At 41.5% G+C, this 144,179-nt stretch overlaps 1 protein-coding gene across 1 annotated transcript; it reads left to right on the top strand.

Moving 5' to 3' along the window:
* Positions 1-15,525: 15,525 nt before the first annotated feature.
* Positions 15,526-99,198, top strand: KCNJ14 (potassium inwardly rectifying channel subfamily J member 14). The gene is made up of 3 exons (XM_082273195.1): positions 15,526-15,932; positions 77,418-78,283; positions 97,807-99,198. The coding sequence occupies exons 2-3, from the start codon at positions 77,513-77,515 to the stop codon at positions 98,374-98,376; spliced, it is 1,341 nt and encodes a 446-aa protein (XP_082129321.1). The 5' UTR covers positions 15,526-15,932; positions 77,418-77,512; the 3' UTR covers positions 98,377-99,198.
* The last annotated feature ends 44,981 nt before the right edge of the window (positions 99,199-144,179 follow it).

The raw sequence follows: 144,179 nt of genomic DNA on the forward strand, positions 1-144,179 counted from the left end.
GTTACTGGCATTGATTTCTGATATGCACAGTTTAGCAATGTTCCTATATGACTAATTTTGGTGGTTGGATCAATCTAATAAACATTAATGCAATAATGCACTTCCCAAACCCTTTTAACACTACTCAAGCATTACCTATTCTACTAAGACACTTGGATCATAAAAACTCTACAAGCCATTCTGGGAATTAAAATGGACTTTCAACACACATTACAGTATGACTATACCATCTTCTTTAGATCTACCAATAACTATGTAGTGCAAGCAGGGCCAGGCTGCGCATGGGGCAAATTGAGGTGGAAGTCATGGAGGCATGGTGGGGGGCGGCACTAAGGACGGTGTTTCCTTATCAGACACTTTATCCATGGCAGTGGTGTTTAATTCTTTATTGCCATTGCAATGTGATGGAGTCATTTGCCATCAATGGTACTGATACCCTCCATTGCATGCCAATGGGCACAACAGACAGATCCTTCTGTCAATATGAGAATGGTAGTGTTAGTGTAACAGATCATGTCCTTTCCCATGGCACTAGTAGTTTACCCTCTGTCACTCAAGCTACGGTGGTGGCGGGACAGACCCCTTTGTCAAATCTGTATAATTCAGTTGTCAGGTAACCACCAACAGTTTGGCTAATTGGCGCGAATACGCATGCGCGGCCAACTCCGGGCAAACTCAATCAAGAATGTGCGTGCACCAATGCGCACGCGTGCACGCAGGACATAACAGCGCTTGGCGCCAAACGGCTTATTTAAGCTCAGCAATTAAAGTCACTAGCTGCTGGATGATCTTCAGCTCCCCATGTTTCCTTGTGTCTTGTTTTGCCTGCTAATCTTGGATTTCCTGTTGCCGACCCGGACTTCTTGACCTCGACTCCTCTTGAAACCTCTGGCTCTTGACCTTTTGGCTTGTCCTTGGACTCTCCTCTGCCTTCTCCAGTGTCTAACCCGGCTTGGCTCCTGACTCCGCATTATCAGTATCCTGTGGGCTACCCAGCTTACCTCTGTTCCTGCAGCACACCTGCCTGGCTTGCCAAGTGTTCCAGATCCGCCTAGGACTTTACCACTCATTGGCTCCAACCTCTATCTGGCTGTCCCAGCCGGCAACCCGTGCTACTTCGGGCACAGCACTCCCTGTCTCACCTCCAGTGGTGCTCTGCACCTAGCCGCAAGGGGAGCCCTCTCTACACTCCGGCTTCGGATCAGGTATGTGACATCAGTCTTATCATGTCCATATTTGTTCCCGGCACTCTGTACCACATATTCTCTTCACAATACTATTTGCTGGATTCTGAACAGCACAACCTCCAATCCTGTTTTGAAATGCACCCTACCTTGATGCCCACTGGCTGCTGTTTTGTCACCACTTTAGTGCATTCTGTTTTCCCTGTTCTCCACAATGCTGTCATTTCTCAGAATGTTTTCTCCAAACACTGTCTAGTGGCTGTTATAGTCAAGACAGAGCTTCAAGCACATATGAAATGTAATTTGACATTTCATAAATATGCATCAGTTTCTACATCGTTGAGTTTTACCCTTAAGCTGGCCATAGACAGTAGCCATGTATGGGCAGGCTGATTGTACACAAGTTGGTTGATCGATCAGCGTGGGTACAACCAGCATGTTATTTTTCATGCAATTATTGCCAGCAGCTATATCCGCTAGCAATAATCACTACATGTTCTCCCGGCAGGGATGGTTCTCCCCGCCCCCACCTGGGAGAACACAATAGCTCCGCGGCAAGGATTTCCCCATCAACATTAACTGTGTTGATAGGGGAATCGAGCAATCTTCTTTCCTGCAACCAGTGGTTGCAGGAAAGAAAATTGCACCATCTTTGGCTGACTTTAGCTCTACCTCTTAAAGCCATGATCAGTTACTACTCTGCCTCTTCTATTTTTTGTCTACAGTCAACTGCAAAACTGCCTCCTCCCACCCTGTTTCAGTGCTCTCTGCTCCCTCTTTCTTCATTCCCAAATGGATGACCTCCCACTCTGCCTTCCCCAACTATCTTCTCCTCAGCCACGTCCACCATGTTCAGCTCCCACTCCAACTTTTCTCTAAATGGTCCTCAATCACTCAATGCTGAGCATCCTATTTCACTTGTCAACAATTAGATCCTACTCTTCCACATATCTCCCCTAGTCCTTCATCAGCTCATGCTAAGCCTATGCTCTGCCTACCCTCCAAATATTCTCAGCTGTCACTCCTTTCTCGCTCCCACCCTCAGTAATTAGCAGCCTTAAATCTGCCCCTCTATGCCCCCTTTTATCCAACCCCTTTCCCCTTTCATGATCAGCTGCCACTCTTTCTTGTCTTTTTTTCCCACAATTTTCCACTCTGCCTCACCTCCCGATGGTCCATGATCAGTTCTTCATTTACCTCCTCGACCACTTCCCACCATCAGCTTTCACATTGTCTCCTGCCATAGTTAGTTCTATAGCGATGGCCCACCTGACCAGATTTTAAAAAATCATTGTCTGAAAAAATTCACACCAATCACTCATATGACTAGAGCCATTACACTGAAATTCATGAATGGTTACACATTTGTTTCTATATAGGAGAGGCATGTCTGGATAAGTTTAGCCTATTTTGTGTCTTGTGGGAGACATCGTCGTGAAATCAAGGTTAACTTCCCAAAAAAATATTTGTACTAAATTAGTATAGCTTTGTGAAAAACCTCCTAGTGCTGATAATTTAAGTACGTCTGACAAAGTCCATTGCAATTGAAGTCAATCTGATTGTATAATCTACTTTAGGTCTACCATCAACTATGTGGTGTAAGGGCCTGATTTGCCATATATTGAATGCATTTGGGCAAACTGATTTGCCATATATTGAATGCATTGTTTTGGTTTTCATACATATTACATAGTTTTGATAAATCTAAAGGAGATTGTATAGAAAGTATACAATCAGATTGTATAGTTTAGCCAGCTTTAGAGTCTCCACACTCACAGGAGAAATCCCCGATATCTCAATACATTCTCTTAAAACATATTAGGAACATTCCATGTACAGTATATCCTTTTGCATGTTAGCCAGAATACATCTGAATCCAAGCTGAAGTAATCCCTACTATTTCTGGTCTCTCCCTTTTTATCCTCTTACACTTCTTCCCTTATACTTTTCTTTCTCCCTTTTTGCCTGTTCACTTCCCTTTTTATTTGACCTGACCCTGTTTTTACTATTTTTTCCCTTTCCTTCCTTCTTTTTTAACATGTTTTTAAATCATTTATCTATACTTGATTTGATAATTTGCGTTTGGTTCATATATTACATTTGCACTGTAATTGCTCCCTGCTTTGCTTTATGTGTACAGTATTGTAAATGGGTAGATGTCAAGTTGAATTAAATGTTACATTTTGAGGCAGTTATACAGCTGGAGACGTAAATGTTTATTGACGTGACTTGAAAATTGTTTTTCTTTGAAATAGACAGTTGATGATGGAGTGTACCCACTGTACTTTATAGAGGATAAAAACTAAAAGTTTTTATTTCTCAGAAAAATTAGGACTAAAATCAGGAGATTTTGTTGAAGTGCATTGGAGTTATTTGGGAAGGAGTAATAAATTGTTTTGGGTGCAATGTGCTCTGAATGGCTCCTGTGGGATATGAAAGTTCTTTTAAACCAGTCTAGACATGTTCATATATAACATCAATGTCCCTCATTAGCCTTATTGTTTTAACTAAAACTAAACTACTCTAGGTACAACCTAAACACAAAGACACCCTCTAAATAATGAGCAGGGGAATATTTTAAAAGCACTAATTGTGAAATTTACCAAGTATTCACTGAAAATTATTCATTTTTTTGCTTTTTATGGCAAACAAAATAAGCCTATTCCTTTTGGAACTCTTGTGAATACAACATTTTCACTCTCTCTCAGGCTCTGTTCACATCTTGGCCTCCTGGATCGCGGGCGGAATCGCTGTGATTCTGCCCGCGATCCCAAGATATGGCAAATCACGGGACGCCTGTGTGATTCCTGTTACTTCCAATGGCACCCCAAATGCAGAGTGATTTTGCCGCCCGACAAATCGCGGTAAAATTGCTCAAATAGAATTCGAAGGACGCCTGTTGACCAAAAGAAGTACAAGAACAGCGAATGTGGGACACTAAGATGTAAACAGAGCCTCAATGTCATCATGGTCAATACACTACTTCTGGTTCTGGCCAGCTCAGTAGATTGCTTTTAAAAAAATTTCACCTGCTGGATCAAATTAGATCATGCTTTTCTGGGGTTTTTTGCCTTCCTCTGGATCAACTGTGGGTATAGAATTGGGTATATAGGATTCACAATACAGACTGAGAAATACCGAAGTTAGCAGACAATTCTCAATCACCCAGCGCTTCCAAACCTTAGATGAATAAATTACCTTAAATATATATATATAGGGGGTACGGAAAGTATTCAGACCCCCTTAAATTTTTCACTCTTTGTTATATTGCAGCCATTTGCTAAAATCATTTAAGTTCATTCTTCTTCCTCATGAATGTACACATAGCACCCCATACTGACAGAAAAACACAGAATTGTTGACATTGTTGCAGATTTATTAAAAAAGAAAAACTGAAATATCACATGGTCCTAAGTATTCAGACCCTTTGCTGTGACACTCATATATTTAACTCAGGTGCTTTCCATTTCTTCTGATCATCCTTGAGATGGTTCTACACCTTCATTTGAGTCCAGCTGTGTTTGATTATACTGATTGGACTTGATTAGGAAAGCCACACACCTGTCTATATAAGACCTTCCAGATCACAATGCATGTCAGAGCAAATGAGAATCATGAGGTCAAAGGAACTGCCTGAAGAGCTCAGAGACAGAATTGTGGCAAGGCACAGATCTGGCCAAGGTTACAAAAAGATTTCTGCTGCACTTAAGGTTCCTAAGAGCACAGTGGCCTCCATAATCCTCAAATGGAAGAAATGTATATATAAAAAAACTGCTGCCTAAAACATAAAAACCAAGATGCATATCACCCTTCAACGTATAGAGGGCCAATATCCACAAGCAGCGCTAATATGGCTCCTACATAGGGAACTCTAAGAAAAATGCATAGCACACAGTCCGCAGAGTGTCCGTAGAAAGTCCAATAGGACCATAAACAAGAATCCAAGGAAGGGATGATCACCCCTGCTGGAGCAGGTATTTTTCAAAGCCCCTTCACCTCACCAAGTGCACCTCACCCTAAGGAAACTCACTCACCAAATAATGGCAAAAAATAGGCCCAATTGTTAACCTCTACGGCTCATCTGGACTGGAACCATCCACAGCTTCGCTTGAGATATGAAGTAATAACCTGTTCCTGGCGTAGCTCATGTACAAGAACAGTGCATATGGGAGTAAAACAAAGAGGGCACATAAAGCAATATTGCCGGAACAAATATACTTTATTGATCCTCCGCTCCCCATTCTCACATATGCACTTACAACATAAAAAGCATTAAAAGCGTGGAAAACGTATATACTGGAGGCTAAACGAAGACGATATAACAGCCTACCGGGCATCCATCCCGCTCGTCAGCGTCCGGAAGTCCACGAGTATTTCCGAGGCTGCCACTTAGCGTCCCGTTGCCTTGGTGACCGCGTTGCTCAGGCACTTACACGTTTCGTCATACACAGACTTCTACGGAAGGCCCTTCACTTCTACATTCACTGCTTTTAAATATGGCCTTGGCCTTTTTTTGTATGGGGTGTTACATATTGCATGTGGTTGTTCCTTTTATAAATATTGTATTTTTTTAGGTACGTATGTAGGGGTTGATTTACTAAAGGAAAAAAAAAATTGTGCACTAAGGCTTCAAGCAACTGCTCTTGCAGAGTGCAACTGCCCTTTGCAAAGTGCGCAGTCTATTTGCCTTTAGAAAATAAACCCCATAGTCTTAACTATTTACGCAGGGCATTACAGTACAGTGCAGTACTTTCCCACCAGTACCTGCCTGCAAGAAGCTTACAATCCATATCTCCCAACTTTTTGAGATGGGAATGAAGGACACCTATTAGCAAAAGTATGTAGGCATAGGACACACACCCCTGCCACACCCCTTAACCACTGCCCACCGCATATATACTACGGTAGGGTGGCCCAGCTGCGCAAAATCACGTACATGTACGTGATTTTCTGAATGCGATCTGGGGCGTGTGTGCGCGCCACGGGAGCGCTGCTCACGCTGTGATTGGACACAGCAGAAGCAAATGAGCGGGTCTGGTGGCCCCGATGGCCACCGGGACCCCCTGATCATTCAGAGTAAAGGCAGAACAGCGGTCTGCCTATGTAAACAAGCTAAGCTGTAACAAATATCTCTCTTTTCATCCAGTGCATCCACTCCCCCCACAGTTAGAAAGCACTTCCTGGGAAGGTGATTTAAACAAAAAAAAATATTAGTTAAACCCACACGTGTTTTTACCACTTATATACCTTTATACTGGCTTTCGAAATTTACAATTGGGCAGTTAATAAATTTGATGAAAGGTTTAGCACTGTAAAACACTTTTTGAAATATAAATAGTGCATTTTATATACAACTATATAGATCAGACCAAAATGAGGGACAATTGTGGTGTTCTCATTGGGATTTGAACCAAGGACCCCAGTCCTGCAAACCAGAAGCACCAACCACTGAGCCACTGTGATTTACTACACTGGTGGTTTATATTAATCTATACTATCTTATAGTGGTGCAGATATTTGCACCGGTAATTGCTTTTAAAGCAGTTTTAAACCCCAAAACAAACATTGATTAGATTGCAGCTTACTAACTCTTACATGTGGTGGCTTCATTCCTTTTCTTTCTTTTAGGCTTTTTTCCTTTATTGTTACCTGGTGATTTGGCAATTAAGTCTATTGTTTTTCACTTTTCTTTATCAGGCCAAGCTGTTCAGCAGACGTGTCAGTTAGAGGAATGCGGGGGGAGTAGAACTTTTAAAACCAGTCCCCCCCACACTGGTTCCTTAACCTGCCCACTGATCCTCTCATTGGTGCTGGTTGCTGTGGTTTGGAAATACAAGTTCTTCAATTATACAAGTGCCTAAATTATACAGTTTAAAGTGTTTGTTCCCCCCAACATTTCATATTTGTGATATGTGCCTGCTGTACCATGTACTTGTATGAAAAAGTATCCTGTTCTCTTTGTATTGCTTCCTTTATGTGAAATCCCTGTTGTTCCTGCCAGTCCCTCTGTTTTCTCATTAAAAAATGACCACACTATGCACGACAACACACCATGGTCAGTTCTTTAGGTGTGCTGGGAACTCTGGGAAGCCTGCTCTCCTCAAATGACCCCCCCCCCCTGCACAGTCATTCACAGGGAAGATCAGTGTGCTCAGCTCTTATCCAGCTGAGAACAGAGGGAATGGGATCAGGAGAAAAAAGGTATTTATAATGTTTTTTTATATCCAAACACAGATGTTTGCCTTTCATTTATATTTTAAGCTAAATGGATTGTTTTACAAGGTGATCGTTTACAATCACTTTGAGTGCTCTCTTCCATATTCTTGGTGAGATCTCACATTACAAGTCTTCAGGCAATAAGCCAGTGGGTAACTGAGTGGTCACACGTTTTATAGTGTATAATAGACTGTGTAGGGACATCTGGCCGATGTTCAACCCAACAGAAAATGCATCTTTCCAGAGCAAATTGTCCCTCATCTGCCATTCAATAAGAAAGGTAGTTGATTACATGATACTAATGTATGTAAATGGAAAGTGTGGCTATTTTGATGCCTAATGCGTAATAGGTCAGTATACTGTACAAAGGATTATGATCGGAAAGCTCTAAATTGCAAACATAGATTTCAATCATCCGGTTTAGTCCTAATAGAGTGCTTCACTATTTCAGAATCCATTTGTGTGAGACAGATTAGAAATTGATGCCTAAAATACAAACAGGCTGACACGACACGGAATATGACACACAATATGCGAGCTAAACTTTCCCCCTATTACATTGACATTTTTCTATTGGTGCAAACTACCAGCCTAGGAGGATAGAACAGCTTTGGTAATATTAACAATACCCAAGCGTAAAATCTTGGTTTGGGTAAAGCCGGCGGGTATCGTTCTTACAGTATGTTTACTTCTCCTAAATAAGTGTGTTTTACATTGCGTCTGCTCATTCATTTCCAGGTTTCAAGGACATATTTCTAGTCAATGTAGTGTACCACAACTCTGTGCGTTGTAATATATTTAAAGAGTTACTAAACCCAGAACCCTGCATTCACTATATCTGGTCTCCCACAGTACACAGAACATGGAAAAGCAATCGTTTTTGTAGGAGTTTTCATTCTCCCCTGATTGCCCTATGAAGCTGCAGGACCCCTGACCCTCTTTCTGGACAGTGCTGATTGGCCCTGTGCTGATCACATGTACTCTCCCATGAAAAGAAAAAACCTTTCTAGCAATACACACCAAACTTAGCATGTGCAGCTTACCCCCAAATCTCGGTTCTATCAGGAGATGGTTTAGGGACTGTGGAAGAAGGGGAAGATCAGAGAAGACAGGATCAAGCAGCCTTTTTTACACACTGAAGTGGATTAACCCCTTAGGTTCCACAGTGAATATAACAAGCATGCTTAACTGCATATACACACTGATTTTTTAAGTAACACTTTAAGGGTAAGCTGTGTTAATGTGTGTTGGTGGCTCATAAAAAATTAATATGATGCCTCTCAAAATGCATGTAAAACACATGTTGCCAGGGGAGGACTTAGCCAGGGGCCAGGGGGGCAAATGCCCCTGCCCCCCCCCCCCCCCCCCGGGCCACTCTGATGCCCCAAAAACGGCTGCACCGCTTCTGCCACAGATATGCCTAAAGGATTCCTGGTAAAGAGAAGTAAAAAGTCCCCACTGCTGACCTACTGAGTGCAGGATAAAGACATGGACAGAGCACAGGCCTCCCCCCCAGCATGGATGGTGTAAACTATGTCTAAAAATGGGCCAGTTCCATGCACCACTGGAGACTCTCCTCCCCCGGCCAGCCCCAGTCGAGCTGTCCCAGCTCCCCCTAACCACCCCCTGTTGGCCAGGTCAGGAACCCAGATTCGGCCAATGAGTAGAGAGTACCTGGAGCAGGGCCTGGAATGGGGATCAAGAGGAGGCCTGGGAAGAGGGATAGTGGGAGCGGGGCCGATTCGCTTCACCATGGGCTTCTGGTTTGTACTTGCCCCCTGGGCCGAAGGTTGCCAGTCAGCCCCTGCGTGTTGCCACGCATTATTTAAAACTATATAATTATAATAATATACTGTAATGCATCATTCATTTATAATGTATATATTAATGATATATATACTGTATTTATGTCATTTATGTATACAGTATATTACACATGCACAGGTGTCAATCAAACCTAAAGGTAGCGATCAATGTTCCCAGGTCTTTAGAAGTCCATATTTGTTAACATAATTAAAGCCCTACTCTGGGCTGCTTTTAAATTTACCCATGCTTTGGGGTCCCTCCTGCACTGCTTGGGTTCGATTAGGGGTTTCCAAACTTTCTAAACAGATGGCCAGTTTATTGTCCTTCAGGCCTTAGGGGGTCCAGAATTTGGCCAGTGGGAGTAGAAAATGCTCCAACGTCTGTGGCAGTAAACTATGTCTCATTTTTGGTATCGGTAGGAGGAATAGCACACCATCACTGGTGTCAGTGGGAGGAATGGCACGCCATCATTGGTGTCAGAGGGAGGAATGGCACCCCATCATTGGTGTCAGTGGTACAAATAATGCCCCACTGATGGTGTCAGTGGGAGGAATAGTGCCCCATCATTGATGTCAGTAGGAAGAATTGTGCCCCTGAGGGCAATATAAAGACAAACAAATGGACACATCTGGCCCCTGGGCCACAGTTTAGATGATAATTTGGCTAGGGGGAAAGAAAGAAGTCCAAATGTGTACATTAGTCTTCACTTGCAGGCTTCCTCTTCTCCATTCAACTGGTTCCCTGAAGCTGCTTCACTTCGCTGCCTCACCAGTTGCAGCTCTCTGATGTTATCATGTACAATGCAAGAGCGGCAGTCCTGCATTCTACGCACGGACAGCATGAACTTGCCCAAATCCCGGGATGCATTAGAAGAGGAGCAATCCAGCTGCTGGGGGAGAGAGAGAGATTAGGTAAGTACTGATTTGTACTTATTCCTTCTCCCCCTAGCCAAACAAGCATTTCACTTATGCAGTGCAAGGGGACCCCAATATATGGGTAAATTTAATAGCAGCCTGGAGTGGAGCTTTAAATCGTTTCTCGATACACATTTATGTCACACAAAGGTACTTAAATAGGGCTTTCAGGCTCCTGCAGAAAAAAATTAATTACTGTAGCTGCCGACTTTTAATATTAGGACTCTTACCTGTCCTAGAATCCGGCAGTGTCTTCACCAGTGCCGGGTAAATCGTCTATCGAGTGCTGCTGCCACCATGTCCACTAAGGGAAACTGGCAGTGAAGCCCTGTGGCTTCACAGCTGGCTCCCTACTGCGGATGCTCAAAGCGTGCTGCACGCTCTGATTGGGCAGGCTGCGGAGGAAGGAAGAGGGGGGCCGAATTTCCAGCTGAGTTCACTATGGCTGGACAAAACCATGGAACCTGCTCCCCCCTTCCCCCCAAAAGGTGCGAAATGTGGCAGCGGAGGGGGAGCAGGAGGCAGGCAAGCGGAGCTTTCTCTTTTGGGTGGGGCTCCGCTTTAGTCCAGCCTAAAACTAAAATCTCTAAATCTTTTTGTAGGCGCAATCTAGGACTAACCTACCTAACCCTGTAAAGCAAAACTCTCTAAACATACCATTTAAGCAGATCCAGTCCGGTCTGAAGCTCTGTGCAGGACACAGTCGAAAATGGCTGTGAAATGCCTGGGAAGTGATGTCACCCATAGGGTTACTATGGGGCTTCCGTTGTCGGCTGCCTTCTCTGCACCCGCCTACACAAAGCAGCCCCAGACAGCTTAGCGTGGGACCGGACTGTCTTCAGAAAAGGTATTTATAGCGTGTTTTGCTTTACAGGGTTAGATAGGTTAGTCTTAGATTGTGCCTGCAAGTAGATCTAGAGATTTTAGTTTTAGGCTGGACTTCCCCTTTAAGATATTATTTCAGAGGACAGGTGCAATTCAGTGCAGTCATTGTACATCTTTTAAAACAAAGTGCAATTGTGTTATATTATCTCCTTAAATAAACCACTGGATTAATTAAATAAATGACTAAATAAAATCACAATAGGGGACCCCTGTGTTCTCAACAAAGAGCAGGATGAAACTTCATTCTCTATTCAGACAGCTATTCTCCATTCAGAAGATTCTATTTGTACGGTTTGCATTAAGTTAATTCAGAGCCTTTCAACCCAAAGAGACCCAAAAGATAATTAGAATCATTATGTAATGTGTCCATATAAGAAGGGATCTCATTGTCTATGAATGATCCTCTTCACTTGATACACACTTCCACTGTTCAGTGTACTGTTGAGTCATCTGGCCTTGCTGACTTTATATTCTGCTTATAATTTTGCCTTCCCCAGTTCCTCATTTCCTAGATCTTTAACATGCTAATGAATTTATTAAATAAAACATTTCTGTTTTTATTACATAACTTTTGTAAGTTTAGTGATGTAATCACTGGGTCTCTGTGCTTTTTAATGTAATACAGGCACATCATGGCTGACCTCAGTACTACTCTTTAGAACGCTCAGCCTTGATGCAGGCCCTTGGTAATAGTTATGCAAATATCAAAATGCCTTCATGAGCCAATGTCAGTCTGGAGGAGTGGGCATTCCTAGAAAGGATCCATTCATAGGCCCCTTTCACACAAGCGGACCGAAGGCGGATCTGAACGGATGCCCCATGCATCTCTATGGGGCATCGGATGTCAGCGCAGACATGTCCCCTGACATCCGATTAGTTAAAACCGGACGGATGGAAATCCTATTTTCCATCCGTCTGGCGGATCAGATCGGATGAGAACGGACAGACGGTGCATTCTCATTCGATTCTCCCATAGAGAACAGAGGGGACCTGACAGCTATGTCTCCGCACACAGCGTGGAGACAGAGCTGCCATCCGCCTGCTCAGCAGGGGATCAGCGGATTGATCCCCCGCTGAGAAAAACTGAGTCTGCCGACAGATTACCGTGTGTGAAAGGGGCCATAGGTAGTCTGTCCTACCCAATGCTCACATGTGATGCCGAGTCTCTATGATTAAAAGGACTGAAATTCAATGAATAAATGGATGGGCCAGGGTTAGTCAGGCTGGGGAGGACTGAAGTGGGATCTGTCTGACATGCTGCACATTCTGATGCACATTGTGAGAAGATAACAGTGTGCAATCAAATCAGAGTAAGAAATTTTCAGGAGAGGAGGCTGCACAACTTTTTAAGTCTGAAAGCAAGGACGGAGAACAGTTTTAAAGCTGGATTCACACCTTGGGAGTGCAAAACTGCATGCATGTTATTGTGCTTTGTAATAAGATTCCTTATTCCTCTGAGGAAGGGAGCATGTCTCCCGAAACGCGTCAGTGGCCAAAGTACTAGGACGTTTTTTTCTCCACACAAGGGGTTGACATGTGATATGCGATTTTACTCTTCATGTTTGTGAGTATGTTTTTGGCTTTTTAATAAACTTTCCAAAGGTGTCGAGGTAATGCACTAGGCATTTTCGCCTCTTTTTTTTCTGTTTTCAGTATTTTGGAGTTTCCCCACCTAAGAAAAGCAGCACCCCTACAATTCCTAACAGACTGAGCGCTTGGGTTATATAGTCGTTAACAAGAAACATGTTGATAGAAGAAGGAGCAGAGTGACAGAGATATGAGCTCATCTGTCTGCTGCTTCTCCTTCACTGTCCAATCACAGGGTGTGGGTTGAGAGGAAACCTGTAAGGGTTCTTTCACATGCTTACGACTAGTGGTGGACTGTAGCAGGAGGCAGGGAGGCAATTATTGCCCCATACAAAGGGTGCACTGCTTCTGGTGCCTTACCGAGTGCGGTATGAGGACAAGGACAGAACGCAGTTCGCCCCCCCCCAGGCATGGAAGGTATACTTGGTGTCCAAGCAGAGGCAGGCTCTGTGCCCCACCAGAGGCTCTCCTCCTTTGGCCTGCCCCGACCAAGCTGCCCAGCTACCTAGAGCCGCCCCCTGCTGGCCAGTCTGGGAACCCAGAGTCAGTGCAGCAGGCGATGTCCAGCCCACCTGCCCAGTGAACAGAGAGTACACAGAGCGGAGCTTCAGCCTTGGATTGGGTTCATGAGGAGGGAGGGAAGAGGGAGAGTGGGAGGGGAGCCCACCATTGGCTTTTGGGTGGTTCTTGCCCCTGGGCCAAAAGTTGCCAGTCAGCCCTCCGCTTACCTCCCGCTGAAAAGCGATACAGTGGATTGCTTTCAAGAGGGAGGTATAACCGCGGCTGACAGGTGTTCAGGAGGTGCTTGCCACCCACTAAAAAGAAATCTGCAGTGGATTGCTTTTAAGAGGGAGGTAGCAGCTGGAAGGTGTTTAGGAGGTGATCCTGCCACCTTCTGAATGTCTGTTTTTTTTTCTTTTTTTATTCCAATGGGGTTTCGTATTAAAATACCACACTGCAACCGCACGCCAATGGATGACTTTAACAAGCGGTGCTCCTTGTCAAACTCTTTAAGCCAAGCTAAAATTGCCACGGCATGTGTACAGTACAGCCCCATCCAGCTGTAATGTTAGCATTTAGTTGGGGGGCAACTCAGACACTTTCTACACCATTCAGCCGCCTGTGCGAAAGAGCCCTAGAAAAAAAAAAGCAGGTCCTCTCCCCTGCCAGACAAGACTGTACTGTATGTAGCACCCTCCTAGATAGGAGGAGGTGCTAGGCAAAAATAATAGTTTGCTCTACTGCTTAACAGGGGAGTAGCAGGTAAATCATAGCCTGCTCCCATCTGCTTATCAGGGGAGCCTGATCAATTGCTAGGCATGTTACATGTGCTCAGGGTGTAATTCATCTGGGCTGAGGGAGTGTCCCCACTGTATGCAATAGGGGAGCCTGTTGGACAGTGGAGGAAACCCAGCCAGTGACACACAGGCTTTTATGACTATCCCAGTGGGTTGGCACAAACAGTGGTGCATCCTGGGACATGTTATAAAAGCAGAGAGCACATGTGACAGGGTGTCTTTGGGCGGGAAGCCAGGTCCCAGGAGTAGGGTGACGGCTGTCTCTGTTCCTGTCTGTTGTGGAAGGTGGTCACAGGCGTTTGGCCTGGTGAGCCAAGAGTGTGGTGCTGAGCCAGGAGGTCCAGGAAGCTGACGAGTGGAGTTGGAGACAGAGCAACCTTGGGAAAAACAGTGCCCATGAGTACAGGGAAGCTTGTCAGGGGTCTGCCCAGGAAAGGGGACCACTCCAGTGGAGAGTCAGTAAACAGGTGTCAGTGCACACAGCAAGTGAGAAAGGGGGTACCAAGTTAGAACCCTGAAGAGTAACTCAAAAAGGATCACATTGTCTATCTTCACTATTGTGACAAGGTAAAGCAGCGGCCTTGCCGCACACTACAGCTAGTTGTCCTCAAGATTGTGCATAGTTCATAGTTGGAGTATCCCACTCATCCCTTCTCCCATCCCAGTTCTAAATAAAATACATAAAAACCAACATCCCCTGGATTGATTATTGACTGAGCCAAGGACTTAGTTACATAGTTACATAGTAGTTGAGGTTGAATAAAGACTATAGTCCATCCAGTTCAACCTGTGTAGGTGTGTGTGGACGCAATCATCTCACATACCCCTGAATGTTATGATCCTTGAGATGTACATCCAAGAGTGTTTTAAAAATAGCCATATTCTCTGCAGTTACCACCACTTGTGGTAAATAATTCCACAATCTTGTAGCCCTTACTGTAAAAAAAAAAAAAACCTGCGCAGCCTAAGGTTAAATCTCTTCTCCTCTAATCGCATTGTATGGCCACGTGTTCTCATGCATGACTTTCAATGCTATCCGTTGCTAAGGGTAACCCAGGGGAATCCAGAAAGTGCAATTCTCAGCAGTCCTCTAGGGGGCAGTGCTACATGTATAAATTTCAGAATTGGATGGACAAAATACAAATTCCCTGGCGGGTAAAGTGACGGGCATATATGTATTTTGATTCAAAATGTAGCTGTTTTCCTAAAGTTAAGAATATGTACCAGAGCCTTTCTTTTGCTGAAAATATACATTACACACAGAAATTGTTTTAAATCTGCAAATTTTAGATGGAAAACATAAACTGAAGTGGATTTCCATTTTTGATGAGACTATGCATTTTTTATACGCATAAAAACTGTTTAATCTGTGTCTCAATACATTTGAATGTCTGGTCTGAACGGGAAACTAAATACACAGCAGTTTGCAAGCTTTATCTATTGAGATCAATATACCTATTGACTGGTCTCTTCAATGAAGCAGGCTTCAGTCCATGCCCTGACAAGTTCATTAATGAATCATCAGTAAGCAAACGCCTTTCTCTCCTGCTCTGGCTGTGTCCCCTCCAATGTGTTTGCTAACTTGCAGCAAGTGGATGAGCACTGCAGCCCTGCACTTCCAGTTAGCATTACAAGTGGAGTGTGGGGAGGACTTCGCTGCAGTCATTTCCAAGCCTGCTTAAGAAAGGCTCATCCTCATAGGGGACTGAGGTTTAAAGGTGATTGGCTAAAGGCCTAGGGCAAATGCACTGATTGGATCAAAGGATTGAGTCACCTCGGTGGTGATTTAATTTTATTCTCTGAAATTCCCACATGTGAGCCTGGAGAAGTGAAGCAGACAGACTGACAGACAGAAGGGGCTTGCTATCAGGACCAGATTTTTTTGATTTTTTTTATAAAATAAGGGTGCTTCCCAAGCTGTCGGAACAAATGAGGAGGCTTTACAAAAGAAAAGTGCTTAATTAAATTAGGGGATCGGAAACTTTCAACGCAAGAACAGAATATCAACAAGCCAAGTATGTCAAAACAGGCAGTATTCAAAGGTAAGGACCACTTTCATTTAATATTCTATATATAAAAAAAAATGCATTAGAATTTAAGTGTACAGAATAATATGTGGTGCTTTGAGAGTCATACAAAGGTAAGGTGATGAGAGGCCAGGACACAAGGATTAGAGGAAAGAGAGACAGGCTTAAGGGAAACAGACAAAATCACTTGATCCTTATTGAAGAGGTGAAAAGAAAAACACCACAGAGAAACAGGATGTAAACTGGCACGCAAAGGTGAAAAACACTTCTGAGCCATTAATAAAATAGGGGAAAAGTAGGACACATACTTAAAAAAAAAAAAAAAAACAGGGACAGTTAAAAAAGCAGGGGGCACGAAAATACTGAACTCTGTGTATATTTTCAAAATGCGTATACTTTTTTCTAAAGTTTGTATTGTTGTGTAATTACATATTTTATAATATTGTGTGACGTAAATTGCATGGCTGTGGGAAACTTAAGATTATTATTTTTCCTTATTGGAAATTATACTATTGTTCCCTTTGTTGCTACACCGCAGACCATGTTTGTCCGCTTTTATTTACGTCTATTGATGTGAGATACCGTTGTTATTGTGTTCTTGATGTTCATGTAACTAATTTTTTTTATTTGTTTGTACACCCATTAGTACTTGTAAATTTGTACTTGTCTGTACTCCTTGCATAATACAATAAAAAGTTTTACTGTTAAAAAAAAAAAAAAGATTACTATTATTATATTAATAAAATATCATCATCATTAGCATATTATTATTATTATTACTAGTAGTAGTAGTGGTATAATATTATTATTATAGTTGTGTAATAAACTTTGATACTTTTTATATTTATATTTGTGTACAGTCCTCCATTTTTGGTACCAGTAAAGTCCGACATTTTGCCCTCACATTTTTTCTTTTATTCTTTTTTCTCCCCTTTCCTTTCTTTTTTTGTAATTGCAATAAGGGTGAGGTACTCAATATGCCCTTCCCCCTGTTTTGACTAAATTATTACTATAGTATATTTATTTTCATATTGATATTATTATTATCATATTGATATCTTTATTATCATCAGCATAATAGTATTATTATTATTATTGTTAATATTATTATTATTATTTTAGCTGTGAACTAACATTTTCTAAATTAAGCAGTGCAGTGACCAAGGGCAAAATGCGGTAACCATTTTCAATTTTTTTGTGGTAAATTCAGAGATTATTCTTGGATTAGGTGCTCTTGATTACTGCACTTTTTACCTGGTCACTGTATGTTGCATTCGGTACCCTACTAAATAGTCCAGTAAGTTTAAGAATAGATAGATTCTTTCCAACAATTGTAGAACTTAATAAAAACATAAAAAAGTGATGGCAAAAAAAGACTGAGCAGTCCATCAAGTTTGCCCATTTTTTTAAAATTTCTTTTGTTTTTTGTTTTTTTTGTTTCCTTTTTTTGAGTATAGATCTATGTTCGTCCCATGCATGTTTAAAGCCGTTTACTGTTGACTGTCTCACTACCTTTGTTGGTAATTTATTTCAAGCATCAACTACCCTTTCAGTAAAATAATACTTTCTAAAATTAGTTTTGAACTTTCCTCCAGTAAGTCATGTCCCTGTGTTCTTGATTTTGGTTTCACATTGAAAAAACTGCCCTTCTGAACCTTATTCAACACCTTGATGTTTTTAGAATTTTCAATCATTTCTCCCCTTTCCCTTCTTACCTCCAGACTGTACACATTAAGTTCCAGAAGTCGCTCTTGATATGTTTTATCCCCCAAACCTTTCACCATTTTTGTTACCTGTCTCTGGACTCGTCCTATTTTATTAATATATTTTTGTAAGTGAGGTCTCCAGAACTGGACACAGTATTCTGAATGAGGTCTCACTATATAGGAGAATTGGGACCTCCTTCCTCTTGCTGGTGATCCCTCTAGTGATGCATCCTAGAATTGCATTTACTTGTGTGCCTTTTTTAAAGTGTTTGATTAGTGTGATTTTTTTAAAGTTTTTGAGCAGATCATATCCAAGCTTCTACCTAGTAGTCTAAAAAAACACGTACTGTTATGTTAGCCACATCCATTGCAATCCATTGCTTAAAATCCAGTTTACTTTTGTTTTGGTCTTCTGGTGCTTCATTCATGGTTCCCACACATGGCATTAACAACTGTTGAATGCGTGTTTAAAATATTTCTATTTAAGGTCCCACACAATAATAAAGGGCCACCCTTGCATTTTGCTGTAAGAAAAATCTATACTACATCATAGTCAAATGCTCAAGTGGAATAGGCCCTAAAATATTGAGAAATTTCTCTATGCACCTAAATGTTCTGATTGCACAGGCATGCTAACTGCCACAGATGACATCCAAATGGTATAGTTAAACATACAGTATATACCTACTGTAAAACATTTTCAAGTCCATCATTCTTTCATACACTTCCATCCTGTATTTTCATGTACTAGATCCAGGCTGTTGAGGTTTTAGTTCATAATGTTCTGTTAGTTATGTTATTTACTAATTCCTAAACTTATTGGATATTGAATATAATAGCAGGCAGAGTTACCTTTTGAGAATGAAACTATGGTTAAAGTCTATTAGTAAAAGCCAAAAAAATCACAAATTGGAACTACCGTTTTATGCATTAGGGAATCATAGCAAAATTATATTATTAAGTTATTATTATTTAATTCTTAAATAATTCCTGTTTCCTCTACATCACGTCTTGCCTTGCTGTATCTATCAGAGTTTATCTGTTTTTTTTTTAGAGACAAAATATAAGGTGATTTGTCTCTAACACAATACACAATATAAAATAACCAACCAGCTTTCTTTTATCTTCATAGAGAGTTTCTAAGCAAAATACGACATGCCACCTGTAAAAACCCACAGCAGCATATCATTTGTGGAACAGTTGTAAAAAGATGTAGGGTGAAATGTAATCATTATAGGGTACAATATTCTTGTAGTACTTCTAGTTTTTTGACTGCCTTACTCAAGGGTTAGCGTACCATAAGGTGACATTTAAGATATAGGTGGAGTCTGATTGTCTGAGTCAGCTCCTGGCTTCTTATGTCTGATACTCCAGTGGTGAGACCTCCCAACTCTACTCTACCTGGAGGATATATGCCCAACTCGGTGCATTCCAGCTCCTCCCAATCTCTTCTCCATAATATGAAAAATAAAAAATTCAGAGTGGAACCCCTCCTAATGGGCAGAGTAGATGTGCAGATCTGAGAACTTCTTATCTCTAAGAATTTTTATGAAACTGACATACGGTTTTCCTTTTCAGCATATACCAAACACTGAGGGCCTGTTAGGATCTATGTACTACTGTAATGCACAGTGCAATTTGTAGAAAGTACATAACTAATATTGATCTCACAAATGTTACAAACGTATGCAATAAAATTGGATCCAGCTAGAAATCAATCTTTAAATGAATATAATTTCAAAAGTAAGTATACCAAATATGCAATCATTTTATTTGTGAAATCACATTGTTCATTATGTACTCTATGTCTTATGTATGTTCTATTATTTTCTGAGGTGTAATATCATCTCATTACACACAAAAACTTTGATTCTCTCAATTTAGATGTACCAGAAGTTCCTATTTCTCTTTATTAGGACCTGTTCAGGTAGTAGTTATTTTCCCATTGCCTACAATTTACATCTTCCTATAAATTACATTAAAATGATAAAAAAAGATTTTATATAAGTAATGTATAAAATGTATAATAGTAAAATCAGATGTGCTGGCTCTGGCACTAATTCAAGGTGTAGAATATATTACTGAAGAAGATGTTCATAAAATGGGTGATACTTGGATCAGGGAAAGTTTAAATAAATAAAATACTTTTTAGTACTGTTGTACCTTTCTAACAACTAGCTCTAAATCCACCCCAGCAAGCTAAACATCACGAACCTCCCCCTTGCTAGTTGCTTACTTTAATTCCAGAGCTGCGGCCTCCTCCGGATCTGAAGACTCAAAAAATGGCTCCATTCATGTCGATAGAGGAGCCAATATGCAAATGTAACCAGCATGGAAAAGGTTTTTGTTGGAAAGGCTGGAAAACTTGAAAAGGCAGCAGCTCTGTAATTAGGGTAAAAGGGCAACTAGGGAGGGAAGGCGGGGGAGGAGGGTGTGGATTAGAACAATTCAGGGCGGCCATAGACGGTTCAAATCTCGCTGGTTCCTGCTGAACCATGAGTGGGCAGGCTGAAGGTAGTAGGTACCAAGTTGTTTAATCGATTGACTTAGGTACACCCAGCCTGTGAGATTTGCTTGGGTTTATCGCTAGCGGCTGCTATAGCTGCTAGCAATAATCACTGTCTTCCCCTTTGACGGGACGGCTTCCCCCACCAGGAGCAGACAATTGCTTGGCAGGAGGGATTCTCCTGTCAGGACTGTCTGTGTTGATGGGGGAATCATGTGAATTAGTGCAAATTCATGCAAATTCACAACGTCTATGTCCTACCTTAGCTTAGGGGTAGGAGTGGGTGGATTTAGCAATAGTTGTTTAAAGTCCTCTAAAAGTGAATATGTAAATTTTTGGGTTTCAAGGTAGGGGAAGCAATGTGTAGACACCATTTTTCAAATCTTGTTGTTCTTATATAGTAAACAACCAAAAAAAATAAAAAAAATGCGACTCCATTGTTTGCTCTCAATAGCAGAAAGTTGTATGGAGTCAGGAGCATTTGAGCTATTTCTACACACTGGAACATATACATAAGAGCCTAAGCCATTATAAATTTAACAGGATAGTTAGTGAACTGCTGGATGGAAAAGCACTCTTATCTTTGGAATAAATTATACAGGAGAGGTAGATTAGACAGTTAATTTTATTTGTGCATTTGTGTGGATATTCATGGGTAATCCTGTGCACCTTCTAAATCAAGCTGAACCAAGCTAGATGCACTATAAACCTGCATTCAGGCACCCTGAATCTTGTTTTAGTGTCTTGTATTATGCCTCTCTGCAAACAGTTTCCTGCAATGTTTCATAGCTGGAGATTCTGCCAGTAACAGCACTTCCTGTTACAGGCTGACAGCGCTAAGCCACCACATCAGTTAGCTTCAGTGTTGTCAGCCTGCTGTGTGTGCTCCTTAGTTGACTATTGGGCTACCTATTTTATAGAACTGATAAGCAGCACAATTTCCACTGACCATTTGCCAGGTAAAAATGGAAATAATTGGTAAGTTGATGGAAATGACCCAGCAATATTAGGCTCAGAACGTCTGTAAACATGCTCTAGAAACTGCATTGAGTCAAATAGCTGTGGTCTCACAGCTCAGAGAATCTATTCATTCATTATAATGTGTAATCAGAAATCTTGATACTGCAGTCAACTCGAAAGTTCTGAAACTGTCATTTCACAGTGTCAGATCTTCCCTGAATGGCTGCAGTTCCAGAATGTCTTATTGGTTAGACATTGCAATTAGTGAGTTTATGTCTCCTCGATGTGGATTGCTCACATGCCATTTTGGGAGCTGGAACTGGGAACCCCCCTGTGGAAGATTGGGATTAAGCTTTTTTATTTACTGACAAATGGACAATAGACCCCTGGCACAAGAGATGAACTATACTATAAAATATTGACTGGGTTGTACAGGGGCACAGCATTCCTCCATAAAATAAATCCTTCCATTCTGGACCGGTGCTAGAGATGCAGAGAGCCAGCCAGCACTTATCTCTATTTATGTTGGTCCTGTCCTCAGATCAGATTGTTTAGGAAGTCCATTTTTAAGTTAATCCACCTAATCATGGGTAAACAACAGCCGGAGATAGCTCTTTTATCTATGATTCCTGGTTCCATCAAAAGAATCAAAGGAGGCCAATTTCGATTTCTCATCTTAGCTAGTCGAGCTCTGATTCCTAGGCACTGGAAAACTTCCACTGTCCCTACAATTAGGGAATGGGTAACTGAATTAAATCATGTAATGAGAATGGAAGAGCTACTTGCTGAAGCCACTGAATCTTATGAAATGTAAAGACTTTTGGTTTGTGTGGATGGAGTTCTCTACATCACCCAAACTATTAACTTTCCTTGGATAACTGTTGACTGTTTTCTGCCTACTAGAATAGGGCACCCCTTCCCGTTGGACACCTCACCTCTTTCTCTCCTCTCCCCCCTTCCATCTTTTCTTTGCTTGCTCTTTTCCTTTTTTCTCTCATATCTTCTTTTTTTCCATAATCTCCTAAATAAAAGTGGCCTCTCGACATAATTGTTTCAGGCTCCTGTAGAAACTATCCCTTAGGTAATTGTACATCTATCAGTGCAATACTGGAGTCCAACCTGAATCAAAACCTGGCCTTTCCCGGCCTGGTAGACCACATCCCCACTTTTGCTGCCGTTCAAGTGGTAACTTGGGCCTGTTACCTACTAGATGTTGGATTCCAGTCTATATACTACGTTTTCTTTGTATATAGTCAATATCGCATTTTTGTATTAATGGGTGTATGGTAATCGCTTTTATTCTGACACAGACATGTGGGGAAAGTGTGTACCAGATTTCTTGTGCAACAAATTCAATAAAAGAGATGTATTCATTAAAAAAAAAAATAATAAATACTTTCTCTGAACTGTGGGGCCACAACTATTTCCCTCACTGGACTCCACAGTCTCCACCTATGAGACTGAGCTGCTTTGGATTTGGTTGGCTTATTTCCTGGATCTACAAGAGATGCAGATTGAGCAGATCCTGCAGGATGAGCTGCTCAGATATCCACAGTGCTCCCAGCTGATTCTAGCCTGGAACCTTCTAAGGATCTTTACTCAATACCTGTGCCCAGAGAATAAAGAAGAGGAGTGACCCACAACACCTATGCTGCCACTAGCTGAGGTGGCTTCCCTTGCACCTCCTGCCCAACACTACTGAAGTTGGTGACAGAGAGTGTAAGGGCACAGAGTGGCATGAGTACTGGAGTAGAGTTTGCAGGCTGGACCTGATCTGTGCCATAGGCAGATGAGTAGAGCTGGAAGCTGCAGATCAACGAACAGTAACCAAAACAGGAACAACTTGGTACAGGAACAGGAGGTGGGAGTGGAGTACAAAAAATGAGCCATGGTCGGCAACAGCAGGGCAGCATGGTACCAGAATCAGGAAGCAAGATAGAGTCCAGGAAACAAGCCAAGGTCAGTAACAGCCAGGCACCATGGTAAAAAAAATCAGGAGGCAAATACAGGGTCCAGGAAGCAAACCAAGGTCAGTAACAGCTGAGACGATGATAAGTAAGGCAGAAGGTAGTAGCGAAGTCCAGATAGTAAGCTGTGTCGTATACGAATCAGCAGGTCAGGTCTCAGCTAAGCAAGGACAAGCTGAAAACTATGCAGCAACTTCTCTCTGCAGTGCATCAGTTTATTTAGGCCACTGGGCACCAAACCCAGTACACGCTAACTCCTGCATGCATATGCACGTGCAACTTCCCACTACTGCACGTCCAATATTTCCCCTATGCATAGAAGCATGGGCAGTGTAATGTGCACATGCTTATGCCTGCACTGGTTTCTTCTTGCTGCTGAGAATTTGGCCTTCCTTACAGAGCCAGTGTCCCTCAGTCAGAATTAGTTACACAGGCAACAGGAGGGTCACTGGGGATTTCGGGGGGAAAAAGAGGCTGATGCTGGGGTAATAGTTTAAAGTAGTCTGGCAGGTGATGAAGGACTGGAAGAAGAATATGTGGCAATTTAGGCAAGAATAGAGTAAATCTTGGTGTTATTGGGGTAAAAGGGGATGGGCCTATAGCCTATAAACTGTATATATAGCACTGTGTTTTTTTTTTATATTGATGTGTATTTCGCTGTAGTTTCCAGACCTAGCATTCAAGCCCCTTAATTGATCCACTCATCACCCCACCCCCTGCTCTTTCCCATTATCAGGAATCATGCTTTCACAGGTTCTCAAGCATGGAGAATACACATAGACATTGGTGTCACCTGCCAGGCTGTGCTTTGTGGCAGGGTTGTTTAAAGCTCAGAACTAGGCAGAAATACAAATACTTTGGCAAGTAAAACATCTCCCTCACATGTTTTTTTATCTGTGTCCGTAATAGTAGTATAGTAGTAGTATATTTTACCTTGTTAGCCTTTGATTCATGCAGAAAGTGTGGAGTTCAAGTGATAAACTTATTTGGGTAACTTAAAATAATAAAGAAGATGCAGACTTTTGCCTAAGTCCCTTTATCAGGCTTTATACATTTATATAAGACATTTTTAAAACCTGGCTAAGGGGTCCAAGGCAATCTGAAAGCCTGGATCTTTAATAAATTAAAGAATTAAACTAGAAAAACTTTTTTTTTTTAGTTTTGGACAGAGTAGCGAGGGGTTCCAGCACCTGTCAGTTTTCTTGCTGTCTGTGCCCCTGGTAAGCAGATTCACCCTCTCAATTTTCTTTACCATTGTCACTGAAAGTGAAAATAAAAGAAAATGACAAATTTTAGGTTGTCCCCATTAAAGTAATAGAGGGAAAATCTCCCAATGGGGACGCTAGTTCTTGTGACCTGGGGGTCCCCAAGGAATTACTTCAATTTGCAGGGATTTCCTCTCACTTCCTGTTTGGCTATAGGACAGGAAGTTAAGGGAAATCTCCCCAATAGGACACAGATGGGGAAAAAATCTGACAGTGGTTATAACCATCCCTTACTCTATCCCAAAAGGAAAAAAAAGTTTTGCTTATGGTTCTACTTTAAAGGCTAAGTTCATCATTTACTTAAATGTGTCCATGCAGACCAGGGGCCACAACAGTTTAAAATGGAACTTTAACAATTCCTCAATTATCATTGACTCTTTTTAATCCATATGCTGCTAGCATTGGTAAATAGATAAGAAAATATATCATATTTAGTTATTTTTAAAGTTTATTTATTTTTTTAAATTTCTGACATTATTTCCTGGTTTCCAGGCCTAGGCAATTTATGTCATAGATCTCAGGAGTTTTCAAGAGGGGAGGAGGGGTTTTCACAGCTCAGCACAATCTCCTGCTTGCATGCCTGTGTTAAGGGCAGATGGACCCCAAGAGGTAAATGCTACAAGAATAATCTGCCCTTACTCAAGATGGCTACAGCCAGAAATGCTAGGGGGGTGTTTTTATTACCCAGCAAAATAAAGCATAAAGACATGGATGAGTAAGGGAGTTTGCATTTAATTATAAAAATTAATTAAATAGTCTTTTTGGTTTGTGTTGCTCAGATACAGTGTAGTTCCACTTAAAAGTGCACTGTACTGTTTTTCAAAAAGATTGTTTAATGAAATTGCCATGCCTGTAGGCCTTTTCTTTCACCATGAAGCCTGACCGGTTTTTGAATCAGGAAGCATCCTCCACCCCTGTAATGCTGGGGGCAGCGTCCAACGTCTGTCGTATCCTGAAAATAAGCTAGGATGTAGGAATGTAAACATTGGAATATTTTGGCCAGGCTTCATTCATGACAGAAAAGGCCTACAGGTTTTGAATTTGCATTGAACAATATTTTTTAAAAAAATGACAATTTTAAACTACTGGGGCTTTAGGGCCATGTCTGCAGGTCAACTTATTCTTTATGTTAGTCAATAAAGGGTATCACTAATAAATAATTAAAACTAATATATTTTAAAAATATAGTTGCAACTTTTAAAAAAAAAATGGATCAGGCTTGCAAAAATGTGGAAGTCATAGTAAAATTACTTTAGGGTGAATGCTGAAATAATATCGCAAACCACTGAATAATAGTGCACTATACTATGTGTAGTGAAAGGATTAGCCTGCGTAAACCAGTTAGATGTCCCCACTCGCCACCTGTAACTTCACTCTAAGCATTATAATATGTCAGACAAGGTCTACAAACTGTGTCCCACACCCTAAGTTTACTCCTTCAGATCCTCAGTTTTGAAAATAACACAAGGAGTTGATACAATATGGCCTTCACTTGAACCCCCCTAAAATTTTAATCACCTTTTTTCCAGACTTCACACTTTTTTTTAAAGTAGCCTCTGCTTTTTCTAGTTTGGCCCTTTTACAGAGGTGGGGAATCCACTCACAGATCCCCTGCTGATGGGGGGGCAGATGACAGTCTGCTCTATGGGCGGCTGGGAGTAAACAGACTCTGCTGCTCATTTACACCCAGCTGTCTCCGATCTGGTCCACCCAAATGAGAGAGGATGCAATCTTCCTCCATTTTTTTTTTTTTTGCAGGTCTGATCGGACCCAGAGGTAGGCAGGAGTAAACGGGCACAAGGCCATTTAAATCTGCCGTTCCATAGGAATGCATGGACCATCCGATCAGGTCTGCCTTAAAGACTCACAGACAGACCTGATCAGATTACCCGTGAGAAAGGGCGCTTAGGTCCCTTTTACATGGAGTTGCCCATTCAGTCAAGTTTTTTTACAGAAAAAAATAGATTCAGTTAGTTTGCATATCCATCTTCAGTTCAATTTACATCAGTTTATATCAATTCAGGTACATCATCCTGCATCCATTTTTGCATCAGTTTTTTTCTTAAAAGCCCCTTTTTTCTTAAGCCCCTTTCTTATGTCCCTTTTACATGTTTTTCTCAGCAGGAGAACTGTCTACTGATCCCCTGCTGAGCAGAGTGGATGACAGGTCTGTGTCTGCTTCGCTTATGTATAGTGGACACAGACAGAGCCCTCATCCAGCCATACGGAGGGGAACAGATCCCCTTCCGTTTGTTTTTGCCAGATCGAATTGGAGGTAGGCAGGTATAAACGGACACAAGTCCGTTTACATCCGCCGCTCCATAGAGGAGAATGGAGGGTCTGATCGGGTCTGCCTGAAAAACGGACAGGTGGACCTGAACGGACCGCTTATGTGAAAGGGGCCTAATTTGTTGCAGAGACAAAATCAGAGGTGACAAAAGTATAAACAAAAATGTTTTTTGCCTACAAATGAACATAAACGTAACAAATGTAAACAAATGGCATCCGTTTACATCAACTCTACTCCGTTTCAATGGATCTGGATAGAGCCTTGTACATTTAAAAAAATGTGGACGTGGATGTAAACTGATGGTGAATGATCATCTATTCACATCCGTTGGTCTATAGAAATACATTGTTGTTCGCTATTTATCTGTCAACGGATGGGTGAAAAATAGACAGACAGTCCGACAGTGTGAAAGGGCCTTAGAATAGGGTTACCAGACATCCCCGGGGACAGTGCCCGGACTGAAGACACTGTCCTCGGACCAAATCTGTCCCCATTTTTGTCCCCAGATTTAATGCCGAATTAACAAAGACAGGGCATCCCATGCTGGCTGAAAAACAGCCGGGTGGCTCTGATGCCAACGCCCCCTGCTGGATGATCTCACTACTGGCGCTCCTGCTGCTGTTCAGTGGAGGGAGACAGAGCCACAAATTGACTGTGTGGAGGTCTGAGACCGGGAGGTGAGCAGAAGGAGGGGTGGGGGGGGGTCTGTTTGTACACAGGTATGGGCAGTGGGAGAGCAGGAGTTGGAGCTGATGCAGCTGCATGAAGAGATGGAAAGTTTAGCTCTTGTGGGGGAAGGGCTAAAAGGTGGCTGCAGACATAATCTGTGAGAGAAGGGTGCAGAGGAGAGCTATGGAACCTCTGAACCCTGAACTCTAGGCTTAACACCCTCCTGTATATTATGCAGTCCTGTGCCCTGTGCTCTGTGTTTTTATGCAGTCCTGTGCCCAGTGGACTATATATTATACAGTCCTGTGCCCAGAGTTCTGTGTATTACGTAGTCCTGTGCCCAGCGCTCTGTGTATTATGTAGTCCTGTACCCAGCGCTCTGTGTATTATGTAGTCCTGTGCCCAGCGTTCTGTGTATTATTTAGTCCTGTACTAAGCGCTGTGTATTATGTAGTCCTGTACCCAGCGCTCTGTGTGTTATGCAGTCCTGTGCCCAGCGCGCTGTGTATAATGCAGTCTTGTGCCCAGAGTTCTGTGTATTATGTAGTCCTGTACCCAGCACTCTGTATATTATGCAGTCCTGTACCCAGCGTTCTGGATATTATGTAGTCCTGTACCCAGTGATCTGTGTATTATGTAGTTCTGTACCGAGCACTATGTATATTATGCAGTCCTGTACCCAGCGCTCTGTGTATTACGTAGTCCTGTGCCCAGCACTCTGTGTATTATGTAGTCCTGTACCCAGCGCTCTGTGTATTATGTAGTCCTGTGCCCAGCGCTCTGTGTATTATGTAGTCCTGTACCCAGCGCTCTGTGTATTATGTAGTCCTGTGCCCAGCGCTCTGTGTATTATGTAGTCCTGTACCCAGCGCTCTGTGTATTATGTAGTCCTGTACCCAGCGCTCTGTGTATTATGTAGTCCTGTGCCCAGCGCTCTGTGTATTATGTAGTCCTGTGCCCAGCGCTCTGTGTATTATGTATTCCTGTGCCCAGCGCTCTGGATATTATGTAGTCCTGTACCCAGTGATCTGTGTATTATGTAGCCCTGTACCGAGCACTATGTATATTATGCAGTCCTGTACCCAGCGCTCTGTGTATTATGTAGTCCTGTACCCAGCGCTCTGTGTATTATGTAGTCCTGTACCCAGCGCTCTGTGTATTATGTAGTCCTGTGCAAATTGCCAATAAAAAAAAATATGTCCCTGGATTTCATTTTAAAAATCTGGTCACCTTACCTGGTAAATAGTGGTAAATAACTGAGATTTGATTATAATCAGATGACCACATAATTAGGTGTTCAGACGTCAGGCCCTCTAGTAATCACATCCCAGTTTGAAAGAAAGACTGCCTGAGAAAAATAGCAGTCGGGTACTCATCTTTTTGTTTTGTTTACTAATTTTTTGTATTGCCATTAAAACATCCTACATATGAAAATTAGTAAAAATGGCATAAAAAATAGGCTAAATTCTCGTAACAAATTCATGAAAGACCTCAATTAATGTTGGATTTTACACTTCTCATTATTTCTCTGAAATAACCATGATCTGAAACTCCCAGGATTTGGGAACAAATTAGCAAATTAATCTACAAAGGTTAAAACATGTTCACAGCGGAACAGAATTACTATAGCACAATTAAAATGTTTAGTGTAAAGAAGGGTGGTAAATGTGTTTGACTTAATATTCTTCTTGTTCTGGCGTGCACAGGAGTGCTTGGTTCCCAGTCATGCCTTTTTTGTACAGTTTTCCCCGAGGGCCTTCACAAATGCACTGTCCATTGCTAGGATAATTAAAACTGTATTATGTAACATTGTACTCATGTAAACAGGCTTACCATTGCTAACTTGTGGGTGAAGAGTTAACAATAGATAGATGAGCTAAAGGACAGTGCATATTTCTGTCTTTTTAATTTAATCATATAGTACAAGTTCAAAAAGCACAATAAAAAGCAACAATAATATACGTAGTTCAGCAGCTTTTAATTAGCAGATAGAAGAGATTTAATCCCCTGTCATACCTTAGTTTTGTACTACTGCACAGGCTTTAACATGTTCTGTTTCTTGCATTGACATGCATTGCAATAAAGTATATAATATGACAGCTTAAATGCCCAACGAAAACCAAATAAAGGTATAAGCTATCCCAAGCGCTTCAAATGAGGACCACTCACCAATAAATAAATTGGCTATGCAGCTACTTAACTAAAACATATGGAGAAAGATATATAATAGATAGATACTCAGCAATATCCCTATATATATATAGTAGCGCAAACTTGTCAAGAAGCAAGTGCCAAAAAAATACTGTGCCCACTGCACAAAAGTCCGAAATGCAATAGATGTCACATAGGCAGCAGGAAAAAGTTCAGAAATGACTCAAACAGTCCATAATCCTTCACTCTATCTCCTGGGATGATAATGTACGAAGACGTGTTTCTCAAAAGGATCACCACCACCACCGTGCTCCAAGGGGGGGAGGAGAATTGCCCACTCACCAGATGCTGTGGCCCAACCCACTTTCGTGTTTGAGCATTCAGGCTTATAATGATGGTCACTGGTCCAGAGTATCCACAACAGGAATCGCACCAGCGCAGTCAAAAAAAGCTCAGCAGCATATGGGGAGGAGAGAACATAATCCCAATAGCGTGATACCGTTTGAAAGGGTTTTATTAAATAAAATAAAACATAAGGTAACACACTCACATGTCTTGTATGTCATCCAACGCAAAAAAACAGTCACAAATAGGGGAGGGATGCCCTTCGGGAGATGATGTCCAGGCTCCACGCCGTGGACGCCGCGCCTTCTGGGTAATCCGAACTCCTCTTACACAGCCTGGTTACATCGCCTGGTCACGCCCCGACGCGTTTCGTGATTTCCACTTCCCCGGGGAATTTCAGCACTAAGAAGCCCAGGGCAGTATGTTCTCAAAATACAACCCTAAATAAGTGATTTTTAACAGTAACTCCATTTTTGTAGGGAAAGTTAATGCTGAACACTGCTGGACAGTTCCAAAATTATTCAAATTATCTCTCGTCCCCAGCTGATAAAGAAATGTTTGCTCCTTTCGTGTAGAACAGTGGTCTCCAAACCTTCTAAACAAAGGGCCAGTTTATTGTCCTTCAGATTTCAAGAGGCAAAACTGTGACCAGCTGGAGTGGAAATTTCTGTGGCATCAGTGGGAGTAAACATCCCCACATTTGGTGTTAGGGGGAGGAATAGTGTCCCATCGTTGGTAACATTGTGAGAAATAGTGCCCCATTTTTGGCATTAGTGTGAGAAATGATGCCCCAGTATGTGATTTCAGTTGGCAAAATAACGTTTTCTACCTTTGGGAGGAATAGTGCTCCAAGGGACGGATAAATTCAACCCCGGGCCACAATTTGGAGACCACTGGTTTAGGAGATGAGATATCCTTTTCTTTCTACTAGTGGAATGTGACACCTTCATACAATGCAAAACCAGCAATGGAAGTTGGTTCTGCATTGTATGTGATAATGTTGGCAAGAGGGGCAGTTACAAGACCAGTTGGAGACCTGTATGAAAAGTTACTTTTGGGAACTTGTTGTCATAACTGCAGTTGGTGGGACAGAATACTGCGGTAGCCTGAATTAAAGTAAGTAATATTATACATTATCTCATCCCCTTAAAAAAACAGAAGAATTTGATCTTTTAGTCTACAAGGTGTATGAGGTTTGAGGCAATGTTATTGATTCGGTGACTGCTCAGAGTTAGGCTTTAAAATGACTCTACTCTAATATTTTGATTCACATATGGAATACTTTCCATGCATCTACCTGTAAGAATTGATTAGTATAAGGGCCTAAATTCCACTTTGCCAACATTCCTAACCACTATAACTCATTTAACCAAATATATGGCTTTCCCTTTTACCTCCATCTTGCAAAGCTCATATACTTATATCCCCTGCACCTCTCTCCCCTAACTCCTATAATCACCTCCACTTTTCACAGTTAGTCCTCTCCCTTCCATGGAACTATCTGCTCCTCCAGGGCTCCAACGCTCAGTCATAGTAAGTTTACTATCTGCACCTGCCCTCCGATTGGGAGCTGTGTTAGCCATTTAGGGGGTAGCTTGTACGTTGTACTCTTTGTCACCACCTGTGAACTGTTTATAGACCTTTCCTTGGATTACACATTAGGTCAAACATTTGGTCAAGGTGATGGTGATAGCAAGAATGTTTGAGTATGACTAGTTATGGCTAGCCAGAAAAATGGATCCAATTTTAAACACACCTACAGTATGTTACCTTGGTTCCTATGATACTGCCTCCAAGACTAAACTTCAAAGCACTTTTATGTCATATTTTTATTGCTACATAAGGCAAATGACATATGAGAACACCTGCTCTCCAGTCACAGTTATATAAAAATTAGGTGAGTTTGCAGTCCATTTGGTTGTAGAAATGGTTGGAAAACAAGATTTAAGTGCTCAGTGTGAATTCCTCTTAGAATTTTCTAGGCTGCAGATGCTGGAGCAGAAACAGACAGAAAGAAAATTACACGCTATTAGAAAACTTTTAGCACCCTAAATAACAATCCCTCCGATATGTTTTTCTGATCCAAACCAAGCTTAGAACTTTGCAATAAATGATGTATAAATAAGCTTATAGGCCAGGAGGTCAGAACCCGAAACCACCCACCTAAAGCTACAAAAACATTTGCATGAAGGTCTGCTTTTATTTTGCGTATTTACTGATGTGTATTGTGTGTTCGCTGGTATCAAAGTGCAGTTTTCTCCTGTTAGAAAATCCAATTGCTAAAACTCAGCATCAATGTCTAGCAGACTGTTAATGTACTGTGTAACCTCAAATGTCATCTCTTAGATGTCAAGTTTATATAAGTAGGTGATGTCGATGGACAGGATCCTCTTAATAAAGCTGATGTTGTCAGAATCCAGACATAAAAAACAACTCAGCAAAGAATTCTCCAATTTTTCATTAACACCATACAGAGGACAAACTGTACCTTGGTAAAACACTAAAGAACGATCTATCGACTTTTCTTTTATAGCCAATACCTTTTTTTGATTTTTTTTTACAAAGTGGGGAAGGCTTAGAACATCAGTTGTTTTTTTGTTTTGTTTTTTTGTCTGTGGCCCCACTGTGGAGAGTCCCCCTTGCTCGCTATCCCAGTGTCAAAAAGACATATAGGGTTATAAGGACATATAAGGTTTTTGCTGGAGTTGGGCCTTCTGTAATATTCTACAAAAATTAATATGCAGCCAACAATATGTATAGGGCCATTATAAAACTCCCTAATCAATTCTTTTATTTCTCTTAGGTGGCTAGAGGTGAACCAGGAAACCAGCCTGGTCACGCCTTCTACCTGATTTTTTCATAACAGTTACATAATTAAATGGCCACTATAATGTGAATAGTTATGAATGTTCAGTATAATTTCTATGGGCATGAATGTTCACCCTAATTTGTATGGTCAAAAAATATCACCATAATGTGTAAGGCTGCAATAGGCCACTAAAATGTGTATGGCCACAAATAACCACCATAATGTATATGGTCATGAATGATCACTATAATGTGTATGGCCATGAATGACCGCAGCAATGTAAATTTCCAGCACATTGTCACTCCCATGTATCTTTTTTCTTGCAATCCTACTTAACTGGTGTCTTATTTGCACGATGCAAACACACCAAATAACACATACAGTATCTCACAATAGTGAGTACACCCTCCACATTTTTGTAAATATTTTATTATATCTTTTCATGTGACAACACTGAAGAAATGATACTTTGCTACAATGTAAAGTAGTGAGTGTACAGCTTGTATAACAGTGTAAATTTGCTATCACCTCAAAATAACTCAACACACAGCCATTAATGTCTAAACCAATGGCAACAAAAGTGACTACACCCCCAAGGGACAATGTCTAAATTGGGCCCACTTAGCCATTTTCCCTCCCCGGTGTCATGTGACTTGTTAGTGTTACAAGGTCTCAGCTGTGAATGGGGAGCAGGTGTGTTAAATTTGGTGTTATTGCTCTCACTCTCTCATACTGGTCACTAGAAGTTCAACATGGCACCTTATGGCAAAGAACTTTCTTAGGATCTGAAAAAAAGAATTGTTGCTCTACATAAAGATGGCCTAGGCTATAAGAAGATTGCCAAGACCCTGCAACTGAGCTGCAGCACGGTGGCCAAGACGTTACAGCGGTTTAACAGGACAGGTTCCACTCAGAATAGGCCTCACCATGGTCGACCAAAGAAGTTGAGTGCACGTGCTCAGCATCATATCCAGGGGTGTCTTTGGGAAATAGACATATGTGTGCTGCCAGAATTGCTGCAGAGGTTGATGGGGTGAGGGGTCAGCCTGTCAGTGCTCAGACCATACGCCACACACTGCATCAAATTGGTCTGCATGGCTGTCGTCCCAGAAGGAAGCCTCTTCTAAAGATGATGCACAAGAAAGCCTGCAAACAGTTTGCTGAAGACAAGCAGACTAAGGACATGGATTACTGGATCCATGTATGGTGGTCTGATTAGACCAAGATAAACTTTTTTGGTTCAGATGGTGTCAAGCGTGTGTGGCGGCAACCAGGTAATGAGTACAAAGACAAGTGTGTCTTGCCTACAGTCAAGCATGGTGGTGGGAGTGTCATGGTCATGGGCTGCATTAGTGCTGACGGCACTGGGGAGCTACAGTTCATTGAGGGAACCACGGATGCACACATGTACTGTGACATACTGAAGCAGAGCGTGATCCCCTCCCTTCAGGAACTGCCAAAGGGCAGTATTTCAACATGATAACAACCCCAAACACCCCCAAGACAACCACTGCCTTGCTAAAGAAGTTGAGGGTAAAGGTGATGGACTGGCCAAGCATGTCTCCAGACCTAAACCCTATTGAGCATCTGTGGGACATCCTCAAATGGAAGGTGGAGGAGTGCAAGGTCTCTAATCTCCACCATCTCCGTGATGTCGTTATGGAGGAGTGGAAGAGGACTCCAGTGGCAACCTGTGAAGCTCTGGTGAACTCCATGCCCAAGAGGTTTAAAGCAGTGCTGGAAAATAATGGCGGCCACACAAAATATTGACACTTTGGGCCCAATTTGGACATTGTTACATAAGGGTGTACTCAATTTTGTTGCCAGCGGTTTAGACATTAATGGCTGTGTGTTGAGTTATTTAAGGGGACAGCAAATGTACACTGTTATACAAGCTGTACACTCACTACTTTACATTGTAGCAAAGTGTCATTTCTTCAGTGTTGTCACATCACATGAAAAGATATAATAAAATATTTACAAAAATGTAAGGGGTGTACTCACTTTTGTGAGATACTGTAGGTGTAAACGTAGGGTTACCATGGGTTATATGCACCTTAACATTTTCGGCCAATTTGTTTTATGCTACATATGTTTGGTAAAAAAAATCGCAAAAAGCGTATTTTGATTGGTTTGCGCAAAAGTTATCGCGTTTACTAACAAAGGGAAAGATTTTTGTAATTTTTGGTGTTTTTTTTTTTAACGAGTAATGGCTGCGATCTGTGATTTTTTTTTGCGGTACTGCGACATTGCGGCGGACAAATCGGACCCTTGACTGACATTTTTGACACTTTTGGGGGTACCAGTGACATTACTGCAGTAATCAATGCTATACATATGCACTGTTTCTGTAAAAATGAAACTGGCAGGGAAGGGGTTAACTGTATTTGACAGGGAGGGGTTAAGTGTGTCCTAGGGGCGTGATTCTAACTGTAGTGGGACATGGCTACTAGTGTAAAAACAGAGATCAACGGTTCTACATAGTAGAACCGTCTGATCTCCATTTTTACACAGGGGAGAATGACAGGTGGCTTGTTTACATAAGCCGCTCCGCCTTTTTCCCGCTCTACCGATGATCGTAGCGTGACCGGCGGACATCGGGTCCGCCGGTCACACACCCGCACTCCTCCGTGAACGAGCCGAGGCGGGCGCTCGCCCGCTATTGGCTCAAAACCCGGTGACAGGCGAGCGACGTAGACCTACGTCACTCTGCCTGGCCGGGGCTGACTGCCGCAGTAAATATACTGTGCGCAGTCGGCAACCGGTTAAAAGAGAGCAACCCTCGGTTTTTTGCTAGTGTTCTTAAGTGAAGGATGTTCTCTTTTTACTTTCAACTGGGAGAAATTTTCCTACTTCATGTTGAGTTTTTTTTTTTAAGATCAAGCTGCAGGATAGCCACTGTGGCTCGCCTTTAGAAAATGTCTGGCTCAGTTGACTCCTCTGAGAGTCTTAGGTGACTGTACCCTGACCCAACTGTTGAGTTAGCTGCAGGGTACTATACAGGTCCAAGGCCATGGTGTGCCTGTGGTGGAGCCCTGTACCTAAAGACCCCTTCAGGTGTATGCCCATTGTGGCAGACAAAGCCAGGATGAGGTAGATCCTTATTATCCTGCCCAGAGTGGAAGGCATCTATCATAGTATATTGCTCTGGGCTTGTGTGTACCAGGTGCTCCTTTAAGAGTTGCTATAGCAGAGCAAGGGGTGGGCCACCTTAAGGTAGAACTAAAGACAATACTTTTTTTTTTCATTTTGGAGGGATGCCTCTGTCAATTTTTGCCATCATTTTTCCCCTTCCCCTGTCAGTTTCCTGTCAGTTTCCTCCAAGGTTTGTAAAATCCAGTTGGGAACCTGGAGCTTTGGGATTTCGCAGGGATCTGGGTGGAAAGAAATCTCCAATCCTAGGACTGGGATTTGGGTGCTCAACATTATCAATCTGACCAGTCCATGGTACCAGTGCTAATTTTGATGTCAATAATACCATTTTAATTTTTGTTGTCTTTTAGTCATCTAAATTGTTTTAGTCATATGTTAGTCTACTAAAATCTTCAGTTCATTTTAGTCGACTAAAATCTTCTACATTTTAGCCAACTAAAATCTTCTGTACATTTTAGTCAACTAAACTCTAATGGGTTCAGGTAAATTGTAATGTATTATTTAAAAAGCATTTCTCTATAATTTCCAAACTCATTATGTACTCCTGGAGTAAAAATCTAATAACATGTAGTGGGGATGGGGAAGTAAATAGGAGTGCACAGGACAGAGAACTAGTCTGGGGAGGCTGTTATTTTTCACAGAGCTAAGCACTGCCACCTTGCTAAGAGGGGAAACACTCGCCACGTGGTTTGCAGGACATTGTTCCAGAACTCCCAGGCAGCAGGCAGACAGAGGGAGCCTGCCTCTTTCAGCCAATACAGCTTGTCAGGGGGCTGGGGCTCCAAAGAAAGTGGAAGTTCAAGTGGGTAAATATCTCGCCCTCACGTTTTTGTTCTGTTTTCATTCGTTGGCTAAAATTTGAATTCATTTTAATTTTGTTTCGGCACCGAAAACATGCCACTGACGAAAACAATATTTTCGTCAACGAAATGAACACTGTATGGTACCCTGGGTCTTCACCATGGTGAATGCCCTGGTTCTAGCTCTGCTCCATTTTCACAAAATACATGTTGAGGGATGGCTGAATGGTCTCCTATTAAGGGCTAGTCCTCCCTAACCCTGTCAGCCAATGTCTATCAGATAGATACAGTATATCTGCAAACCTGAACCTTTGAAACTCATTGCTGGAACTCACTCATTGGTATCTCGGCCTGATATTGGATACACACTTGTCCAGGACCATTATTTTTATGTAACAGGTATTTATATAGCGTTGGCAGCTTGTGCAGCACTTCATATGTATTTTACGTTGTACGTTTACATCTTCCTGCCCCAAAACAAGCTTCTGTTCCTTTGCTGTTATGTCTTGGCCCTCTGATTTGTGCTTGCATGAGGGTCCTGGGTCTGATAGTAGCCTCATTCAAGGCAGTGCTGTACACTCAGTTTCACCCCAGACCATTACAAAATGTTGGCAGTGTGAGACAAACAGACATGATCTTTAGGCTGTCCCATGTGTCTGACCTGCAAGACCAAAGTCTTCTTTATATGGTGGATTTCTAAATCAGTGCTATAGTCAGGGAACCCTTCCCCCAGTGAAAGTTTTTGGAATGAATGTCACCCTATCTGTCTGGGAAGGAGAAGCTGCTCCTCTCAAAGAGAAGTGGACTTGATTCTTATTTGGGAGAATCCACAAGTTCTGGCCCCCCTCCTACTATACACATGCCAGGTGTGGAAAATTGGCAGGCGTTTTTTCTCAGTTGTCAGCTACTGGATGTGGGGAAATAGGCTCTCTATACAGAGGTGTCCCAAGCCCTTTGCCATGGACCCTCTTGTCTTCACACTGGACACTCTGGTGACTCAATCCTTCTCTACGGTTCCTCCCTCATCTGCTCTGCAGGATTGAAATTCTCATTGCATCAAACTGCCCCAGGAGGATGTGGTAGTCAGGAACACTTAGGGTTTTTTCACACCTGTTCATTCCGCCGACGGACCCCGTTCTGCTCAGCGGGGGGTCAATCCACTGATCCCCGCTGAGCAGGCGGAGCTGTCAGATCCCTGCTGTTCTCTATGGGGGAATCGGATAAGAACGGACTACCTGTCCGTTCTCATCTGATCCCATCCGATCCGCCAGACGGATGGAAAATAATGTTTCCATCTGTCCGGATTTGACGGACAGGATTTGAACGGGTGTCAGCGGAGATGTCTCCGCTGACACCTGCTGCCCCATAGGGATGCATGGGGCATCAGATCAGGTCCACCTGAAAACACTGACAGGCGGATCTGATCGGCCCGTATGTGTGAAAGGGCCTTAGACTCCTGGTGAACACTCTGTAGGCACTTTCAGATCATCCAGACCTTCTAAAATGGCAGTCCACCATTCTGCTTCTCAGATGCTGGCTTTAAAGACTTAGTTGTTGAAGCCCAAGTCCTGAGAGACAGGGATATGTCGGATTGGGTCCTCCCTTCCCTTGTGAAGGCCAGGAAGTCAAATTCTCACAAAGTCTACCAATGCACCTGGAAGGCCTGCTTTGCGTAGTGCAAGTCTAGGAAATTCCATCATAAGAAGTACTCTGTAAGGTACATCCTGTCCCTGTCATTCTTGTCTGGACCAGCATCTGGCCTTGAGTACCATGAAGGGTCACATCTCAGCTCTGGCCATTCTCTTTCAGACGCTTTTGGTCTCTTGATCCCTAAAGTGGTTCTACAGTAAAATATATATTTTTTTTAACTGAATCCATTCTATGCATTAAGGTAAAAGAAACTGCCCACTACATTTAATCCTCTCCCATCCCTAAATACTTACCTGAGTCCTGTCACGATCCAGCGCAATCCCGTCTTCTTGGCCTTACAGGCGACACAGGCAGCAGCAGGAGACATAACCTCCTGCTGCTGTCAATCAAACCCTTGTGAGGAGTGGGGGGCAGGACTTTCCAGCGCTGTGTGTGTCTGTGGAAGCACACAGTACAGATTGGGTGTGGGGGGACTCCAGAACAGGAGGTAAAGGGCCGCTCTAATAATAACATCTTTTTTTTTTTTTTAATGGAAAAAAAACTTAGCCTTTACAATCACTTTAATTAAGTCCTTTTTGATGGGTGTTTCACACGTTTCTTCCCCTGTATGTTCCCCTGTGACTCTGTGGGACCTTAACTTTTTGGCTTTTCAGAGCCTGCCTTTTAAACTCATTAGGGATATTGCCTTGTCTGACCTCAATCACAGGTAGCCTTTCTCGTTTATATCACCTCGTTCAGGTATCTATTGTATTATGTAAAGAGCCTTTCATAGTGTTACACAAGGACAAGCCTAAAGCCTATTTCCTTTTTTTAGGTGGTCCCCACCTTCCACAATGTTCAACAAGAAAGTTGTTCTCCCTTTCTACAGTCTCTTTTTTCGGCAATCAAAATATTATTTTTGTCCTTCCTGGGGTTTCCTCAAGGGGCTTCCTGCTTCTCTCTCCACCATTGCTAGATCAATTTGATAAGTTATCATTAGCGCCTATAGTCTAAATTGTAGGGCTCCTTCCTTCCATGAAATGGTGCACTCCACCTAGTGCTTTATGGATTTTTTAGCAGCAGGCATTTGTTTTTGAGATTTGCACTGCTGCTATCTGGTTTTCATTCATTGGTTTGTTAAGTTTTTTCCAGGTTGATGGTCAAGCCTCCTCTGATGCTAGTTTTAGGCATAAAGTGTTGTAAGCTGTGCTCAGTCAAGCCCTTTTTTGACCCATTTGTTACATGGGCCTCTTAGCATTGTTTGCTGTGTTGCCCTCTCCTCAGTTGGGCTGCTTTTCTACGTCCCATGGTTAAGACTTAATTCCTGTGACCTGTACTGTACAATTAAGAAAATAGGACATTTTATTGGGATTTTTTTATGTTGAATTTTGATTTTGGAGCTATGTGCAAATTTAACCAATTTATATTAAATGATTTACTAAAATATGTGCATATTTCCACTCTGCAAAGTAAAATGTAATTATCCAGTCATGTGCAAGCAAAAATGGGATTTTTGATTTACCAGTAAAATCCTTTTTCTTGGAGTATAGCACAGGACACAGATTTCTCTTCTCTGTTCCTCCCTTATGTTCCCTATAATCTCTCTATTGCTTGCTACAAAAAAGAGGCTTGCTGGCAGTTAAATAGAGGATGGTCATGCAGCTTTTTTTCAAGTGTCCAATCACTTGAAGGTAGTTGCATATAGCCCAAGGTTAAGACTAAGATCCTGTCTCCTTTATTGTACTCCAAGAAAAGGATTATGTAGGTAAAGCAAAAATCCTATTTTGTTTGCACATTTAATTGACGTTCCCTTTGCAAAATGGAAATCTGCAAATACTTTAGCAAATCATTCACTATAGATTGGTTGAAAATGGAATACTTACTGACCGGAATGGTGCCAGCAGATTGGCAAAAAGCTAACGTGGTACCAATATTCAAGAATGGGCCGAGATATGTACCTGGAAACTACAGGCCAGTCAGCCTAACATCAATAGTTCGTAAACTATTGGATGGGATGATAAGGGACCATATCCACAAATTTGCTAATAAGAATAGTATCATTAGTAGTAACAAGCATCGATTTTTTAAAGATCGTTCTTGCCAGACCAACCTATTAACATTCTATGAGGAAGTAAGCTGTAATCTGGATAAAGGAAGGCCTGTGGATGTGTTGTATGTAGACTTTGCCAAAGCGTTTGACACGGTTCCCCATAAATGCTTAATCCACAAATTGAGGTCAATTGGCAATAGTATATGTACCTGGATAGAAAACTGGTTAAATCGGCGGGTCCATAGGGTGGTGATAAATAGCATATCTTCAGAATGGTATAGAGGTGGGGATAAATAGTTCAATCTCAGAGTTTGCTGACAATACTAGGCTAGGCAGGGCAAAATCTTTACAACAGGATATAGCAACTTTACAGAAAGACCTAGATAAAATAGAGGGGTGGGAAATGTGGTAAATTAGGTCCAATGTAGGGAAATGTAAAGTAATGCACTGGGGGGCTAAAAATATAAATGCACGCTACACACTGGGGGGGGGGGGGGGAGAACCAAGGGGGGAATCAAGGAAAGAAAAATATCTGGGGGTCCTAGTTGATGACAGATTTAGCAACAGCATGCAATGCCAAGCTGAAGCAAGCAAGACCAGTAGAATATTAGCATGCATTAAAAAGGGTATTTACTCAAGGGATAAAACTATAATTCTAACATTCTGGTTTGGCCACATCTTGAGTATGTCGTCCAGTTCTGGTCACCAGAGGTGGGGGACTTGAGTCACATGACTTGACTTAAGTCACCAGTTTGAGAACTTGAGACTTGCTTGACTAAAATTAATAAAGGACTCAACTTGACTTTGACTTGGTATTCATGACTTGAGACTTGACTTTGACTTGAGACATATGACTCGAAATGACTTTACTTTTTTAAGTTATTAAATAATTGCATTTTCTCAAGATGTGTTAAAGCAAAATTAACGTGCCTGTTATGTTTCTGACACCACAGTCACTTAAAACACCTCAGTGTGTTCTGATTTTTAGGACACTGGCTGTTTAACAATGGAAATACTTAACATGTTTTTAGTGACTGTGGTGTTAAAACATGACCGGACGAAGGATTTTGAGCTGTTTGGACATTCAAAGTGTTTCTTTAATATGCCAAGAAAAAAGCACTAAGCAGTTTTGTTAATGTTGAAAATAAAACAAAACCTTTCCTGACCACTGACTTTTAACTGATTTAAAGGTGAAAATTGGGGTAGATCAGTATTTTGACTTGATTTGTGACTTGACCGAAATAAATTACTTAACTTGACTTGCTTGACTTCTAGCAGGGACTCGACTTGACTTGCTTGCTTTTCGCCAAAGTAACTTGGGACTTGCTTGAGACATGAAGGTTAAGACTTGAGACTTGCTTGTGACTTGCACATGTGTGACTTACTCCCATGTCTGCTGGTCACCAGTCCTCAGGAGGGACGTAAAGGACAACAAAACTAATAAAGGGACTGGAAGACCTCAGTTTAGAAGAATGATTACAAACATTACTATCCTTGGAAACAATATTATCCTTGTTAAAGAGACACTTAAGAGAAAATATGATAGCAATATACAAATATCTTAATGGTGATTTCAACATTGGAAGTTAACTATTCAGTCTCAAATCACTCAGGAAGACATGTGCTACTCAATGAACTTGGATGAAAAGCAGTTCAACCTTAAATGGTGTAGTTCAGGGGTGTCAAACTGGCGGTCCTCAAGCTGTTGCGAAACTACAAGTCCCATCATGCCTATGTCTGTGGAAGTCATGCTTGTAACTGTCAGTCTTGTAATGCCTTGTGGGACTTGTAGTTCCGCAACAGCTGGAGGGCTGCCAGTTTGACACCCCTGAACTACACCATTTAAGGTTGAACTGCTTTTCATGCAGTGTAGAGGGCTTTTTACTTTTAGATGAGTGAGGATGTGGAACTCCCTTCCACAATTGGTGGTTTCAGTGGGAAGTATCACTAACTTCAAAAAAGATGGGCATCTTACTGAACACAAAATACAGTGATATGGGAAGTGGTAGAGACATGCACACACACAAACACATCCACACACTCACATAGGTTGAACTAGATGGACTGGAGTCATTATTCAACCTTACTTACTATGAAACTATGCCATCTGTACACAACTCATCCTGCTTACTGGGTATGTAAATAAAAAAATATTCATAGGCATTATCTACCTGACTCATAAAAATAATTTAATAAAATGTTATTTTTTGGTCTAAAACAATAATCAAATAAAATATATGCAAAACTATTTAACTATATAAATTAGCCACTAAAAGCAGCTGTCAGTGGCTCAGTGTAGGTACTTAACTGTTGAGATAAGATACAGTCCACATAACTCATATAAATCTATTTATAAATATTTTGCTGTGCAAATGTTTCAAAAATTTACACAGCCATCACAAATGCAGTAATCCCTGTAATTTGCCTAATATGCATATTTCATATGAACCTCGGCTTCATCGGGTGTCCATTATGCTTTATTTTATTTTGATTGAGGTATTTCAGGAAAATACAGCATTATGGCCACTACATGGAGCTCGAGCTGATGACCAAAGGAGGTAGACAAATTAGGCAAATTACTAGGGTTATATGTGAAAGCTGAAAAAACAAATAAAAAGAAAAGCAGTTGCAAAATATGGCTCCAACAAAGGTGAGGTATTTTAAACAGCAAAAAACTTTATTAGAGAAAAATAATTGAATAAAAATTCAAGCAACAACATCAACACTATATGAAATAGTATTTACAATTAACCCACTGACATAGAGATAAAATCATGTATTGGGTCCTGTCTTGTGAAATGCCGCTGCTACGCTATGATCAGACTCCACCCACCACCCAGATGGCACATGTGGAAATCAACCTAATGATAAGGTCAAGAGATTATCATGGAATTAACCACCCTTTAGTTTGTAAATATATGTATGTATATACAGGGGCCACTTCCAGATATGTGTAGTTACCCAGCTGGGAATAATGATCAACTTGGTGGTATAAAAAACTCAGTCCATAGTAATGCAGGGATTTCCAATAATGACCGCTGGATGCAGGGTCCTCACACCTATGTCGGTGTAAAAGGCAGTTGCTCTACCACAAGCTCACTCTGGCAAATGGATATGTAATTATATGGCTTCACTTTCCAAAGTCTTCCAACATCATATTGACAGAGACACAGCAGTAGACACCATATAAAGCAGCACGGACATGGCTTAAAGCAGACAGACAAACAAGCGAAGCAAGCAAACAGACAGCTTGAGGCGGTGATTCAGCGTATACGATCTGATATTGAGACAGTATCTGTGTCTGAGCGATCAGAGCACCTATAGAGTGGAATGTCCTCTGGTCTGTGGGTATAGCAGTCCGGGATAGGTGACTGTGCTCACTGATTGACACGTGTGGTATATCTCAGATAATGCGATCAGCCTTTCGTGCAGTATTGCAGTATGGTCTGTTATATAAGTACCGCCAGGGCTGACAGGTACACAGGCATAAAGCGACAGGAACAAAGCCGGTTACTGACCGTATGAGTCGTGTAAGTCCATATGGTTTGCGCTGCGCACAGTCTGTCAATTGCTAGAGGATCAATCCATGGGCAGGTCCGGCCGTGGTGGATCCGTTGAGGGAGCAAGCCGTGATGTCCGCCAGAGGGTGTGGGAGCGTAGCAGCGTGTGACGTCGACGCGTTTCGCGTGACGCAGCACGCTTTTTCAGGACGTCCTGAAGAAGCGTGCTGCGTCACGCGAAACGCGTCGACGTCACACGCTGCTACGCTCACGGACTCCACCCTCCACCCTGCTCGGGACACACGGACTGGCTGCTTGGCGCCCAAACCCTACTTGGTAGATGGTAAGCTCCCACACCCTCTGGCGGACATCACGGCTTGCTCCCTCAACGGATCCACCACGGCCGGACCTGCCCATGGATTGATCCTCTAGCAATTGACAGACTGTGCGCAGCGCAAACCATATGGACTTACACGACTCATACGGTCAGTAACCGGCTTTGTTCCTGTCGCTTTATGCCTGTGTACCTGTCAGCCCTGGCGGTACTTATATAACAGACCATACTGCAATACTGCACGAAAGGCTGATCGCATTATCTGAGATATACCACATGTGTCAATCAGTGAGCACAGTCACCTATCCCGGACTGCTATACCCACAGACCAGAGGACATTCCACTCTATAGGTGCTCTGATCGCTCAGACACAGATACTGTCTCAATATCAGATCGTATACGCTGAATCACCGCCTCAAGCTGTCTGTTTGCTTGCTTCGCTTGTTTGTCTGTCTGCTTTAAGCCATGTCCGTGCTGCTTTATATGGTGTCTACTGCTGTGTCTCTGTCAATATGATGTTGGAAGACTTTGGAAAGTGAAGCCATATAATTACATATCCATTTGCCAGAGTGAGCTTGTGGTAGAGCAACTGCCTTTTACACCGACATAGGTGTGAGGACCCTGCATCCAGCGGTCATTATTGGAAATCCCTGCATTACTATGGACTGAGTTTTTTATACCACCAAGTTGATCATTATTCCCAGCTGGGTAACTACACATATCTGGAAGTGGCCCCTGTATATACATACATATATTTACAAACTAAAGGGTGGTTAATTCCATGATAATCTCTTGACCTTATCATTAGGTTGATTTCCACATGTGCCATCTGGGTGGTGGGTGGAGTCTGATCATAGCGTAGCAGCGGCATTTCACAAGACAGGACCCAATACATGATTTTATCTCTATGTCAGTGGGTTAATTGTAAATACTATTTCATATAGTGTTGATGTTGTTGCTTGAATTTTTATTCAATTATTTTTCTCTAATAAAGTTTTTTGCTGTTTAAAATACCTCACCTTTGTTGGAGCCATATTTTGCAACTGCTTTTCTTTTTTTATTTGTTTTTTCATATTCTAAATAGTTGCTTGGCCCACAGGCTATATGCTGCTGGTTTTGAGGAAATAGACTATATACACTATATGTCACACCCTCACACGCCGAAACGGCTCTGAGTGATTTCCTGAGGTTCAGTTTTTTCTTCCCTTTTCCCTTGGTATATATATATATGTGAAAGCTGTACGAATGCTTGGGACTTTTGCACATTGATTTTTTTTTTTTATAAATAGACCCTATAGACTTGCATTGTGAGAAGAATCGGTAAAGCACAGTTATTGAGTTTCATTGAATAGTAGGAAGCAGAGCCTGGTAATGTATTAAGCAAATTGTGCTGAACCCTCTACATATATAATAATAATAATAATAATAATAATAATACAGACAAAATTATCTATATCAAGCTAATCTCTGGTACACTTTATCTAAAAGAGGAAATGCTATTTATTATATTTAAAGACATTAAATGTAAAAATGTTATGCAGAATCTTTTAACAGCCTCAAATCCTATCTGCCTAGCAGCTGAAATTGAATAATTTATTACAGTTGAAAATAAAATAGAAAGAGGATAGGTACATCTATAAATAATATGAATAATTTATAAGACAATAAGAAGGCAGATACCCTTGTGTCACTGGGCTTTGGGTCATTGGCTATAATGGGAGTTGGGAAAATATAAGGATTCTCCTTAGGGATGTGGAAAATGTAACAATCGGAACAAAGCATCAATAATGGAAATTTAGTGTGACCTTTTAGCACAGTCCTTTTAGAATGTACAGTATAAGGTTTTCTGAATCACTTTATGGTGTATAAATTGTGAGAATCTAGTGAACTTGAGCATGTAAAAATGTATAACAGAAAAAGTATTGATAACCCTGAAAATGTTTAATACAAGGACATATTTATGTAGCCAGGTCCATTTTTACAATTACATCACATTGAGTGACAAGTAACTAAACAATATATGACCAATTCAACCTGTTTTAGTGCAATGTTTTGGCAAATGAAGTAAAGTGAAAATGTAGTCTGCAAAATGAAGATTCTGTACCTTAGTAAATCAACAAAAGGGACTCGCTAAGTGAGAATATTGTTGTGATGAAAAATAAGGGGATGCATGTGAGTAATCGTTAGGAAGGAGCATGAATTATTGGACAGTTTCTAGTGAAGGACTGTACAGTAAAATACAGTCTAGTTGTAACACCTGCAGGGAGCTGCTTCCCTCTAGTGTCTGTATTTGTAAATATCTCTTGCTTGGTAATTATCACAAAGTTAGTTGGTTTTAGAAATGTACTTCCTATGCTGGGTAGCTGGGTCAGAAACCCTGATTGGAGGATTGTGATATTTTATAAAAGGGAGTTTCTAGAAAGTAGAGACAGAATTGTACCGCATGATCTTCCATGCAGGAACTGCTGCTTTTGTATTTTACCCAGACCAGAAGTAGAAAATATTAGGCAAGTATTCCTGTGTACGGTAAGTATAATACAGTAGTTGCAGCATCTGTGTGTATCTGAAACCTGGTGACACAAGTACCTCTGTCCTATTGTTATTATCTTACATGATTGGTGCCAGATACCTAGGTCTGTGCTACTATATGTTGGTAGTGATCATAAAGTTAACCACTTGCCATTGACGTCCATTGACATCCATGGTTTGCAGTGGTTATACCAGGATGAAGCCGGCAATTCCCTGTGCTGCAGACGTGATTTGAGTGGCTGAACAGCCCCTTGATCATTTCCGCGGGTGGCGGAAAGGGGTCCCCCCCTCCCGCCGTCATTCCTGGGCTCTGCTGTCCAATCGTGAAGCCTGGAAGCTATGCGACCAAGGGTGACGGCTGCTCAGCATAGAAAGAGAGGAACTGACATTGTTCCTCCCTTTCTCTGATCCGGAAACTGCAAGTGACGAGTATGTCATCACTTCTGGTTCTGCCTCTCTGTTTACCTGCCCGTTAGCAGCCAGGGAAGCAGCCGATCAGATTGATCTGTGACTGATCGGCTGCATTGGAGGCCAGAGGAGAGATTTGGAGTCTAATAGACCCCAGATCTCTCCATAAAGAGGATTTGTCAAAGCCCATCACAAGGAAAGTTGTTTATCCCTTACTATAGCAATAAAGTTAATAAAAAAAAAATAAAAATAAATTAGAGACAGTGTAAAAAAATGTTTTTCAATAAAATAAATAATAATAATAAAAAAAATATTAAAGCGATTCCCACCCCCCGTGCTTACGCACAAATGCGAACACACCCATATGTAAACTGTGATTGCTTCACACATGTGAGGTATTGTTGCGAAGGTCAGAGTGAGAGCAGTAATTCTAGCACCAGACCTCATGTGTATCTCTAAACTGGTAACCTGTAAAGGCATTTCAAGTGTTGCCTATGGAGATTTTAGGAACTGTAGTTTGCCGCCATTCAACAGGATGCAATTTTAAAGGGTGACCTGTTCGGTATCTATTTACTCAGTGTAACATGATTCTTACTATTTCACATACAAATTAGGTATTATATTGTGTTTATGTGCTATAACATTCATAACATTTTATTTTTCCCCAAAAATATGTTTAAAAAACTGCTGCACAAATACTGTGTGACATAAGAAAATTACTACACCATCATTTTATTCTATAGGGCCTCTGCTAAAAAAAAAATATATATAAAACATATGGGGCAATGAGAAAAACCTAAAATCTGCAGTAGGTGGTAATTTCTTTTGCATTTATGTATGTATTTTTTGCTCAGGTTTATAGATTTCTGCAACACTAACATGAACTTAGATTTGTAGATGCATAATTTTGTCTCATTTTTTGCATATAAATCCCCCTTTAATTATCATTCAAAATAGTAGTCGCAAAAAGAGGCCTAACCTCTGTGTATCAAATAAAAATGTCATAATGACTTTTCTAAGGAACAAAATGATTTAGTTGGTTAAAACTTAGGATTGTATTTATACAAAATTTGCATAACTGTTCTTCCATTGAATCTGCGTGTAAATTTGTTATGTGCGAAAGCTGCAAAATGTATTGTTTTCCAGCTATATTCTCTGCAATTTAAATGTGTGAATGCACAAAGTACCGTAATATGGCCACTGGTTGGCACTGACTCTAATAGAAAATAAATATACTCCTCAGCACCATTTAGTGGCCATAATGCAGTATTTTCCACATTCGAATTGCAGAAAATAAAGCCTGAGAATATTACCTTCATTTGACTGGCTTTAAATGAGTTTTGCAGTTCTATAGACTTGCACAGGAGTGTAATTCCTGCTTAAAGCAATCAAAAGCTCATCGATGCAGGCCTTTAGGCAGTACCATCCAAGCTTCCTAATATATATGAAGGGTTGCATGACCATCTCTCTCTGTAACTTTCAGACAGAGAGATTACATAGCAAATAATGACTTTCAATAACACATTGCAAAATAATTGGAATCTTAGTTCAGCTTCCTGTATAGCATTAGTAGTTTACCTCGCCCAGGCCTGGCCCCCCCGGGTCAACACATGTAAGGCCATTACCAGGGCGGTGTTCCACTTCATCTGGGGCTCCAAGATGGACAGAGTGAAGCGGGCAGTCATGTTCAAGGAACACCTCAAGGGCGGTAAGGGCGTGCCCAACATCGCAACGTTACTGAGGGTGTTCTTTGCCTGTAACTGCATCCGCAGAACTTTAGTGGACAGAACTTTGGACTCTGGCGGCAACTCCATGTCCCGTTTTTTTCTTCCTTCCTCTTTGTAGGTCCCTTGGATGGGACAAATGGGACAATTCCATCCCCTACAACTGGGACACTCCTTGGTACTACTTGGACACTTTCAAGTTCATCAAGGAGCTGGGGCTGCATGGAGTTAAGCCCGACTTGTGGAAGCCAAAAACTATCTACAAGTTGATCAGAGTATCGGACATTGTTGAGACTGTTCCAGGCCTCCCTTCAGACACTTGCAAAGTGGTCTGGAGGAATGTTTCTTCAAAGGGACTCACCAACAGGCATAAATATCTGGTGTGGATGGCAATCCAGGGGGGACTGCCGCTCAGGACATTCATGCATGCCAGAAACTTGTGCAGATACAGGCACTGCCCTTTTTACATCATTCATGAGGAAACGTCTTTCCACGTTTTCTGGGAGTGCTCCTTTGCACAAAGCCTGTTGAGGGCCTTGGAACCTGAACTTAGAGACTTTGTTCCACAGACTGCCATCACACATTTCGGTGTGCTGAATGGACTTTTTCATGGAACATTTTCCCAGGAGGACACTGACAACGCCTGGCGGGTGCTGTGTTGCTTTAAGGACGCTTTATGGTGCGTCAGAAAGCGCCTTATCCACCAGCGGGAGAGGATGTCCATTGAGGACTGTCGCAGACTGGTTCACAGTCTGCTCAGAGAATATAACCTGATGGATCTCATGGAGGAAGAGGAGGTCTGAAGATTTCCCCTTCCCCCACTCTCCCTTGTGTGTCTTTGTCCATTCAATAAAGCTTCGGCCTTGTGATTTCATTCCCCTCCCCTTACCCCACTCTCCCACCCCCCCCCCATCACACCTGTTGCTTTTTTGAAATGTAATATTATATTGTTTGATATCGTTTGATTAATGCAACGTATAGACAACGTTTTTCATTTTTATTGCTGCGTCATGCATGATGTGATGGCACGGGGTATCCTTACTCCGCACAACACATCAGGCATCATACCGCAGAATGAATGTATTTGATTGAATGTATTTATTTGTATGACCGGAAATGTATTGTAATGTAGTGTATTTATGCGCTGCGTCACAGTACAGGGGAGAATGTACCCCGACAAAATATTGTTTTTGGTATATCTTTTATGCAAATAAAGATTACATTTTCAACCAAATTAGTAGTTTACTTGTAGCTTGTTGTTGCTCAGTAACATCACAGAGTGAATATCAGACTAATGGCAGAACTTGCATTTGTAAGCCGTTCAAATGCATTAATGCTACTCAGTAGATAGATGAAGAGTTTAAATTATACAATGTCAATATTCCCAAAGTATCCAATGTTGTCCCGAATGCTATGCCACCCATGCTTAAAGTGATGGGATTAGATTGCTAAGTCCAACTACATCCAGGACTTTTCTGCAGTTTATTTAAAAATTCTCCCGGAAAGTCCAATGACTCATGCTTTCTTATTAAGGCTTTCAGCGCCATGACACGTGCCGCTTTGTTGCTCATCCACCATAGGCTGAAGGATGTTAAGACCTTTATTATTGATGTTGATTGAGTGAGGTGTTAAAATAACTATACAGTTAACCCTGGACCATTAGAAATCCTTGCCTGAGGCTGTATAAAATAACAAACCTAGGCAAATTCCTTCCATGAACTGGCCACATTTTGTAAGCCAGGATCACGCTATGAATGAGCTATTCGGAAAAGGAAAATCTTTAGAACTTGTTTGTGCTCTTATATTTCAACAAAATTCAAAAAAGAGATAACTTTAAAGCTGTCTGGGTATAGAAAAAAAATTAAGCAAGTGGTAAGAGAGAAAAAACATAGGTGGGGGTATGCACAAGGGTGGGAAGCAGGGGTGTACATAGAGCATTTGGCACCCGGGGCGGATCCTATATCTGGCACACCTCCCCCCAGACGGGCAGGCGACACACCACACATCAACGTGTCGTCAAGTGACGTTGCATGTAGCGCCTCCACGAGCTGGAGCCCGGAACCCAAAAGAATCCTCCTCGCTCTGCTCCCCCCGGCGGCCATGCCCCTCCTCCTATGCAAAAACGGCACAGACTGACCTGAGGCACCAGACATTGAACTGGCAGTGGCACATTTACTACGTGCTACTGCCAGTGGCGTCACTAGGGTTGGTATCACCTGGTGCAGTAAACCATGGTGTCACCCCCCCCCCAAAAAAAAATGTTTTTTCTGTTTTATGAAAGTGCGCCAAAGATTCAGCATGTGGGACTTTTGGTGCGCTTTCAGAAAATGCAGAAAAAAGCACGCAACCCAATAGAAATCTACAGGACTGCAGCTATATCTGCGGGTAAAATGTAGGAAGACCCCCTTTACATTACACAGCCCCCGTACCTCTGGACCCCTTTACATTACACAGCCCCTGTACCTCTGGACCCCTTTACATTACACAGTCCCCGTACTTCTGGACCCCTTTACATTACACAGCCCACGTACTTCTGGACCCCTTTACAATTCACAGCCGCTGCCCCTCTGGACCCCTTTACATTACACAGCCCCCCGCAACTCTGGACCCCTTTACATTACACAGCCCCCCCACATATTTTGACACCTTTACATTACACGGCCCCTCCCACACCTCAGGACCCCTTACATTACACAGCTCCCCCACACTTATCACCCCCTTTACATTACACAGCTCCCCCCGACACCTCTGGACCTCTTTACATTACGCGGCTCCCCCCCCACACCTCTGAACCCTTTTACACTACACAGCCCCCCATGGGCCCCTTTACATTACACAGCCCCCCTATGGACCCCTTTACATTACACAGCCCCCAAAACATCTATTCACATTACACAGCTCCCCTCACACCTCTGAACTCTTTACATTACACAACCCCCATGGACCCCTTTACATTGCACAGCCTCCCCCATGTGCCCCTTTACATTATCCAGCCCCCCCTATTGACCCCTTTACATTATACACCCCCCATGGACCCTTTTACAATATACAACCCCCCAAAGGAACCCCTTACATTATACAGCCCCCATAGAACCCTTTACAATACACAGCCCCCCGGATGGAACCCTAAACATTACACAGCCCCCCTACCCCCAATGGAGCTCTTTATAGAACACAGCCCCCACCCCCCAATGGAACCCTTCACATTACACAGCTCCCGCACCCCCCCCCCCCAGCTCTCCCTTTCCTACCTTATTGGGAGGAGAGCAGAGCAGGAGGCACTGAAGTAGAAGGGGGAGAGAAAATCACCAGTGCTGAATAAACAGCCGGAACTGCCGGAGTTAACTTTCTAAGTTAACAGCAGGTGATTGGTTGCTAGAGGGTCCTAGCAACCTATCACCTGCTCATTACCTTAGAAAGTTAACCCTGGCAGTTCCCACTGTTTATTCAGCGCTGGTGATTCTCTCTGTCTCCCGTTCTGCTTCAGACAGTGCCTCCTGCTCAGCTTGCCTGTGTTAGTGAGCGGCGGAGGCAGTCCGGTGGCTGGCCTTGGGTGTCACCCTGTTGCTCCCTGCCCCCCCCCCAATGTGTGGCACCCGGGGAGGACCACCCCCCGTTGATACGCCACTAGTGGGAAGACCTCCTCATCAGTAAATTTAAGCTGGCTCAGAGATGGGCTTTACCAGCTTTCGAAAGCTTCAACTTCAGTTAATGATGAGTACTGATCTGTAGGACTGTATTTTCTCTAACATTATTATAAAGCATAGTGTGATAACATCATCTATCTTCTCTTGTGATCTGTGAAATGATGCTCATGGGTAGCAATAGCAATATGGTACCAAAGACCTCACACGATTGTGGTGGACATCACAAACCAGACATAGGGCTTCACATAATGAAACTTAACCACTTCCCCACTAGGCCTATTTCGGACACTTTTTGTTTACAAGTTAAAACCAGTATTTTTTCCTAGAAAACTACTTAGAACCCCCAAACATTATATATATTTTTTTAGCAAAGACTCTGGAGAATAAAATGGCGGTCATTGCAATATTTTTTGTCACGCGGTATTTGCGCAGCGGTCTTTAAAACGCCATTTTTTTGGGAAAAATTACATTTCACTGCATTTAAAAAATACTAAACAGTAAAGTTAGCCCATTTTTTTTGTATATTGTGAAAGATGATGTCACGCCGAGTAAATAGATCCCCAACATGTTACGGTTTAAAATTGCGCCCCCCCCCCCCCGTGGGATGGCGACAAACTACGGTCAATAGAGATCTCAATAGGCGACACTTTAAATTTATTTAACGGTTACCAGTTTAGAGTTAGAGTGTAGCTCTTTTTTTAAAATTATTGCTCACGCTCTGGCGATCGCGGCGATACCTCACATGTGTGGTTTGAACAGCGACTTCATTCGCGGCTCGACTTCCGTATGCGTTTTTTTTGTGCGCGAGCTAACGGTGACCGGGGCGGCTAATTTTTTTTTCCCATTTATTTTATTTATTTTTTTAACTTTATTACAGTTTTTTTTTTTTTAAAAATCTGATCACTTTTATTGCTGTCACAAGCAATGTAAACATCCCTTGTGACAGCAATATGCGGTGACAGGTACTCTTTATGGAGGGATCGAGGGTCTAAAAGCTAGAGGCATCATCCCGGTATACCCCCGCAAAGTTTAGGACGTCATATGACGTCCACCCAGGGGGAAGTGGTTAAAGTGGGGTAAAGCTCACCTGCGCTAAGTGGACACCTAGAAATGGGCAAGAGAAATTGTTCTTGTTTTTACTTCCTTTACATGGTTAGATGTTTTCACAAAAAAAAAAAAAAAAAAAAAAAAAAGAAAAACGTAGTAAATCAGGTCTTTGGATTACAAATAGTCCCTGTACACTTTTATACTATATTTATTCTCATCGCTATTGCTATACATCCTCTGAACCATCGGGGAGAGAGGAAGGAGCGTTATAAGCGAGATTTCACTACCTGGTGATTTTGGGAATTGTTTCTCCCCCAGGATACCTATACCACAGAATGTGATCTATATTGATATCAATAACAAGGATTCCTGATTTAAAGTTCGGCACTCCTATATTTCAAAATCCATCTTTATTCCATCCATGGTGTTAATTACATATTTGATTTACTCCATCAAACCTCATATATGCTAGAATCTCTGAACTAACACTGAGATACAAATCCATGGGTATACAAAGGTCTTGGTGTCCTGCGGAAACTTTTTGAAGATTTCCCCAATCCTCAGATTCACTCGTTGAAATTGAGAGTCTCCTTATATTCCTCTGACTTGGCTAGTATCCCCTCTATGGTGTGACGCAGACAAGCGGGTTGTTCCACCTCCTCTCCCCCCTGGGGGGCCCAATCCATCTACAGCTCTCCTCAACATTTAGGGGTTCAAGTCCTCTCTAAAGAATGTTCACTTGTAAAAGATGTCCGTCAGACTCCTGAAGAAGCCATTTTGAAGATGGTGAAACATGTAGAGCAGACATATTCAAGTGCCTTCTTGTGCTTTTATATATTTTAAAAGTATTGTCCTTGTAATTGTTGTCTAAATAAAGTATAATTGCATTTTATTGAAAATGAGGTTTTTCTCCATCATATATTTATTGGCACCTTAAAAGTCCCATTTCCACACCCATTTGTCTTTGATCTATTGCTATACATGTTGGCATGCCATCCTGTCATGATTCTACATGACAAGGAGCTTAATTTACGTAATACAGTAAAACCTTGGATTGCGAGCATAATTCGTTCCGGAAGCATGCTTGTAATCCAAAGCACTCTTATATCAAAGCGAATTTCCCCCATAAGAAATAATGGAAACTCAGATGATTCGTTCCACAACCATTTATTCATAAATCCTTCAATTTATAGTCCATATAAAAAGATTATAGCATTGCGATAGGTTGTGTAACCATAAAATGTCCATCCACAAATAGCCTCTTCCACAAGGGGATTGGAAGCAAAATCCAGCAGGAGCTACAGGGTATCAAAGAGAAGAGAGGCGCCTCTAAGTGTAGCAATATGGTTCCATTTAATGAAGGTACAAAATTTAGCAACTCACATGGTTGATGAATAAAACAGGCATCTAAGTATGCAGGCATCCGGGGTAAAGCTGTCCCCATAGACCATCTTCTGCACCGCGGGCTGCTAGTCTGTAATCCTGACAGGGAAGACCACCCTACTGCAACGCGGGCTGCTAGTCTGTAATCCTGACCGGGAAGACCACCCTGCAGTAAAACGATCTGAAAGCGAGGGGCAGCATGGAAAGGATGACGTAGATGATGGTGCGGAGGATGGTCTATGTGGACAGCTTTACCCCAGATGCCTGCATATTTAGATGTGCCTTTTCCAATCATCAACCATGTGAGCTGCTAAATATTGAACCTTCATTAAATTTAACCATATTGCTACACTTAGAGGCACCTCTCTTCTCTTTTATACTCAGCTGTGACTTGAGGCTACTTGTATATCAAGACATCGCTTGTATATCAAGTCAAAATTTATTTGAAAATCTTGCTTGTCTTGCAAAGCGCTCTTAAACCAAGTTACTCTCAAACCAATGTTTTACTGTACTTTGCTTGGTGACACTGCAATCACTTCAATCCTCCAATTATTCCTATTTTTTTAATTCCTCTACTCACAGTTAGGTGTTTAAAGTGAACTTGAGACCAACCAACTAAGTGAAAAATATAAAAACTCCTTTAAACCCAACTCGGAGCTGGCTCAAAAAAAATAAAAAGTGACTGCCCAGCATATGCAGGATATATTGTTTCTTTCTTCCTTATTGTACAGTCCTGAGGCAGCTGGTGCTCTGGTCTCCTTCCCTCTCTGCTCCCTGGTTTCTTCCCTTCTCTCCTCTCTGCTCCAGTCTTCTTCTTCTCTCCTCTTTTCTCTGTCCCAGAATGTGGGCCTTGATAGCTGCTGGTCCTGAATTGTGTGCCTCTAGTCCTGAACTTTACAATATGATATCAGAAATATAGGGAGGGGCATGACCACAGAAGACGAGCAGCTTCAGAGGCTGATTGAAACCACCAGGGAGGAAGCCTGAATACCATGGAGTAAGGTAAGTATTCCTTTCTTTTAGAGCTCTCTTGGGGAAAAAAGCAATATATATCATGCATATGTGGAGAAAATGGTACATTTTAATTTTTTAGGTCAGCCTGGAGTTCCACTTTAAATCACCCCCTATGTCTCCTACAGTATTTTGCATCTGAAAAGAGAGGGGGGGAAGTGGGAACAATCAGGTGGGAGAGGAGTAGGAGGGAAAGAGGAGAAGAGCCGGCCAGAGGAGGGGGAATAATGCTGTTCTTAGACCCAAGTGCACCACAACCGTTATCATCAAAGATCTAACAATCAGCACTCAAAGCTGTGTGGAAGGTAAGTGGAAACCCATGGTACCCTAACTTGGTGAAATTTGGACACATTGCTATGGAGCCTAGCAGTACATCTTTTGTTAAATCGCATCCAATGTACTCATGAGACTGACAGGTGCCTCAGGAGCCATGCTTTCACAATCACCTGCTTCCTGGCTGTAAGGATATGCATCATTAGAGTGAATTGGAGTTTAGATAAGCCCTCTGGTTCACGTCTTGACAAAAAAGTGTGCTCAGTTTGTGTGGTGCCACAAACACTGCATGTCCATCAGATATAAAAAAAAAAAGCGCCTGCTTCCGTACAACCACAATAGCAGTGCACAGAAGTGTTGGGATTGATGTGGGCTAGCCTAGTGGGGACCATGTAACACTGGATTAGTGCTTTGCCTAGTACCTAAGCATTACAAGAGGAAGAAGTGGCACAGATTTGGTTCCAGCGTCAGAGTCAGCATTTCACTGTAGGTCGCTTTCCAATTAGCCAACATAGCTTAGGGGTGCCGCCTGCTGTTTAGAGGTTAGGGTTCAATATAGTGAAGAGATTAGCCATGCTGAATGTGGTTCATTTTTGCACTTAGACTCAAACAGAGTCAATGTTAAGGGGACTCCCCCAAGTCGCACAGCTGACATAGTGTTTGACCTGCAAATATCAGAATAGTTCAGTGGAAGGTAAGCGATCAGACCTCTTAAGGTGTGTAAATGATTTGAATCTCCTAGGATTCAACAAGGAGTGGAAGCGAGTCACTTTGGACATTATCCAATGCCTGAAGACTCCAGGAGCTTCAAAGGCTGGGAGGAAGGAGGGGTTGCAGATGATGAACAATAAAAAAAAGTGAGGGGGGGGGCAGACCTCCCTAATACTTGACACCATCCCAAAGCTGCAGGAAGTGTTGTATGATAGGATCCATTAGCTATTTCCGATCTCGAGGTTGTAGCTGGCTTTTTATTTTTATAGCGAACTAATGCTAGCAAGGAGGGTCCAGCGGGGGTCTGTGTTGAAAGCTGCTGTAGCAGCAGACTTGGAGCTGGTCAAATATTTTTAACTGTAAATTTTAGTTCTGTATAGTGAAAAAGAAAGCAAACCCTTGGTGGTGACTTGTTTAAAAAATGATTGTGTTTTTGTGACAATTAATAAGTATTTGTTGAAGGTTTACTGCTGTTTCTATGAACATGAGTTTCTTCACTTTCCATTTCAAGAAAAATTAAGTGTGTTAACCAAAACTTTAAATATGATGAAAAATTATAGGCAATATTTAGTTCACTGCATCAATTAATGGTGACTCATTTATTAAAGAAAGCATTTTCATAAAGGAAACATATAGGCTGCTACTTCTGACCTCTTTCTGGAAATGCTACTGGGTGTCATACTAATCCTTTGTCTTTGTTTAGGAGTTATAATTTCACTGGTGGCATGCCTGTTTTAGCACAGCGAGTAAGCGAGTGAGGCAGGTGGCTAATATTTTAAGGAGCTCACCAATGGCAGCTCACACATTGGTGTTGTGACAGGTTTCCCTATAAAGGATGAATTTACGAGGTGGAGTCTGATATCATTCGAGGACCACAGCAAGACCTGTCTCTCTGACCATCAGCTCCACCCTTCTGACTTTCAGCTTTACCTTTCTACTGCAGTAATTTTCTGTCATGATGCTGAAATTCGAGTGAACAGACAGGAGCGAATAAGTTAGAAGGGACATATCTTTGCTGGCGTCCACAAGAAATCAATAAAAGCTGGAGCAATCTGAAAATTGAATTTACCTTGGTCAACCAATCAGAATTCATTCCTTAGTGAACAAAGTTCAAGAAACTGGAATATGATTAGCTGCTATGAGTTACTGACCTTTATACATCATCACTGGGGCGTGCTTTGCCAAGGAAAGCAATATTTGCTACCTTTAAAAAAATGAATGCTGTCTGCAGCTAAAAATGTAACATATTTCAGAAAAAAACACCCCTTCTGGAAAAAGATATGGTTTATGGAATTCCTTTATCACTCGAAGTCATAAAATAATAGAAAATAAATAATAAAAAATCTAGGAGCTGCGTGAGACCTGACCTTCCCTTCATCATGTAGGTCTGAGCCAAGGACAATGTAAAACCCAGCTTCCCTGAACCAACAGAAATTGTTCTTCCTCTGCTTCACACAAAGCATGCCTCCCATTGACTCCTAAGGATATCCATGACTTATGCCTCGTACACACGCATTGATTATTGGCCGGAAATTTTCGGCCAACGTCCGATCGGCCGATTTTCGGCTTGTTAGTATGATGCTTTCGACAACCGACTCCGACTTTTTGGCCCAAAAAAATCTGGTGTGCAGGCTATAAAATTTTTGTTGGCCGTCAACACAACGGCCGATTTTCCGTCAGTCAGTACAGATTTCGGCAGACAAAAATCTGATGAGCAAGACTGGGCATGCTCAGAGAAGAAAAAACACACGGAAAGTAAACCAGCACATGACATCACTTCTGAAATAGATTTTTGTTGGCTGAGAAAATTCGTGTGCAGTCTAGGCACATTCCAACCAACAAAACACAACTCTGAACAAAAGTCGGACGATCGGTCGGCCGATAATCGTTGCGTGTGTACGAGGCATCAGGCTGCTTTCACACGGGCAGGCCGATTGGGTCTGCCTGTTAGTTTTTTAGGCAGACCTGATCCCATCCACTAAAAGCAAATGGATGGAGGTTCTGTTCTTCATCCATCTGGCAGATTGGATCAGATGATAGTCGAATGTAAATAGACAGGCAGTCCATTTATATCCGACCACCCATACAGGAAAGCGTGCTATGTCATCCGCCTGTTATCTGCTTGCTCAGCAGGTTCAGTGGACAGATTCTTTGCAGAGTCTGCCTACATGAAAGAGCCCTAAAGCTGGCTATACACTAGTAGAGTTTTGTTTGAACTTTCACTCAAAATTCTGAAAAATATTTTGGCAGAGCATTAGCATCTAGTCATCATTGAATTTATTATTTGTAAAGCCCTTAGAATTTCATACAGATTTTCTAATCAAATGGAATCCAAGATATATACTGTATATATTTTTAATAGATGCAGTTTATTTTCATAAAATAACAAAAGTAAAACAACATAAAATGGTAAAAAATGAATACAGATCAAAATAGTATAACACTAGCATTCACTAGAGCAGGGCTTCCCAAACTTTTTTGGGCTGAGACCCACTTCTGAATACAGATTTTTTTCGGGACCCACTTGCTTGAAATTGGATATTGTAAAGCGCTACAGAATTTGTTGGCTCTATATAAATGCAAATAATAATAATAATATTGCATATTTTTAAGGGAGGGGGATGTTAAATTAAAATAAATTACTTTACTACTGCTTTAGGCCTGGTTCACATGTATGCAGGTTGGGGGCCCACATTTGCACAGGCATAGCAGCTCATTGATTTGAATGCCTTCGTTTTCCACAGAAAAAAAGGTGCATGCAGCATTTTAGAAAAATCCAGTGGCCTTGAAATCCATCCTGCTTTTGCACCATGCGACTTACCTGCAGTTCCTGCACACAGAAAGTGTGTTTTTAAATGCTGGGGCACGTATATAAAAACGCAGAAAGCTTGCCAGTGCAGGAACTGCAGGTAAGTCGCATGGTGCAAAAGCAGGATGGATTTAAAGGTCACTGGATTTTTTAAAATGCTGCATGCACCATTTTTCTGTGGAAAACAAGGGCATTTAAATTAATGGGCTGCTATGCCTGTGCAAATGTGGGCCCCCAACCCGCATACATGTGAACCAGGCCTAAATCAGTAGTTAAGTAATATACAAATAAAAACACTGGTCCTCCTGCAGGTTTAACTACTTCTGGACAGCAAGGATTTGCTGCAAGGATTTCACGGCCACTGCATTTTTTTTACATTCTGCATGCACCTTTTTTCAGCGGAAAACGCAGGCATAGCAGCCCATTCAAATGTATAGGCTGCTTTGCCTGTGCAAATGTGGGCCGCCAACCCGCACACATGTGAAACAGGCCTAAAAAAAGGCCTTCAAGCAGTGTCTGGCCTACCTGGTGATGACTGGTCCTGGCGCTCAGCTCCGATCCGATGGCCTGGTCATTAAGGGGGAAATCCTTGCGGTCCAGAAGCTGTTAAACCTGCAGGAGGATCAGTGGTTTTATTTGTAAATTACTTTACTATTGCTTTAGGCCTGGTTCACATGTATGCGGGTTGGCGGCCCACATTTGCACAGGCATAGCAGCCCACCGATTTGAATGGGCTGCTATGCCCTCGTTTTCCACAGAAAAAAGATGCATGATTTTGCACCATGCGACTTACCTGCAGTTCCTGCACTGGCAAGCTTTCTGCGTTTTTATATACGTGGGCCCAGCATTTAAAAAAACTGTTTGTGTGTGCAAGAAATGCAGGTAAGTCGCATGGTGCAAAAGCAGGATGGATTTCACGGCCACTGCATTTTTTTTTACATGCATCTTTTTTCAGCAGAATACCCTACCACCGGTGACCCACTCAAATGCGGCTCGCGAACCACCAGTGTGTCTTGACCCACAGTTTGGGAAGTCCTGCTTTAAGTCATTATTTATTTTTAACATTCACATGTGATGTACGGTATGTTCATTTTTGCCGAGCGCACCAGTTTCTTTTCAATGTTTAATAAAAAAAACATGAACAAATTAAAGAGCAGCTTAAGCATGGCATCTGATACATTACAAAATACAACTTGCAAGTTGTATTTTGTAATGTCTCACATGCCGTGCTTAAGCTGCTCCTTAATTTGTTCACGTTTTTTTTTTATTAAACATTAAAAAGAAACTGGTGCGCTCGGCAAAAATGAACATACCGTACATCACATGTGAATGTTAAATAAAAAATAAAATCTGAAAACACTTATTGACTAGTTACTAGTCAATAAGTGTTTTCAGATTTTATTTTTTTATTTAACATTCACATGTGATGTATGTTCATTTTTGCCAAGCTCACCAGTTTTTTTTCAATATTTATTAAGAAAAAACATGAACAAATTAAAGAGCAGCTTAAGCAGGGCATGTGAGACATTACAAAATACAACTTGCAAGTTATCTGACATCCGTCTCAGAATTCTCAGGGATTAGGGATGGAAATAAGGGCCTACCCTACCTGGTGACTTCCTGGTGCTGGGCAACGATGCAATGCACTACACTCTGCTCTACTCCGACTACAACCCGAGGCGCCGCCTCCCATACAAACAATGTGCACGACAAGGGGCGGGGTCGGAGCGTCAGTGGTGCTCTAGGCCCCGCCTGCCTTACTTTTAACACAGTGCAGGCTGCTGATGATGCCTGGACAGCTCACTGCTCGCTGACTTGCTCTACCGCCGGCGACCCACTGAAATGCGGCTCACGACCCACCAGTGGGTCACGACCCACAGTTTGGGAAGTCCTGCACTAGAGCATATTGACATCATCCAACGTAAGGTAATACCATATACAACATGTAGAAACGTTCATCAAGGAGAGATAATAATCGAAGATATATTAAACAGGTTTCTTTTGTGCCTAGCATATGCATATTATGGTGTCCTTTTATGAAACGGAGATGACCAGTGATCCTGCTGATCACAGCTCATTTCCGATCATTCTCAGTTTATGAAACAGAAATGATCGGGGGAGAACATGTTCTCCGCTGATCATCTCTTCACACGGAATCTGTCATTGACTGACACAGAAACAGCCAGGCTATGAAGCTGCGATCCCCGCACTTCACTGGCGATCTGGGTCAGAATTCACACTCCCGGGTTCACCAGCCTGGAGCTTGTGAAGCGGGGAGTGAAGACAGAATTGGGGGAGAACTGAGGGGGAAAAAGGAAGATTATGGACTTCCTTCTTCCTCGTTCAGACCCCCCAACACAGTAATCATGTCCCCCTGCCATATTTATGTATATATATACATGTATATATATACACACATACACGTAGATATCTATTTAATGTGTATATATATATATATACAATGTATGTGTGTGTGTATTCAGTGTATATATATATATATATATATATATATATGTAAGGGGACTATTATTTATTAACCTGGTGTACTCAGCAGTGATAATTTATCTCTGCTTGTTAAAGCGCGCCAGGGATTTTCATACTACGGTAATCTCGCTTTGTCTCACGAGATTACAGACGCCCCATTGACTTCTACACAGATCTCCGAGAAAACCGTTCTCCTCTGATCACCCTGGGCGAACTGAAGTTCTCCCATTCATAAAAGGGGTGCCAGATGTGATCATTTTCCCCGGAGAACTGTAGAGAAGCCAAGGGAGAAAAAAATTCACCCGTTCATAAAAGGACACCTATATGTATGTTTTTTCTCAAAAGGAAATCACATTTAGGAGTTTTGGGTTTTGTTTTGTTCGTTCGTTTAGATAAGCAACGAGAAAAATTTCCTATCCTGCTCCCCCACATTTTCTCATCACTATGAACATCAATTTGACTCCAGTAACCATTAGGAAATCAAATGAACCTTTAGAAAATACAATTTTTTAAATAAATTTTACTCCTGTATGGCCATCCTAAATTGTAGTCTGCCTGTCCTCAAATCACAGCCATCAATTAGTTCTGTCTTCAAATTTAGGAGATTTTTTATTTATGTTTGCAGACCTAAATTAAACACATTTATTATATTTAGAAATCTAAAAACACATGCCAGAGAGCCTAGAAATGATATTCTCATTTATGTTGACGAAGCTCTTCTTCAACTGAGATCTAAGATAAAAAATTATCCTTAAAACACAGTTGATATCCTTGATGTGGATATTTGTTCAGCAATTGTTCCTAATGTAAGAGTGTTACTGCTTTCGTGTAACTTTCGTCATTGTGCTCTCTGGGAATGTGAAACGGCTTTCGCATAATTATTAGAACTGTTGACTCTGCAACTGTATTGTGTTGTTTCTAGCAACAGGTTTGGGATATACAAGCTTGGGAAAGCTATGTAGTCGCGTGCAAGGCAAAGTAAACTAGTCCTGCTTCGGGGGACTAAAGGATTTTGAGCATTGGGCTATGCGGTGCTGTATGTGCGTATAGTCTGTCTGCACGCCACTGGATGGGGTGGGCATTTAAGGACACCGAGATTGATTTGTGCACACAGCAAAACTTGCATAACCAGCAAGGAACCTAGATAACCTTTTACCATAAGGACCATTTACTAAAGTACCCAGAACAGCTACTCCAAAGAGCACCAGACAAGCGGTTCAACAAGAGACATTGAACTAAAGGAGTTTGGATCATAAGGCTTTATTCTCAGCCATCTTTCTCTCTGGAAAGATAAGAGACCTCATGTTTTTTAAAAGGGGGCAATCTCTTTTCTTTTGTTAGGAGATCACTGGGTTTTTATATTTCTTTAAGCCTAATTCATCTAATTCTGCTTAGAATTTAACACAGATTGCAAATCCATAACCACAAAATGGGCCTAACAAACCCTTTACCTATTCAGAGTCTGTGGTGACTTTACAATAAACAAGCACTGCATAGACTACAATGGATAATAAACTGTATATAAGTAATAAAAATGGTACTTAAACAAAATAAATGGTAGTTAACCAAAAATAATTCAATGGCTATTGAAGTTTATTTGGATAATTACCATTCTCATTACTTACTGTATATACGTGTTTGTATATGTATGTGTTTTATCAAGTCCAAAGTCAGCACAGCCCTCTACCAGTAAATTATTGAGCACTTCATGCTTTTCTCTGCTAACCAGCTGTATGGAGATGCTGATTTAATTTTTCATCAGGACTTGACACCTGCTCACACTGCCAAAAGTACCATTACCTGGTTTATTGATCTTGATTGGCCAGCAATTTCGCCTGACCTAAACCCCATAGAGAATCTGTGGGGTATTGTCAATAGTAGGATGAGAGACACCAGACCCAACAATGCAGACGAGCTGAAGGCCACTATCAAAGCAACCTGGGCTGCCAAAACACCTCAGCAGTGCCACAGGCAGATCTCCTCCATGCCACGCCGCATTGATGCAGTAATTCATGCAAAAGGAGCCCAGACCAAGTACTGAGTGCATACTATACATGCATACTGTACATGGACATACCTTTCAGTAAGCCAACATTTATGTATTAAAAATCCTTTTTTTTATTGGTCTTATGTAATATTCTAATTTTCTGAGATACCAAATTTTGGGGTTACACTAGCTGTAAGCCATAATCAGCAAAAAAAAAAAAAAAAGAAAGAAATGCTTGAAATATATCACTCTGTGTGTAACGCATCTATATAACATATATCAGTTTCACTTTTTAAATTGAAATGCTGAAAGAAATTAACTTTTTGATGATATTCTAAATTTATGAGATGCACCTGTGTATATAGCATACATACACATTATTTCAAACATAGCTTTAAGCTTGTCATGCTCTTGTGTTGACGGTACTCTTCTTCCCTATTCTACAGCTACTAGTGCCATTTTCTCTCATTCTCCTCCTTCTCATATGTCCATGGGGCTATCGAGGTACTAGGACAGGGATCCTCAAACTACGGCCCTCCAGCTGTTGCGGAACTACACATCCCATGAGGCATAAAACTCTGACATTCACTGACATGACTAGGCATGATGGGAATTGTAGTTCCTAAACAACTGGAGGGCCATAGTTTGAAGACCCCTGCATTAGGCTATACAGCTCAAACACATACTGTATATGCAAAAGGTAGTGTTAGTACAAAAATTGCTTGTGAAAAGATAAAGGAAATGTGGTTACACTCAGAGATGTATAGTAACGAAGTAGAACTACTTAAGTACTGTACTTAAGTACCGAAATGCGGTATCTGTACTTTCCTAGAGTAGAATTTTTTTCTCCTACTTCTACTTTTACTTCACTACATTTTTTCGATGATTTCGATACTTCTACTCAAGTATTTATTTTTTGTGCTGCATAGTTACTCGTTACTTTTAAAAAAAATTACCACTGCCAGAACAGTAGATGGCAGGTTACATAAAGCTCAAAAAAATGTGTATAATGTCATTTGTAAATCAGCGCATACGAAAATAAAGGCTGTGTATAATAAAAGCTGCTATACCAAATCTTTCCAATAAAAAGAAAATATGAAACAAACAAATAAATGGTGCTACAGCGCTTAAAGTGCATCAAGAAACTACTAACAAACACAACTTGGCTGTGCGAATAAAGTGCCTGTGCAATCGATATAATATCATCGTTGCCCCCAGTGCCCTGCCCACACTCCACACAGTATCAAAAATAAAGTGACATGAATGTGCTAAAGCCTAAATGCAGTGAAAATAATTATTCCCACAATGTAACAGTAAATTCAATTCATATAAAATATGGCAATAAATCACAATAAAATAAGTTATGAAATAAGTTAGGTCAGGAGCGTGCAACAAGTTGAAGTGTGTAAACCTATCTATAACGAAAAGTCCATAAATTAATTCCAGTGTGCAAATCTAAAGTGTCACTTCACTTGTCAGATGCTTCCACCTCCTTCAGTGCTCGAGTGACCGACCAACACACTTAATGGTGGTGGCACTGGTGGATAGCGTCTGGGTGGCACTGTGGCACTGGCACTGACTGCACTGGTTCAAAAAGCCATATATATTTAATTATTTCAATTCTCAATCTCATAGGTCCTCTCCTCATAAGATATTAATAATTTAAGATTAGGTGATGAACTTCTTGGTGGCCCTGGCAGGATGACGGGGACACCCGCCACTTCTGGAGCCGAGCCGCTGTGATTCCCCAACATGTGACAAAGTGACAGCCAGGAGATCTAGTGGCTAGTAGTGCTCAACAATATCGCTTTTATATATAAAAATGAAATAAAATATACTGACTCACAATTTAGTAGTAGTAGTAGGTAGCGTGTAGCAGTAGGCAGCACAACTCAATTCAATCAATCCCACAGCCTCGCTCGCGCCGCGGCCCGCGGAATCACTGTCATGATCATCAAGTTAAGACCACACTGGAGGAGCCGTGCTGCTGTCTTCCCGCTCGAGGTCTCCGCCTCTAAACGTGTTGTGTGTCACTCAGACTCCACCCCTTAGGGCCCTTACTGAGAGGAGTTGTGACACAGGCGGCGGGACGCGGGAGCAGGACTCGGAGCATTTTCTTCGCTATCTCATCTTCTTCTCTATGAGGTGAGTGAGGTGGACCGCATAGAGGGCCTAATCCTTGCCATGGCAATTGTGCCATTTGAGAATCAAATAATCAATATAAAATATTAATATATTATATACACACGGGTCATGGGTGGCTTTTTGAACCAAGAAGAGTGAGACTGACGGCTATGATGATTATCCGACCATCCATGGTCCATGGACCATAAGTGTTGTGTTGTGGTGGTGCCTGTGCTTCCTGCGGCCTGCCTCTGCCTGTGCGGCTGTGCCTGCACTGCAGTGGCCACTGGCAGTGGCACTTGACTTGAGCAAAGCAAATGAGCACTACTAGTGTGAAGGACAGGTGGTGGAAGCATGTTCTGACAAGTTCTTATAATGAAAATAATATAGACAGCTTTTTGAACCAGTGCAGTGCCAGTGCTACCAAGGTGAGAGGCAGAGAGAGAGGCTATCCAGTCCACCACTTTACTTGAGCAGATCACAGAAGAAAGGTGGAAGCATCTGACAGCAAGTGACAAGCACTTCTTAGATTGCACACTGGAATTCAGTTATGGACTTTTCCTTATAAAGTTTAGTTTACACACTTAAACTTGCACCTAACTTATTCACAATCACAACTTATTTTATTGTGGTATTGTCATATATATTTTATATGAATTAAATTTACATTGTAGGAATAATTTGCACTGCATTTAGCACAGACATGTCACTTTATTTTTGATATTGTGGGCGATGATTTTGAATACAAGAAGAATATATATAATTGCAGGCACTTTATTAGCATTTTTAGCACAGCCACTTTGTTAGTAGTTTTTGATGCATTTTTCACTTTAAGCGTTGTAGGTTTGATGAAGCTGGCCTGGCACATCATCATCAATTGAGCGAATCAAATCAAACCGCGATTAAGAATACTGCGCATGCTCCTGTTCTGCCTTTTGATCAGCTGAAAAGATGGACGAACCAAAAACACCACCTTCCACCCCTGGCCCTTCAACTTCAAGTGATCTGCCTGGCTGTGAGAGTGAGGAAGCTCAGGAAGGAGACCACCACTGGCTTTAAAAGGTGGATGCTTTAAAAGGGGAAGGGAGGGACATACTTTATCTGTTTTTTGTTTACAAAAAGTTACAGCCTAAGGAATTGTGATTGTCCTTTAGGTTAATCATTTGAATAAATCATTTGAAATAATAAAAAACAATATGATGTTCAAACTTTTGACTTTTTTCTTTAATAACTACATAACACAGTACTTGTACTTTTACTTTCAGTACTTGAGTAGAATTTTTTTTTCAAAACTACTGGTACTTTTTACTTTTAGTACTTAAGTAGCAAATTTTTTGAAAAAACTACTTGCAATACTTAAGTAAAAAAAATGTTGAATACTTTAGTACTTCTACTTAAGTAACTTTTTCTGCGAGCACTTCCACTTCTACTCAAGTCACTTTTTGATCGAGCACTTGTACTTTTACTCAAGTAGAAATTTTGAATACTTTATACAAGTCTGGTTACACTTTATTATGAAAATCAAATTTAAAGAATAATTATTGTTTTACTAAAGATGGTGGACCCACTACAGTATTTTTTCCTGGGCCCACTTATGCCTTGATTGTGCTAGATTGTTCAACATCATATTATACATAGTACTATATACAACTCCTCTACAATATAAACTTCAGAATGTTTTATTTGTTCCTACTAGATGCACTGGTGGTTTATATAAAATGTATTTTGAAAATATTATTATTATTATTTTTTTCCAATTATTATTTTTTATAAATTAAACAAAAGGCAAAAATAACCACAACGGTAAAAACATTCAAATCAATTCTGGCCCTCCATTGTTTTGCTAGTATAATTTGTTATCACTTTCCTTAGTCTCATTACAGCCTTATCTGTCATTAGGGGCTGGTATATGCCACATGCTGACTGGGGATGTTTTGAAGCATTTTATACATGTAATATTTGACCCACCTGTGTCAATTTGGGAATAGGCATGGTAGACCTTATTTTTACCATTAGTGTTCTAAAATCAGAGAGGTTGGAGAGCACCTGATACTCAAGGTAATGGAGTTGGTAGAGGCTGGGAGTGATGGGAGGTGATGACCTGCTAAAGAATGGTAGGATAGCAGGGTTAGTAATTTTGAAAAAGTAATCTTTTTAAAAAAAACTGTTTAAATGTGTGAAAGATAGGGGCAGGAGTGGTAGGACATGAAAGAATATTCCAAAGAATAACGGCTACTTCAGAAATATCTTAAAACTGTTTATGGGATGAGTTTATGAGTGAGGAAGGCTTAAGTGGAAGAGTGGAGAGGGTGTTTGGGAAAATATTTGTGTATCGGGTCAGTAGTTGTTTGGGGGGTGGGTTGTGAAGCGCTTTCAAGGCAAAATATAATAAAGGAGAAGTAGGGTCAAAGCTCTTTTGGCCTTGCTTCTCCATGGGGATCATAGGAGTGCACTGACGTCACTCAGTGGGCCCAGACTCTTGAGAGCTCCTGACTTTAATGTCAGGATCCACCCAGATGCCTGACTGGCAACTGATTCAGCTACTCAGCACACTGCTGAGAGCCTGAGCCAGCCGCTCCCACCCCCTCAGCCTGGCACTGCAGTAAGTGCTGGTGGGGCAGAGCAGAGAACCGAGACTGAGAACTGAGTGATCAGCAGAGTTTGATCACTTAGTTCTCGGTGTAGAGGCGTTGGGGGACAGATGCAGCATCATACTAATGGCTGCATCTACCTAGGTAAGTATGTGTGTTTGTTTTTTTCATATCCCGCACTTCTCTTTTAACTTCAGTTTTATTTTCAGGTGTCCTGGAAGCCAGTTCAGAGATTGACAGAGAGGGTCTCAGATGAGTAGTGGTGAAAGGGATGGATACGTTTTACTGCAGCATTTATGGAAGGTAACAGAGGTGGGAATCTTGTTAGTTGACAACTAGGCAGTATATTACAGTAGTAGAGACAATAGATGGGGAGGGTAAGAAGTTTGCTAGTCTATTTAGTAAGGAAGGGGGAGTTAATTGAGTACAAAAAACAGGGCTGATATGTTCTGAATGTAAGGGATGTAGGAGTGAATCAATGGTGCCTTTGAGCATGTCACTACATAGTGTACCATCATGTCCATTTTTTTAAATGGTCACTGACTGCAAGCCATCTTGTCTGTTTGGTTTATCATTATTTGTACCTTGCAATTGATGCAGGCTATCTCATTATGAGGTGTGATATGTGATATGCACATGTACTGGCATCATCACTGATGGTTTTTACAGATTAGTACTTCATGTAACTACAAGAAGAAAGTGTGCAGACAACACCACTAAAACCATTTTCTGGTGATTTTTCATGCAAAAACCCCAACAGAGACTATACCAGCAAAAGTTGTAACCAGTTTATTTTCTATCATGTTGACAGGTAGACTATCAGGTAGACTGAGGCTAAAAAAGACAAATTGCCCACCCCACCCTGTCCACACACCTAATAGCAACAAGTAAAAAGACTCCTGTTACCATGCTTTGCTAGTGGTTCTGTTGTAGGTGTGTGGACCCAGAGAGAGTGAACTATAATGACATAGTACACTATTCCAAAAAACATGCACAGTATGCAGGTAAAGCAAAACTGAGGTAGTCTCTCCAAGGGTGGGCAGGTTCACACTTTAGAACAGAGCTGTGTTTTTCTGTAGAAAGTTCTCCTTTAGGAAAAAAAAATAATAAATTATAGGTAAAAAAATGTGCATTATTTTTGCACACAGGGGCCTGCAAAGTATACTATTTGTGATCAGGGGATCACAGTTGCAAAGTCAGGCTGCTGCTCTCTGCCCATACTTCTGTATGGACTTTCAGTCACTGAGCTGCAGGAAGTGTCAATGGACTACGAGTGTGCTGATCAACGCACTCGGAGTTCATTGAGAACTACAAGTCCATCTGCCCCGGTGGAAGGCAGGACTTGTCATTTATTCATTCACAGATCCCTGTGACAGTTTTAAATGTGAAAGAGGGAGAGAGGAACTTACTTGGTGGATATTGCATCTGCCCTAGTTGGCTGTAAGAGAATAAAGGAAGAGAAGAGAATTGAGCCATCAAAGAACGCTGATCGCCTGGTTCTCCATGCTCTGCCCCCTCTCTGCGCTTACTTAAGCACTGGACTTTGGAGGGGGTGGCTGACTCAGGCTTTCAGTGGCTCGCTGAGGGGCTGAGCTGGTTCAGGCATCTGGGCGGACCCTGATCATATGGTCGAGATCTTTCCCCAGCATGGAACGACGCTGTGATGTCAGCCAACAGCGGGCTTCTGTCTGCTGAGAACAGGTCCCAGGAGTGCAGAACAGACTGCGCTCCTGCGATTCACAGGAGAAGTACAGCCAAACGAGCTTTGACTGTACTTCTCCTTTAATGGTGGCAAACAGGCTACAGGAGATCAACAGTGCTAAGCTACAACAAACATTAAAAACAAGTAAAAACTATATCTTATTGTGAAAATGGCAGCTGTCTGTAATACAGGGTGCTTTAAAAAAATAAATATTCACGTGAAGTGTAGTAATTCTTTAAACAGAAGAGTAATTCCATGAGGCAAAAGGCTGCCAATAAAAACTTGCTCACCTTTAACAGACATCTTAGGCTCCATTCACACTTGTGCGACTTGTCATGCAACTTTGGACATCAAAGTCACATAACAAGGTATTCCTCGTGTTTTCCAATGATACTCATTCATATATGTGCGACATATAGTTGCAGCAACTTCAAAGGAGTTCATGCACTACTGTGGTCTGACTTTCATGCAACTTGAGTGCCATAGACTTCAATGTTAACCCTCAAAAGTTGCATGAAAGTAGTACCTGAATGTTATACAATATATCTGTTGTGCAACATTTGTCCATCATCAAAGGTCAAAGCCAAAGTGGTATCCAAATTGCCCCCATGCAAAGTTGTATCAAAGTTGCATCACAGTTACGTCAAAGCTGCATCAACAATGCACTCCAAAGTCAGCGCAATTTTGGAGTCCTACAAGTTTGAATGGAGTCTTAGCTAAAAAGCAAGAAAAAAAACTTACAAGGTGGACCAAGAGTACTGTTATTGTGAGAAGTAAGGTACAGCAACCAATCAGATTTTAGTTAATTGTGTAGGAATCAGTGGTTAAGTCTAAATGTTTGCTAATGGATATTGCAGTTTACTCTTTACATTACTGAATAAGCCATAAACACTGCAAAGGTAAGTAATCAAAAATCAAAATTGTAATTGTAATTGCCCATTTTACAAAAGTATAATAAGGATGGATATCAAAAATAAAAAGTGTCATATATAGTACAACAATATGGGCGTTTCACACTGTGGCACATCAGTTGAACAGTAGCTGTCAAAGCTGGACAATAGATTATTTTCTAGATAAATGTAATTAGGGAAAATCTGTAGATGTTGATGTTACATCACTGAATGTGATAGACTGCCGACTGTCAGTGCTGTCAATAAGGGAAACACAGCATAGATTTTTTTCTTGCTGCATCATTGACCTTACATGCAAATTGGATACCTTGTCTGAGATTAGATATGACATTGTCATGAAATTCCGAGTCTGCTGCCACTAAGCTTCACATCTGCTTTATATGGAAACATAAGCAGCTCTTGTGTGGAGAGAGAGTATAAGTGTATGTGTGTGAGAGAGAGGTCTGCAAACAGTCACGAGGTCCAGAGCCATGAGAAGGACTTGACCCACATAGATCAAAGGACACTGAGCAGTTTTACATAACCATTTCCTTCTCATAATTATTATTGCCAACTAACTTTAAACTTTGACATGTTTACTTACCACCCAAAATTTAGAGATAAAAAAAGAAGGACACCTTTGCACAAAATAGGTAGGCAAGGGACACGTCCCTGCCATGCACCCAGTTGTGTGGATCCTGATCAGTGCTAAGTTCAGTCATGTTCAGACTAGGATCCAAACCCACATGAAAGAGCCCACCTGCAGTACCAGGACAAGGTCACTCAGCGCCCAGGGCAAAGATGCCAAACCGCCACCCCAACCCCCCCCCCCCCCCCACTCTCCTGTTCAGAATGTGCAAACTTAGGGGATCCTTTGCCCAGCAGTCACTCACTTGTTAAAATCATTACCGCTGTCACTATTCCTGTCAGCCTTGTAACAGAAGTAAGGAGCTCCCATCCCTACAGTAAACCCTTGAGCCCAGGGTAGCCACCCCTCCTGCCCACCCCTTTTCCCAGCCCTGGTTACCTGTATGGGCCAGTCATCTGTGACTGGGGTTTATATACATGTGGCTGCAGGGTAGGAAATGCCCTGGCTGCAGATGATTGGTCCATACAGGTGACAGATTTCTGTATATCCCATACAGGTGACATGCCAAGCCCATTACTGATCATGAAGAACGATTTTGCAACAAAATGACAGGTAAGGCCCCTTTCACACTAGTGCGACTTGTCCTGCGATTTTGGACCGCATAATCGCATGACAAGTCGTTTTCCATTATTTTCAATGAGCCCCATTCATATCAGTGCGTTTTGAAGTCGCACCAACTTCAAAGTAGTTCCTGCACTACTTTGCCACGATTTGATTGCATTTTGAGCCATAGTCATTGCTTTCAAAATGGCGGCAAAATGGCGGCAAAGTCGCGTCAAAATCGCGCCGTAAAATCGCGCCGCATAAGTGTGAAAGGGGCCTTAAACCTATGCTAATTTTTCTTTATAAAAACTTTTCAAATAACAAATGCAATAACAGCCTTTCTCAACCAGGGTGCTGTGGAACCCTAGTGTTCCTCCTGAGGTTGCTAGGGGTTACTTGAGCAGTGGCAAATTGATTTTCAACCTAAACTGACCACCAATATCCTGGGGCAATATTACAATAACCACCAATGTAAGGAGTTATATCTATACTGACCACTAATGTTAGATTATATCACAATTTTTATATACCTAGAATGATAAGTGAAGTTCTCTGTAATGAAATCCTCTCCATAAATTATACAATCTAAACAAAACAATATGTATCTTAAAAATTCAATCTATTCAAAAAAGGTGTAATATAGCAAAGACATCAGAAAGCAAATAAACAACGTGAATCAGTATAATATAGCAGATATAGTCCTTGAAATATACAGTATATCCCAAAGAAAAAATGTGCAAATTGTCAAAAACGATAACAGTCCCATACACCATCCAATCTTCATGTGACAACAATCTTCAGAAAGTTCAAGACATTTCTTCCATGGGCATAAGGAATTCACACTTTATCCCCCAATGAAAATAGCACTGATGTGCCTATCACCAAAGCTCCTCTCTGGATGTCCTCTCACCTAATTTGATGGACCCCCCTAACAACAGGAGGCAAAACTTGCTTTTTAGTATAAAGATGTATCACAGATTACATCCAAGGCCACTCTTCATACTGGTCATCAGTCTCTCCAATATACATGTCATAGAAAAGAAAAACCAAGATAATGCAGACCGCAAGCAACTATTTTAATAAAAAACGAAATATACTCACAAGGCAGAAAGGGTAAAAGGGCTTATTCACTATAAAAAAAATCTCAGCAAGATGGCATCCTGGCTCCACCCTACGTAATGACATCACCGCCCAATCGGCTTTCTCAAAGGATGAGCTCAGTGCAGACCCCGGTTCCCTTTATAATATAGAGAACCAGTGGGTCTGTGTTTTTGAGCTTTCATTTTGGCGGGTCAGCTGATGTTATTACGTAGGGTGGAGCTAGGATGCCATCATGTTGAGGTTTTTTTTTTTTTGCAGAGTGAAAAAGCCCTTTCACCCTTTATGCCATGTGAGTGTATTTTTTTAATTTTTTAAAAATAAAATAGGGGTTTTAGGGAGAGGATTTAATTACAGAGATCTTGTATAATTTAGGAGGAGGATTTAATTACAGAGTGCTTCACTTATCATTCTTTTTGTTAGTGTGGTAAATGCACTTTTTGTGGTAGCTGCTCTGATAAATAGTTTTTTGGGGTTTTCATTTTGGTGGGCTTTGTGGGGTCTGACCCACTGGTTCTGTGCATTATAAAAGGAACAGGGGTCTGCCCCCAGGGAGCTCATAACTAGAGAGCTTGTTTTGGTGGGCTTTGTTGGGTCCGACCCACTGGTTCTGTGTTTACTAAAGTGAACAGAGGGGGGCTCGGAGCTAGAGAGATGCATTGTTCGTTGCCTTTGCAAAAGGTGATTGGGCGATATGCATCAGATGGGTGGTGACGTCATTATCATTTCATCGTTACTGAGGTTGGAGTTTTTCATCATTAGTGAGCCTTATCTGTCAAACACCAAGTATTTATCATGCATTCACATTGAAATGTATGGAGGAATAAAAGCAAAGCATAAACTGAAATTTAATGGATGTTAACTGATCTGAAATACCGATATACAGTAGGGGGTCTATGTATAATAAGTTCATTATGCAAAGTGATGAACATCCACATTTAGAATGGAAATCGTTGTATTTTTTCTAATATATGTAGTTCCTATGGCATTAACACAACTGAGTGGTCACATTGCCTTTTTTTCCTGATTGAGGTATATGTGGAACAAAAACACATTATGGCCACGAGGTTTTGCTGGCAATATAGGAACTACTTACAGTATATTAGAAAAAATACAGCAATTTTCATTCTAAATGTGCAGATGTTTGTCACATCCACACAACTAACGTATTCAGAGACCACCTTAATGTCTGATCTAAGAAGTATAAGATGTTGCCCAAGAACATGCGTGTTTTAATTTGGGACCTGTGTGGAATCCTGGCTCAGCCTTTCCTGCCTTATTCTCCCCCGAACCAAAATTCTCTGGGACATTTTATTCTGGGCTCCGGCTGCCTTCAGTAATAGTAAAAGGTGGTATTAACCCTTCCCGCTTTCCAGTTTTATTGTGAGCACCCCTAGTACCCAGTATACCATGGCTGATCATAGGTTGAGGAGTCCTAGTTACCCTCTCAGTACAAGTGACATGTCAAACAATATTCTGTAACTTGGAGTGATTTGGTTATCCCTTCAATGCTGGACTTCTCATCTGTGAGGCAATCCAACCAGCATTCAGTCTGACAATCCCATGACAGTGGCTTATTTTTAGCCATAAAGAAGGCACCAGAACTTTCGTGGCTCAAAGGAAATCAGATCTGATTTTGGCTTTGGTAGAATTTTACTTCCAGCCCTGACTACCATGCGGTCATGGACATCCCAGGCATGGTAAACTGGCAGATGAACTTCTTCATTTGTCAGTGTCTAGACTTTGACGCATGGCCTTTTCCTCTTGAGGTGCTCCAAGAACTTTGTCGCAGGTGGGGGACCCAGACTTGGACCTCCTAGCTTCCAAGTTCAACAAAAACTCAGCAGGTTTGCCTCCAGATCTAGGGATTCTCTAGCCTTCACAGTAGATGCACTGGTGACTCAGTAAGATCAGTTCAACCTCATTTATGTCTCTTACCCTCTGAAGCTCCTTCCTTGCAAACCCTGCAGGATCGAGATGGACACATTTTGGTGATTCTCACAGCTTTAAGCAGGCCCAGGAGGATCAGACCCATAATACTCCTGGCAGCCTTTCCATGGGTTCTCTCCGATTGTCTGGATCTTCTGTCCCAAGGGCCACCCTGTTTCTAGGTTGTTGGCTTTAACTTCTTGGCTGTTTAAGCCTGGGTTCTGAGGTACATGGCCATATCCGATTTGGACCTCTCTATGCTCTTGAAAGCCCAGAAATTGACTTCTCACGTAGTCTACATTACACTTGGAAAGGATATTTCTCTTGGTGTGAGACAAGAAAATATAATCCCAGGAAGTTATCCATGGGACAAATCCTGTCTTTTCTCCAGCCTCCTCTTGAGCAGTGTTTGGGTGCCATCAAGGGTCAAATATCAGCTTTGGTGGTTCTGTTTCAGAGACTGCTTGCCTCATACTCCTTAGTGAAGGCCTTCATACAGGGTGTTACCCACACTGTTCCTCCTGTGTGCTCCCCAGTGATTCAGTGAGGTCTCAACCTGGTTCTGTCAGAACTTCAAAGACCATCTGTTGAAACTGTTAGGAATATTCTCCTGTCGTTTCTAACTTGCAAGGTTGCTTTTCTCGTTGCCATAACCTATGCAAGGCAAGTTAGTAGGATGGTAGCCTTGAGCTCTAAGGAACTCCTTCTTTTGCTCCCCAAACACAAAGTTGTTTTGAGGACCAGGACCTCTATTCTTCTCACGGTGGTTTCTTCCTTTTACCTTAACCAGGACATTGTTCTACCATCTCTCTATCCTGTTGCTAAACATCCTAAGAAGATTTCCCATCAGTGTCTGGATGTGGTACATGTTGTTTACAGCCAAAATCTCCAAGCTTCAGGTTACTTTTGACAGTCCAACTCTCTGTTTATCCCCATAGCGGATAGCTTGCTTCTCGTTTCATTATTGTGTTTTTCCCCTTTCCATGTGTAGAGCACTCCAGAAGGCTGCCAACTGATCTTCTGTTTGTTAAATTTCACCAGATGGATGTCCAGGCCTCAGCTGACTCTTCCCCTCATTTGCTGTTGCCCACTTCTCAGTTAGACTGATTTTGGAGGTCCCAGTGTGTCTGAATACTATCCTGTGTCCTGTAAAATAATTTTGTTAGAGTACATTGTGGGACAAAGGTCCCTCTCCTCACTTCTGTTGCTTTCATTTCTTGCTAGTGGGAGAGGTTATACTGGGCTGTCTTTACAGCTTTGCTTGCCACTGTTAAATTCTCCTGAAGGTGGCAGTATAACCCATTGTTTCAGAATAATATCCTGTGTCCCATAATGTACACATAGAAAAAGTATTTTACACATTTTTATGATTTCTTTACAAAACTTTGGGAAATTGCAAATAGGCTGCTCTATTTGTGTTTGTGAAGAATATGTGGTATGATTTGGGTTCTTTGCTTTAACTGGGATTTGCTACATTTAACTTGCAATTATTGTTCAGATTCATTCAAATCTCATCTGACTCCACTCGCTGAAAGATTTTGGAGGAAAAGTCAACTGGTTGGACAGAATGTATTTGGACAGTATGGTGCTGTTTCCAGAAAACTAAATTGGCACTGGGGATGCTGGCCATGCAGGTTGCTTATATCTGAACACATATCAGTGCAATACATGGGGGGGGAGTCAAAATAAGAAAAAGTATATCATTACACCAAATTGTTTTTACACTGCCACACAAACACAGACACTTAGGGTATGTACTTAGTTTGCCTAAAAGAAATTCAACTTTATATCCTCCACAAACATTAACTACTGTTTCTTTTGTTTTAGGACTGGTTGAAAGCTTTGCATCATGAACTTTTTGTGCCTTTAAAGCTTTTGAGAACCTGAATTTCTCACCAAACCTGCTGTCTCCAAAACTTAGGATGGGTAGCACCACCATCCTTCCCCGTGGTGCCCTGGCCATGGGGGTGGCGCGCGCCATCCGTCGCTTTAGCACAGATATTCCGGACCCACTCAGAGAGGAAGAGGAATCAGAGCTGACACAGGGTATGAAGCCAACTGCCTATCGCAATGGGAAGGTACACACAAAGCCTATTCGTCAGCGTACCCGCTTTGTACAAAAGGACGGTCACTGCAATGTAGAATTTATTAACCTCAGTGAAAAGAGCCAACGCTACCTGACTGACCTTTTCACCACATGTGTAGACATACGTTGGAGGTGGATGTTCCTTATATTTTCCTTTACTTTTGTGGTTTCCTGGCTTATTTTTGGTTTCTCCTTCTGGCTTATTGCCTCATTGCATGGGGACTTAGCACCACCACCTGAGCCTGGCTCAGAAGAGATCCCTCTCCCTCCCTGTTTCTTACAAGTCACCAGCTTCATGGCCGCCTTCCTGTTCTCCTTAGAAACACAAACTTCCATTGGATATGGATTCAGAAGTGTGACAGAAGAGTGCCCGTTAGCGGTGTTGACTGTGGTGCTGCAGTGCATTGTGGGCTGCATTATCGATGCCTTCATTATTGGAGCCATCATGGCAAAAATTGCCAAACCCAAAAAGAGAAATGAAACTCTTGTCTTCACAGAAAATGCAGTGATTGCTCAAAGAGATGGCAAACTGTGTCTCATGTGGAGAGTTGCTAATCTGCGCAAGAGCCATCTAGTGGAGGCCCATGTACGAGCTCAGTTCCTGCAGGTAAGCAGCAGCATTAGTAATAATTAACCAAAGTCATGATGTAACCATAACCACCCTCCACTAAATCAATTTTATTTATTTTTTTAATTTTTACAATTTTTCATTTTTTATACTGGCCACTGGTCTAGGCAGGTAAAACATATCCCTACTCTTGCAGTCTACTGGGATAGCTCTGTCTCAGGATGCTGGAAAAGTAGGGCACACAGCAGCGCACTTCATTGTGGGCTGGCTGCCTGAACACAAAAAAGGGAGCTGGCTCATGATCACTGAGGATGGCTACATAAAACATGGGCTGTCACACTTTAAAAGGGCAGGTAAATACGTGAAACCAGGGCTGCACTGCAAAACAAATAAGAGGGGCTTAAAAAATATCTGAAGGGAGCGAACTTCCTCTTTAAATAACAAAAGATTGAAATAAAACATAAAAATGAAACAATATAGCAATAAATATTGTGCTCAAAAATGTCCTTTTAACTGTGATATCCAAATATCCAATGTTGTATATTAAAGTAAAGAAAACATTTTACATTTAAATATATATATATATATATATTTACAGTATATATATATATAGTTTTAGGCAGCTGTGAAGACTTGCTGTAAAGTAAGAGTGCTTTCAATAATATATATATATTTTATTTGTTTATTTTTATCAATTTACAAATCAATATTTGGTGAGACTACCCTTTGGATTCAATCAATTATACCATGCAGGTGATAATGATCATCATCTTCATATGTAGGTTGAAACACAGTCATTACCTGAACCAGAAACAGCAGTGTAGGAGGCTTGAAACTGGGTGGCCAGAAGTGGTCTTCATGGAAGAATTGAGGCCACAAAGCCATACCTTTGACTTGGAAAAAAGGCTAAGCGACTCAACTATGCATGAAAACATAGGAACTGGGGTGCAAAAAAATGGCAGCGGGTGCTCAGGACTGATGAGTCAAAATTAGAAATATTTGGCGGTAGCAGAAGGCAGTTTGTTCACGGAAGGGCTGGAAAGTGGTACAATAATGATTGTCTGCAGGTAACAGGAAAGCCAACACCATGACCACACATAAAGTCCAAAGAAAATGTCCAAAAACTCAATAAGTTGTCCACCGGGTGAAGTACAATATGAAACAATGAAGGTGATATGCTGAGTCAACAGCCTAATGACACAAATTGTCCAATATATCTGTTGAACAAACTCAGTCTTTGTGCAACAAAAGGGTGGTGATGTGAAGATGTGATGAAAATAAACTGGTGATGAAGTGATTACAACGAGTTGGTGACAGTTTCCCACCACCTTCTAGATGTGCTTCTTACCAGATAAAAATTGCAAAAGGGCATATAAATGATCGCTATCGAGAAACTCCTGATAACACCTCAAAAAACTCAGGGAGAATCAATATTCCCTTCACCAAATATTCAGACAGCTCCTTACCAGATGTAAAGAGATGAAGAGCATATCAAAATGTTCCTTTTCTTCCTGTACTGAAATGATGGGAAAGTTTCTCCTGGCACTTTTCCTCGATTCACCATCCACAGCAATTCCACTCAATCTTTCCTCATTGTAAGAGAACACTGCCGATCACAGGTGATCGGCATTGTTTCATATTGTACTTCACCCGGTGGACATTTTTCCTCTTTTTTTATAGAGCCCCAATCACAAATATTCTTACCTTAATCTTCACATTCCTGGCAGCTGGCTCTTTCCTCTGCTTCCAAAGTTCCTATGATATAAGCAGCTACTCAGCATCCTCATGTACAATGCAGAAGCACCGGTCCTGCATTGTATGTACTCATGTCAGGTAGCAGAGTGCAGCTTTGGGAGACCAATCTTACGATTAGGAGGAAGCCTAAAGAAAGGATGGGGAAAATAAGTTTTTCACCTTATTCCAATCCCCTAGACAAAATGAGCATTCAACCCTTGCATTGAGGAGGGGGCCCACTGCAAGAGTACTGTAACATTTTCTCCAGTTCAGACTATTGCTTTTCTAAACTAAAGGACTGTAAAATGCTCAGAAGGAAAAAAAAGTGTTCCGTAACAATGGGATCCAGAAAGTAGCAAGCTTTATATTAAAGTAGAGCACCAGAATGGGAATTATAAAGCCTTATGAATAAATATGAACGTGCTATACACATTGTATAATATTTTTTGTGTATCTTATTACTTCAATAAAAAGCTTGCTGGTTTCAGCGTCCAATTGTAATGTTTGTTTTTCTGTACTCCTAAGCTGATCAAATAGATAGTGGTTTAATGCAATGTACTTCACCAGTCAAAATACAATTCACAAATATAAATGTATACTGTAGCTGGAAATTTTAAGTTGTTAATTTCTTCGTTCAAACCTCATTAAAGATACACTGTCACCTTGCCCATGCAAGAGCCACATTAACACTCTTAGGCTTGCCATACACAATTCGACCCATTAATGAGCAGGCTGAATGTACCAAGTTGATTGATGGATCAACTTGGTTACAACCAGCCTGCCATATTCGCTTGTGATTATCGCAAGCGACTGCTATAGCTACTAGCAATAATCCCTGTATTCTCCTAGCGGGGATGGCTTCCGCCCGCTATGGTGCGGCACAGCAAAATGTTTACCACAGTCTTCAATTGCCAGGCAGTACCACCACAAAATGTGTCCTATTTAAGTTTACAAAGCTGCCCTGCATTGGGTGGAATGTGTGTGCACGCAATGCATGCAGTTGTGGTGCAGTGCAGTGCAGAGGGCTTTCAATGCTTAATGTGGAAATCCAGGATTTAAATGAACTAAGCCTAAAATTGCTCTCACCCCCCTTCACAATTCTATTCTAACTACCCTTTAAAAAGGAAGATGGATATAGATACCTAGATTCCTATTCTGAGGGCGCTCTGGTCCGGTCACATGATCAGCTCCCAGCAGCCAGGGAGAGGAGGGACAACTGACAACGGATGCCCCATAGTAAGGCTATGGGTGATGTCACCACCCAGGCATTGCAGCCATTGTGGGCAATCTCTCCTCTCCCCTGAAGCTGGCAGCTGGGGAGATCATGTGACTGGAACATTCTTTGGAATAGATAAATATATATATCCTCCTTGTACAGGGTAGTTAGAATAGGATTTAGAAAGAGGGAGCAGTTTTAGGCTGAGTTATCGATCCTGGACTTCGACTTTAATGCAAGTGGTGAGGAGGTGATATATTGCCTCCAAGCCATCTGTCAAATGCCTCTGAAAAGTGATTTACTGCAGATTGGTTATCAGAGAGATGGCAATGAGGGCCACACATATATATAGGTATATTATACTCACTTAGCATGTGCTCGCTTGCCACTCTTTCCAACATGGCAGCAGGCAACACTACCTGGCACTTTCAGATGTGGAAGAACATGTGACCTGCTCCATTCTGGCAGTGAACAGATCTGGCAGGGAATTGATAGTTGGATCACTGTCACATGACTAAGGAAGTGATGTCACTGCTCTCCCAGTTTTCTGACATGGCTGGCTTTAGTGTCAGCTGCAACCGAGGAAGTAACATAGAGAGAATGCAGGCTAGGTGAGTATAAAGGGATCAGGGAAGCCCATTTGCAGAGGCTTTGTCACTTTGCCCTGCATTGGAAAGTGGGCAAGGTAACAGTGTCTCTTGAAGTATTAGCCAAATTGCATTATACATGTTTTACTTTTCAGGAGTCATATCTAGTAAAAAGGCTCATCTGACCACCCTCTTTTGTCTTTTGGGAATGCTAAGCCAATGCAGCACTTTTGCTTCACAAATGTTATGTACATTATGATAGGGTCAAGCCTTAGAAGCCAATTGCCAATATAAACACAGGAGGAACAACACCACCACCCATGAATTCTGTTGCAGTAATGCTTATACCATGGAGTACAGGTGACATTATGATCCATAGACCTTTAACTTGAATACAATCAGAATTTTGCCAGAAAAGAAGTCACTTGAAAACTAGCCAACTCTGTGAATATTGTTTTAAGAATACTTATATGAATGTATATAATGAATAAATAAAGTAACTAATAGAAGAAAAAGGTTATTACTACTTCTTAAAAATGTAAAATATAGGTAGGTGTAAACCTTAACCGAAACAATAAAAAGGATTGCCTTTTTTAATTAAAATACTCGTTTACACATTATTTCATATTTTGTTTCATATCACTGATACAGACTCTTTGTAGCCACCTTTAGTCTAAATAAATGTACTCCATTGCATGGCCTTTTTTAGGACAACTTTCATGACGGTGACAACTTTGTATTACGCCTGCATATTATGTGTGGAAACAGCCACTTGTAGTCCCGGGAAGCATGTGTGATAGGGTGACATTGCAGTAGAACAATTAGGAGACTGTGACAAAGCATTAACACTCTACAAATGGAAGTGCCTGAACAAGGACGTTTATAGTAGGACCACCGGTGATTATTTTATGAAAATTACAGATTTTAAGTGCAACCCACACGGGGATGCACGGGTGTTTTGTGCATCTCCATGGAGGCAGTCCCATTGATGTCAATTGGGACACAGCGGCTGCACGGACATAGCTGCTGCTCTCAATTTGACACCTGTGCGGGTGCACGACCCCAAATGCAGACAGTACATTGAAGTTCAGCAATTAAAGACTTGAGCCCAAATGCAGGTGCCATGGTGTCCGGATAAATCCTGGTACTGGATACATTGAATAATACAGCCGCTGCTTGAGGAAAGCCTCCTCTACAGTCCCCAATGTGGGCACAGGAATTCATTGATCAACCAGTCAGATCAGCTGACTGATTACACACTGCCATTCAACAAACTCGTTTTTTTTCTTGTCAAATTTGTTTTATTGAGTTTTACCATGTTATACAAGGAGGTTTAGATGCAACAATAAGAAAGTAACATCATAAAGTATGGGTATAACCATAATTACAGATACAAAGTAATATAATGAATACCATGTAGTTCAAAAATAAGTATAGCAAATAGGAAAATTCATCCTTGAAAATTTTTAGAAAGGATCAAAATCTAGTATATCATACCGACTAAGATGTGAAGCTTATTAAAGCACAACAATATAATGTTACAAGTATAGAGAACATAGGTATAAATGTTGCTACCTGAACCACATTGGAAGAGTAAAAGAAGGGAAAAAGAGGAGCAAGAAAAGAAAGGAGAATGGGAAAATGAAATAGGAATAAGAGAAAAAAAAAAAAGGATAGGGATAAGGTTAAATATAATTACCGGTTAATGTGCGACCTCAAGCGTTTAATATACATACAAGAAGCTCGAATGTAAAAATACGTCACCAAGGCATCAATAAGGATTCATCAAAGTTGGAGGGTAAATAGTGTGTGACCCAAGGGCACCAAATTTTCTCAAAGTTGCAAATTTTGTCACGAGTGATGGTTTCTATTTTGGCGTGGATCATAGCTTGGTTAACTCTATGTTTGGCTTCAGCCATTATCAGCGTTGGGGATTTCCAGGCCTTGGCGATGGTCTGTTTCGCAGCCGTATGAATTCGGTTTTTATGTAGCGTGTTTTATACAGGTTGTATATTTAACTTTTTAAATCTAATACTACTGCTCTGTGACAGTAGGACAGTCATCATTGGGGAACATTAGGGTGCAATGGCTCTCCACAATGAATCACATACTCCCTACTATTTCTTTCACAGCATGGGTGCCCATCCAAAGTTGTTACAGGGCCCCACCTCTGCTCATTGTCTGGGTCATGTTCAGTCTTGTGGGCTTGGAACCATCTACACTACCCTTTCTGCACCCATGATAATTCTGTCACTGTTGCTAAATTTACCAGTGAAATTTAACAAGTTTATTCAACAGTATAAAAAAAAGAAAGATACTTTTTTTGACTACCCAGAAGGTTTTACCCCCTTACAGACCAGGCCATTTTTTGCTATGTGGTGCTGTGTTACTTGAACCACTTGCCGACCGCTCACATTGAGCGTACTGCGGCAAAGTGGCTCGTTATCGTCCAGCGACGTAGGTCTATGTCGCTGGACTCCTCCCCTTGTGGGCAGCGCGCGCGCCGCCGGAGGCTCGCTCCCGCTGTATTCAGACACAGCGTGAGTCGAGCCAGGGGAGGAGAGGCGGTGATCACCGCCGCTCTTCCCCAATCGTCAGTGATCGAGTGAGGAGATCTGCCCGCTTGTGTAAACAAAGCGGGCGGATCTCCTATGTGACAGACAGTCACAGATTACAGGATTCAGCATAGCTGAACCTGCGATCTGTGCCTGTGTCACACAAACCCCTCCCCCCACACACGTCAGTAAGCACCAGGCATACATTAACCCCTTGATCACCAATAAAAGTTAACCCCTTCCCTGCCAGTGTCATTTTTACAGTAACAGTGCATATTTATAGCACTGATTACTTTAGTAATGTCACTGGTACCCCCAAAAGTGTCAAAAATGTCAGTTAGGGGTCCGATCTGTCCGCCGCAATGTCGCAGTCATTGCAGATTGCCGCCATTACTCATTAAAAAAAAAAACAATAAAAATGACATAAATTTCCCGTAGTTAGTAGCTGCGATAACTTTTGCGCAAACCAATCAGAATACATTTATTGCGATTTTTTTTTTTTACCAAACATATGTAGCAGAAAACAAATTGGTCTAAAATGTTAAAAAATTTTGATTTTTACATTTTTTGGGGGGAATTTCATATAAAAAAATGTGAAAAATATTGTTATTTTTTCAAAATTGTCGCTCTTTTTTTGTTTATTGCGCAAAAACGAAAAATCGCACAGGTGATCAAATACCACCAAAAGAAAGCTCTATTTGTGGGGGAAAAATGTAATTTGGGTACAGCATCGCACGACTGCGCAATTGTCCGTTAAAGTAACGCAGTGCCGAATCGCAAAATATGGCCTGGTCAGGAATGGGGTAAAATCTTCCGGCCTTAAAGCTGTTAAAAATACGCTCATTGAGAATTTTTTTGTCAAAGACATGTAGCTAAATACATTTTAGCCTAAATATATGACAAAAATTGAATATATTGGATATTTTTTAACTGTCAAAGTAGAAAAATATTGTTATTTTTTCAAAATTTTTGCTTTTTTTTATTAATATCGCAATAAATGAAAAGCACAGAGGTGATCAAATACCACCAAAAGAAAGCTCTGTTTGTGGGAAAAAAAGGACGTAAATTTGGTTTTGGTACGGCACTGCATGACTGCGCAATTGTCAGTTAAAGTTGCACAGTGCCGAATCGCAAAAAGTGGCCTGGACGTAAAGCCGGAAAATCCTCCGGTCCTAAAGTGGTTAACTGGCAATAGTCAGTGTATATTGATTGGTTTGTGCAAAAGTTATAGCGTCTACAAACGATGGGATATTTTTATGACATTTTTTAAAATTCATTTTTAACTAGTAAGCGCAGCGATCAGCAAATTATAGTGAGACTGCGACATTGCGGCGGACAATTTAGACACCTAACTGACACTTTTGACACTTTTTTTGACCAGTGACATTATTACAGTGATAAACAAAAAAAAAAACATAAGCACTCTATAGGCTGAGAAGAGAGCGGCATATGGAGGAGTAAGTTCTAGTTAAAATGTCCATAAAGTTCAAGCATGGGCTGGTTGCTGGACAATAGAGAAATACTAGCTGTAGAAGGCTGCAGGCTCTGATAAGAGCTAGAAGGAACTCTGTGGAAATGTACAACAAAATAGAAAAGAGCCATCTAAGTGCAGTATAAAAGATGCGTTTAATAACAACAGACAAATGCAAACTCACAGGATGGCCATGATAAACCGGCATACAAAGGGCTCATCCACTGCAGTGGGAGAACGTGCAGTGGGGATCCAGGGAATCTTCACTGGTTCCGGCTGTGCTGGTGGCTCCCAGCACTTCCGGTTACACGGTGTCCCTCAGAGAAGATCCACTGACTTCACTTTCGGGTAAAAGATGGAGTGGGAGATGCATGCGTTCAAAGCATGCGTGCTTCTTCCTGAGGAAGAAGCATGCATGCTTCTTCCTCAGACAGAGTTGTATAAAGTACTCGAAACCCATACTTGAGTAAAAGTATAAGTGCTCGATCAAAAAGTGACTTGAGTAGAAGTGGAAGTGCTCAATAAAAAAGTGACTTGAGTAGAAGTACTAAAGTATTCAACATTTTTTGTACTTAAGTATTGCAAGTAGTTTTTTTTTTAAATTTTGCTACTCAAGTACTAAAAGTAAAAGTACCAGTAGTTTTGAAAAAGAATTGCTACTCAAGTACTGAAAGTAAAAGTACAAGTACGGTGTTATGTAGTTATTAAAGAAAGAAGTCAAAGGTTTGAATATCATATTGTTTTTTACTATTTCAAATGCATCTTTTATTTATACATACAGTAGCATTTATTTTCGTATGCGCTGATAATACACATGTTTTGAGCTTCATGAAACCTGCCATTTACTGTTCTGGCAGTGGTAATTTTTATAATAGTAACTAGTGTTGAGCTAACACGGACTGTATTATTCGGGTTCGTACCGAATAATTGGATTTTTGTTACCCGAACACGGACCCGAAAACTTTACTGTATGTTCGGGTTAAAAGTCTGTGTTCGCTCATTTTATTTCCGGGTTTGTATGTAATGGCGCGCTTTTAATGGCGGGCTTTCAACATCCAATCAACAAGCATTTAACTGGTGTGCCTTAAGCCATCCCAGCCATGCCTACTAATGTATTAGTAGCTGTGATTGGCCATCTGAAGCATGTGACCATGTCTTTATAAGTTCGAGACCGAGTGCCGCTGCGTCATTCTGCTGTAGTATAGGGACAGAGCACACATCATACGTGCTGGCTGCTGATTAGGGACAGACAGTAAAAAATTATATTGTATCCGAAAAGAATGCAGGGTCAGGTCGGAGTGCAGGCAGGGCGAGTTATTAGGGCATTTTAGGGCGAGGCTGGAGAATAGGCAGGGTCAGTGTTCTACAATCGATTTTGCTGTGTGGGGGGTTGTGCCAGTAAACAGTAAAAAATAGTAATCAGGGCCTAGTCTGGGTCTGTACGTGTGAGATAGATACACCTTTTGATATCATATTTTCTATTCCGCTATTCAATCTACACCCTTAGGGTAAAAAGAATTAAATTGCGGGATAGTCTGTATCGGTACGTGTGAGATACACCTTTCCAATTTTTGGGGCGCATCTCATACCGCCGAGGATTGCAGGGTGCTTCAGTTTGCCTCCTGCCTGTTCCGAACTCCTCCTACTCCTCATCCTGCCTTTGGGGTACAAAAAATAGTAATCAGGGCCTAGTCTGGGTCTGTACGTGTGAGATAGATACACCTTTTGATATCATATTTTCTATTCCGCTATTCAATCTACACACTAGGGGTAAAAAGAATTAAATTGCGGCATAGTCTGTATCGGTACGTGTGAGATACACCTTTCCAATTTTTGGGGCTCATCTTACACCGCAGAGGATTGCAGGGTGCTTCAGTTTGCCTCCTGCCTGTTCCGAACTCCTCCTACTCCTCATCCTGCCTTTAGGGTACAAAAAATAGTAATCAGGGCCTAGTCTGGGTCTGTACGTGTGAGATAGATACACCTTTTGATATCATATTTTCTATTCCGCTATTCAATCTACACCCTTGGGGTAAAAAGAATTAAATTGCGGGATAGTCTGTATCGGTACGTGTGAGATACACCTTCCAAATTTTTGGGGCGCATCTTCCACCGCCGAGGATTGCAGGGTGCTTCAGTTTGCCTCCTGTTCCGAACTCCTCCTACTCCTCATCCTCATCCTGCCTTTAGGGTACAAAACATTGTAATCGGGGCCTAGTCTGTGTTTGTACGTGTGAGATACACCGTTTTATAAAAAATTTTCTATTCCGCTATTCAATATACACCCTTTTTGAGTGTAAAAAATGCAATTACGGCATAGTCTGTATCGGTACGTTTGAGATACACCTTTTACATTTATTTGGCGCATCTACTTCCACCGCCGAGGATTGCAGGGCGCTTCAGTTTGCCTCCTGTTCCGAACTCCTCCTACTCCTCTTCCTCATCCTCATCCTCCCTTTAGGGTACAAAAAATTGTAATCGGGGCCTAGTCTGTGTTTGTACGTGTGAGATACACCGTTTTATAATTTTTTTTCTATTCCGCTATTCAATATACACCCTTTTGGAGTGTAAAAAATTAATTTGCGGCATAGTTTGCATATTTAACTGTGAGATACACCCGTGCGATACTGTTGTTGTTTTGTTCCGCTATTCAATAAACACCTTTCTAGGGCAAGATCATAAATTACAGAAATATGAGGAGACCGTCAAATAGGGGCCGTGGCCTGGGTCGTGGTGCTGCTGGTAGAGCTCCTGTTGCAAGGAGAGGACGTGGTCGATCTGTGCCAGCTACACGCACAAGTGAAACACCTTCCTCAAGTGTGAGTAGGCGACAGAACCTGCAGCAGTATTTGGTAGGGCATCATGCGCCTCTACAAGTGATGAGGCCAGAAGAAGTGCAGGCGATAGTAGATTGGGTTGCTGACAGTGCCTCCAGTTCCTTCACATTGTCTCCCACCCAGTCTACTGCAGAAAGGTCAGAGTTGGCACCTGCAGCCGATGTCCAACCGTCTTTCACCTCACCCCCTTGCAAATCAGGCAAGCAGTCTGAGCCCCAAGCGGCACTCAGAATTGTGGAGACCGACAAGGAGGGCAGGGGTGAAGACTGGGTGGAAGATGATGTGGAGGACGATGAGGTCCTCGACCCCACATGGAATGAAGGTCATGCAGGTGACCTGAGTAGTTTGGAGGAAGAGGCGGTGGTCGCACAGAGCCACCAGCACAGCTTAAGAGGGAGCAGGGTGCAGAAGCGGAGCGGCCGTGCCCTAGACACTACGCCTGCTACTGCCCAACGCAGCAAGGGACCGAGCGCACCACAGCCAGCTCAAAGGAGTTCTCTAACGTGGAAGTTCTTCAGAAAATGTGCTGATGACAGGACACGAGTGGTTTGCACCCTGTGCAATCAGAGCCTGAAGCGAGGCATAAACCTTCTCAACCTGAGCACAACCTGCATGATCAGGCATCTAAGTGCAAAGCACGAGCTGCAGTGGAGTAGACACCTTCAAAACCAAGAAAGGTCTCTGGCTCCTCCTGCTTCCTCTTCTGCTGCAGTCTCGGCCTCTTCATCCACCTCTGTAGTGATACCGGCACCTGCCACCCCGCAAACAGACGATCTGTCACCACCTGGGTCACCAACCATCTCCACAATGTCCCGTGGAAGCGTTCAGCTTTCCATCTCCCAAACACTTGAAGAGGAAGTACCCCCCTACCCACCCGCGATCCCTGGCCCTGAATGCCAGCATTTCAAAATTCTTGGCCTTTGAAATGCTGTCATTCCGTCTGGTGGAGACGCACAGTTTTAAAAGCCTTATGTCGGTGGCTGTCCCACAGTACGTCGTGCCCAGCTGCACTACTTTTCCAGGCAAGCCATCCCTTCCCTGCACAACCAAGTGGGGAAAAAATCAGGTGTGCACTGCGCAACGCCATCTGTGCCAAGGTCCACCTAACTACCAATACGTGGACCAGTAAGCACGGTCAGGGGCGTTATATCTCCCTAACGGCACACTGGGTAAATGCAGTGGCGGATGGGCCTGAGGCGGATAGCAATTTGGCGCATGTCCTTCCACCACCGAAGATTGCAGGGCACTTCAGTTTGCCTCCTGTTCCTAACTCCTCCTACTCCGCTTCCTCATCCTCTACCACCTCCTCATCCGGTCAGCGTAACACCTTCACCACCAACTTCAGCACAGCCAGGGGTAAACGACAGCAGGCAGTTTTAAAACTTGCCTGTTTGGGGGAAAAACCACACACCGCACAGGAGTACAAATGAGTGGTTGCTGCCAGCGAGCCTCAAGCCCGGCCTGGTGGTGTGCGAAATCTCATAGCAGCTCTGGGCCTAGCCGGTTTCACGCACATCCCTTGCCTGGCGCATGTGCTGAATTTGGGGGTGCAGAGGTTCCTTAAAAATGACCCCGATATGTCAGAGCTGCTGCACAAAGTGCGGGCCGTCTGTGCGCACTTTCGGCGTTCTCACCCTGCTGCTGCTCGCCTGTCAGCGCTGCAGCGTAACTTTGGCCTTCCCGCTCACCGCCTAATATGTGACGTGCCCACAAGGTGGAACTCCACCTTGCACATGCTGGAAAGACTGTGCGAGCAGCAGCAGGCCATAGTGGAGTTTCAGCTGCAGCACGCACGCGTGAGTCACTCTGCGGAACAGCACCACTTCACCACCAATAACTGGGCCTCCATGCGAGACCTGTGTGCCTTGTTGCGCTGTTTTGAGTACTCCACCAACATGGCCAGTGCCGATGACGCCATTGTCAGCTTAACTATCCCACTTCTATGCCTCCTTCAAAAAACGATTCGGGCGATGATGGAAGGGGATGTGGCACAGGATGAGGAGGAGGAGGAGGAGGATGAAGAGGTAACATTTCCAAGGCTTTCAGGGCAGTCATTCGCAAGTGGCTCCGAGGGTGGGTTCCTGCACACACAAACGCCAGGGACACAATTGTCCAGCAGGGGCACAGTTCTTGAGGATGAGGAGGAGGAGATGGAGGAGGAGATGGAACCATGTTCACAGCAGGGTGGCACCCAGGCCAGCTCATGGCCATCACTGGTGCGTGGCTGGGGGGATACAGAGGACACAGACAATACACCTCCCACAGAGGACAGCCTTTCGTTGCCTCTGGGCAGCCTGGCACACATGAGCGATTACATGCTGCAGTGTCTCCACAACGACCGCCGAGTTGTCCACATTCTAACTTGTGCTGATTACTGGGTGGCCACGCTGCTGGATCCCTGTTACAAGGACAACGTACCGTCCTTAATTCACTCACTGGAGCGCGATCGCAAGATGCGCGAGTACAAGCGCACGCTGGTAGACGCGATGCTGCTGGCATTCCCACCTGACAGCGGGGCCACAGTGGAAGCACAAGGCCAAGGCAGAGGAGGAGGAGGAAGAGGTCGCCAACGCAACCAGGGGACCGCCAGCACCTCAGAAGGCAGGGTTAGCATGGCCGAAATGTGGAAAAGCTTTGTCAGCACGCCACAACAAACAGCAGCACCAGCAGCTCATATGGAACGTCTTAGCAGGAGGCAGCATTTCAGCAGCATGGTGGAGCAGTATGTGTGCACACGCCTACATGTAGTGAATGACGGGTCTGCCCCCTTCAACTTCTGGGTCTCCATATTGGGCACATGGCCTGAGCTTGCCCTTTACGCCTTGGAGGTGCTGGCGTGCCCTGCAGCCAGTGTATTATCTGAACGTGTAGTTAGCACAGCTGGGGGCGTTATCACAGACAAGCGCAGCCGCCTGTCCAGAGACAATGTGGACAAGCTCACGTTCATTAAAATGAACCAGGCATGGATCCCACAGGACTTTTCCGTACCTTGTGCAGAATAGAGATGGATACCGACCTTACCCAGCCATTGTTCTATTTTTGATCTTTCTCACTCTTTTGGGGTGTACCCTCATTTATAATGACTGAAAAAAAGCAGTGTTGGCTACCTCGTCCTCCTCCACCGCCGCTTCCACCTACACCGCCACATCCACCACCACCTCAACCTCCCTCCTACTCCATATGGGCCTCGTCCTTCACAGATGAAGAAAATTGTTTATTTTTCTGTTTTTTTTTGTTGTTTTAAGCTATTTCCTTATCCACATTTGTTTGCAGAGCACTTGCCATGCTCTTAACTGTGTTTTGCTGCCATTTCCAGCACTCTAGCCCTTTCCATTGGTGTTTTAGAGCCATTTTAGTGCCTGAAAGTTCGGGTCCCCATTGACTTCAATGGGGTTCGGTGTCCGGGTAAAGTTCGGAAAAAGTCCAGGATACGGACCCGGACTTTTTTTTCAAGTTCGGCCGAACCCGCCGAACACGGACATCCAGGTGTCCGCTCAACTCTAATAGTAACGAGTAACTATGCAGCACAAAAAAAAATATCGGAGTAGAAGTATTGAAATCATCGAAAAAATGTAGTGAAGTAAAAGTGGAAGTAGGAGAAAAAAATTCTACTCCAGGAAAGTACAGATACCGCCTTTCGGTACTTAAGTACAGTATTGCAGTAGTTCTACTTAGTTACTATACATCTCTGTCCTCAGAAGCATATTGCATGCTTCGTATGCACTCATCTCCCACTCCACCTTCTACCCGGAAGTGAAGTCAGCGGATCTTCTCTGAGGGACACCGCGTACCCGGAAGTGCTGGGAGCCACCAGCACAGCTAGAACCAGTGAAGATTCCCTGGATCCCCACTGCTCGTCCTCCCACTGGAGTGGATGAACCCTTTACATGCCGGTTTATCATGCCCATCCTGTGAGTTTGCATTTATCTATTGTTATTAAACGCATGTTTTATACTGCACTTAGATGGCGCTGCTCTCCTTTCTCTTTTATTATTACAGTGATCAGTGCTAAAAAATTTTACACTTTCTTTACTAATGATAATGGCAGGGAAGGGATTAACACCAGGGGCAATCAAAGGGTTAAATGTGTTCCTTGGGAGCGCTTTCTAACTGTGGGGGGGCTGCTCTGACTGGTAGAATACAGATATCGGTGTTCCTGCTTTGCACAAGATGTCTGTCTTCCTCCCTGTCAGAACGGGGATCTGCCTTGCTTACATCAGCAGACTGGCGTTCTTTGTCTCTCGGGATCGATCGCAGGAGGCCGGTGGACCTACTGATTGGCTAGAGGGGGAGCCCCCTGGAGCCTCTGCATGAAATGACTTACAGGTACGTGATTTTGTGCAGCGGAGCCAACTTGCCGCAGTAAAAGTATGTTAGGTGGCCGGAAAATGGTTAAGTAATATGAGTTAAAGGAGAAAGTTCAGTTATCCTTTTTACCTAACCCCCTTATCTGAATTTGACAGCCAAGACTTCCAGCAACATTCACAGGCATCTCCCTTTTCCCCTGGCAGCCCCTGTGCAGTCAATCCTCAAGGCTTTCTCTGGAAACAAGGGATGAGTGGAACTTCCCAATCAACATTCATTATTATTTTTAATCCTTATGCTGATAGCATTAGTAAATGGATAGGAAAGTATATCATATTTACTTGTTTTAAACTTTTTTTTTACATTTCTTCAGTTACTTCCTGGCGTCTTGCTTAGACAAATGATGCCATACATCCCAGGAGTCTTCGGGAGGAGAGGGGAGGAGAGGAGGAGGGGTTTTCTCAGCTAAGTACACCCTCCTGCATGCATGCTTGAGCTAAGGGCAGATGTATTCTAAGTAAATGCTACATGAATCATCTGCCCTTACTCATGATAACTGTGGACACAAATGCTAGGGGTTGTTTTTCATAGTGGTTTCTCAGCAAAATAAAGCATGGAAACATGGATGGATGAGGAAGTCTGCTTTGAATATTAAAAATGAATTAAATAGTATTTTTGGTTTGTGGTTATCAGATGCAGTGAAAATAGACTTTAATGTGAAGTTTTTCATTCTCTAAGATCTTTAAAGCAGAGTTGCCTGCCTGTAAAAACATAAAATAAAAGTCAGGAGCTACAAATACTGTAGCTGCTGACTTTTAATATAAAGACACTTACCTGTCCATGAATACAACGGTGTCGGCACCCCTAGCCGATATGTCGACTTTGGGTGAAGGTGCCAGCATCTTCACTAGGGGAAACAAGAAGTGAAGCCTTGTGAGTTTACAGCCTGTTTCCTACTGCTCATGCACGAGTCGCGCTGCACTTTCTGAATGGCCCCGCTGTCTTTTGGGACCTGTGTGTCCCAGCAATAGGGGAAGGGGCCAGAAATGTAATAGATTGTTGCAATCTCCATGCAGCAATCTTACCCAGAAGTGGGAGTGGGTACCTGGTTTTGACCTGGCTTTGACAGGTATCTGCTCCCCCCCCAAAAAAAAGTGCCAAATGTGGCAGTGGAGGGTGCAAACTAGGGGAGCTTCCTCTTTTGGGTGGAGCTCCACTTTAAAGTCAGGTTTTAGTTGGTTTACAGGAGCTTAGAAACACTTTGTTAACATTAGAGGGCTGCCAGCCTACCAAGATCTGCTCTAACATAAAAACAGTGACTGTGTTGTGAAATTTGAAAGCTAATTTCTTCACAATGCTTAGAGATACAGAGTTGAATGGGGGTTTGTTTTAACCACTTTAAGACTGGAAGGATTTGCCCCCTTCCTGACCAGGCCCTATTTTGCGATTCAACACTGCGTTACTTTAACGGACAATTGTGCGGTTGTGTGATGCTGTACCCAAACAAAATTTACGTAATTTCCCCCCCCCCCCCAACAAATAGAGCTTTCTTTTGGTGGTATTTGATCCCCATTTGCGATTTTTATTTTTTGTGCTATAAACAAAAAAATAGCGACAATTTTGAAAAAAAAAAAAAAAAAAAACAATATTTTTCACATTGACATTCCCCCCCCCAAAAAAATGTAAAAATCAAATTTTTTTAACATTTTAGACCAATTTGTTTTCTGCTACATATTCTTGGTAAAAAAAAATCGCAATAAGCGTATTTTGATTGGTTTGCGCAAAAGTTATCGCATCTACTCACTACGGGAAAGATTTATGTCATTTTTATTGTTTTTTTTTTTTACTAGTAATGGCAGCGAGCTGCGATTTTTTGCGGGACTGCGACATTGCGGTGGACAGATCGGACCACTAACTTACATTTTTGACACTTTTGGGGGTACCAGTGACATTACTACAGTAATCAGTGCTATACATATGCACTGTTACTGTAATAATGACATTAGCAGGGAAGGGGTTAACCCTGTGGGTGAGCAAGGGGTTAAATGTAAGCCTAGGGGAGTGATTCTAACTGTGGGGGGGCGTGGCTTCTGAAATGACCATAGAGACATATTATCCTATATAGAAGGATCACATGATCTCTATGATCATCCCAGGGAGAAGGACAGTCGGCTGTGTTTACAACAGCCGACTGTCCTTCTCTCTCAGCGGGGAACGATTGCGGGTGTCAGGTGGCATCAGAGCCACCTGACACAGGCATCGGCTTCCCCTAGACTCCATGTACATGTACCACGTTTTGCCCAGGCGCGGCTGCCTGCCACATTACATCTGCGGCGGGCGGTCGTAAAGGTGTTAAAGTGCTTTTATTGCTTGTGCAAAACAAGTAAATAATTTTGTGTGCATGATCAGGGCGTGGGTTTACTTCAATAGCTAAAATATTTGCAATGTCAGATATACTGGATTCTTAATAATTTATATATCCTGTATTATTTTAAAGAGCCACTAAACTTTCATGTGAAAGCTATCAATGGCTTTCATATACACGTGAAGTTTCCATAAATCAGCTTTAAAAACGACTTTTTTAACATGGTAAATGTTTGTTCCTTTGGTGTCATCAGCCATGTTAAGCTGTAGAGAGGCTGCGAAGAGCACACCGAGCATGTCATCAGTGTCCTTCCAAAGGATTAGTTGACAGGAAGTCCAAAGTATGTAACTAAGTTCCTCTCCTAATAATACCAGTATGTTGTGTATTATTTGTATAAATTACATCATCTCTTTTATTAACTGCTTGGATATTGAAATAAAGTATTTTGACCATATGAATTATTTTTACCATTATGGCAATGTTCTCTAAGAAGCAGTAAATAAACAGTTCAAATAGCAGTACTCAAGGTCATATGAGGGTTATTTCGGGTTATATAATTTCATTTTCTGCTTAAGTAGTAATCCTATTTTTGATTTAGGATATGTTTTGCCTCTTTTGAAGGAAGTAGGAAATTAGAATTTGTTTGGGGGGGTTCAGCAACATTTTTTTAATAGATTAACAATATTGATGTAACTTGAGTTTAATGGGGCTTTTTGTGAATAATGTGCCAACACACAGTGACCCTTTGCACCAAGGAGTAAAACTGATTTTTTATGTTGTAATGCACATACACGTCATTGCTGGCCTTTGAACTATATTGTTGAATATTTAATTGACTTTTTGCTGTGATTAATGTGTATTTTACAATATATTAATCAACCTATAATCATTTAAAATTACAAAATTGCAGGCAAGACATTCAAATCATCAGTCTGTGAAAAAATAAGTTATCCATGTTTGCATTTTATTTTTGGACCATAATAAATTTAAAAATGATGTCCTATTAGGTTTTGGTATTCTAACAGAAAATAAAACCTACCAGATGATTGTTTTTCTGCAGTCATTACAAATTATACAGTATGAATTCCTCCCCATACCTTAAAGTGGTAATAAACACAAATTAAAATATTTATTATATTGCAGCTTACCATTTCTTAGATGTGATGGCTGCATTCATTTTATTTTTTAGGTTTTTCTTTGTCTCTTTTCATCTGGTGATCCAGCCAGTAAGTCTGTTGTTTTCCAAAAGAAAAGAACAAGCTCACCAGCAGAATGTATCAGTTACACAGATGAGACAAATCATTTAACAGTGATAGGGGTGCTCACAATGATCAGCTTTTATTTACACATGTAAAACCTTTATCCCGAAAAGAAAAGAAAAAAAAAAATGCTGTAACTGCTTATAAGGTATAAGCTGGAGTTTAGCTTCAATTTGTTAGTGTATTTAAATCTGTTAGTATATTTAATATTCCTCTCCCTCCAGACTGACAATGCTCCTGTCCAAAGGTGCTCTTATGCTCTTTTATCCTGAGTGGTGGCACTCTAATACAGGAAGTGTGTTACTGGCCAGATCACCGGGTGAAAACAGAGGGAAAAGAAAACTGATGCAGCCAATATATCTGATGTGTGGTGTGTGGTAAGCTGCAATATATTAGATTTTTGGTTTGGAGTTTAATACCGCTTTAATGCAGAGGTCTGCATTTGGATGGCCCGCAGCTAGAGTTAGTGGTGTGTCCTTGGACTCATATAAATTTGGGAATCAGATTAGTTGGTCTCTGGAACCCATGGGGGGGGGGGGGGGCTGATGCAAGAGGGCTCTTTGGTGTGGACCCTGATATGTGGGGGAGCTCTGATATGTAAGGGGGGTTCTGAAGTGATGTAGGAACTTCTGATGCGATAGGGGAACTCTGATGTGATGGGGGGCTTCTGCTGTGAAGCAGGGACTTCTGATGCTTTGGGGGTTTTCAATATGAAGTTATTTCTTGGATAATTGTTTTTTCAATTAAATACAAAATGTATTCATTATTTGTAACTTTTTTTATTCAGCCCACAAACATTTTTAAAAATACTATGTGGCCCATGTAATGAAAAGTTTCTAGACCCCTGCCTAAATGCATAAACTGCCATCATTAGGAACTAGCACAGCTGGGAGAAACCTTCAGCTCAGAAAGCCATAAAATGCAAAATAAAAAAAATAAAAAAACAGCAATTGCACATGACCTGACAACATATACATTTGCTAATAATATTTATTCAGGCCGTGGTCTTCTACAATTTTCCTTTTGTTATTATATTCTATTGAATCATTTATGTTAGGGAGTATATTAAGAATGAGCCATTGATTGGCTGATTAGGCAGAGCCAGACAATCAGAGGCTGTGCCAGAAGACATTTTCTGAATGATGATAGCGTTCACCTGACACCTTTTCTTTAATTGAATGGTAATATATAATCACTGATTTAATTTTTTTTTTTTTTTAATGTTTTAACTAGCCTAGAGTCACGCCTGAAGGAGAGTACCTACCACTGGACCATACAGATATCAACGTTGGGTTTGACAATGGCACAGACAGAATCTTCCTTGTGTCTCCAGTTACCATTGTCCATGAAATTGATGAAGAAAGTCCCCTGTATGAAATCAGTAAGGCAGACATGGAGACAGCTAACTTTGAACTAGTCGTCATTCTTGAAGGCATGGTAGAAGCTACAGCAATGACCACGCAATGCCGTAGTTCTTATCTTCCGTGTGAAATTCTTTGGGGGTGTCGATTTGAACCAGTCCTGTTTGAAAAACGTAATCATTATGAGGTGGACTACCTGCACTTCCATCGTACTTATGAAGTCACCAATACTCCAATATGCAGCGCCAAAGAGCTTTCCGAAAGGAAATATTCAGTGGTGAACCGCAGTTCGTTTTGCTATGAGAATGAAGTAGCTCTTAACTGCATCTGTGATGAGGAGACACCTGCTCTTGTGGACACAAAATCATTGAATGCTGAGGTATCTCTTGAGTTAGACATGCTAAGGGTGGTGGATCCTCTAGGGGAAATATTGCTAACATGATTTCATGAAAGGATTTTACTCAACCATTGGGTTTTTTTTTAGTGGGAACATAGCAGAGATCTGCTACGAATGAGGATGTCTTTTCTCCACTACATCTTTTACAGGAAAAAGACATATTTGAGGGAGAAAAGGCACATTTGCTGGACAAAGGTACAATCTAAACAAAGCTCCTACTGGTGCTTCTGCAGCATCCAGCTTTGCACAAATGATCAATGGATACTCAAGTCACCTGCTTTAACAATGTTAGATTGCTTTATTTCATTTCCTCCCTCTCAGCAAATGCAGCTTTTGCACTTTGTTTGGTGAACACAAGTAGCCAAGAGTTTATCACTCACACATAATGCAGCTTAAGCCTATCAATCATGTCAAAAGCATCAGCAAACTAAGGTTATGTTAAAATCCTCATTAAAAAAGACACAGGTGTCTTATTCTAACTAGGAGAACACGTTAATGACTTCTATGAAGTGTAGAATTATGATTCTCCCTAGATATCATATGGGTATTTGCTGAGATTTTCAGACGAAACACACAAAAAGCCAAATACAGCCGAGTACAGCAAACAATTCATACAATGATACCATGCTGTACCTGCCACATTCCTGAATGGGTGAGCTATTTTGAATTCTGACCGCAGAAATGTGTTATGATCTGTTAGCACTGTTGAGGAATATGCTATATATTCACCATAATAATGCATCAGAGTACAAAATGGCTTTCTTAACATGCATAGGAACCAGGCACGTGTTAACCATTTATTAAATACAACCCCACAAAAACTATTGTTATACAGTGTATTAATATCACATTTTTTTTTTAAGAAATAAAAAATCCCCCATAAAAAAACAGAAAAAACATAAGAAGGGGTATATGTTATGATAGAATGCATAAATGTTAGATGTCAAAGGTTTTTTCAAAAAAAATCTCAGTAACATGGCATACTTCTGAATCTTTTTTTCCCAAAAATGTATACAAATGTTTTCAGTACATTATGTGGCTGACTGAACAAAGTGACTAAATCTAAATCTTTGCTCTTTTGAGCTTTCAGTCAACTGTTGAATGGGTCTCTGGAAACTGTCCAAGAATAGCGTGGAAGGTCTCCGTTAGTCATATTATTTCCTGGGTGGTTTTGTTTTCGTTGAGTGGAATGCAGGGTTTTTCAACTAGTTTTTTAAGGTAGATCTAGATAATGTGATGGGCTGGCAGTTCAAGATCACTATACGGTTTAATAAAACTTGAAACAGAATGGTGTCAAAATTTTGCATCTAAAATTTATCTCAGCTACCCACAGAGTGCCAAATGTAAAAATTTGCAGAAAAAATGGATTAACAGGTCACTGCCAAGCCCATCAAAAGGGGATTTTATTTTAATCTTTGTAGTACCAAGCTGAAAAACCCTATAAGTGCTATACATCAAGCCCATCACCAACCAAAGCAGGAAATGTTATTAGCATCAGGAACTAATCAGGTAATTCCCTTTACTATCAAATTTACAAGATAATGAAAATGAGCCAACTATGCTCTTGGGGACTTCTTGCTGAGAGCTCTGACCACCTGCCTTGATAATTGGGAGAGTTTCTCACTTATTGTTGTTGCTTTTTTCCATCTGTTGTACATCACCAACGATGCAACAGGATGACAAAGACCTACAAACATGGATTTGTGATGGCTAAACTAAAAATGTTGGTGGAGGGAACTTGACCTTGAAGCCCCTGAGTAAAGACAGCACCTGAAGTAAGATAGTGCCCAAATCTAAGAAACAAAACCTGATGGTTGATGGCATTTGGTTAGCTTAAACGGGAAAGGAAAGTATCAAAGTTGTGGACTAGGCAATCAGCAGTGAATACTCACTAATTAATATTACGAACTATGCAAAATAAAGAAATGAACACAATGTATTAACTTACTCTATTTGGAACACAAATTATACAAAAAAATTGCCAAATGAAATATTCAAGTCTATAGATGGGTAATTTCAGCAATGTTCATGATGATATTCAGTTACCCCTGCACATGGTGCAAATGTTTCAGCTTTGTTTCAAATAAAGCATATTTTGGACCTTAACTGAATTATGAAATTGATTATTTATTTGTTCCTAATGTGTGCATTATTGTTGCCTAATTTTTTTGCAGGAATCTGGATAGTGACAGACTTTAAGTGAAAATCTGAAATTACCTTAACTGAAACAGTTCAGCTATTTTAAAATATGATAATCATTTAGGAAAAATAAAGGGAGAAATGTGAATTTCCAGCTCTGCATTACATAACTTTTGGAGCTTTTTGAATGCCGAATGTAAAATATGTTAAAGGATACTTTATAACATTTTGAGATTATACATTTTTAAAGCTGAACTTCAGGCAAATAGTTAAGTACATAGATGAAATATAATATATATCTTACCTGCCAAATAATTTGTATTTCTGTCCAGCAAATCTGGAGAGGGGGCTTGATCTTTTTCTGCTGCAGGTTCACTTTTATTATAGGTCTCTCAACACCCCCCCCCCCCCCCCCAGTGAATGTTTAGTGGAAAGAGTAGCAGAACAAGAGATGCAGTGAGAATACTAATCAATCCATAATAAATTTTTTAGACAACCTTTAAAGTAAAAAGCAGTCAACTACAAATGGTGTTTTGCAGCTCAAAAGGAAATAAGACTACTGAATTTTGTGGTTAGACCACAGTCTACAGTGGTGACTGACACAGTGTATTTTAATACTAATGTGAAACACTGAACATATAATACTCATATCAGAAAATGTCTAAATTTATCCACAATTATAGTTGTCATAATAATATCAGTCATTTCTAAGGGGAAAAAGCATAGCAATATATAAAATATTTTGTCCTGGTGTTAAGGAGTATCTAAAGCCCAAACCTATTACTTGAGCTTTGGATACAGTAGGAAATGGTTAATTACCTCACAGGTCCTGTGGGGAGACTTCCCTTAACTTCCTGTCCCGGAGACAGCTAAAAATGAAAGAAATTAAGTGATGAGAAAAATCCTTCTTATATAATGGTCATCTGAACAAATGTCCTCATTGGATGATTTTCCATCACAGCTAAAAAATGTTGAATGTCCTATTACTTTGTATTCTGGCTTTGGCCCTGTGACAGACAGGGCTTTAGATATATTCTAAAGTTAATATGAGTCCATGCTTCCTTATGCAGAGGATGGATTCAGAATTCTGAAGTTGAACCCTTTGCCATTGTCTGTCACTTTTGATGAAGGACTATATTGACCAATTATAAAGAAAAATACTTTATTCCCTAAAGCAGACTTTCTAAACCTTATCAACACTGATGAACCCTTGAAATAATTTTCTAGTCTCAGGGAACCCCTGTTAAAAATTACTATATCTACAACTCATGATACATTAGTATGATAGTCAGTGGGAAGAATACTCCTTACATGTGTGGTCATTGGGAAGAGTTTCCCCCTTACAGATAGCTAAAAAAAATCAATAGTGTCACTGTCAACTTATCGGAGAGGCAAAAATTGGTCATTGCTCAAGGAACCCCTAGCAATCATTGGAGGATTCCTAGGGTCCCACGGAACCCTGGTTGAGAAACCCTGCCCTAAAGCTACTGTGTGCATAATGGTTTGCAGTGAGGTTTGGCTATCTGAGGAGTTCTGAAAGCTATGTTAAAGTATGAACAGGCACCTTTAAATGAAAAAGCTTTGCCTAAAAAAAAGGCAACCAGAGGGCTGTCACTAATATTGTTTGTGGTCTACATTTAGCTATTTTTTTTTCTGTAGTAATGACTTACCATGCCTTATTCTGCACTGGGTCTCTGTGGAGATTGTCATCTTGGTATAGGCAGGGTTTTCCTTTCTTATTTCAGAGCCTCCAGCAAGGAGAACAGTGAGAAGCACAGTAGTGACATCACCAAACTCCACGCATATTTCCTGAGATTAGCAGTCGGTCCCTTAGATTTGCACTGTAAATACACAGCTATGAGGTTGCAGGCACAGGAGTGCCTAGGAAAACTCACATACCAGAAAGTCCACTGCTATCTTTATGAGCAATTCCAGAGAAAAAGGTACAATTTTTAGGGTACTTTTTAGGCACAAATAACACTTCCAGATGTTTCCTATAACATAGGAAATCCTTATTTTTTATTAAAGGAGTTGTAAAGACAGAAGGTTTTGTTATCTTATTGCATTCTATGCATTAAGATAAAAAAGCCTTCTGTGTGTGGCAGCCTCCCCAGCCCCCTCTAATACTTACCTGAGCCCCATCTCCATCCAGCAATGTCCACAAGTCCCTTGGCTGTCCAGGACTCTCCCTCTTGATTGGCTGAGACACAGCCACAGCACCATTGGTCCCCGTGGCTGTCAATCAAAGTCAGTTAGCCAGTCAGGAGGGGCAGGGCAGCTTTGTGTCTGGATGAACACACAGAGCTGCAGCTCGGCTCGGGTTCCCCTAAAGCAAGCTGCTTGCTGTGGGGACACTCAACATTAGGGAGGGGCTAGGAGCAGAGAAGAGAGACCCGAGAAGAGGAGGATTTGGGCTGCCCTGTGCAAAACCAACTGCACAGAGGAGGTAGGTATAACATGTCTGGTATTTAAAAAAGAAATTAGACTTTAATGTCACTTTAAGGCTCACTTTAAGTCTGCATACAGTTTACAGATTATGAAAGCTGCGCAAACATAGACTGTTCACAGCAACGTCTCTCTGGGTTAATGAGGGTAACATGTAGCTGCATAGCATACAGTAGTCTATGTAAGACTCTATAGCAGCAGAGAATATAGCCACCCCAATGGAACTGGAATACTCTGGAGGTGCTTCCTGCAGTTACATGGTCTCCTAGAGAAGCTGCATGCTATTAGGTTCTGGCCTGGCTGCCTGCACACTGGTTCTGGCCTGGCTGCCTGCACACTGGTTCTGGCAGTGAAGAACTGCATATCTGGCTGCAGATCACTTCCCCAGCTACCTCTGCCTCATCAGGTGCTGTCCAAGTGAGCTGATCTGGGACAGAAATGTATCCAGAAAAACACATGGAGTTGTGTGAAAAGGAGGAAAAGGAAGCCTGCACCTGCATCTGAGTATGGAGAGCATATGGGCACCCCAATACACTCCAACTTACCTAAACTTATTATCCCTGGCAAGTTTTCAGATCATTCAAATTAATTTGCACAAAGTGTACAAGGGTTTGCCAGAAGTTAGGTCTCTAGGAATGCCATCTTCTTGGGGTGATGTATCTCTGTCTTCGGGCATCCGTGGCCATTGGGCTGTGTAACATTGTCAGGATACATGGGTTCTTCTGAGTGGGTGTTTGAGATAATGGTGGAACAGCACCAGGCAGCTACTGCTGAACCTCTGGTGACAGAGACATTTGTGGCTCATAAACTTAGACAAGATCTTTGAAAACCCTAGTATGGGCCTCTCTGTGAGTCTCAATAGGTTTGAGAAGTTTATGGTGTAGGTGTCCCATTTTTTTCTTGGGTTCTCTCTGGATATTTTAAACTGGCACTCCTGAAATAGGCTGTTGTAGGACGACTCCAGGGACTTCTTCCCACTGTGTTTTTTTGCTGGTGTGTGCATTTATGTAGGACTAGTACACTGTCCCCAAGGCAAAGGTCAAGGTCTAAATCTTCCAATTCTCCTTGCTCCACCCATGACTGGACTTTAATAAACTTTTGGACCTCTGACAGTCATTTCTAATCTGAATCCATAAAGTATTCAGGTTCTTCTATAGGCACCATGGGACCCCTGAAAGTTAAACGTAACATATTAGGGGGAGCAGCCTGTCAAGGAATGTAGTGTATGGTTGTATTGTCCGATCATTTTAACCAACGGGTCAATTTCTTTAGTTTCTCCTGAACTACGCCTCTCAGCATTTGTTTCAGGGTGTGACTGAACCTCTTACATGCCAAATTGTTTCGTGGGTGGTATGGGGCCTTGTGCGACTGACTAATGCCTAGTGAGTGACACCATTCTTAGCGGAGCTCACTTTTGAAACATGGTCTCTGGTCTCAAAGTATCTCTTGCAGATGTCCATAATAAGGGGAGAAGTGATTTTACACCATCTGGGATGCGATCTTAGCAGACTAGTATTGGGTTGGTACTCCCTCTGTAAACTTGGTAAATTGGTCCACCATAAGTAGAATATGATGGTCAATGTCTTCTGACATGTCATGTGTAAGAAGGTTCATGGTCAATACTGACAGTCAAAGGTGGAATTCATGCCTCTGCCCCCTTCAACGCTGAACACACCACATGGTTTTGGCAGATTTGTTAAAGCAACTGAAACAGATCCACACACATGGCTTGCCTCTTGAACCATGTGGCCATTTTGTGAACACCTTAGTGTCCCACATCCACATGTATTCTCTTTGCCACAGAAAGGGCTGGGGCCCTCGTCAGTATGACCTCCCAAGTCACAATATTCTGCAATACAGTATACCATCTTTCAGGACAAGACAGCACTATTCACTCAGCAATTTTTTTGTTCCTTATAATAGCTTTGTTCCATTGGCCTGGGCCACCGTTGTAACAATATTGCCTCTATTGGTCAGAGGACAACACTAGATCATCTTTCTGTGTCTCTGCCCAGTTGTATTCTTCCAGTAAATAGATGATGTTCACTTGAGGCCAGTCAAACTAGGTATTTCCATCTCACTTCACATTTTAGTGAGGCTTGGCTAGTGGGTACCATAATGAGGCATTTGCTGCCTCATTGTTCTTTCCAGGGTGATCATGCAACGAGAATTCAAACTTTGCCAGACTGCCATCTAATGTTGCTCCAGAGTGCCAAAGTTAACTTTGTGGAGATGCACCAATGGGCTGTTATTCACTCAGAACTTAAACTTTTGGTGACTGTGGACACCGAGGCCAACAGCTCCAGTTTGAAATAGCTATAATTTGCAGGGTTCCACTGAGTCATTTGTAGGCTTGAACTAGCGTAGACGATGGCCCTCTCCTGGCTGCATTGTACTTGGGAGAGTCTATCAGTTTTTCACCTATAAAGGCTATGGATGTGTTCAAGCTTGTATATCTTCCTTTTTGACACCCAAAAGCCGCTTCTAACAGTTCTTTAAAATTGGGTTTGCTTTTATTTTTCTTTTGCAAGGTTTCTCTGACCTTTTTGGATATCAATCCATCTACAACATTTTTCTTCAGCCATATGCCTACACCACCCCAGCTGGACCTTTCTACTCCCTTTCCCTTTAGCAAATCTATGCTGCTATGTCTTGCAGTTCCAGTGCATATTCTCCTGCTCTTTGCTTTGTGATGATGAAGTGGGCCCTAAAGTCCTCTAATGTTACTGCTTGGCTATGGACTTTTTCCAAGTGGTTAACTATCTTGTCAAGGCAATCCTGGTTTTCCACTAAGAGGTGCATGATTAACCCTCTTGCATCCCCCTCTAAAGCATTAATGACGAGTTCTTCCTGCCAGCTGCTCTATTTGCCTGGGAAGTAGTACTAATAGGCACCACAATGGTGTCATTCCTATCACCATTGTCAGACCTTGCTGATCCTGTTCATAGAGGCCAAGAGTAACAGTATGAATAACTGGCCAGAGAGTAACTGTAACTTGCATTTTACTAAAAAGGTGACAATATGGATACAAAACAGGATCAGAATAGCAAAGAACATGCACACATTACAGAACAAGATAAAACAGTTTATAAAAGCTCCATCGACATTTCCCACTCGCACTCTGTGAGCGGTGAGAGTTTGCACTGCACTAGCTCTTGAGAGAGGTTTTCTTGCAGATACTAGATGAGCCTGATTGTTTAAAATACATGAAAGTGTAACTCTATCTTTATAATAAACATGTTGAATGCTGTGGAGAGCACTTTGGTTTCCGTTCATCGAGTGAGCTGAATTTGCCTTTGGAGATAGGCCTGTGCTGGCTTTAAAGAAGATATGCTCTGCTTGACCTTTTGATACAAATATCTCTCTAAAAGAGTAAAGCCTAGTACACACCACTGGTGCTCCGGTCGGAACCTCTATAAAACTGTAATTTCTTGTGAAGAATCAACAACAAGTGGGACACAATCATGAAGTGGAACGAAATTTATTGGATATTTCAAACTTTTTTAACAAATAAAATACTGAAAAATTGGGCGTGCAAAATTATTCAGCCCCCTTAAGTTAATACTTTGTAGCGCCACCTTTTGCTGCGATTACAGCTGTAAGTCGCTTGGGGTATGTCTCTATTAGTTTTGCACATCGAGAGACTGACATTTTTGCCCATTCCTCCTTGCAAAACAGCTCGAGCTCAGTGAGGTTGGATGGAGAGCGTTTGTGAACAGCAGTTTTCAGTTTCACACAGATTCTCGATTGGATTCAGGTCTGAACTTTGACTTGGCCATTCTAACACCTGGATATATTTATTTGTGAACCATTCCATTGTAGATTTTGCTTTATGTTTTGGATCATTGTCTTGTTGGAAGACAAATCTCCGTCCCAGTCTCAGGTCTTTTGCAGACTCCATCAGGTTTTCTTCCAGAATGGTCCTGTATTTGGCTCCATCCATCCTCCCATCAATTTTAACCATCTTCCCTGTCCCTGCTGAAGAAAAGCAGGCCTAAACCATAATGCTGCCACCACCATGTTTGACAGTGGGGATGGTGTGTTCAGGGTGATGAGCTGTGTTGCTTTTACGTCAAACATAACGTTTTGCATTGTTGCCAAAAGGTTTGATTTTGGTTTCATCTGACCAGAGCACCTTCTTCCACATGTTTGGTGTGTCTCCCAGGTGGCTTGTGGCAAACTTTAAACAACACTTTTTATGGATATCTTCTTTAAGAAATGTCTTTCTTCTTGCCACTCTTCCATAAAGGCCAGATTTTTGCAGTATACGACTGATTGTTGTCCTATGGACAGAGTCTCCCACCTCAGCTGTAGATCTCTGCAGTTCATCCAGAGTGATCATGGGCCTCTTGGCTGCATCTCTGATCAGTCTTCTCCTTGTATGAGCTGAAAGTTTAGAGTGACGGCCAGGTCTTCATAGATTTGCAGTGGTCTGATACTCCTTCCATTTCAATATTATCGCTTGCACAGTGCTCCTTGGGATGTTTAAAGCTTGGGAAATCTTTTTGTATCCAAATCTGGCTTTAAACTTCTCCACAACAGTATCTCGGACCTGCCTGGTGTGTTCCTTGTTCTTCATGATGCTCTCTGCGCTTTAAACGGACCTCTGAGACTATCACAGTGCAGGTGCATTTATAGGGAGACTTAATTACACACAGGTGGATTCTATTTATCATCATTCCATTCCATTGTAGATTTTGCTTTATGTTTTGGATCATTGTCTTGTTGGAAGACAAATCTCCGTCCCAGTCTCAGATCTTTTGCAGACTCCATCAGGTTTTCTTCCAGAATGGTCCTGTATTTGGCTCCATCCATCCTCCCATCAATTTTAACCATCTTCCCTGTCCCTGCTGAAGAAAAGCAGGCCTAAACCATAATGCTGCCACCACCATGTTTGACAGTGGGGATGGTGTGTTCAGGGTGATGAGCTGTGTTGCTTTTACGTCAAACATAACGTTTTGCATTGTTGCCAAAAAGTTTGATTTTGGTTTCATCTGACCAGAGCACCTTCTTCCACATGTTTGGTGTGTCTCCCAGGTGGCTTGTGGCAAACTTTAAACAACACTTTTTATGGATATCTTCTTTAAGAAATGTCTTTCTTCTTGCCACTCTTCCATAAAGGCCAGATTTTTGCAGTATACGACTGATTGTTGTCCTATGGACAGAGTCTCCCACCTCAGCTGTAGATCTCTGCAGTTCATCCAGAGTGATCATGGGCCTCTTGGCTGCATCTCTGATCAGTCTTCTCCTTGTATGAGCTGAAAGTTTAGAGTGACGGCCAGGTCTTCATAGATTTGCAGTGGTCTGATACTCCTTCCATTTCAATATTATCGCTTGCACAGTGCTCCTTGGGATGTTTAAAGCTTGGGAAATCTTTTTGTATCCAAATCTGGCTTTAAACTTCTCCACAACAGTATCTCGGACCTGCCTGGTGTGTTCCTTGTTCTTCATGATGCTCTCTGCGCTTTAAACGGACCTCTGAGACTATCACAGTGCAGGTGCATTTATAGGGAGACTTAATTACACACAGGTGGATTCTATTTATCATCATTCCATTCCATTGTAGATTTTGCTTTATGTTTTGGATCATTGTCTTGTTGGAAGACAAATCTCCGTCCCAGTCTCAGGTCTTTTGCAGACTCCATCAGGTTTTCTTCCAGAATGGTCCTGTATTTGGCTCCATCCATCCTCCCATCAATTTTAACCATCTTCCCTGTCCCTGCTGAAGAAAAGCAGGCCTAAACCATAATGCTGCCACCACCATGTTTGACAGTGGGGATGGTGTGTTCAGGGTGATGAGCTGTGTTGCTTTTACGTCAAACATAACGTTTTGAATTGTTGCCAAAAAGTTTGATTTTGGTTTCATCTGACCAGAGCACCTTCTTCCACATGTTTGGTGTGTCTCCCAGGTGGCTTGTGGCAAACTTTAAACAACACTTTTTATGGATATCTTCTTTAAGAAATGTCTTTCTTCTTGCCACTCTTCCATAAAGGCCAGATTTTTGCAGTATACGACTGATTGTTGTCCTATGGACAGAGTCTCCCACCTCAGCTGTAGATCTCTGCAGTTCATCCAGAGTGATCATGGGCCTCTTGGCTGCATCTCTGATCAGTCTTCTCCTTGTATGAGCTGAAAGTTTAGAGTGACGGCCAGGTCTTCATAGATTTGCAGTGGTCTGATACTCCTTCCATTTCAATATTATCGCTTGCACAGTGCTCCTTGGGATGTTTAAAGCTTGGGAAATCTTTTTGTATCCAAATCTGGCTTTAAACTTCTCCACAACAGTATCTCGGACCTGCCTGGTGTGTTCCTTGTTCTTCATGATGCTCTCTGCGCTTTAAACGGACCTCTGAGACTATCACAGTGCAGGTGCATTTATAGGGAGACTTAATTACACACAGGTGGATTCTATTTATCATCATTAGTCATTTAGGTCAACATTGGATCATTCAGAGATCCTCATTGAACTTCTGGAGAGAGTTTGCTGCACTGAAAGTAAAGGGGCTGAATCATTTTGCACGCCCAATTTTTCAGTTTTTTATTTGGTAAAAAAGTTTGAAATATCCAATAAATTTTGTTCCACTTCATGATTGTGTCCCACTTGTTGTTGATTCTTCACAAAAAATTACAGTTTTATATCTTTATGTTTGAAGCCTGAAATGTGGCAAAAGGTTGAAAAGTTCAAGGGGGCCGAATACTTTCGCAAGGCACTGTATTAATACGTTTAACACTGTCCTCTCCAGACTAAAGCCCCGTACACACACGCAGATCGTCGTCATACAAATGTTCGTCTTTTCTCCCCGGGATGTCGGTGTCTGTTGAAAAGTGCAAAGACAGCACAAGGACAGCACAAGAATTTTATCCGCAGACTTCAGCTGACTGCAGAAGTGATGTCATGTAATGGTTAACTTTCCCTGTGTTTTTTATTCTCTGAGCATGCCCAGTCTTGCAAATCTGCGGTCTGTCGGCTGATTTCTGTACTGACAGGCGAACAATCGTCCGTTCTGGTGTCTGCAGACAAAAATTTTCATGTTTGCAAGAAAGACTCTTGTCCGCAGATTGTGTGCAGACATCTGTCGGAGGCACCATACTAACACGCATACAATCGGCAGATCTTTCGTCCGCCGACGTTTGTATGACGACGATCTGCGTGTGTGTACGGGCCTTAACATTGGTGCTGTCTGCTGTGCCTCCTGTGCTCATTCTCCCAAAGGGGTGTCTCACTAAATACAGGAGACTTGTTACCGGCCAGATCACCAGGTGAAAACAGAGGGGAAAAGCCAAAGAATAGAAAACTGATGCAGCCACCACATCTAATGATTGGTAAACTGCAATATAATACATTTTTGTTTTTGGGTTTTGTTATATGCTATAGTCACTGCTAACCAGATGTTCTTTTATATGAGCATTAATAATAAGCTTCACATTGCTTGAGACTACCAGGTCCAGTAGAGCATCGTTTCCATTTGGGGTCTCTGTAAACTAGTACCATGCAATTTTCTTGTAATAGGTTTATAAGTTTATAATCTTTTACGGTTCCAGCAGTGCCATTATTCCAGTCAGTTTCAAGGTAGTTAAAATCTGTTATGATTCTGGTTCCTGCATGCAAAACAGTTACTTTGACAAATAAAGCTACTTACCTGTAATGACCTAACTGAAAGTATGTCAACATTAACCAGGGATCATCATGAGCACACCCACCTCAGACACATGGATGAAGGTTTCCTATACCATCAGTTACGTCAGTAAGGGAAGCGACCGCTCAAAGAAATCCCCTTCGGATTATATCAAGTAAAAGCTGATTAAATCATGACATAGCACTAAACCAGTGTTTCCCAGATACATATCCCCTTCCATCGCCAGAAATAAGATGATCCTACTTCACTGCATGCTGTAGATGTTATATAACTTATATTTATTTCATATTTACACCTTGCACCAAAATGAAGTCAGATGTCAAGTTCTGGAGTCTAAATCATAATTTAAAAACAATCTGCTCATTTAATAAAACATTTCAGAGAGCAAAACGAACGTTAATGCCATCACCATGAAATATATTAACCAGTTAATTGAAGCCAGATTATTTTTATCTGTCTTACATAACAAGCATACAACAAGAATTTATTTTAAAATAATTAAAATAAAATTTCAAGCATACCTACATAGTGAGATTATAGATGTAGTACTGCCCCGTAGGGACTGCTGACTGAATATTAACTCTGCAGGCTCCCCTGGTTACCAACACAGGGTTATAAGCAAATGCAATTCTTACATTCTTCTTGGCTCTTCACTTCAATAGACAGTCCAGGGGTATTGCTTTTTTTGTTGTTTATTTTGTAATGGGGATAGGAGAAGGGAATAGTGGGATACTCCAATTTAACTATTCACATTATCTGAGGACTTCTATCTTCACTACTCCACTTGTAGGTATGGATCAGCCAAGCTGTTAGTTCCTCCTGCCATTTAGATGAATGGGGTTAAGTCTCTTGCTTTCTCTCAAGACGACTAGGTGAACAGTATCTTACCTTATCTTCAGGATACTCTCCCTAGCACCCTCTTTTTGTTGGCACCCCTCCACTGACTATCCTATGAGCAAGGGTGGCCCCCCTCAGGTCAGGCCCCTTGACCTGAGGTCCTGTACTCACGATACTGCAGTAACAGGGTCTCCAGTGTCTCTCCTCTCAGTCAGCTTCCATGGACCTCTGGGTTCAGTTCCTCTCAACCGCTCCTCTGGTCCTCAGGATGACCTCTTGTAACCACATGACACCTGTACAAAGGAGGAGGCAGCCACCCCCTCCCTCCGGGACTCCACTCTCCAACGAAAGACCCTGAGCACATGTGCTCCTGGCTATTATACAGTATCCCAGCATGCACTGAGGCGACCTGCCCTCTGCCAATCATCAGGACTGTATCAACAGAGCAAATCCATAATTCTGTCCTTGTATCCCATTGAGAACTTCCACTAGCTAAAACGTATGGCTATATGCAAGACCACACACATGACCTGGTGTATAAAGTACAAAAGCCAAATCCCTGAGCAACAAATATGGTCTAAGAGGTGATATTTCCCTTTTTTGAGATATATATATATATATATATATATATATATATATATATACATACAGTATATATATATATATATTGTATTTGGGAAAAAAACAAACTTTTCATAAACACCAAAATTAAAACCAAAGTTTTCCAAAACCAATCCAATTGCTAGTTATAAACAACATTAAACCTTTGTGGGAAGTTCTGAAGTCCATGTGAAGATTTCACTTTATAATTCAATCATATGACCCAAGATAAGACCTTTTCACATTCTCTGCACTAGTGAACTTTTACCAGAGGTATGTAGGCTTTATGTAGGTGATTATTATAAAAGGATAAAAAGACATTACAAAATTATATAGATCGTTTTTTTTTTTTTTTTTTCTCATAGAAGTTATTTGTTATTTTGTTGACATGCAGTATATAACTCTTATGTATAGACTTTTTCTGTAAAGAAGTGTAAAGGTCAATCGTTGGAAATATGAAAGAAATGGAGTAGATGGCGGCACTCCAAAAAATGAGTCCTTTATTGAAGAAAACAAAAATACAAAAATACATGAAAGATAATCATACCACAGCGGAGATGATGACACTGGCAGCTAACACGTTTTGCACCCAAGCTGGTGCTTAGTCATACAAACATTAGAAACCCATGGGAGCCAATTCAAATTCAGTTTACAGTAGTAAGAAAACTGTACAAAAGTTTATGTGGTACTGCACAGCACAATAGCTCCTCCATTTGCTTTATTTTTGAGCCTATGTACTTACCAGATACTCTACACAACTGAATACACACAAAAACAAATAATTTGAATGTGGTTACCCTTGATAACTGTACTGTAATTATTAGACTGGCAGCAAAATATGTATATACTTAAGCCTAGTACACACGGGCCTTATGGGGGGCGACATCGGCTGGTTCAATAGAAACTGGCCAACATTCGGCCCATGTGTATGGCAGCCGGTCTAAGGGTCATAACCGAAAATGGTCTGATGACCAGCTGCAGATCAGCGCTCTCAGCCAATGGCTGAGTGTGCTGACCAGAGGGGGGGGGGGGGCCCCCTGTCAGAGCACAATAGGACAGCAGGGGAGACCACTGTACTAACATCAGATTGTTAGTACATCAGCTCTGACCTAAGCCATGTGTTTTTTATCATTAAAAAAAAAAAAAAAAAAAAAAAAACGAAGTGTGTACTAGGCTTAGATGTAGATGTATGCTGCAGAAAGCTTAATCCTGAATCCTAAACCTATATGTAAAAACGACGGTGCTAATCACTCTGCTCCTCCTGGCTTCGTCAGGCTGGTGTGTAGTGAATAATGGCCTGTATGACATAGACCAGGGCTTCCCAAACTTTTTTGGGCCGAGACCCACTTCTGAATACAGTTATTTTTCGAGACCCACTGTAATTGAATATTGAAAAGCGCTACGGAATTTGTTGGCGCTATATAAATGCAAATATTATTAATAATTAATAATAATGCATATTTTAAAGGGAGGGGGATGTTAAATTAAAAATATCAATCAAATTATTTTTGAATACACTTAATATTTAAATAAATATAAGGCTATATGGCACTCACCCTCCTTTCTCTCCCAGCGGTCCACAGTGAAGGTGAAGCCCCTGTTTGCCCTCTCCAGGGCCCAGCACACCTCACCCAGAGTCTCCATGATGAGGAGCTCTATGCTGGTCTTGGTAACCTGGCTCTTTTCCTTCAGATCCTCTACTGGGGTTACAGAAGCTGCCATGAACTCCTGACACCGCCGGGCCACCTGGTCCTCCTATGGCACCAAGGCTGCTGTCTCTGCTAGCTATAGCTGAGAGAATCCCGCTGCCAGTCTAGCCACCACCGCTGCCGCCAGCAGGACTGAGGAGCTGGCTCTGCACCCCATGAACATATCCTACATAACAGCCCACATACGTACTCACTGATGCAAGTCTCCTTCGCCTCTATATACTGCGTGTGCGGGGTCCTGAATCCATCGCAATTTGACTGTTTTGGCTCTCTTTAATTTGCGCGGGCTCGCAAAGCACAATTTAAGCAGGCCCGCTCTCAGTGATTTCTGGCTCTTCGCGACCCACTCATATGCAGCTCGCGACCCACCAGTGGGTCCCGACCCACAGTTTGGGAACTCCTGACATAGACCATACCCCTCATCTTCTTCTAGCATATGATACCATTTCCCACTGACACTGTAAGGAATGCTTGATGACATTCATAGTGTGCTGACCCTCTACAAACAGTTGGAGTCAGGCTTTCTGCTAGACACAAGTTCCAATAAAATAAATAAAACTCTTAGATAGTGGTAGACTTCCATGTCAAGCCTGGAAGACCATATGTGTAGTGAAGGGAGAAACATTATGTACTCACTTACGTTTCATGTCCTTAGACATCCCCCAGGTTGCACTTACTTCACCTCCCAAGGCATACTTTCTTTGTTATTGCCTCTAGAGATAAGTGACAAATACTTTTCTTCATGCTGAGGATATCTCGTAGTCACAATATCCTTTTGATCAGCAGATGAGGCACTCACTTGAACAGATATAGAGTTAATGAACTGTAGTTGAGGCATCTTGTGCTCTTCAGCAGTTCTACAGTATGTCTTTTGCATCCCGTGATAAAAACCTGGGGGAACCACCAGCTCAAAGGAACTTTGGTAAGCAATCACAAAGCAAGTTTATTTGTCTCTAGCACACAGAGGAAGGTTTTGCTCTAAAGACTACCTCTGCATACAGTAACTACCTTTACTACCCTGCAATCGATGCCATGGTTGGAAAAAGAATGACATGCTGGTTGGTTTCCCCTGGCTGGAGAAAGCCCCATTTAAGTTATACAACAGTAGTTGCTATGCTTCAAGGTTAGGAATGGAGCCAAAGTTTGTAAGAACTCCTAATAAATATGCTGGCAGAAAAAAAATAATTAAATGCCTGTGTTTGGAGTACTGAAGTATGGGGGAATTAATAGCTTATGTTTTAAGAGGACAGTGCTGTACATATTCAATGATTTCCCATATTTACAAATTACCAATCTTTCATGTAGCTCTTAAGTAAATAGAACCACTGCTTAAAGGAACCTAAAAGCCAATGTCCTGTTTGTATGTAGTAAGAATAACCATACAGGTATGGGGATAAGGTACAAGCTGTATGCAAGAAGATCTCAGTTCTTAGGAACACCAACCCACCAAGGCAGTTAAAGGCTCTAGGCCCTTATTTGGACGGACAGGCCTCTTTTGGAAACAAATCCCTCTGGGGCACAGCTTAAAATCTATGCGTTTCATAGATTGCGTCCACATTTTCAGGTGATTTCCAAAGGTATTAAAGCGGAGTTCCACCCAAAAGTGGAACTTCCATTTTAGGTAGTAATAACCCCCTGACATGCCACATTTGGCATGTCATTTTTTTGGGGGTGAGCGGGTACCTAGTTTTGACAGGTACCCGCTCCCACTTCTCCTCGGAGCGCCGCGGCGCCCTGAACAGAAGTTCTCCTCTCCTCCTCCCTCCCTGCAATCTTCTGGGACATGTCAGAGGTCCCAGAAGATTGCCGGCCAATCAAGACACGCAGCGCAACTTGCGCATGCACAGTGCGTACCCGGCTGTGAAGCCGCAAACTGTCACAGCTGGGTGCCCACACCAGTGATGCCGACCCTGCCGAGACCAGAGGGAAGAGGATCGAGGCTTCGGGCAGCCGCATCGCTGGACCGTGGGACAGGTGAGTGAAAAGGCTGGAACTCCGCTTTAATCTAAAACTACATAAATATAAGTACACAATTAAAAAATCATCAAAACACATACTTAAAAAGTCCAAACTATTCCTAACTAAGCTAAAACTAGCTCCCACCCCCCTTCTAAATCTTATTCTAACTAACCTGTAAAAGGCAGGTACAGTACTTATACTTACCTATTCACAGAGCGCTTTCGTCCAGTCATGTGATCGCCTCCCAGCGGGGGCTTCAGAGGAGAGGAGGGACAGGCGACAATGAATGCCCCATAGTAAGTATTGCAGCCATTGTTGGCAATCTCTCCTCTCCTCTGAATTGGCTGTTGGGGGGGTGATTCAAAGCACTCGTTGAATCGGTAAGAATAAGCACTTTCCTTTTAACTGGGCTGGTTCATTTTGCAAAGAAAGGGGTTGGCACAACGTTTAATACAATAAAGCATATATGTTTCACAATTTCTATTCTATTTTTATATTTGCATATTAAGTTCCCAAAATGTTGTGTATGCAAGCAGAGTATGTTATGCGCGTATGTATGGCAGATGACACCAGTTTGTAACAGCACGAGACTTGAGTGCTATATTTGGGCCTTCTGAAGTCAAGATTCTACTGCCTATGCTTGACAGGAAAAAACATTTATATTCTCCACCCAAAGTCTGAAATGTTGTCATGTTCTGTGCCATCAGAATAATGTGGCCATTAAACACCAAATGCAGCTACAGCAGGAGAAAGCAACAGCAGCAGCAGCAGCTTCTCTTCTTGCCATATTGTCCAGTCCAAAAGAACAGCAAATAGGAAGGATTAGACAAAATAACTGAAATTACGTCTACTGTACTTTCCAAATGGCAAGATTCATTCATACAAAATTCACTGATCAAATATTCACATAGTGAATGTTGGGAGAAACGAATGGGTGAAACCTGTTGAATCTTTGAGGGAACCTTGTCGGTGAAAAATCAATGAGGTAATTTCTTCGGCAAATCCTTGATAAATATACCCCTAAGACATTATTAAAGTGATTGTAAATGATCACCTTGTAAAACAACTCATTCAGTTTAAAATAGAAATGAAAGGCAAAACATTTTTGTATAGATATAAAAAAACATTATAAATACCTTTTTCCCTTTTTTTTTTTTATAAATGATCACATTCTCTCTGTTCTAAGCTGCATAGGAGCTGGGGGGAAGAGAAGCAGCAGCAAACTTAGAGTCCCAATGAATTGCTGTGCACCAGGGGCGAGTCTGATCATTGGAGGAGACCACACTGAGTTCCCAGTACAGCTAGAGAACTGACCACGATGTGCTCTCCTGCTTAGTGTGGTCAGTTTTTAATAGGAAAGCAGAGGGACTATCAGGAATAGAGACCAGAGATTTCACATAAAGAAAGCAAAACAAAGAGAACAGAATAGCTTCTCATACATGTACATGGCACAGTAGGCACAAATGAGGAATATGAAGTGTTGGGGTAACCAACGCTTTAACCTCCTCCCATCCGCGCTACAGCCGAAGTACAGCTGCAGCGCGGACTCACATTTTCGGGAGGCCGTTTTTAAACGGCCTCCCAGAAACAGTCTCCCCGCGCGCTCCCGCAAGCACGCATCGGGGAAAATCTGTGTCGGCCGTGTCCCTTGGACACAGCCGATCACAGATCGTGGTGAATGGCCAATCACAGCGGCCATTCACCACGTGATCGGACCGTCCAATGAGAGATGATCTCATATGTAAACATATGAGATCATCTCTCATCGCCAGCGCTCCTTCCTCACACGGAGACTGCAGTGTGAGGAAGGAGAGAGCAGATCAGCCGTCGGGAACAAAGAAAAAAGTAATCAGGGCACTGATCACCAGTGCCCTGATTACACAAGGTACACCAAAACACACTAACTGCCCACCATCAATGCCCACAGTGCCCGCCATCAGTGCCCCCCATCAGTGCACACAATCAGTGCCTATAGTGCTGCCAGTCAGTGCCCATCAGTGCCTGCTCATCTAGGCACTGATGAGCACTGACTGGCAGCACTATGGGCACTGAGTGTGGGCACTGATGGTGCTGCCCATCAGTGCTCATCAGTCCCGCCCATCAGTGCTCATCAGTGCCACCCGTCAGTGTCAATCAATGCCACCCGCCAGTGCCCATCACTGCTGCCCGCCAGTGCCCATCAGTGCCACCTGCCAGTGCCCATCAGTGCTGCCCATCAGTGCCCATCAGTGCCGCCCATCAGTGCCACCTCTCAGTGCCCGTCAGTGCCACCTCTCAGTGCCCAGCAGTGCCACCTCTCAGTGCCCAGAAGTGCCACCTATCAGTGCTCATCAGTGCCGCCTATCAGTGCTCATCAGTGCGGCATATTAGTACCTCCTCATCAGTGCCACCTCATCAGTGCCCATAAGTGCCACCTCATCAGTGGCCATAAGTGCCACCTCATCAGTGCCCATCAGTGCAGCCTATCAGTGCCCATCAGTGCCACCTCATCAGCGCACATCAGTGAAGGAGAAAAATTGATTTATTTTCAAAATTTACTCGCAGAAAATAAGAAAACTTTTTTTTTTTCAAAATTTTCTGTCTTTTTTCTTTTTTTTTTTGTAAAAAATAAAAAACCCAGAGATGATTAAATACCACCAAAAGAAAGCTCTATTTGTGTTAAAAAAAATGATAAAAATTTCATATGGGTACAGTGTAGCATGACCGCGCAATTGTCATTCAAAGTGTGAGAGCACTGAAAGCTAAAAATTGGTCTGGATGGGAAGGGGGTATAAGTGCACAGAAGGCAAGTAGTTAAACTACTCTATGTGCCTAGCTTGTGACAAAAAAAGATGGCTAAGATGTTTTCAGCCTCCATTGCTAAAGACTGTGAACCTAGATAATCTTCCTGTCTGGAGTGCTAAAATTGAACAATACACTTGTTCTGGGAGTCCTCCTCTAAGAAACGTCTGTACTTGTTATAAGTGGTATATATTACAAAATGAACACTGTTAAATTAATTGGTCGCTTTTGGTTCTTGTTTCCCCATTACAGCATGGTTAGTCTTTCCATTACTGTGATACATTTCAGCAGATGTAAACCCTAGTGGGTAGTGTTGACAGAGGGCATTCCTGTAGTGGGAGGCATAGTGAATACTTGGTATAGTGTTTCCCAGGGGCTAAAATGATGGAAAGGTTTCTGATACCAATTGTACTTTCTTGTCAACTGAGACAAAATATTGATGTTTTCTGCTACTTTCTTCGTTTTTATTTCCCATCACAGTTTAATGTGCATTCACACGGATGCTGCAGCATTTATTCTCCCGAATGACTCCCCTGAACCCCATATCATCTTCTGGAGAGTGCTAAATGAGAGATGAATGGTAGCCTGAGTGCTCCTTGGGTGGTATTACCCGATGTTCAGCTATACACAGTTCAAAAGACAAGGTAACCCAGAAGAAGAGAGATAAAAAGCCCATAGACGTATAGACAATGCCAGCTAGGACTCCTAATAAAATGTAGTGCTATCCTTTGCTAGGTTCGCTGATTTGGGCCACTTTCACACTCATGCGACCTGAAAGTCATACGACTTCAACATGACCTGAAGCAATGCCTGTGTAATCTTGAGGTCTACGCATCTCAAATCACATCAAAGTCGGACCAAAGTAGTGCAGGGACTACTATGAAGTCACTGCGACTTGAAGTTACACAGATATGAATGGTACTCATTGGAAATCATGGGATACGACTTGTTATGCGACTTTGCAGTCCCAAGTCGCAGGACAAGTCGCACAAGTGTGAAAGGGGCCTAAAAGTACCAAGTTCTGCTCCCTGGCAGCCAGGCATACAGCAACTTTACACCTTTGCATTGAAAAATCACGATCTAGAAGGGTTGCCTTTTAGAAGGTTATTGCAGTAGTAATATGTAGCCGCTCAAAATTAAGAGGTTTGTATACCAATGCCAGAAGCCTGGCCAACAAGATGGGAGAGCTGGAGCTGCTGATGTTTGAGGAGGATTTAGATTTTGTGGGGATAACTGAGACTTGGTTTGACAGCTCTCATGACTGGATGGCGACCATTCAGGGGTATTCCCTTTATCGCAGAGATAGAGAAGGTAAAAAAGGGGGAGGGGTATGTCTGTATGTTAAGAACAGTATACAGGTAAATATGAGGGGTGATATTAATAATGGAGCTATGGACGAGGCAGAATCCCTATGGGTAGAGCTTCAAAGGGAAGGCACGGTTGGGAAGGTAATATTGGGCGTATGCTATAGGCCCCCCAACCTGAGGGAGGAGGGGGAGGCGGACCTCATTTTACAGATAGGATTGGCAGCAAGGATGGGAAATGTCATTATAATGGGGGGACTTTAATTATCCAGATATAGACTGGGCAGATGGAACCGCGCATTCAGCCAAGGCTAGGCAGTTCCTAAATATCTTGCAGGACAATTTCATGGGTCAGATGGTGAATGCACCAACAAGAAACAATGCGGTACTTGACCTACTGATTACCAACAATACAGACCTGCTCACGGATATAGAAATACTTAGGAAACAGTGACCATAGGTCAATAAGTTTCAGTATTAATTACAGTAATAGGAAGCAGAGGGGTAATATAAGGACGCTGAATTTCAAAAGAGGCAATTTCCCAAAACTGCGCTTGCTGCTAGAAAATATCAATTGGGATAGAACCCTGGGAACAAAGAACACGGAGGAGAAATGGGAGTGCTTCAAGAGCATACTTAACAAGGGGATAGACCAATGCATTCCAAAGGGAAATAAATTTAAAAGAGCAAAATTAAACCCTGGGTGGCTAAACTCCAACATAAAAATGCATATTAGTGCTAAAGGAAAGGCTTTCAAAAAATACAAGGCTGAGGGGTCATTGGCAGCATTTAAGCATTACAAAGAGTGTAATAAGAAATGTAAAGATGAAATCAGGGCGGCTAAAATAGAACACGAGAGACATATAGCGGAAGAGAGTAAAAAGAACCCCAAGAAGTTCTTTAAGTATATAAACAGTAAGAAAGCGAGGTCAGAACACATTGGCCCCATAAAAGATGACAAAGGAAATATGGCCACTGAGGACAGAGAAAAGGCGGAAGTGTTAAATAATTTCTTCTCTTCAGTCTTCACAAAAGAATCGGGGGGCTACACGAACCCAGCTTGTAAGGCCAAACTAAACAACACACCTCAGGAAGTACCCCCATGGCTAACAGAAGATAGACTTAGAACTAAACTTGAGAAACTTAACATAAATAAATCACCGGGACCGGATGGCTTGCACCCGAGGGTTCTTAAAGAGCTCAGCCAGGTGATTGCCAGACCATTATTCTTGATCTTTAAGGATAGTTTACAGACGGGTATGGTGCCAGCAGATTGGATAAAGGCCAACGTAGTACCAATATTTAAAAAGGGGCCGAGGTGTATCCCGGGTAACTATAGACCTGTCAGCCTAACATCTGTAGTCTGCAAGATTTTGGAGGGGATGTTAAGGGACCACATACAAGACTTTAGTAATGAAAACAATATAATTAGTAGTAATCAGCATGGATTTATGAAAAATCGTTCTTGCCAAACCAATCTATTAACCTTCTACGATGAAGTGAGCTGCCACCTAGATAAAGGTAAGCCTGTGGATGTGGTGTATCTGGACTTTGCAAAGGCCTTTGACACCGTTCCCCACAAACGCTTACTGTACAAACTAAGGAAGGTAGGTATGGACCATAAGGTGAGTACCTGGATAGAGAACTGGCTCCAGGGGAGAGTCCAGAGGGTGATGATTAATGGGGAATACTCGGATTGGGCGGGTGTGGAAAGTGGGGTCCCCCAGGGTTCGGTCCTGGGACCAATCCTGTTTAATTTATTCATAAATGATCTAGAGGAGGGGATATCTAGTACAATCTCAGTATTTGCGGATGATACTAAACTAAGCATGCCAATATCTTCTATGCAGGATGTGGAAACCTTACAAGCGGACCTGAACAAAATAACGGGGTGGGCAACTACATGGCAGATGAGGTTTAATGTTGATAAATGTAAAGTAATGTACTTGGGGGCCAGAAACCAGAAAGCAAGCTACTCACTAGGGGGGGAACCTCTGGGGGAGTCTAGGATGGAAAAAGACTTGGGGGTACTGGTTGACAACAGGCTTGGCAGTGGCATGCAATGCCAAGCAGCTGCAAGCAAAGCCAACAGAATACTGGGATGTATAAAAAAGGGGATTCACTCCAGAAATAAAGAGATTATTCTCCCTCTCTACAAGACTCTGGTCCGGCCACATCTGGAGTATGCTGTCCAGTTCTGGGCACCGGTTCTCAGGAAAGATGTGCTGGAATTGGAAAGAGTCCAGAGAAGGGCAACAAAAATAATTAGGGGAATGGAGGACATCAGCTATGAGGAAAGACTACAAGCATTTAACCTATTCTCTCTAGAGAAGAGACATTTGAGGGGGGATATGATATCAATGTACAAATACTGTACTGGCGACCCTAGCATAAGGAACAAACTATTCAGAGAAAGGGAATACAATAAGACACGTGGCCACTCACTAAAACTAGAGGAAAGGCGGTTTAACCTTAAAATGCGTAAGGGGTTCTTCACTGTAAGGGCGGTAAGGATGTGGAATTCTCTTCCACAAGCAGTCGTATCAGCAGGGAGCATTGATAGTTTCAAAAAACTATTAGATGGGCACCTTAAAGACCACAACATACAGGGGTATACAATGTACGGTTAAAAGCAAACACACACATCATAGGTTGAACTGGATGGACTGATGTCTTTTTTCAACCTCACTAACTATGTAACTATGTAACTTTGATAGGGTTCAGGGAGCTGTGGGATACTGACTGAAACAATGAGAACACTCTTCATTGTAGTAGCTCTTCTTAACGGTTTCCTAGGCAGTGGGAGAATAAGTGGATAGCACTGGAGTACCAATATCAATGGTCAAGGCTAGGCAAGCCTTGTTTTTTCTGCATCAGGGGTAATAAAAGCAACAGTCACTGAAATAGTTTCCCTATAGTACTCATAGTGTGCTTCCAACTTGGAATGTTACTCTCTGATTCCAGCAGACAGGTTCCTCATGTGCAGGTCTTCAGTGGCACCTCTTTTTAGTCCCTGAATGGGATTATGTCTGAGCAGGCCCTCTCAGCATGGCTGGGATTCTGATGAGTAGGCTGGGCTTTCAGCAGGATAGCCAGGCAGCCATCCCTGGCTGGGAAATTGTCCTCCTGGACAAGAGCACTGCTCCAAACTATTTATGCACCCCAACCACCTTCTGGGCAACACATTCCCAGGGATCGGCTGGAGTTACACAAATATTCAGACTGCTCACCTGACTGCCCCACCCACTATGTTCTGAAAAGCTCCAGAAAAACAGGGGTGAAGCAGTCAGACCTGCAGAACCCAGAGCAGCCCAAAGCAAAAACACAGATTTGCTGGTTAGAGGATGGTGCTACAAAAGTCTTTGAAAAAAAAAAAAGTCATAGGGTGGGGCCTTATCACAGTGGTGGTAGTGGTGCAGTTTACTTTCAGCAAGCATAAGCACTCATTCATTAGTGCTGGGTGATAGCACACTTTGATGTTAGTGGATATTGGTGTTTATTAAACCTTTTCAGTAAAGATTGTTTTGCACAAGTAGGCTTCTCCTCAAATCTATTTATGGTTTCTATGGCAGAGTTTGTTTGTTAAGGAATACTGTGGCTACCAAACTTACCTGGAATATTTTTAGAACCATCATACCTACACTTTTTTACTTGCTCATTTATTTGGTGGCTCAAAATTAGGAGGTAGGTTTATTACCTTTGGGGTGGTCTGGAGGATTAGATCTAGCACATTACTTCACTGAATCCAATTTGCACAAATTATGTGGAAGCAACTTACACTTTGTGAAGGAAGTTTGTTCTGAAGCACTTTATTGACTTGATCTCACCATTTTATAGATATTGCTGTTGTGAACACCGTGTACTTACAGAATGTATGGTAAAATTGAGAACAAACACTTTCTGGCACGCCTTGCATTGCTCTGAAAGTGGTTCCTTATGACTATCCTAACAAGTAAGGAACGTGCCTTTAGGTGAAATGAATTTCATTCATCCAGCATGTTATATACACCGTCTACATGATACTACACTCAAAATGGAATTCAAAGAATTTGTCTTTTCCTCTGTCAGTCTTATTGGCGTCTTTACGATTAAATAGCCAAATTTTGCAAAAACCATCATAATGCATACTGTATCCTTCTAGGAAAAACAATCACATTTTGCTGTAGTTTTTTTTTTTTTTAAACATGACACATAGCTAATAATCTGATGCTTAGAATAAGAGGATATCCTAAAGGGATTGAGTTCATTTTTTAAATGAAGTTGGAAATACTGAACTCTGAGTTAAAGGGTTTAATCCTGGATAATACTTTCCGGTACTGCATTTCTCAGAGTTTACTGTTCCTTTACTAGGTCTGTCATTATAATTGACTGATTGAGTAACTGATGGATTGACTAAAACTCATTCAATAATTGACTGATTGATTAACTGATTTTCATGTTTCTTTACAGTTTTTTTTTTTATTTTAACCACTTGTTTTACCAGCACCATTTATAAATGGCAGCTGAATAAACGTGCTTTTAAACATACTCTCGGCTGCTTTTAGGTAATATATTGCATTTGATAATCCACAGGATCTACAGTGTAAACCCTCCTATACTGTTGATTCTACCAAAATGACTTACAGGATCACCGCTAGTAGTAGGCGTTGTGTGTCACTCTGCTCCAATGGTCTGATGCCGCTGCATCCCACCGACAAGATGGCCGCCGTGTCTCTTCCGCGTGTGGCGTGCGTCGCCGTAGGCTCCCACCGACGCGTTTTGTCATAGATTGACGTCGTCAAAGGGGCCTGTAAGTCATTTACATTGTTTTTGGGCCAAATAAACTATAAAGACAGGTTACACTATGAGGAGGTGTTCTGTTTCTTTTTTTGGGCTCTATGATGATGATGTGACGATCGGTTGCTAAATGCTGGGAATAAGGAGTGGAGGATCCTGTTTACCTTTGGTACATACGTTATATGACCTTTGTGATGAGGGTCATATACATCCGGTAAGAGTCAGTGTGTACGGGTGTTTGGTGGTGGCTCTCTCCCACTGAGGATCTTCACTTCTATTCGTATAAGGATCTTCACATATATTTGTACCGGTCACCATTGGAACTGTTGTTTCTCTCCTGGATTCATATGAACATTCTGTGCAAACAGTTTTTAGATTAGCGCCACATTTATATATAATACTTTTTAATGGTCGGCTTTTTTTTTACAATCAGCTGTTAGCAGGGAAGCCGATGACAGTTGATAAGTCATCTGTTGTTAAGGACGCAGTGGCCAGCTTCCCAGTCCACTGCTTAGCAACTAGCTATTTGTCAAAAAAAAAAACCGACCCCCAAGCTGTCTTTTGACAAATACCGCATGTGATACTGCCAGCAAAACCCTGGTGGTAATTATCGCATGCTTTTTAACTCTGGCTTGTTTGTGAATTAGACTTAAGAGCTTTTTGTGCGATATTTACCAGCACATTTTCTTTTTGGTAAATACTGCATAATCGTTATTTTTTTTTTTGTGAATTTGACTTAATTTACTGCATGCAATAATTTATGCAAATGAGTAACATGATACAATTATCTTATGCGGTAAAGCTTAGTGAATTGATGCCATGGTCTGAATTTATGTAGAAGGTGTATCTAATTAAAAGGAATGTATATGCAAGAGGATTACTGAATAATTGCTGCATTTTACACTTTGCCGTGTGGTACCAGCTGACTGCTGTTCTTCTACATAAGGCTGATGCTAGGGGTGTCCTCTGGAGGTGTCTGGTCTGTGGGTAGACATTTTCTTGTGCAATATCACCATGCATGTCTAGGTATGTGTATCTTTTTTCTTCAATCCAACATCTATGGCTGACTTTATTTTAACAAGCTTGTGTTTTGTTACCTGCTTCTGCTGAATGCTAACTCATGATATCAACCTAATGGCCACAGTCCTCTTGATAGTTGGTAATGATTTTCACTTATCTCCATATCATTTGCCATCAGTGTCACAAGAAAAAACAGTAGTGTTGTGAGTTTGCCTAGGCAGGAGTGACAAGAGGGCTCAAGGTCAGAGCACAGAGAGAGCAGATTGGCTTTCCAGCTGGAGGAACAGAGATTAAAACGACACAGTTTCAATCATTAATCCCATCTGCTTAACGTCAAAACATTCCACCAATTCCCAAAGACAATCTTCAGAGTTATTATCATGCACCCTGGTACAGAGTGCCCTCTAAGCCAGACATAGGTAGATGTTTATTTGAGGCAACAATCTAAACAGGTAGTCTGTGCATTACAGCCTAACATTTAAAGGAAATGTTAGATTTCATAGGCCTACAGGGGATTTTATCTTGTGGTGTATGAAAAAATCTGAGGGTGCTAGTGTAAAATCTGCTCAGGGAAGGATCACATCCCATAATTTTACTTTAGCCCTTGAAGCATAGTTGGCAACATTTAAAAAAAAAAGGTTTTTAGGAAGACTTTTTCTGTGTGGTGAGGAAGCCTTTGTACGTGGGGCAGAACTTTAATTAGGAATGGAGCATTCATATATTTTGGGTGCTGTTCCAAAAAGTGGGCTTGTTTAAAGTACGCTAAATATTGGGCGTGGCTTAAATGGGGTGTGGTTGAAGAGTCTGAAGGCACAGTATGCGGTTTTGGAAAAGGTTTCTGTACCACTTTGGTGTGATTCCAGCGCAATTTGGCCCCATAAAACATGCATTCCACATCCAAGTTGTACTCAAGTTGCATTACATAATCACAGTGAAAATTGTATCACAATTGAATTGCAGCAGTGTGAACCTAGCCTAATAGCTTATTCTGCAGCCATGGCATTGTATATAATCAAACTACAAAACAATCAGTAATAAATTGGTTATTGCCCAGTTTTCATCTGGATGTGCTGAGCACTCTGCACTTCATTAGCAACTTAGTTGCACAGTTTGTGCAGTGTACAGCCTCCTGTAGACACGAGTGACTTTGTGCTGCTGTACTCAGGTATATGGCAGCGCTAACATAAACATGGGTATAGCATGCGATATATGCAAAAAATAGGTCATTTTCAGTTTTTTTTTTCATACACACATAAGCTATACTTGATTATCTCAGTGTGGGGCTTTAAGGATAAATATACTTTTGTATAACTATCGCTTAAACGTTATTTCCTTTGCAGTGAAATTTGCAGGAACCTTTTCCGAAACTGAACCATGCTGATTTGCATTAACGTGAACAAGTACCATTCACAGCAATGTGATTTCCATTATCATGCAATTCTGTGTGACTCAATTTACTATTGAAATTGCACTATTGCAAATGACGCCTAAGGGAAATTTTTACTAAATCGGAGCCTACCCTTAATCCGCTCCCTAAAGATTCACCCGGACCTTTTTCTTTTCAACAAAAGCACAATATATTTACGTTTTTTCTGCAGTCTTCTAGCCAGTCATGGGTCCTTCTTCCTCTTCCTCGACAGGGGTTGCTCTTTTCTCCTGGACTGAGCGCCACTTAGTCCATGAGTACTGTGAGCCCAGGCTGGGTGATGATGCCCTCCCAAGGGATGTGCCATGATGATCACGTGATTCTGCAGATCTAGATTCCTGTGTCATGGAGCACTGTGAATTCCCAAAGCCATGACATTACTCATAAACTCCTATGGTCCAGCTGTTGTTGGTGCTTCCTCCTTTCCCCTGCAGCAGCCGCTCACTGGCACAGGGGAGCTGGAGCTGCAGTATTATGTGACCAGACCAGTGTGAATTTAATAAAGGTAGGCAGATCTTTTTTTATAAAGGGTATGCAAGAAAGGTAGAAGGAGGGACAGGAACATTTTTATGAATAGTTAGTATTAGCCTTATCTTCCTTAACAGCTTTACTGAATTTCCCCCTTTGTTACATTTGCATGCTCACCCCAGTCAGTAGAAATGTGGTTCAGTTACAGTGATACTAAAGTTTCATTTTTTTTTTTTGCTTAAAAATAACAAACATATCATACTTACCTGCCCTGTGCAGTTGGTTTTGCACAGATCAGCCTGGATCCTCCTCTTCTCGGGTCCCACTTCGGTGCTCCTGGCCCCTCCCTCCTGTTGGGTGCCCCCACAGCAAGCAGCTTGCTATGGGGGCACCAGAGCCGAGCTGCAGCTCCCTGTGTCCATTCAGGCCCCACCCCCTCTCTCTTCTCATTGGCTCACTGACTTTAATTGATAGCAGCGGGAGCCAATGGTAGAGTGAGAGGGAGAGTCTCGAACTGCTGAGTCTCTTGTACAACATCGCCGGATCGAAATGGGCTCAGGTAAGTAGTAGGGGGGCTGCTGCACACAAAAAGTTTTTTCATCTTAATGCATAGAATGCATTAGGATAAGAAACCTTCTGCCTTTACAACCACTTTAAATCTTGGCTGATTACAGAAAAAACAAAGCTGTTGTCTATAGTTCAGTTACTGTATTTCTGACATACACTGCATTAGTGCAGGCTATGAAGAAGTTTATCTTATAAAAATTTCTTTATAAATTTTACTGAGTGCAAGCTGTTATTAACCATTATTGTTAAGGAAAGGGCTGACTAACCTAGAAATTAAATTTAAATATGCAAGTGACATCATTGATAGAAAAACATTGGGCTGCTATGTGGTTCTCAATGTGACATGTTATACCACTTCCTTTACTGTCTCCTGTATTTCCTCTAAACAATTTACAGTAAGCTTTTAAAATGTTAGAAATTACATATATATATCTATATATATATAGATATATCTATATCTATATATATATATACACACACACACACTATATTGTCAAAAGTATTGGGACACATGCACATGAACTTTAATGGCATCCCAGTCTTAGTCCATAGGGTTCAATAATGAGTTGACCCATCCTTTGCAGCTATAACAGCTTCAACTCTTCTGGGAAGGCTGTCCACAAGGTTTAGGAGTGTCTATGGGAATGTTTGACCATTCTTCCAGAAGCACATTTGTGTGTTCAGGCACTGATGTTGGACATGACTGGGCACCAGTGTACAAAACAAGGTCCATAAAGACATGGATGAGCGAGTTTGGGGTGGAGGAACTTGACTGGCCTGCACATATATATATATGTAATTTCTAACATTTTAAAAGCATACCATATGTTATATATATTATTTATTTGTTTGTTTTTCCCCACAAATTACTGTACATTTGGATGAGTTTTGAAGTGTATCTAAACTCAAAAACAAAAATGTAATATATTGCAGCTTACCAGTCCTTAGATGAGGTGACTGTTTGTTTTCTTTTTTTTTTTCCTTTATTTGTTCCTGGTAATCCTGCAAATAACACACTTCTTGTCCTTTTGTGGCTAAACTAATTCCTCCACTGTATCAATGGAGGCAGTTGTGGTTGTCGCACAGGCTGGGCATCAAATATGTCTGCCTTCGGTAATCTCTATTACATGGAGGTGGGAGGTTTGGATTTTACAGACATGAGATAAGATTGTGTTTTCTGCCCTTCTGGCAAAATCAACAAATATTTTCTGTTCTTGCTGAAAAAAAAATTTAAGGGAACAAATGCAGTCACCACATCTAAGCATAGATAAGCAAGAATTTATTACATTTTATGTTTTGGGTCTAGATATGCTATAAATCTTATCCACTGCATCTGGTCTAGTGTTCCAAAAAGGAACCTGGGACCTTCACTACTTTTTTCTAACTTCGTAACTTTCTAATTTAGTAGGTCTTGGAAGTTTTGGCTGGGGTGGGGGGAGGGGGGGGGTTACTGAGGATAGGCAAAGAACAGGTCACAAACAGGGGTCAGCCAAACCACAAATGAATGACCAGGGAATGATCTAGTATTAGATGAGCAATAGTTGACTAACCTGAATGATGGCAAAATAGTTCACAATCGATTGTGGACGAGTTAAATGTTCTGTCTGTTTTTAATACTGTCTATGTCCCTGCTGAAAAGATTCCCTCTTTCTATTTCCTCTGGTGACCATTTTACCAAGATAAAAAGCAATTGGAAATCCAAAATGTGATGGTTTTCACCAGATCAGTTATTAAAGGGAAATCATCCAATAGGATAAAACTTTCTAAGATGGAATTGTCACTCAATTTGGAGAGATTTCCTCGAACTTCCTGCAGTAACTCCAGACAGGAAGTGAAGCAAAATCTTCCTTTTAAGACACAGACAGAACAAAATGGAGAGGGCCTGTAATCTTTCCATAAAAGAGGGGGTTATATACCAGCGCTATGGAGTTTCAGTACAAAATCAATTTTTGTGGTGTAAGCTGCCTCCAACCTACCTCTGAGGTAGTAGAGTTAGAAAAAATGCAAGAAATGTTGGACCCGGCGCTACCACTTTAAAATAGTATTGTGCAAATATGTGCTATAAAAGTGCATGTGTTAATGTGGTTAATAAAGTATATTGTTGTTTTTATGTATGGCAAACACAACATGAAGGGAGTTCACATGATGAATAAACATTCTTTAGGATATGGAATGGGTGCACCAAGATGGCCGCCGTGTCCGGCCTCAAATTAGGTACACCAAGATGGCGCCATCCCAGCCTATAAAAAGACCGGGAGTAGTGAGAGATGGCACGCTCCAGATGACGTCGTATGACGAAACGCGTAGGGCGTGGCTTGTGTACGTCAATACGTCACTTCCGGTATTGGTGGTTTGAGCCAGTGGAACGCGGAAGCGACCCGGCGAACACCATTCAAGCTGACAGTGAACTCCCCAAACTGTGAGTGGATGCTAAATATTTTCGCTTTATACAACAAATGCTACGCAATGGAGGTTTATTCTTTGTTGTAGTGACCAAGAAGTGTCGAGTCAAAGGCTTAAGAGTGCGGTAAGCAGCGGTGCTTTTTTGGTGGAACATCCGCCGGCGCCATATATTGTTTTAGCACGGATCACAACATGTGGCACTTGGTATTATCAGCACTTGGCACTTTGTATAAATATATGATATATGACATTTTAATGTGGCACACTGAGCACAGCCCAGGTTAATACCTATTGTTGGTTTTAAACGGCACGTAGCACTTTTCACTTTGTTTATTGCAACACATGCACTTTTATAGCACATATTTGCACAATACTATTTTAAAGTGGTAGCGCCGGGTCCAACACTTCTGTAATCTTTCCATGGTCTGCCCAAATAAAAGCAAAGTTTGGTCTATAGATATACTTTATATGACATATCGATGTATCATTTTAACCACTTTCTGACCACGGTATAGCAGTTTGACTGCTACAGGGCAGCAGCTGTGCACCAGATCATATATATATATATATATACACATGATCTGGCTCTTCTGGGTAGCGGGCGTGATCGCACATCGCCGTCGCCTCACTGCTGCTGTGATTATACACAGCGGGAGCTGATCAGCCGTTACCATGGACTCGATGTCCACCGGAAACCGCCAATCCTACTGCAGAGAGGCAGAACGGCAGTCTGCCTATGTAAACAAGGCAGATTGCCTTTCTGACAAGAGGGCAGGCATGAATCCTGTGTCTCTGCAAAGCAGGGACATGGATCCATGTCTTCCTCTAGTAAAAACACATCCCACACTGTAAAAAAACACAGGCTAGGCATGCAGTTAACTCTTTGATCATCCCTGATTTTATCCCCATCCCAGCCAGTGTCATAGGTATAGTGACAGTGCATATTTTTAGCACTGATTACAGTACTAGTGTCACTGATTCCCAAAAAATGGTCAAAAGTGTCAGTTAGGGTCTGATTTTTCCACCGCAATATCACAGTCCCGCTATAAGTCGCTGACCGCCGCCGATACTAGTGAAATTTTTTTTAAATAAATACAAATTCCATAAATATATCCCATAGTTCTTAGATGCTATAACCTTTGCTTAAACCAATCAATATACACTTATTGGGATTTTTTTCCCAAAAATATGAAACATATTTGCCAAATTGATGAAAAAAATCATTTTTTATTTTTTTTGGATGTGTTTTATACCAGAAAGTAAAACATTTTTTTTTTTTCAAAATTGTCCTTTTTTGTTTACCGCGCAAAAAATAAAAAAACCCAGAGGTGATTAAATAGAACCAAAAGAAAGCTCTATTGCGAGAAAAAAAAAAAGTACATAAATTCTATTTGGGCACAAAGAACAGGATACACAGAAGGCTCTAACAGGGATTGAGCGATGCGCTATGTGGCTGGCTGCAGGAGGAGCCCTATAGGGTAGGTATTGGCTAGAAAACCCTAAACAAATAAAGGCAGGTAGATTACCTATGAGTTCTTGGGTTGTAAGGTCAACAGTGACTAGTGATAATATATATATATATATATATATATCTATATATATATAACAATAGATCATAAATCAATAATAATAAATTAAACATTTATTTGGGTACAGTGTCGCACGACCGCTCAATTGTCAGTTAAAGTAACGCAGTGCCATATCGCAAACAATGTCCTGGTCATGAAGGAGGGTACATTTTCTGGCGCTGAAATGGTTAAATCACAGATTAGTAATGTTATCTTTAGTAGCTTCATTATATTTGATTTAAATGTACTTCTTTGGCCTGCTAATATTTTTAAATGTCATTGGAATATTGGGTTATTAAGACGTTTCTAATGAAGGCACTGTGCTTTTAGCATTGGCTAGGGAGATACCTGATGAGTGACTTAAGATAAGAGAGACAAATCATATAGCTTAGGGTGTGAATTCATTTCAACATCATTTGCACTCAGTGTTTCTATCAGAGTTCTAGCTGGAAGTCTTCCAAAGTTGCCTAAATAATTTTCCCCAACCTGACACCAGTCACTGGGCCTCCTGTAGAAACAGATGCTTGTCTTCTGTTATTTGTTTCAAGTGGCATTCCTATAAATAGAGCTATGAGAAGATGAAGCAGAACGTGTTCTGCTTTGTGAACAACATGAACCGAGGTGACGGAATGAAATTTTTCCACCTTATCAGAGAGGTGTTCATTGAAAGGTGCTTGACGTCAAGTGAACACGGATCATTTTGTGCCTCAAGTAGGAGCAGAAAGCTCAGAATTTTTATAATACCCAGCCCTGGAAAAAATGTGTTAGGACTGCATGATGCTACTAGAATACTGTAATTGCATTCATGGCCCCTTAGCCTGGGAGAGGTTAATCAGTGCAACAGCTATTCAGTGATATTACTTTTAGGGAACCTGAACCTGGAGGACACAAAGGTTGCCAGTATTGACCTTTTCTTCCTCACTTCCTGAAGAATCGGAATTCCCCCACGAAACTCGCTGAGATAAAGCAAGATTACCTACCCACGTACGACACCTTAATTGTCTGTTGTTATATGTATTGTAAATTATTAATCAAATTGATTCTCTAGGTGTCTATTACTCTGTGAGAGGGATCTAGGGGAGGGTCATTTTATTGGCTTTGTCTTTTATGTATTATGTTTTTGGATGCATTTGGAATAATAAAAATATATTTATTTTATTTATGGGTCTTCTGTGGCCACATCCAAGTCCACCTTGCCTCCTCTTTCTTTTTTAATATAACTTAGGGTGTTGGTGCCTTTTTGGCAAGTCTTGATTTTCCACAAATTACACAGACCTGGAATAGGTATCCAGATAAAGGTTGACTTTTCTTGACTTAACCTGTGGCTTACTCATAGTGGGGCAGTCACCTAAAGTATTGACATACAGAGAGACAGGTAACGAGTGTTATCAGAAGGAGATCGGCATTCACAGCCCACATTTTTCCGCAGTACAGGTGTTTTAGGGTTTATGCACACCTGGGCTCAAAAATGCCTGATTTACAGGCATTTGAATTTTTTTTCTTCTGCCTCTAAAAAACATTTTAGTCTATGTGTCCATGCACACCTAGGCGTTTAGTGTCTGGAACGTTTAGAGGCAGGAAAAAAACCTTCCAAAGTTACATTCAGAAATGCTTTTGAGCAGAAAAAAAATGTACAGATATTTTTAGATTACAGTGGTCAGAAACCATTGTATTTTCATTGGATAAATTCCAGGAAGTCCTGTCTGAACAGGAAGTTCCCAGTGGCCCTGCCTCAGATTGTTCTTCTGATCCCTGCATGTACTGGTGTGCTGCTCTTCAGCTTAAAGTCATCATGGCTAAAGATGTGATGCAAGCTAAGCTTTTAGCCTCCATGCAGCATCATCCTGACGTGTAGGACTTTGCCCATCCACGACATGCAGACCGGATACTTAAGAAGCAAGTCTTGGATGTGGTAGCATGTGATTTTACATTGCAGTAAGCAGAAATGAGCAGAAGGTAGAGGGGTGAAGGCAATAGGTGCAAGACTCTGCATGATGTAAACACTTTGCATTGTTACATGAAAATAGTTTTTTTTTTTAAATTCAATAAAACATTTTTACCGCTTGCCGACCGCCACACGACTATTTACTGCGGCGGTCAGCCCTGTACAGGCAAAGTGACGTAGTACTACGTCGCTAGCCTGTGAGCCTCTAGGGGGCGAGCGTGCGCCGCTGGGTTCGCGCTCCCGCCCCCGCTCGTTCCCTAACAAGTCCGCGCGTGTGACCGGTGGACCCGATGTCCGCTGGTCACTCGCGATCTCCCCGTGGATAGGGAGAAAGGCAGGCGGCTGATGTAAATAAAGCCGCCTGTCGTTCTCCCTGATCTAACTGCAGAGATCATACAATCCTGCTATGTAGGATCGTATGTCTCTGTGGTTACATCACTAGCCACACCCCTTTACAGTAAGAAGCACGCCTCTAGGGACACACTTAACCCCTCCTTCTCCAATAAAGTTAACCCCTTCCCTGCCAGTGTCATTTTTATAGTAACAGTGCATATGTATAGCACTGATTAATGTAGTAATGTCACTGGTACCCCCAAAAGTGTCAAAAATGTCAGTCAAGGGTCAGATCTGTCCGCCGCATTGTCGCAGTCCCGAAAAAAAAAAAAATCACAGATCGCTGCCATTACTCGTTAAAAAAAAAAACAATAAAAATTACAAAAATCTTTTCCTTAGTTAGTAAACGCAATAACTTTTGCGCAAACCAATCAAAATACGCTTATTGCGATTTTTTTTACCAAGCATATGTAGCAGAAAACAAATTGGCCTAAAATGTTAAAAAATTTGGATTTTTACATTTTTTTTTGGGGGAATTTCATATAAAAAATTTGAAAAATGTTGTTATTTTTTCAAAATTTACGCTCTTTTTTTGTTTATAGCGCAAAAAGTAAAAATCACACAGGTGATCAAATACCACCAAAAGAAAGCTCTGTTTGTGGGGAAAAAAGGACGTCAATTTCATTTGGGTACAGCGTCGCAGGACCGCGCAATCGTCCGTTAAAGTCACGCAGTGCCGAATCGCAAAATAGGGCCTGGTCAGGAAGGGGGTAAAATCTTCCGGGGCTTAAGTGGTTAAATGATTTTGTATTACTTTTTTAAATATATTTTATTTGTTTGATATATCCTCTTTCCCTTCATGTCTATCACAGCTCCTCCAACCCTCCTTCACTCCTTCCTACCAGACCCAAACCTTTCACTCCAGACCAGTGGATCCCTCGTTTCACTGCAGATGAGTGGATCCCTCTTTTCACTGCAGATCAGTGGATTCCTCCCAATCCCTAGCATTTTGTTGTTGTCTTTTTATTTTTCCAGTTCTAAGAAATGTTTGAGCTGCACTGCAGCATAAAGCAAAAAACGTTTCACCAGTGTGGGATTAAGTTTTTATTCTTGGAAAAGGAAGCCTTGCCTCACACTGGTGAAAAAGACAATGCACATTTCTATCCGTGTGGAGTAAATTCTATACTTCTCATGTAGAATACCTCACACTGATAGATCTTTTTTTTACCTGTGTGGGGTAACATTTCCATTCTCGAATAGCGGTAGCCTTACCTCACACTGGTGAAAAACACAACTTTACAATGATGAGAACAAAACAACACACACCAATATTATTTAAAAAAAAAAACTTTATTCCAATGAAAGAATATACTATTTTAGCAAAAAAGACATTAGCGTGAATTCAAAGTCAACTTTGATCTGGAGAAAGTATACATGGTCATATTGCCAATGCAGTTGAACTGTTGGTGAAACAAAAAAAATCAGCGAATTGATTTATAAGTTACATAACTCAAGAAGTTGAGCAAAAGTTTATAAACTGAACATTCAGAGCAAGGTTTAGGGGATCAGGTTCCATGGAGCCTCTCTCCTTGTCAATTAAATAATTGTGGAGCACACAGCATGCAAGCACTAAAGCTCGGTTCACACCTCTTTTTGGTGCTTTTTGCAGAAACGCACCACAGTCCATTTAATCATGGTTTCCTATGGGACACTCACACCTATGCTTTTTCAGCCACTGCATTTTTGCAAAATGGTGCTTTTTTGGTTTAGTAGACATCAATGGAGAAGCCGCAGAAAAGCACGTAGTGAGTTTTTGCCGTGATTTTGCTACAATTTGCATTTTATAATCTGTCCAACAACAAATTGGGCAAAAAAAGCATTAAAAGAATGCAAAACGAGTCAAAATCGTGGTAAAATCGCATGTGCAAAAACGCAAAATGCACAGCAAAAAGCATTGCAAAAACGATCAAAAGCAAACCGTGTGAACCGAGCCTTATTTTATGGTATTTTCCACATTCAATTGTATGGCAGAAAGGAGTGAACACCTCTTTGCAGTACAAACTCCAAATGCATATTCAACTACTCGATTGGCACAGCTCGGTAATTGAATATTTTTTGTTTGGGGATAAGTCCATGTCCACTGTAGGGCGGCATTACGTTTTCCACTAGTCAAAAAGCCTAACAACACCACAATGAAAAATAGCAGACTTGGCACTGCTGTGCACTATAGAGACCTTCTTGGGGGAATGCGTAGACACCCTTCATATAGCTGACAACCTATCATAAACTCCATATTTTCTGGAATCTTCTTGGCTTCCATATTAACTGATATGAAACATAGGTTGGCATCCAACAATCCTAAAAGAGCAATAGAAAAATATTTCTTATAATTATAATATTTTGATCCGGAATTTGGTGGCATTTTTACCGTAATATGTTTGCCTTTAAGGGTTCCAGTACCATTGGGAAAATGTGTTTTCAACCAAAACTTTTCTGCGACCTCTTCCCACAATTTTTCTGTTGGCTGTGGCATCACAACATGACACAAATCCTCCCACAGTGCCAAGCAGGTTTCCCTGGTAACTTTTACTACTATGCTCACACCTATTAAGAAATAGTGGTGGAGAGAGGCAAAATTGCAACATGTTGCAAGAAATCTAGAATAAAAAAATATTACATTAAAAATTCCATAAAAACATTACCATGAAAAATAAATATTAGAAAACCATATGGGAAAAACTTGAAAAAATGTACAATATAATATAGAAAATATGATTAAAGATATATATACACAAACAGAGATTTTTTTTAAAATGTTTAGAATAACATGCCTAAATGTGACCAAATGAAGTTCCTCAGCTGACACACTCATCCTCATTTCGGTGTCTATGCGGGTGAGCCTGGGTCACAGACATTCAAGAAGCTCATCAAAGGTACTCATGGACATAAAATTAAAAAATGAATCAAGATATTTTTACGGCTCCCCATACATGCTTGAAAAATATCCTAAAGAAAGACACTGCAACAGCAAAGGATGTGTCCAGTAGCAGCGACGGATTTGCTTCTCTTCCAGTTGCCTCCGTATTCTCAACCTTCACAACAAAATCAGCAGGATTATTTTATGAACCATGTTGGTATTGGGATCCACGTTGAATGTAAAATAAAAAAAGACAGACAGCTCTTTGCCTTAAAGTGCTTACCCTTACCCAGTCAAAATTAGGCCTGATAATAGATAAATAAGGTTTTGCAATGCATTTTGGTCATTTGACAGTGAAAAACAAGCAGAGGGGAGTGTTTGGTTTAAAAAAACCCTTGTAAACCCAACTTTGCATAAACACTTGTACAAAACGCAGCTAAAAGCTCATGTTTAGAGCTGCTTTTTCCTTCTAACAGTTCAGAAATTTTTTTTCCAAGTGTGCTTGTACTCTTAAAATAAACCTGTGTAAGTCACATTCTGTCAGGGAAGAAGAAGTAAGCCCAGGCACATACTGTAGAAAATGTGCAGACAGAGAATGTCTGTCAGCCAACGGAGAAAGCCTATTAGCCAAACCATGGACAGAGAATTCCTGTTCACATGACTCGTGAATGCGCGCATGCGCATTCAATCAACGCATGTGCGCACCAGCTATATAAACACCTCTGCTGAACTAGGACCTTGCCTTATGGTCTACAGCATTCTGCTACCTGTTCCTGGTGTTTAAACTCTGTTGGCATCCTGATCCGTCTGACCACGCTTGTACTCTGCCTGAACCAACCCCTGGCTTGCTCTTCGACCACATCTTTGCTTTATCCATTTGTCTACCTGACTACTCTGCTGCCTTCTTCTCTGTTCCTGACGTGCCTTCTAGTTACCGACCCAGCTTGCCTGACCCTGCTGTGTGACCGGCCATCCTTATATCTGCTGTCTGCTTCCTGCCAGCCTACCAAGTGTCTGCTGCCTGTGACCTGCCAGCCTGCTAAACATCTGCTGTCTTTGACCAGCCAGTCTGACAAGTACCTGCTGTCTACCACCCGCCAGCCTGCCAAGTACCTGCTGCCCTGCGTCTTGATCCAGCCTGCATCCACGCATGCACAGACCTCACATCTGCAGCTTTCTGAAACTTCTAGGCACTCGTATCACTCCAGGCTTCCAAGCCTCCTGTTTACATTAACAGGGGTACCAGGCTGGAGGTGTATGAGATCCCCTTCCTCTCCACGTAAGGCTCCATCTCCAGTTAGTGACACATTCATTAAAACTTTAGCAGGGTTAAGAACCCTCTATCTCTATCAATCATCAAGCACTAGCACCGTCAAGTGCTTATTCTTACCTAAAACAGGGTTTTTTTTTTTGTTTTTTTTAAAGGACAGAGAGCGAATAAAAGGTAAGAATTTACTGCTTAGAAGTGGGGCTTTATAAAGCAAGACTGTTGTTTGGTCTGCAGGGGCAAAGCTCAGGTTTGCTTAAGAGCTTTTTCTAATGCATGCATGCATTGCCTGTTCCTTTTCAATATGCCCTAAATGCATGTTCACAAGCCAAAAAGACACCTGCCTTATTTTTTGTTCAGACCACAGCAACATATGTATACTTTTTTTACATGAATTGTGGTTCATCGAGAGGCAGATATGTTTTTATATGCACATCTCACATATTAGAACACCACTAAGACTATTAAGCAAACACCACCTATGTCTTGTTTTGTACAATAGAGTTTGCCAAGCAAAATTAAATAAAGGGGATCAACTTTTTCACAGTGTTGTCTGTTAAAGTGGTTGTAAACCCTTTCATATACCCAGTGAAGTGGTTGATCTCAGGTGATGCACAGAGATGAACAAATCTTCCTACATAAATTATACTTGTTTATCTTTACATCCGTTCAAAGTCTAGAATTGGCAAAACACAAAAACATTAAGCCAGCCTGCTGTATAACACCACTTTCAACTGTTATGCCTCAATTTTGTAAGAAAGTAATGTAAAAGGCCAAGAACTTAAAGGGTCATTTAATGAACTTTAAAGAAGATTTAGGATTTTAAGGTACAAAAACATTTTTTGCTTTATTGTCCATTAGGGACCCAAAAAGAGTTGGAAATCATAGACAATTGGGATTTCCAATAGTCCAACTGAGGGGTGGGTAAAATTCACTGAGAGGTCCAACAATGTGGAATTAAAATAAAAATACCTGAAACAAAACAGCACCTAAAAAATGGGTGAACTAGGGAAAAACCAAGTAAGAAATTCATAGGTAGCTGAAAGGCTTAGAAGGAAATATCCAACCTTTGAGTTCAGTAAGTGGAGACCTGTGTCAAAAAAGGATCAAAATGTAAGAACAAAAAAAATGTACAGTATTTACCCAAGATTCCTAAAAAGGGAGAGAATAGAGAGATGTTCAACCCCCTCTCTCCCCCCTCCTCCCCTAAAAAAGGGGAGGACAAAACTGAGAAAGATTGAAAAAGCCGAGTCTATTCGAACAACATTCTAAGTTGGTTATAATATGTGTAAACACTCTTTACACATTATGTAAATGGCATTGGGAAAACAGAATGAAACCCAAATATCATGAGGTCAAATCGAAAGAATTTGAATTAACCTAAGAAAATGTTTTTGGAAGTAAAAGGGGAAGCGACCTGAGGAATGTACCACAATCACAAGGTAGTACATCTAATAAAAAAATGAATCATCTTTAAAAGGTATTAACCACGAGGGCCATACAAAATTACACAGTTTCCATAGAAAAATTATATTAGGGCAAGAAAATGACTTCCAAAGTGCTAGATAGTTTATGGCATGTCATTAGTGTATGGTGTATTGGATCCAGAGCAAAAGCGGTAATAAAGGAATTTTAGACAAACAACAATAATAATAATTTGAAGAAAATGTATATGGAGTCTAAATAAATACATGGAGAAAAATGCAATTGGATGATTTGGTATTTGGTAAATTGTTACCTATAGTCGTTTTCAAAGGGACTTGTAGAAGAGTGGTCATAAAGCTAGGCTGTCCAACACAGGTGGGGACAGGATAGCTTAAGAGAACAAATATACTTAAGGAAAATGCCAATGAACAAAAGTACTAATTATTTAGGCAAGGGTAGAATAGGGGGCAGACCCAGAACATATTTTAGGAATAGTAGTAATAGATCATGATTGTCCTGCCAGACACTAACTTAGATGTATCTAAATGGATCTAAAAAGGCAGAAGTCCATGTAATGATGCAATTGTTTTACAAGCTGTAAAACTTGAAGCCGTGATCAGAAAAAGGGGAGTCCCTCCTAAAAGATATGATCAAATCAGATGTGGTTTCACAAATGAAAGTCCAATAATGCCAGGTATCTCAAACTGCAATGTAAGGTAAATACAATATTTACAGCAGTACTTTATTATCTGTTTAAGCCAAGGACTGGTAGGTCCAAATAGGGTAAGGACCATGCTTCCAGAAGGTCTATTTACAAAGGAAAAAAACCTCTTCACATAATCATGCGAAAGCCAAGAATGAGTAGGAAACTTCCAGTCTTCCCACAGAAAGTTTTCCAGATAAGGTACAGGAAAAGGCTTAGCATCTACAGAGTTGTTAAAAGACCATGAATTCGGGTAATCAGGTTGATTCTTTATGCATAAAGCAAGATGTACTGCATCAATAGGATTGGGAAAACATTGTGCATGTGAGAAGCATTAATGATTTGGTTAAACAAGAGGAATACTGAGAAGTTTCAGAATCAGAAATAACTACAGGGGTCTCAGATACCTTGAGAGGTGAAGATCTAATAGGGTCATAAATAGGTTTTGCTAAAGATGTAGCTGGGCTGTGGGCAGAAGGCCTGTTACTAGAACATGCCATTAGACATGCACATAACTATGAAAAATCAGAAGTAGAAATGTCAGGCCTTTTAGACCCAGCATAGGAACAGGCTCAGTGAGGGAAACTATAAAAACCAATGAAGAAGACAAATCTGTATTAATAGGGGTCCTAGAAACTTAAATATCCTTTGGAAGTACCAGAACAACATTTCCTCAAATAATAGGTGAGTGAAAAGTGAGGTCTACAATAGCAGAAGCACTGTCCTCAGAATGTCTGTTAGCAGACATGTTGCACCAATTATCAGGAGTTACTAACCTGAAAGAGGTAAGACCCAGCATTCTTACAACCCAGGCAGTAGTTGTTGGTGAGGATTGTAGGTGGAGTACAGGGACTTACCACAATGAGTAATAAGAGACTGGGTCACACAAGAGGCTATGCCATTGTTCTGAATTTAGAGTGTATTTGTGAATGTTATACTATGACTTACCACAAATTAGTGATTAGAGACTAGATCACCCCAGAGGTAGTGCCACTGCTGTAAATAAGCATAGTACTCTGCATCTAACAGACACAGTAGATAGATCTGGAGCATAAAGTAATGCAGAGTTCAGTGCCTGTACACATACTGGGAATCTATCTCTTGCATAGGCATACTGAGAAGTGAGTACCATGATAAAAAATACCTCTCTTTGTTGGGACTTTAGGGCCAACCAATACAGCAAAAACCACAATTAAAAATATTACATTCTTTATTTTTTCATGTTAAAAAGAAAAAAATTATATATCATTACAACTTTAATGTTCAGTATTCCTCCAAGCATGTTTCAATATTCAACCATAATCGAATATGGAATTCGATGAACTTTATATATAATAAATCACATGTACTATATATACAATTGTGTAATACAATAGTATTCCCAGCTATTGTTGATGATTTGTAGGCTGGAGATGTCCGTTTAGGATAAAGGATATCTCCAGCCTACGAAACATCAACAATCCAAAGCTATATGGCTTCAGGGTTTGACAAGTGAATAGCCGGGAATACCACTTTGTATTACTTAATTGTATATATGTTACATGTGATTTATTGTATCTAAAGTTCATCAAATTCCATATTTGAATATGGTTGAATATTGAAACATGCTTGGAAGAATACTGAACAATAATGTTTTTATATGATATATTTTTTTTAACATGAAGAAATAAAATTCTGTAATATTTTTAATTGTGTTTTTTGCTGTATTGGCTGCCCTTAAAGTCCCAACAAAAAGAGGTATTTTGCATTATTGTATCTATTTAAGGATGGTGGTAACCACACCCTCAGTCATATCAATTATTTTTTTCAATACTCACAAGTGAGTTTTCAGTGACTGGGTCATGCCAGAGGCTTTTCCATGGCCCTGGACTCGTAAAGCGCTCTGCGGCTAATAAACCAGTACATTAGATGTCTAGAGAGCACCAGAAGCAGAGTCCAGTGCCTGAAAGTTACATTACAGACAGACTCCACAATTGTTGATCCAGCGGAGGGTCTAGGTTCAGCTGCAACAGTAGTGTTGAGGATTAGATAGTCAGGAAAACTGCTGTATAGAGAAAAGCTTAAGCAGGATGTCAGATGTCTTGAATGAAGAGAAAAAAAATCATCCTCCGAGTATCCAAAATGTTATATTTTTTTTATAAAGTAAAGAGTAAAAAAAAGAAAAAATGCCAACCTCCCAGGATACTGGCAAAGAGCTGAGGCGTGATGATTTTTTTGTTATCCCAGAGATATGGGTAACTGTAAAAATATGCACATTTCCAGTTTTCCTGTATAACACGATTTTGGTTTTAATTCATTGTGTTAACTCTTTGTGTGTAAAGGTTTCATGAACCTGCTAGGAATAGGTATTTTCATGCGTCTGGACTTGATTGTAAATGTAGAAGACTTTTGAGTGGTTTCCTCAGTTCAAATGATTATTAAAAACATTAGTTTCAAATTAGAAAGCCACTTGGATAATTGGTGGAATGTCTTTAACATTTTAAAACAAATCAAGTTGAATGTTATTAATTACTGCTAGCTTTGAACTCTTTTTTCCCTTTACAATATAACTTTTTGTTTTGCTAGAAATTAAAATCATATGTTCCAAGCTCTGTAATTCTATTTTGATTTTAGGTTTATTCAATAAATTATGCAGTTTGAGAATAACTGCTGTCCTTTTCACTGCCATATTGAATAGGAATTTTTCGATTTTTAGTATGTTTTTATATGACTCAATTGTTTTAATTGGTATATTTTGTATGTTTGACACATCAAGAAGCAGTGTACATTTAGTGAAAAATAAAAGGGGGGGGGGCATATGACATATCTGTCATCACAAAGAAAGACTCCTAGGTTGAAAACATTTTAGATATCAAAGTCATATATAAATAGTTATAAAACGTATACCCAGACATAGAATAAGAAGTAAAATAGACTGGAGAAGGGGAAAAAAATGGGAAAGAAAAAGGAAGTGAAGATAGAAAAAGGTTAGGAGTGGTGGGGTGTGCATACCAAGCACAACAAAAACATGGGGAATGAGGGGGAAAGGGTAAGAAATCAGGGCCATGGTCAAATCCCCTTTTGGAGACCAAATACGTGAGGAGCTGAACCACTGGGAAGACACTGCGTAAACCAAGGGAACCAAATAGCTGTGTACTTTTCCATCATGTCAGAAATTCTAGCCGCAATTTTTTAATGTAGCATTATATGCTGTATGACTCTCAACTTAAAGCGGAGTTCCACCCTAAAATTAAACTTACCTCCATCTTCTCGCTCCGGGTCACCTGAAAAACAAATGGATAATCGCAATTTTTTTTTTTTTTACATACCTTGTTTAGAAGAAAATATACTTACCTTACTTCCTCTTCCTCCCCTCGGCGGCCACGGCGATTCGTCACTTCCTGGCTTTGCAATGATTCCTGGGAGCTGAACGTCATCGCTCCCAGGAATTAATGCGCCTGCACCGGCCCCGACGTCAGTTCCGGTGCAGGCGCCGTCATTCCCTGCTAAACAGCTTCTGGGCATGCCCAGAAGCTGTGCAGGGATGACGCTGAGACACCGGAAGTGACGGCGGGGCCGGCACAGTGCATCGTGGGACCGAAGAAGACGGAAGAGGACACAGAAGTGTCATGGTCTTAC

Source organism: Pelophylax lessonae, assembly GCF_965119305.1.
Source record: "Pelophylax lessonae genome assembly, chromosome: 12".
NCBI lineage: Eukaryota > Metazoa > Chordata > Amphibia > Anura > Ranidae > Pelophylax > Pelophylax lessonae.

Excerpts from the sequence above, each read along its gene's own strand:
- KCNJ14 (XM_082273195.1), top strand. The coding sequence starts at position 77,513 with ATGGGTAGCACCACCATCCTTCCCCGTGGTGCCCTGGCCATGGGGGTG. Across the intron at positions 78,284-97,806 it reads TACGAGCTCAGTTCCTGCAG|CCTAGAGTCACGCCTGAAGG; the intron begins GTAAGCAGCAGC and ends TGTTTTAACTAG.